This window comes from Corapipo altera, unplaced genomic scaffold (genome assembly GCF_003945725.1).
Source record: "Corapipo altera isolate COAL_440 unplaced genomic scaffold, ASM394572v1 2b, whole genome shotgun sequence".
Taxonomy (NCBI): Eukaryota; Metazoa; Chordata; class Aves; order Passeriformes; family Pipridae; genus Corapipo; species Corapipo altera.
Genome location: NW_020884874.1, coordinates 14,091,193 through 14,235,371, shown reverse-complemented (window position 1 = coordinate 14,235,371; position 144,179 = coordinate 14,091,193). Strand labels below are relative to the sequence as shown.

Genomic DNA, 144,179 nt, shown 5'->3' with positions numbered 1-144,179 from the left:
CTTTCATTTATATCTACCCAATACTTTCACAGACATTGCCAACGTGGTAAGGCATATCATGATATTCCACATTCCTTCTCTAAAATCCCTCACAGAGGTTGCTAAAACAGAGTAACTATATACAAACCAGGTTAAAAATCCGTAACGCATGTCTGGATTTTATCACATCTATTTTAAAAGAAAAGGGGAAAAAAATTATCAGGAAGACCACGTGAAAGTCACTACTTCAGTAGCTGCAGCATTTAACAAAGCACCTAATTAAGAACCTTGCTCTGCTCAAGCTATCAGGCATCAATCAGGATTTCCATATGAAAGCAAAATGTGTGGGGAAAGAACTGGACGCACTCAGGGCAAGGTCTCTCTGTTAATAACTTCTGAGAAAATTTCGGTACAACAGAGGAGTCTGAAGCGCACCTCAGTTTTTTTCTTTAAAGGAGCTGAGTTACCCCGAGAGCAGTGCAGGGGAGCGATCGCAAGCACTAGCAACAAGTCTCCAACTCAGCCCAGCACTCACAACTTCGCTGCAGTTCCTCCTTCGCTTGAAAAAGGTTATAAGTTGTAAAAGTGTAACACTTCTAAAAATGTATAGAAATATGACGAAAGAAAGTAAAGGATTCCTCCAAGATGGAACTTCGCTTTGCACTTTTAAGAGAATCTACGTTGTTAAGAGATGTGTTTTTTTAAAACAAGTTCAACCATGAGCGCAATAACACTGGATTTCTGGGGGGGTGGGAGAAGAAAAGAAGTGTTTTCAGAAAAAAAAAAAAGTGATACACAAAAAGATGAAAAAGGAAAACTTTCAACTTACCCTTGCTGATCAGCAGTGAAACTGGATCAGAGTACTTCTTTGGATGGTTAAAGTAAAATGGAAGAGCACGTTCAGGCACTCAGACCTATCTATTTAAACTTTAAAAGTCTACTCCTGTTTTGTATTTTTCATCCTTCCTTCCCCACTAATGAAAGAAAACTGCTGATACCTCGTAAAAGTTTTTTCTAACTTTGAACACTGGGAGAGCTTTTAACAAGTTTTCAAGCCTCTGACTGTGCGAGAGGAGGGGTGAGGGAGGGGAGGCAGCCGGGGAGGAGGGGCGCGCTGCGGGCGGAGAGCAGGGAGCTGGGGGAGGAGGAGGGAGCGGGCTGAAGACAGCAAAAACCAGCCCGCGTAAAGACACAGAGCATGGAAGTCCACTCTTGCTGATGTAACAAAACAAATACAAGGGCAATTAGCAGCCGCCTCACACCCCCCTCCCCGGTCACTGGGGCACCTGGGTGGCACTGTGTCCAGATCTGGGCTCGCCTGAGACAGATGAAACAGCTTGGCTCTCTGTTGTGCACCAGGAGTTTCACTGCAGGGAAAGGGGAAAATGCATTGAAAAGGATTAATGGGTAACCAGCGCGGATCTCCTGGACGCTGGGGCTGCTCCCTCTGTTCACTCCTCGCCACCATTCAGTAGAGGAAGCCCTCCCAAGCCCTCTCTACTTTTTGTTATGAACGCAACAGCTTTGTCTGCTGAGGTCAATTTCCTTTACGTGCACACATGAAAGTACACACCGGGAGCAGCGTGTTTGTTTCCACAGGAGATACACATCACATATTTTTTTGCACACACATGTGTGTGTGTCTGTCCCATGGGAGAAATGAAGAAATGACCTCAAATTCCAGGAAACTCTTTCCAGGAAATTTCAAAAAATAAAGCACAGTACAGAGAATCCGTCTTCAATAGTAAGAAGAAATGCTCCTGATAATTTTTGAACACATTTTACAGAGTAAAATCATGCTCCAAAACTTATCTATGCAATTGGAGAAAACTAGTTTGGCTTTGCTCCTGACCAGACCCTAGTTAAATGCTCCTTGAAAAAATGCCTCCTCCGTGGAACAGAGATTAATTTATTTGTCTGTCTGTGTAAAGCTCCTCACACATGGAATCCAAACTTCATGAGGAATTGGTCTTGTACTTGTTCACGTCATGCGGTATTAGCTGCTCTGTGGGACTTTTTAAGAGCTTCTCTAGAAGTGTTTGTGGTCAGATAGTTCTCCATTAAGTTTCACAGTTTGGATTGTACTGGACTCATTTGAGTTTCAACTCATGTTATTCTCAAGACCTATTTCTGGGCTCAGTACCATGGAAGAGCATTTTTTGCTCTTTGAAGGCTACGAAGGAGGGAAGAAGTCCAGTAATGGTCATTGAGAGTTTCCTAGATAAAAGTCCTCTACAGTTTCTTCTTGAAATAATGAATGTTACACTATACTACACAACCTAGATATTACTGCTTATTTTGCACAACTCTTCCCTACTGCTTTTCACCCAGAACTCTCTCAAAGTAAGGCAAAGTTTTTGTAGAAAGCTACTCATCAGGGAGCTTTGAAGCTGGGAAACAAATACACCATCCTGGTTCTTGCTCTGGAGCAGTTTGTAGCAGACTACACTGCCTCCTGTTTGAGAAAAAGAGTTAGTACACTACAACTGCACACCTATTCCCCTCCCTCCAGCTGCAGACAGAGACAGCTGGTTTCCTCAGTTTGCCCTCTCTCCTTTGACATTGGCTGTTAGATTTTACAATTTTGTTTTGATTTTGTTTGTTTGTTTGTTTGTTTTTTCTTTTACAATCCCATGTTTTCTGAAGATGGTTTTCAGGTTGCCTTTTCTAATCACATTAAGAGAGAAATGGAACTGTGTGCCTAACAGGCTGTGAGCCCTTCTTCTTGAGAATGGAAAAATTGTAATACACAAATGATAGCATTTCATAGCCTTCATGACTATTGTACAGACAGGGAGCAGAATACATATAGTGCTCCTGCTACAGCCCTGTAACACACTGGTCATTCTGGAGCAACATACAAAACTCTAGTCAACATGGCTATGTGTATATTGATGCTGGAGACATGGAGGAGATTTGGGATGTTGTATAGGGTGCTGCTGCAAAAGCTGCCCCTTAGGAAAGCAGAATTATGCCAGGGAAGAAACCTTGAAACATAGTATGCAAGAATACAAAGCTATCATTCCCTGTCAAAACATTTGAAAAATTTTGAAAGAAGGGCGGAGAATCTTAAAATCTACCTTGGAAAACTAAAATGTGTATGTTAATAACAAGGAAAGAATAATTTTGCAGCCATATTAAGCATAACACTTAGCTTTCTTATGGCATTATCCACATGGAAAGAGAAAGTTTTTCAAGTCTCCGCCCGCAATACTTTGTAGAATTAGGAAAGATTATCATTAGTCCTGATAAGAATTACTTGGAAATGTCTCCTAGAGTTTGGAACTACATCTCCATGGTCATGTTCCACAGCCTATTACCAGAACATATTCAGCTTCAGGTGATGCAATGATCTACCATTTCACAAGGTTACCAGAAAGTCCCACACTCATTTGCCTCACAATGGAAATAAGTTTTTCAGATTGAACAAACATCCTCATGCGCAACCCCTCTTCAGGTAAAGCTGTGTTCAACAAGAAAGCAGGGGATATCAAGCCTGACATATTTGTAAACCTGTTCTTCATTACGGTCTAAGTGATAGGTAAGAAGATCACAGTTAGGTTTGAGGCCTTGTATTGTGGAAGACAGATAGATTCTTTTCACCTGATAGAAATTAATATTTTGGGGCCTTGAGCTCCCTGGGACTTCTATTGCCATCCATGGACATTTTGACTTTTGGAGCAAACAGCACTGTCTTGTGAAACAACCTTTCAGCATGGCAATGTGAGGACTCCAGAACCTGTTTGCCTTTCACTGTGACTCAATGCAGTGCTGGAGCCTAAGCTCCATCAAGGGCATCTCTGGGACTGAACCTCAGGGTGACTTCCACAGGGTTTCTGTACACTCTCTGTGAATTCTCAGCCGAATCAGTGAAATAGTTCAGAGCCCACAGTACTGCTGCTGCTTTTCTACACAGACTTACCAAATGGAACCATACATTGGTCTATTTAGTATTCCAGCTTTTGACACAGATTCATGGTTAATAAAGAACTCAGTCCACTATATATATATCTCTATATTTTTATATATATATATTCTATATATCACCTGAACACAAGTGCAGCATTCTATACAGAAACTTTTTTCCTCATATTGTTTACAAATACTCCCTCAAAAATATTTGATAACCTAATTCGCTAGGAAAGCCCTAGTGAATGTTTCATTTGGAAGTTACTCCAGTCCTTTGACCATTACCAAATCTTCCATTGATATCAGCTGGGTTCATGGTCTACTTCCAATTAAGCATGCCTGTAATTTATGGAGCTCTTAAAATGAATAGCATGTCTTCACTTGTTTTCAATTTGTTTGCAAAATTCACATCCCAGTACTCCCATTCACACCAGTGTCCTCATCCTGCGCAATTTGGGAGAGGAATCCAAGGACCAAATAAAATGAGCTGAATATACAGTACGTGGAGATTAATATACACGGCAATGCAGATTTATTTAGGTGCTTCCATGGCAGCTGTGCAGTCACCTACATCCCTGAATGGCACATAAGCTTTGGCAGGTTCCCTTGGCACACACTTGGCTTTAAAGACAGACTTGTGAATAATGCCCTGGTTCATGGCCCATAGAGGTAAAGCTTTTCAGAACGTCCAAGGAACAATAATGTGTGGTATTTCTTGATTACCTAAGCAAAAAAATGTGCAGACTAATGCTTTTTTTTTTTTTTTTTTTAAGCAAGCACCCAGTGTTTTTTGCTTGTTTAAGGAATTTACATCACATAGAAATACAACACAGCTTTGAAGTTGCTGGCCACAGTGCTTTCACATTCTCTCAGCTGGGGTGACTGGACTGGAGCCCACTGTAAGATGCTGCACCCAGCACCATTGGGTGTGCAAAACACAGCCTTAACCACTCCCTGCCTCAAGTTTCAAAGGGTCATTCCTTGTTCAAAACAGACAATTCAAGGCAACTGTCATCCCTCAAGGTGGTATCTTGGTTCCACTTGGGTGGAACAGCACACAGTATATAATAATATTTTCTGATAATTGTAAGCTCACTTGCCATTCCGTTTTGAAAGTGGTCTCTCACATTCATTTCACTCAAAGCTAGATATTGCCCAGGGGAAAAGTAGGCTTAGTCAGCATAAGATAGATTCTGCTCTTACTGCCTACAAAAGAAAAAAAAATGCTGTTTTAAAAGAAGCTCTGCTGGAAAAAACATCAAAACTGAAGCACCTCAGATGAAAGTGGAAAGTTCTCTGTGATGTCATCGCATCAGAGCCCAGCCTAGTGAATGGTCAGTGTTCTCTGGAAATATATTGCACTGTTGCACAGTCATCTGTCTACAATCTCAGAGTGTTTTATAAATATTATCATAGAAGAAGTTACGTTATAGCAACCTCTTTTACGGAGTTGGGAAGTTTGTCATGGAGTATACCAGCAGCTCTTCTGAGTCATAGACAGCTCACGACACAACCAGAATTAGAAGCAAAATTTCTTAATGCCAGGCTCCATCCTTTAAGCCCAAAATTATTCTGATATGTTCATTTTGGAATACCAGCTAGCAGTGCAAACAGCTAAGTGGGTGTTTCTTTTTAAAATTTATGAGGATCACAGAGAAGAAAAATACAGTGTTCAAAGTTTGGGTTGATTGTTTCCTTTCTGTTCTTTGTGCCGGTCGGTGCTTGCCACATCATACCACTAAGGTCTCACAACTTCATGTTTTGAGTTTTGCTCTCATGCTGCATTTAGAAATATGAATTCACTCCTGGCTCAGTGATGGACGACAGAAAGGGAGAATGGTAATATGTGAAGACTCAGATGCTCTTCTGCTGTGCCAAGAAACTTCTAAACCTCATTACAGACCACTTAAACATCAGAAAAGTTTGTCTTAAAAGGGTTTATCCCAACATTGTAACTGATTCCAATCAATATGTCCTCTGAACTAGATGCCCCTCTAGAAAGACATTAGAAAAGCATTCAAACAAAGAATGAAGTATAAGTTCACAGATCCTTATGAATTTGGCTCCACCTTCTGTACACAGTGAAAATAAACATGAATTATATTGGATCTTGAATGTCAGTTAATCTTTTGTTTATTTTATTTTTCATTTCACATTCAAAAATCTTGCACTGAGATGATCCTATAGTATTTAGTGAGGTTTTGTTTCTCTATATTGGTGGTGGTGAGGTTTTCTAGTCATTTGGTTCTAAAGGATGAGAGATTTTTAAAACAAATATGGCCATTTCATGTTTTCAAACTGAAGAGTAACATAGAGTGAAAGTAACATTGCCTTTCACAAAACAGTCTTTAAATTTCTTCAAGGAGTCTGGCAATGACTGAATATACATTAACAATGAAATAAAACAAAATTTCAGAGTATGTATTGACACTGTGTGCTGCTTACTCTGATGAGTAATCTCACGGAAGAAAATGAATCTGCACACATTAAGTACTACCCAGCAATATAAATAAAGGCTGTAGAGCCAAATTCCAAAATAGCAGCCTGCACAAATAAAAGAAAATCAGAGTAGGTCACTCCCCCAAATTACTAGCCAGTTGAAGATACTTTTGTACCTTTATTGATGAAAAAATTCTTTTTTACCAAACAAAAAAAATCAGCTGTGCAATAATGGTTGTGCTTTGGATGTTTAGAATAAGTGAGCTGTTTTGACATTATTTTAATACTTTTTATCCAGGCTTTGCAAACAGCAACTGCCTTTCTGTGGAAGTCTTGAAAATCTTGTGGAGATTGATGAGTTTTCCACATGTGGCTGAACTGAGGGACAGAAAGTTTGGCTACTTTCAGAAGTGGAAAGGGGAAATAGGTGAGCTCCCTTCCCCTCAAGAAATCATGCCTTTTCAATCCTGTTCTCAGAACATCCTTGGGTTTTATTTCATTTTGATTTTTAATCTTCTTTCAACAATTCCAGATTCACTCAGCATTTGAATAAATTTGTTAATATAAGGCACTGTGTTTTACTCACAGAACAATATTTTTATTGTTAGGCAATATTATTGGTTACAGTGAATGAAACTGTTCTGCTTCAATACTTAAATAAGCATTGAAGTCTAACTAAAAGGACTTTTTACTAGAAAATCAAAATGAATATTTGGTTTATGTCAGTATACAAATTGATATTTAGAAATTAGTCCCTTTTTTCTATTACTTCCTACATAGAAAGAGAAACAGAATCATTTATAGGCTCTCTTTTATTATTCCACACATTTGAATAAAATTTTTTAATCCCATTATATATTTGATTGTATTTTTTTTTCTTTTTTTTTATTCATCACAAGATCAGAGAATGCTTTTGGGCAGCCTTTTCCTGTAGATACAATTGTTTTTAGATTGACGTGTGTGTTCATTCACATTTCAATGAGTGACTGTTTTCACTCACCTGCAGACAACCTGTGATGGTCATTTTAAAATCTTCTCCCCACATGACTGCCAAGGAAACAGAGAAGTTCAGCTTTCCTCTCAGTTTAAGAGTTTTTTGCCTGCAGACAAGAGATATTTAATGTCAACTAAGAGAATGGGCCTGGAATACACCATTTCAAAAGATTTCTGAAAAACAGAGTCAGAGTGTGTGAGATGCTCCTGGCTGAAAGGCAGAGGTACACTCACTGGGTTTCTTGATAGCCACCACAGGGGTGTTTGAGGACATGAACATTTCAAGGTTTCCCACTCGTTTTCCTTACACCACTCTGTTGTCATTTGCTGTACAGCTGCGTATGTCTTGGCCACAATTATTTGAGGAGCATAATTGCTTCTTTCTTTCAGACGTCTGCAGTATTAACGGTGCTGTAGACACGAAAGGGTCTGCAAAGAACTGGACATCAAGAAATTCTACATAAAAACAAGTAAAAATTATTAACAGGGTTGACTGCTGGTAAAAATACAAATTGATTTAAAATATACTACTAATTAAGGGGTTCCCATAAGAACAGCTTTGGGAAAACAACCGGAAAATTAATCTACTGGAATTAGCAGTTTCTGTTATAAAATTTTCCCAGAAAGGGATCTCCCAGTATAATCCATGAGTCATTTTCCTAAGCAGTAAAGAACACCAAGTCCAGTAATCTACTTTGAATTTAAATGTGTGTACATTCATTTATCTAATTTCTCAGAAATTTTTATATTAACTGAACTGGAAAAAAAATGTAGTCGAATTACAGTGTATCAGTAAGACATGGACAAATGAGGCAAAAGGAACATAAAAATGTCTAGCTCCACAGTGTAAGCTGGGAACTGCTCATTTGCTATTGCTAGCACTGTTCAGCAAACATGAACTTAGGTGCATAAGGGAAAATATTAAATAACTGATAACAATAGCTTTCAGCTATTAAACTTTAATACAAAGTACACGATATCCAAAGCATGCTAAAATCATACAGAATAAAAGCAGTTCAATAACGTGAGAAAATTGGTTGTAATGTACTGAGCATTAAATTAAAGCGTTATCTTTTACATGTCAAATTTGAATAGTAAAACCCAGCAGCTTCACAACTTTCTGAGGCTGCATTCAAAACAAACAACTTTCAATTACCTGCCCTCAAAATAAACACTGGCTTATAAACAGAGTTCTTGTAAACTTGATCACAGTAAAACCTCACATGGGTACTAATAATCTCGCACTACTCCATATTTACAGGATATTTTGAGAAGATGGAATTAAGAATTAAATCGGTATTCTCACAGACAATTAAGGCTATATCTTGCAAATTAATCTGTCCAAAAACTAAGTGAAAATTGGTAGGCGAAGCCAATAAGATGTTATCTCCTATGGGAAAAAAAAGTGTCCTTATATAATTGCACTTTAAGGGCGATTTAGTGTCAGCATTGAAAATGAGAAGGAAAATAGAATTTACGTCCTAGTACAGATATGGAGAACTGAGACACACAAGTCCAAATTTCTTCAGTGATTACCAAGCTCTGGAAAAGTGGGAAGTCCTGCAGTACCAGGCAGTACCTGTGGTGCTCAACATGCCCACAACCATCCCACACTGTGCTACCCAGAGCCCTCTCCCATCCTTGCTCTGGCCAGAAATACCAAAATATCAGAGGTGCCCCCACCTCCTTCCCTGCAGAGGTCCCATGTGACCCCACATTTTCTGAAGTAGCCCAGGACTGGCTACCATGTGGGGTTCTTCATACCATCCTGTTCTTCCTGGATTCTGCTTCTGCTTCTGTGATTCTGCTTCTGCTGCTGCTGTGATTTTTGCTAATTAGTTAGTGATCAGAGCACTTGCCCACAAAGTGGTAAACTTGCTTGCAAGCCCTGATGAAACCATAAAGATCAAAACAGTATCTTAGGTTTCCAAGCCACTGCTTAATTAGCAAGACAGAGAACAACAGAAGGAAAACAGGCTCATCTTTTATTCCCATTGAGAAAGCTGCATTATTTTGCAAAAATGAAGCACTTACAGCCATGGTTTAGTGGTGGTCTCTTCCAATTTAAATGACTCTATGGGATTCAAACTAGATGATCTTTATAGTACCTTCCAACCCAAACCATTCTATGATTATATGAAAAAGAATTGAAGAATTCATTAACCTCAGAAGTATTTGAGAAACTCTTGCTTTTCTGAACATATTTTTCAAAAATATCCTTAAAGGCAGGATAAGTGTTCATAATACAGTGTTAAAGAAAGTATATATAACACTGTGTTAAAGAATTTCAGATGGTCACAGTACAAGTGGATACAATCTACAGGAGCCTGAGAACTCCTTTTGTCATCCACTGAACGCTAGTTTATGGAAACTGTGAGTGACTACTACATTTTGGATTAACTTCTTTGTTCACTATTTATATTCCTCCAAGTAAATTCTTTTTCTGAAACCTGGAATGCAGTCATGGGTAGCCAGTTAAGCTGATAACTGTAGAAGAAACTATCGAATATGTTTACTGATAAAGGAAGATCATGCTGATCAGCCAAGTGAGCCAGAAAATGAGGGCTAATCTTAGGTACAGGAGAGGGAAACACAAACTATAAACTGCAAGTAAAAGGCTAAAACAGAAGTAAAATCTCTTTGGATTACCTCATGAATCTCTACATAAAACAGAGATCCTTTTCTGAGTTCGTGTAGAGTCAAGTGACACTGACGCACCTGCACAAGTTTTGTTGCTTTTCCATGGCACATAAATAGCTCTTCGTTACTTATTCAACTTTTGTTCCCTGCTCTCAATACCACTTGATTTCAAGAAGGGATTCTACATTAAGAACAAATAGGGTCTCTACCAGCCTTTGAAATGGAAATGTAGAAGTCTCAGTGTGAAATTGTAAAAGTCCTTGATATGTGATCTGCTTGACCCACAGACTACTTCTGAGAAGTGTTAGTGCATGTGTTGGGAGCCCTGGTGTTATGTACCATCATAGAACAACTCACTTCTACCACTGGACTGTGCTGTAACAACTCACCATGAGTTTTAAAATAAGTGTTTTGCTCTGATGGCGGATACATGTAGGTTTATTATAAGACAGGCAACTGGGAATATATTGCATGTAATTGTTCTGAATTTTCATGAAATCTAGGGAAACCCGTTAAGGCAATAATATGCACTAAAAAATGTGTGAAATACCTTTTAGCTCCCTTGCAAACTCCCAGTGCAGGACTGGTAGGGAAACGCCTATTGCTTCTTTCATTCTACAAATAAAGGAAGGTTTATTCCCATAAAACTATGATTGATTGCTAGTTTTTTCAACTTAGGGGTGAAAACAAAAGCAAGGAAAGAATGAACAAAAATGATAGTATCACTGCCTGTCTTTTTTTCTTGAAGACACTAAAGATATTCAAGAAAGCAGCATACCAATGAGCTTTGTGGATCAAATCCACAGAAGGGATCCTTACACTGCCGGACTAATCAGTGTGGCCACACTGATGATCACCACAAAACCAACCTGTTCAAATTCCTCTTCTAGCTTAGAAAGATGTTTTCCTTACACAGACTCCACAGACTGAGGCACCAAGCAGCTTCATGCTCTCAAGACCAGTATGCCCCTCAGCAGTCACAGCAGGAAGCAATTAATGACTTCTCAGAAAATGAAGTGCCTTCAGACATGGCAGCTGCTGACTTGGAGCTTCCAGGCTATTACAGCAGTACAGAAAGACCTAAAACATAATTCAGCACATGAAACATTGTTTGTCTTTAAGACAAAATCTTTGTCTTAATTCTAAATGTTATGCTGAAATGTAATTACCAGTTTTAAGACAAACTCACATTTCTAAGCAGCTCTGCAGATGAAGGTTGCAGATAGGTTTTAGACACAATTTTCACATTGTGTCAAGAGGAATAACTGCTGCTGGGCAAAAATCCCAATGGATTGTTTTGACATCCCAGTCCTATCCAGGATTTGAAGTTTTGGTGGCCAGAAAAAAATATAATCTGAAAACACAGCAAATTAATCTGGAAGACACTGAAGGTCATCACATATGAATTTCCATATTGTCCTTATTCAGATTTGCACTACATCTAAATATAAAATAAGCTCTATACTTAGAAAATAATACACAAAATCACAATAAAATTATCAAAAATATTTTTGCACCTTAACAAGTTTTATTGGTAACTATATTATTATTCTAATAATTTAAAGATTACAGAAAATAGTTTTACTTTTATTCGAGACTAAGGTTTAATAAGAAAAGCTTGGCTAGAAGGCAGCGGTGCGGACGGGGCCCCAGGGCCAGGCAGGAGGTCCGCGTTTCAGGAAGGTCCCGCTAGGGGGCGGTGGGAGACAGGGAAGACCCTCGGTTCCCGCCTCGGTTCCCTTCTGGAAGGAGGCCGGCTCAGGGATGGGTCGGAGGGAGGCAGGCTTAGGGGAGCAAGGGAAACCTGCCAGTGGAAGAAGAATGTAGAGCGGTAGCAGCAGTGTGGCTGCGACAGTGATCCCGCTTCCAAGGAGAAAGGCACTTCGCAGCCTTTCTGTTTCATTGACTCCTTATACCTTCAGCAAACTATACATATCCTCACATATACACACACAATTTTTATAGTATCTATATATTTTTTTTGCTCAGTTCAGGAATGCAAGTATTGACTACAAATGTTAACAAAAATTTTACTCAGACATCAGGATTCTTGTTTTGTTGTGGCCATTCTTTTAGTTCAGGAATGAATAGCTCAGACTTTGAAACTGAGTTCTGAAGGGTTTTCAGCCTTCAGAAAGCAATGATTCTTGAAATACATTTCAAGGTCTTTTATATCATGGTCTATAATATATACTTCCCATAACGTTTTCAGACTTTGACAAATTGATCAACAATATTTGTTTGGTTTTGTTTTTCCAGTAAAAGCCAAGGTAAGTTGAAGGAATCTTTGCTTTGCTATCTATCAGGTTGGATCATCTGCAAAATCAATCAACTTTCAACACAGCCAAGTACATCTCAGTAGGTTAGTCCTTGTTTTTCCTCTTGTACCAGGATTTCTGCATTACATATGAAATACAACATGTACATAATGTAGTGAACTGGCTAGTACCCCAGGATTTTCAAGGTCTATCAGTGCAACTAATTAATTCTCATTAATTGTCCTCCAGGTCTTTTCTGTCATTCATATCACTTTATTAAAATGTTCTGAATCTTCCAGGAACAATATGTTGGGTACTTTTGTCAATAAACCTACACACCGACATTTTTCATTAAAAGTGTCAGTCAGCTGCACATGAAGGGAGTGATTACTTGTAGTTGATTTGGTCAATTCCTTCTGGGCAATATGATAGAGCATTGTTTTAACAACACTTTCAATTTCAGAGACCATGTGTCAAGCCTTCATGTTTTTATCTGGAGACTGTGTTCACCATCACTTGAGATCTAATTACCTCTAGAAGCATTGGAATTCCTTTACAATAAGTTAATAGAAAAAGTGTCAATTAGTGATGATACCTGAGGAAATGTTGCCACCTGATATCACTTCTAGAAAAAGGCACTGTATGCGTTTGGGAGAAAAAAAACCCAAAACAAGTTGTGTGGGATAAATAACCACAGGTAACATGTGGAGTCACTGGTGGATGTAGGCGACAGGAATTTAAACACTTTCTGATTACTATTTATAGGATAGTCAAGTCACAAGCATCCATCTACTCGTATTGTAGGTACAAGTTAATGTAAACAAATTAGCAAAAAGTCAAGAATTCCATCAAAAATTTTAGACTTCCATCACTCTTAAGTTGTTGTAGCAGTCATGCAATGTTTACTGCAATAGCCATAGCATATAAAACATCTAATTAATTTAGACATTTTTCATACTTACATGATATTCACAGGCCCAGTTTGATAATTACAAATTGTTCAAAATTATCCATTTAAATGTTTACATTAATGTATTTCAGGAATGCCTCAGGAGTGTTCCTGTTAACATCATTCCCACCCTTATTTCCAAAATGAGTTATTTGTACACTACAGTTTGTGGTTGTTATTTTTACTATTGCTTGATTGATTTAATCTTAAACCCACAAGGGACCTTCCAGTGTACTCCTCTTGTTCACCCCTAATAAAAAGATAGGTACAAACTCACATTCATTTGTGTCTAATATTGATTTTCAGCAAAAATCTCTGAAAATAAGACTTAGTCTCTATGAGTGTCCTTAAGAAAATGTAGAATACAGCATAATACAGTAGACGAAGCCGTGCAATCTGAAATCCAAGCCAGTAATACAAATTGAAATGAAGAATAACGGTAAAGTTTGGGATTTTCTTGTTTGCTTGAATATTTGGTTTTGTGCAGGAAATACTCAAAAGTATTTTTGAGAAAATACTAAAAGTGAAAATAGAAGGCAGAAAGATGCTCTTGAATGAAGGAAAATATTTCCCAACATTAGAAACTGAGACTTAAAATTCATTGCTTTTGTTCTCGTTTTTGTATGGCCTGAGCTTTTTATAACTAACTTGGAAGACAACAATTCTGAAATGAAAAAAAACATAGATGAGAGGACTTAATGAAAGGTATTTCCAGCTTTAAATCTTTTGATTTTGTATTTCAGCAACTGGGGTCTATTACTTCATTGTAGTGGGGAAAGTAGAGTGAAATATAGTCATAGGAAAATCAAAGATGTCCACTTTTCATGTCCTCTTTGAAGGCTGTGGAGTTTAATCTCCATGAAGTGAACAGTATAAAGAGATATTGCCAAAGACACGGGGTGATTTTTAAACATCAAATCAAAGAAGATGAAACAATCTGAAAAAAAAGAAATGTATCACATAAAGATGAAAACCTCATATTGAAAGCCATGCACTACATGTTGGATGTGCACAAACTTATTCAAAGCACTTTGCCATGGACATTTCTAGTAAACTATTATATCTTTAGAAAATGTATGTTAGAATTACCAGTAGCTGGAAAGACCTGTCAACATATTGTTGCACTTAACAGTGGTGCCTCCTACAGAAGTGTGAGGGTTTTTCATGGAAAAGAAATGCACACAGGTCTATATGAAATGTTAATAATACAAAACAGATAGTGATGTGATTAATGCTTCAGTCTGGATTATACAATCTGATTTGTTCTTGAAACAACCACATCAAGGCATTTGTTTTATTGTGATTATCACAGACACAGATTTTCCGTTTGTCAGTTTGGTTTGGGTTTTTGGGTTTTTTTGTCTTTTTACCTTGTCCTCTATTTGCTTTCATAATTAGCAGTGTGCCCTGCTCAGTATTAAGAACTTTCCTGGATTAACATAGTTCTCAAAATTAGATTTAGTACTGAAGTAGCTTGGACTTTGAATTGTGGCTCAGGGTGAAACAAATAGTGTAGGAAATAGGAGTTAGCTGTAAGGGCTTACTTTTTACTTCTAAAAGTATCTAATTTGTGTGAGATTTAGTGTTAGGATATATTCAGTAAGAAGTGTATCTCCATTATGAACTTTATCACAAGTTTTGGAGTGCACATGTGCAGTACTGTGCCATTAATAGTTTTGACAGATCTTATGCTTGTTCATTTGGTTGCCTTTTTTCACCAGGTTTTGGAGACTATTCTCTTTTTTTCAACCAGGGTTATATTTGACATGTACCACCTCTGGCAATGTATGGAAGGAAGACAGAGCTATGAAAGTGGTTGGATTAAATGACAGATTCAACTTTTTTCAACACAAAATTTCTATGGCACCAATTGTATCACCTGTATCTAGGATGGATAGCCTGCCTTAAAACTCGCAATTAGAAAAATCAAAGTAACTGACATCTCATAAGCAGGTGCAAACTTTTAACTGGTGGGAAAGAAGAATAAGACAACCATTTGGAGATCATGATTACTAAAAAGGGAATGATATTGAAGTCTGTATCCCAAAGCTGAAAGTCCACAACTGTCCTAACTGTCAGTTATTCCCAGTCTAATTTTTCCTGTAGGCTAGCCCTTCCCATGCTCCAGATTTTAAGCAGTAATTGCTTTCAAAGCTGAGCTTTTTGCACATGTGAGTGCACTAGTGTGAACTGCCAAATGATCAACAGGTTTATATATTATTCCCATATATTAGTAAAAATAGTTCAAAATATTTTTTTTTCACTTTCTGAGATCAATTTTAAGCAAAACTCCCATTTTTGTGAAGACAGGGATTTTCCTAGCAGTGATTCTCTATGTGATTCTAGGATCTGGTTGCCTTATGCCCAACTTTTCCTCCAGCAGTAAACACAAATAGAGGCATATCAATTTCTCTCAGATGGTTTTCAAAATAGCTTGGCTATTGAAGGATTAACATTCAATTTCTGTTGCATCGTATTCTTCCATCCAAAGCATAATTTGCCAAGAGATAAGACTGTTGAATTTTCTTTCTATTTTGAATTGGGGCATGGGAAAATAGGTGGCTTATGCATGTGCTTCATTTTGGAGTTTAATTACTAAAATCTTCAAGATTTAAATTTGCTGAATTATTAAATAATGCTACCAGGTAATGCAGTTGTTCTTGATCTGGCTGTTTAAAAACATGATGGCAATTTTATCAACATTTTAAATAAATATTCATATCAAGACCCAAATAGCTAGCTATTAATGTGAACAATTCTGTCATACTGAGGCAAGGATATTGATGGCTATGTATTTGTCAGAATGCAGAACAAAATAATATGAAATGATTTTCATACAAGGCACTTTCCCCTTTAACAGGATTTTAGTTTAAGTTTTCTTCCATTATTTATTTGAATAATTTAATACTCTGCTGCAGTGCAATTAAAAAGACAGATTGGACTGAACACATGCTTAGAAGAATAGGACATATCACTTTCTCCTGCCATCAAAATTCTGTTTAATTAGCATTGAAATTTGCAGCACCTACATTTCTACCTAAATTACTGCAGCCAACTAAAATGCAGTATGTTTCCATACCTGTAAAATGTTCAATATAATCAGGAAGAAGCAAGTTGTGCTTTAGCCCAGGGTTTTCAGACTCTCCTACCAATGTGGCTGAATGCACTCACAAATAAAATCTTTACCAGTATCAAAGAAGCAGATCAAAGACCTGGCAGTACTTTTAGATTTGTTCAAAGGCAATGCAGCTATTCAATAATTAAGGTGAGTTGAATCCATTACCCTCCTGTTCTGAAAAAAAATCTGTTATTTTAATGTTCAGTGTGCTCAGTAGAGGCAGGCTGTGGTCTGTGTGTGTATACATAAGAAAAAGCAAGAGGAAGACTCCCTAACCACAGAAAAATTAAGGCCCATATGTTCTCAACAGCTGCACAAACTGGAAAACTGTCAGCAGCTGGGCAAAATCAGTCTAGCAATGTCTCCTGCCTGAGCACCTAGGGTGCATGGTTTTAATGTCACAGTCAAATTGCTGCATATGCTGCTGTCTCAATGATAGTTGTGGGGATGCAGCCTGCTCCACAAGTACCCTTCATCTTCTAAATTATTTTAGTGAAAAGAATAGTATTTTTCTGCCCAGGAACTCTTACAGAGTTTTAGTGAGATGACTTCCAAGATGAAAGACTCTCTGCTGAAAAAAGCTGTCAGTCTTTGTTATGAGAATGAATCAGGAGCAAAAAGGTGAGAAAAACTGAGGGATAGGCTAATATTTCTTTACAAATAACAGTTTCTTTGTCTTTCTGATAATTTGACATCAGCAAGGATTATAATTTCTATCTGGACACCAGGAATGTTAGGAGCTCCACTGAAGAAGTTTGTCACCAAAGCCCTATGACTTTGTATTGGAGCCATCCTTCCAACCACCACTAACTCTTCTGGTTGGACCTACCCCTTCTGTGGCGGCAGCTGCAGGGCATGGATTTATTCTTGTGGAATGCCTCTTGTGGACCACCCCACATCTCAGGGACCTCGATGGAAGCAGTGTGGTGCCCAGTTATCAAGCACCAGTCACTTGATGGTGCAGAGTAACAGTCAAATTTACATAAGTACTACATGGAATTAAATTAGTTCCTAATTTCTCAGTAAAATATTAGAAAATGGTTTCCATTGACACATCCTAAAGATGTTACTCATTTTGTCTTTGAGAAGCTTGGAACTAAGTTTCCACTGTGAAACTCCCATCATTTTGATGTGCACTGAACTGGAGCTCTTCCTAGAGCTGATAAAAGCATTCTTCAAAATGAGCTGAACTGTGCAGCTTCAAAATATGTTTTTGTATCAGGAACTTGACAAATATCACATTTCTGCCTTGTGCATTCATATTTTGAAATATAACTACAATCAAATGCTCATGTGCCAAACATTCAAGCCTCTTTTTCCTGTCATGTATGAAGGAGTATTTTCTTGATATAGAAAACTAGCTTTTTGTTTGTTTGTTTGCCTTTTCTTCTCTGGAAAACAAAAAATACGAGTTCTAATTCGAGTAATAACATCACCTCAAAATGATGAATCATCACTTTACCTGGGAAAATTCAAAATTTCTAGGACTAACAGACTATAGCAGAGATGTAAATTCGAGAACAAAAATTTTATGACAGCAGAGTTTTTTTCTGTGCTAGAAAGCACATTAAAATAAGACTCTCCCAAGGTTAAATTTACCCTCCCATCAGAAATCATAAGCCTTGTATTTTATTTAAAACATAAAGAAAAGGAATTCACAGAACCATGCAATATGCTGAGTTGGAAGGAACGCACAAGGATCGAGTCCAAATCAGCGCTGCACAGGACCATCCCCAGGAGTCACACCATGTGCCTGAGAGTATTGTCCAAACACTTCTTGAACTTCATCAGGCTTGGTGCTGTGACCACTCACCTGGGGAGCCTGTTCCAGTACCCAGCTACCCTTTGGAGAAGAACCTTTTCTAATATCTAAACTAAACCTCCCCTGACACAACTTCAGGCCATTCCTTCGGGCTCTATTACTGGTCATCACAGAGAAGAGATCAGTGCCTGCCCTTCCTCTTCCTCTCACAAGGAAGTTGTAGACTATGATGAGGTCTCCCCTCAGTCTCCTCTTCTCCAGGCTGAACAGACCAAGTGACCTCAGATGCTCCACATATGACTTCCCCTTAAGGCCCTTCACCATCTTCATTGCCCTCCTCTAGATGCTCTCTAAGAGCTTAACATCTTTCTTATATTGAGGTACCCAAAACTACACACAATATTCAAGGTGAGGCCACACCAGTGCAGAGCAGAGTGGGACAATCCCCTCCCTCGACTGTCTGACGATGCTTTGCCTGATGCCCCCCAGGACATGGCTGGCCCTCCTGGCTGCCAGGGCACTGCTGACTCATATTCAACTTGCTGTTGATCAGGACCCCCAGTTCCTTTTCTGTGGCACTGCTTTCCAGCATCTCATTGCCCAGTGTGTATGTACATCCGGGGTTGCCCAGTTCAAAGTGGCAGAATCTGGCACTTCCCCTTGTTGAACTTCCTGTGGTTGGTGATTGCCCAATCCTCGAATTTGTCGAGGTCTCTCTGCAGGGCCTCCCTGCCTTTGAGGGAGTCAGCAGCTCCTCCCAGTTTTGTGTCATCTGCAAACTTGCTTAGTATCCCTTCCAGTCCTGTATTCAAGTCATTTATGAAGATGCCGAAAAGAGCAGGTCCTAAGATGGAGGCCTGTGGAACCCCAACAGTGACAGTTGATTGCCTCTAATTTTCATTTGCTTAACTTCTGTGTTCTCCCCTCTGATCCCATGCTGTAATTAATTTATGCATTAAGTGCCTCAAAGTTAGAGGAGATGAATGTATCAGTGAAAAGAAAATAGACTGAACTGACAAGTATGATTTCATACACAGGATGAAGGAGCCTAAACAGGAATTAAACAGATGTTACGGATAAAATCTAGTTGCATGAATTACACATGCTGAAACTGTCTATATTTACAGGTGCCTAGGGCTATTTGGAGCATGTAGGATATCCATAAGATAGACTAGATATATAGGAGATGATCAGCCCTCTGACAGGAATTTTCTTTTAAGTTCACCTGAATTTTTTTTTTTTAAGTTCCTCTTAAACCCAGCTTCAATTTAAGCTCACCTGAAAGAAATACAGAAGGATTGATTCAGCAGACTAAAACAGGTATCTAGTGCCTTTTGGGATGCCTGAGGGCAAATCCCACATGCACATGCATCTGGCAGATGTGACACAGGACAAACAGGATGCATACACTGTTCTGGAGCATCTGGATACCACACACCATGCCTGAGGACATCTCAAACTAAATGCCATTTTTAGACAACTGAATTTGATGTTTATTGCCTCACAAAAGCTTTCTAAACCATTATCCACAATAATGTATTACAGTATAGCAAAAGAAGGCCCCACTTAACCCGGGAATTTTCACATGAATTGCACCACAGTAAAAACTGGACTTTGTTAACAGATGGATTGTTTTCCCATTGTTATCTTTACGTGGTTCCAAATCATGTTCAGTACATCTGCAGGTATTTTACAGTCCTCATTGCCAATGACAACTCACAAATACCAAGCAAGATGGTTCTGCACTGCTCAGTTCTGCACAGCAGTGTGTTTCACATAGCCAACAGATCAACATTGCTGCAGGAGCCCCTGAACACTTGAGCACTTCTGTTGCAGGCAGTCCGTCAAGGAAAAGGGCCAAGCAATTACATTACAGAAGAGGTCCAACAGAAAAGCTCTTTAACGTGAAGTTTATGAGTCCGTGTCTTCACATGGACCTCGCCCTAGGTAATTCAGTTTGTGTTTCCTTCGGGCTCCTGGTTATGTGATTCAAACTTACAGAGATTTTGAAAGTTTATTTCAGACAGATTCTCCCATCAGTTACAATATTATAAATGAAGCGTGACTTCCAATGGACTAATGTATTCGTGTAACATAAGCAAAGACAAGGAGAGAAAGCAAATAATTTTAGATTGCCTACATGCCTTCTATCCATTTACTGGTATGCCACTAAATCCCTTCTGAAGTTGTTTCATTTATTCTTCTAGTTACAGCCTCTCAATTAAAGAATTTATTTTTGCCTTGTTTGCTATTCTTTGGCCCCTGGAATAATCTAAAAGAACTGACTTCAATATTGTACAAACTAGCTGGTTTATAATCCACTTCCACTGAGGAATTTTCATTAATGTAAATACTTTAAAGAACTTAGGTATTCTGCCTTTATCAGGTTTGAGATTTACAGTTTTAAATTCCTTTAGATTTACCCAGCAGAATACTTTATAGTAACACAAGAAGGATACAAATCAGTGAGTTTGCAGAGTTAAGAGGTAAATTAAAGAACTTTGAAGGCTGAGAAAGTCATAGGAAAATATTAAACTGAAAAAAATAAGTATCAGTGGTGTGACACTTTTGAAAACAGGTGCTAAACATATGCAAACATTTAAAGGGTAAAATATCTGCTATGGAGAAAGCTGTTTTATAGCTGTGCCAAGCTGAAAAGCACAGGACAAAGCTTGTGAGAGTATGGAAACAAAGTATTCTTAAGACACTGAGAAAATCCTGCTATAGTGAAAGAAAAAAAATTAGAAGATATTTTAATCTGACTTTCCTTAGAAAACAGCAAAGCCTTAAACAGAAGGTCTGTCCAAATATTGCGATAATAAATTGAGTATAAAACTATATGTACATTGGTAGTTATTTTTAAAACAGTAGCAGTAAGTCTGGCTAAACAAAATGTAAATCTGATTATCTGAACTCTCATGAAGGTTTGTTTTTTTTCTGCCACATCAAAAAGAAAACAAAAAAAGACAAGCTTGCACTAGAAAACCCTCCTCAACTATCTTGAAGGTGAAAATTCCTTGATGGACTTTAGGACAGAGGGTATGACCTTAAGGAACAGCTTTCTAAGGGCTTTCAGCTTTGGCTGTAAATTGAGTATACTGCCTGCAGGCACAAACAGGATCTATGCTTGTGGATAAGATTTTGCTAGGTTCTCAGATCGCTGCTCGGTCAGTCACTCGCATGCAGTAGATCTGCACGGGCTGGTAAGGACTCTTACAAGGTTGGTATGAGAGGTCATTTCCTTCTCTAATTCAAGCATTTCTGTGACAGACCATGCTGATCTAAAACTAGTTTATTGCAGTAACATATTCAGGAATGTTCCAGCCTACACATCCAGCAAGACACAATTTCCATGAGCAAGTGTAAACAGCACTAAGCTCTGAATTTATTCAATCAGCAAGCTCACAGCTTTGCACTACCAAGAAAATAATGTCATTATGTATTTATAATGCTGATTTTAATTTCATTGTGACTCTGTCTTCAACTTACCTCTTTGATTGTAGCTCCCCCAAACCTTTTCCTCTTTTTCTCCTTGTCTTTCATGCTGGTCCTTCTCTCCCTTTCTGCCCTCCTACTCCAGCCAAGAGCATCTGCTCTGAGTCTGCAAGAGGCTGCAGGTTTTACTGTGCTTTCTGACATCCTTATACTGTGGGTTTATTTTCAAAAATACTTAAACTGGAAGAATGTGAACTCTTTATTCAGTTTCCTTAAATACAAATTCAACTTTAAATTTCCTGCTGTTATGGACAAGCACTACAGGATTTAGTGGCACAGAACAGATGCCATTAGTTGGAGAGAAAGGGTGTACAAACAGTGGCTGGAGTGTTTTATTCACAAAAGATATTCTTTCTTGTGATGCTGCAGTGGCTCTTTTAATTAGTTAGTTTTGGGAGGTTTCTCATCACCTAGAATTGATGCAAGTATGCAGCCTGAGATTTTCAGCAGCGACTGGTGGCAAAGTATGTTAAAGGAGACATGAAGGGACCTGCAGGGCATGAAGACACAATGCTTCCTAAAAAGCATGCCCCAACAAAGTTTCCTGAAAAATACTTAAAACACTCCAAAAATCAACTATCTTTTCTGAAAATCCTTGTCTTCACCTTTTATCATGCTCACACTGTGTCACCCTGAACAAGCACTTGGAGGGAACCCTGAACACCCATCTCCTTTCTCCTTGTAGTGGAGCCTTCTTCCATACACTACCTCACTGAAGTTAGTCAAGTCACTTATACAGTGATCAAAATTAACAGGAGAACCACACTGTGGTTTGTTGCATTAAAGAAGCTGCCACTATCACTTTAAATAATGAATTTAAGTGTTTTGTTTCAAGCCTCCAGCAACCACTGCAAAATCCAAGTGGCAGAAATAACCTCATCGTTCAAGCACAAACCCAGCTTCCTGCCTTTCCTGTGTCCTTGATATGACCACTTATTTCTTGTCACTCAGGCCAGAGATTCTGCTTTCTTTGTATCCAGTCTTGTACAAAATGCATGGAGAAATCACTGTGTAGCTATAATTCATTTTTTGTTCTCCCTGCCCTCCGAAGACATTCTTAGGTTGCAGTGAGGACTAACTGTTCCTTTAGTGTTACAATTGCATTAACAATGCCAAAGCTCAGAATTAAGAGAAAGTATTACCTAGAAGTACATGAAAAAATGAGGTTAGTGTAGAAAAGACCACCAAGGATCTGTGTTGGAGCAGACCAATCAGTACCTGCAGTATCTCTACAGTGTTTTTTAATTAGCAAAGAAAAATCTTTTTCTCGTATTTCATTGTATTCTTCATAACATATCTATAATGTGCTAATGGTTTCTAAAGCAAACACACAGCCCCATCAACTTTTCATGCTTCCCATGGTTTTTGGATCATTACAATGGAAGTTGTACTATGGCACAGAAAAGTCTTCTCAGTAGACTTGAGGGGAAGGAGAGGATGGTGTGACTTTTTAGTAAATTGCCTACACAGACAAGGTACACGTGGCAAAGTGTACCACCAGTGTTTTACAACTATTCAGCACTGGCCAAACACTGGGGAAAAAAGTGGGAGCTTTATAGCTGGCTTGCATGCTCCGTCTCTCTGATCTGTCAGAGGTTCATATAGCTCACAGGACCCAGTACAGTTGCCTGCTTGTTTGTTCAGTGGACTGTGGTTTTCTGTTCTACACACTAGTCAGGCACAAGCTGAATGTTTGTTTTGGCACAAGCAGGGAAGGTTATATTGTTATACATTAATGGTCTAAACTTTATTTCTGACACGCATAATGGAAAATTAAAATGTTTGCCATACACTTGTACAGTGTGTGACTAGGAATATGAGGCAGTATGATGCTGTGCTGAAGGAAAAGCCTAAAACAATGGAAACACCTATTTCTTCTAAAGTATTTCTGCTACCCTCACATCAATATACCACCAGATAAAGCAGCTGTTGTTAATCTCCTACTCAGTACATGCATAATCAGGGTGGGCCTAATGACTACTATTTGCTACCAAATCAGTGGCCACAGGCATTGGCATATAGAAAACTGTATGATATTTGCTGTTCTGTGCACATTGTTAGGCAGACCTCATTACCAAAGGAGAAATGCTCCAGCCCTGCTGGGTAGGCAGGGATCCTATCCTGGTTTCCCGGGACCAGTTTTCTATTGCAGGCACCTTCCATCTAAAGAGCACAACCAGGATTTAGATTGTGAATGGTTTAATTTCTGTGAATAATCTTCTTTATCCTTTGGGTAAACAATAATGTTTCGCAGTTTTAGACTTACATTGCTGACTCTGGGTTTTTCCACACTGAAAAAAAATATCAAGGAAAGGAATCCACTGTGCTCAGACCCACTGACTGGACAGAAAAGCAGCTCAGCTTACACTGCAGCACCATCTCCCCAGGCACATTAGGCTTGCTAAGTGCTAGCTGCCGATCTGCTCAGGAGCACTGAGAGCAGAAGCTTTTACAACTATCTTGTCCAACTGAAAAAAACTGGAAAAGATTTTGCAGCCTAGAAAAAAAAAGTAGGGATATGAACGAAATAAACTCCAACTTGTCTAGTAGTCATCTAGTAATTCTTAAGAATAAGAATTTCTTTTAGAATTGTTCTCCACTGTCCCCCCAAAATCTGAATCAAATATTCATTAGCTAAAAAACTGCTTTAGATTTTGTGTTTTGTCCTGAAGGTTTAGCCAAATAAAGATTTTGTTGTTTTCATCCTTCCAACTTTGTGCAGCCTAATTCAGTTCAATAATTACCAAACCTATCTTCAAAATATATTTAATAACTTAATTTAATAACTTACATTTTCATGTAAAATAAGCTTAATTTTCCTTACTGTTAATAAAGCCACTTAAAGCATCCTTCAGTAACATAGTGAAAACAGGTCTATTGATTGACTCTTCCCATAACACAAGTTATCAATTGTCACACATGTGGAGAGGGAAGAACAGTTCAGTGAGGCAAAATGTCTGTTCAGGAGGAGTACATCTATGATTCAACAAGCAGGGTATCACTTTTACAAAGCACACCCATCCTTCATTCGTCAAATGACTGCAAAGAATTAATAAAATTTTTTTTCAATGCAGTTTCAGCTTTTTAAGAAAGATTACAGTCAGTGAGGCATTGTGTCTGATTTCATGCTTCTCTCTTCTCCCTCATTTCAGCAGACCACCAGACCACAACCACAGGCACAGTGGAGAAATATTCCTGTGATGTGGTTTCTGAAATTTGTTTGTTTTTCTTCACTTGGTAAAGGCTTTCACTTGGTAAAGCATTTCCATGCTCTAAGCCAATCCTGTTCCCAGTCAATGATAGCTGTGTGAATGCATTTGAATGCTGAATTTAGCTTTTTGTGTTCAGCTGGTTTCATAATACCTTTTTCTGACTCAGTGCTCATGCTGGCAAATAAGTTGCATGTTTAGGAAGTAGTTACCAGTTAGCAGGTGTTTTAATAGTAAATAGATCTATTCCTACCACTTTGATTCTATTTTCTTTTTTCTTGAATTTAAAATCAAAATCTTATTTTTAAGAACTGTTTAGAGTCCACACTAGATTAAATTTTCAGGTGTAAATAACATATTGTTCAACCTTAACAGAGCTCAGTCATGCCTGGTGTCTCCTGTAAGCAATTGACAAAGCTACTTACACAATGAGAACAGGCTTTCAAAAGGAAAAACTTAGCATAATTTCTAAACATATCCTTTACAGGATGCAGACGTCAACAGTTTAACAAAGGCTAAAACATAAAAATGCTTGGGAGGTCCTTGGTCCAGCTCTGCTATGGGGGCTCCATTCTGAGGTCAGACTGGGGTGCTCCTGTGACGTTAAACAGGTCCTGAGGCAGACGCACTCATGGTACTCCACTATCACCAGACTCCTGGTAAACACAATCCATTACTCGCTATCCTTTGAGCACAACTATCCAACTGCTATTTAACCAACTAGCTGTCCACCCATCCACAATGTAATGACAACTTAGTGACAAGAATTTTTTAGGAAACTCTGTTGGGAGCCTTGCTAAAGTCATGGTAAATGACATCCACTTCTGTCAGCTTGGTCAGGTATGATCACCCCCTGGAAAATCCATGCTGTCTGTTGCCAAAGACATCTTTCTTCACCTGCCCCAAAAAGTCCTTCAAGAGGACTTGCTCCATGGTTTTCCTTGGGATCAGTGTTTTGGAGACTACTCTATGTGTAGGAATTGTTCCAACATCCATGTAAAATAAATCATATTGCATTTCCTTCTATGCTACTGGATGGATTTGAAACCTTTAGAGTGGATACAACATTTTGGTTAATCACTGAACTTCGTTTAAGTTGGTATCTTCAGGAACCCCATTCATTAAATTCCATTTCTTTCATGAGATCTTTTGTCCGTTGCTTGACAATTGAATTTAAGGCTTGTGTTACAAAATTCCATCAAAGCTGCTGAAATCTGTGAAATTAGGCAAGGGAAGCTTTTTTTTCCAGAAGACAAGTGATGACCATAATTCATTCATTTAAATTCATTGTTAAAACAATGCCTTCTTTTAATTTATTATTAGAATTGTACATATACATTTATTTGCATATTTTTAACTGTCTATTGTTAAAGAAACCTGAGTTATGCTTTGAAATGTTAAACACAAAAGAGTTAGAAAATACATTGTTTTGCGTATTATACCTGTGTTTGGGATAAATGCTCAATCTTAGTATGAGTGTCCACTGAGATGTCTGAAAGCTGGTTTTGCAGGAAAAGTTCACTTGACATTTCCAAATTCCAACTCAAAAAGTACATTTTTTTTTTTTAGCATATAGCTTCTCACTTGCTTCTGTTATTTTTATTCTGTGATTGGAAAGTCTGTAGTCAAAAACCTCCTCATAAGAGGAAGAGGAGGGGCAGATGCTGATTTTGTCTATGGGGTGACTACTGACAGGACCTGAGGGAATAGCCTGAAGTTGTGTTAGGGAGGTTTAGTTTGGATATTAGAAAGAGGCTCTTCTCTCAGAGGGTGGTTGGGCACTGGAACTTTCTTCCTTTCTCCATACCCTTGTAGTTTCATATGATGAAATAGGGATTGCAATTATCCTGTCTGTCTGGGAGACCATTAACAAGAACTCAGATTTTCTTCTCCCCCTGCCCTCAATCTCTATGTCATATTGCAGGGAAATACATAGATTTTGGGGACCCTGCAGTAGATTTGGAGATAGATCTAATTCCAGTCTTAACTGCGTATTTTGGGATTGCACGTGGATTCCATTAGAAAGAAAAACTGTTTTCTGCTTTGGCTTCTGAATCAGACCAGCCACCAGCCTTCATGGTCTGTGAATATTTCAGCTCACTATAATAGTCTTTTCTTGTGGTGCATGTGTTAAAGAGGGAAAACGGCAATATCAGGCATTTATATCTCAGCAGAAGCTTGCCAGAATTTAACAGGACAAAGAAGAAATATTTCATTAAGTACTCTTACTTCACAAAATCATCTTGCAAATTATACATATTTTATACATATACTTAAGAAAGAGTCTTGTAGAAAAAGTTTCAAAAATGTTATTAGTAGAAAGTGTATCAAAGCCAAGATATATCCTCCCTACTTCCCTGAATCTCTTTCTAGTGATAAGGGTAGAAAACATCCTAATACTTTGCAGTTAGGAAGATTTATTAAAGTCTCAAGATACTAAAAGGAGAGTAACTCTTAATTACATATTTGAAGGCTATCTGTAACTGTGCCATTAGCCAACAAAAATGAGGATGTGCTTCATCAACTGTGTCCAGCTTTCATCTTCACAATTCAAAAAAGACATGCACTGATTGGAGAGGGTCCAAAGGAGGGCCACAAAGATGATCTACAAGACCTACAGAAAAACTGAAGGAGTTAGATTTTTCTGTCATGGAAAGAAAAGGTTCAGGGGTGACTTCATCACAATTTTCTAGAACTTAAAGGGCAACTACAAAGAGGACAGAAAGGTCACTCTTCACAAGGACCCACATGGAGAGAACAAGGGACAAAGGACACAAGTTACATGAGGGCAGGTTTCATCTTGATATAAGGAAGAAATTTTTCACAGTGAGAACAGTCAGTCATTGGAACAATCTCCCCAGGCATGTGGTGCAGTCTTCATCACTGGAGAAGGTGCTGATATCATCAGGGCTCCCTTTCACATGAAAGTTTGTACCAGATTAACTTCCTGTGTCTCTTCCAACTTAGGCTGTTCAATTATTCTGTTATGCAGTCTACACAAAGGTTTTTGTTAACACTTAGCCATGAGTTTGTGCTGGTTTTGGTTTTTTTGTTGGGGTTTGTTTGGTTGGTTGATTTTTGTTTGGAATTTTTTTGGCAGGTGGTTGGTGTTTGGGTGGGGTTGTTTTCTTTTGTTGGGGTTTTTGTTGGGTTTTGTTTTTAATGCAGGAATTCCATCCAGCCTGAAACTTAGAAGCACATAGGACAATTTACCATTTGCTTGCCTGAACAAGAGAACATCAGAGATCTCTCCAAAATGTTTTATTATCTCCTTTATCTCATCCTCTTTACAATTCTCTTGGACTCTAAATCAGAGTTGATAAACTATTTGAGGATTTGGTTCTGACATGAATGATTGTTTTCTGTCTTGGCTCCAACTCATAGTCAGTGCCGAAAAAGAGGCTTTTGTGCCACACATTACCATTCTTTGTGTGACTTCTGGCTCTCTAAAATAGCAAAATTATCAATGTTCCAGTGACCTCTTTTTTCCTTGATGAAGGATCATGCTGATTTTCTAAACTAAATTACTTTGAACATTTAAGTTGGCAGGGATAAAGCAGGGGAAAAATTCCACAGTTGAGAAATCACAGTAAAATGAGAGGAAAGGATTATAAAATATCAACCAACAAAATGTAATTTGTGTATTAAACTTGGATAGATTGTTTACTATCTTTATTTGACGTAACTTTAAAGCACATTTCCAGCACGTGACCCACAAGGATTTAAAACCATATGAAATTCTAGTTATCAGAAAAAAATAGATGACCCCAGAGGATATTCTGATTTAGTTTTAAAGGCTGGAAAAATTGCAAAATTGCATCTTGAGGTCAGAAGTAGCTGGAAATACCCCCAACATTTACAGAGGAAAGATCTTGTGAAAATTTAGCCAAAACCTCATGAATACCTGGGTGTACATAGTCAGGAGATACATGCTAAGAAGAAAATTAGGAGTTCCAAGCTTTGCAAATTAATGTCTTCAATAGCTCATTAAAAATAATGATGCATGATGCCCACCTTGTTACACAAATTTACCAGTCAAATATTGAAATCTGAATAGGACAATTTGGCTAATAGGCTGAGAATTTTTAAATTACTTTTAATAAGCAGAAAACATTACTAAATGAAGAAGAAGTTCAGTGAAGAGTAACAGAAATGTTCAGAAGGTTGGGACAAATTATAAGCTAAAACTAAAAGTGCCGAATACATAAAACTTAGCAAAGGTTTACTGAGGGGCAGTGTAACCAGTCACAGATATTTTTTAAAAAACGTTAGCCTCAATATGATGTGGATAAAGTAATGCTGGAAACATGAGTGTAAGAGTGCAGATGAATTATATGAATCAGTTGGCCTCTGACTTAAAAAAAAAAAAAAAAGTTTTTTTTGTGAAAAGGGAGGGAAAATTCATAATACTACCATCACTGGGAAGGTAATTACATTTCAAATAGCTAAAGAAACAAGTCAAGAAAGAATTTCTCACTGTTGCTGTAGTTACCACTGACTATAACAGTGAGCAAGTGTTTCAGGGAATGAGGGTGAGCCATGATGTTCCCTTGACTTGCTGGATAAGATTGCTACAGAAAGATATTCTGACCAACACAATCGTGGTCTCACAGCCATTATCCAAACCTCTCTAAATTTATTGGAGTCTTTCCACTGACTTAAATAGACTCTGACATTCTCTCATAGTGAAATGAACTTATGGCTAGCACCCAAAGTTCAAGAAAACCCAGGGGACAAAGTCTTGACCTCTCTCTGTCTAACAAGGGGAAAAAAAAAAAAAAAAGAACAATAGGGGAAGAGGGCAGGGCAGGCAGAACTTATAAAGGAGAATAGCAACTTCGGGGCTATCTCCACCATGGAGAAAATTATAAGGAAGGGAAGGGTGATCATAGGAACCTGGGTCAAGGAAGAGTGAGGAAGAATAGCCCGGCACAGAGAGGGAATAATGCAGTTGGCAGCCCTGTCATGGAGCTCTGATAAGAGCTACAGGGATTTAAGGTCCTTCAAGTACCTCTCCCACTTTCCTATTCCCATTGCAAATTCAAATAAAACTGAAAGCAAAAAAGCAAAGGATACAAAGATGAAAGGTTTTGCATTGATGGCAAGAGAAAATAAGTAGGCCAATTATGAGAAAAAAAAGTAATGCAAATCACAGACATATAAAATGCAGCATCCTGTATTCATAAGTTAACGCTGAAGAGAACGTTTTTGCTCAGAAAAACACTTTCTGGTTAAAGTGAAGGATAGATAACCAGAAAAGATTATTAGCTTATGGGAATGGTATAAATGGTCCTATATTACTCAAGGGATTCCACCAGCTTGGATGAAGCAGAATGGATGTCCTTAGAAAGAGATTATGAGAAGAGATGGGAAGAAACAGAACACCCACATCAGAAAACTGGTGAAATCCATATTAACAATAAGCTTTCATTAACAATATTTTAGCCTAAAACTGCACTAAGAGAGCCTTAAAAATTGTCTTCCTTGGAGATGGCAAGCAGATCAGCTCTAACCATTTCTGAGGGCACAGTCCCTCACCCAGGCAAGTGTCATGGTCCAGATGGAAGGTGCTAGTCAGGGCTTTCACCAGCAGTGACTTCAGTGGAAGAGTTTTGCCTCCATCCCCATGCCAGCCAGTCCAAGCACTAATATTTATTCAAATAGGATAAACAGCAGAAACAATTTTTGAAGAAATAGAAATTCAGTTTATTAGGACTGTGGAAACTCAGTGCCAGATATTTGAAAGTATAATCAAACCACTTAAGTCCAGCCATAACATTTAGATTTTGTTTAATCCTAATGTATTTTTGTAACTGATTTTTGATGAATCAGCCTTTTAAAAATCTTTACATAAACTGTTCTTTGAATTTATATGCAAATATTATCCTTTATAAACCTAAATATTGGCATATATTCCTACAACAGTTTACAAGTATGATTGGTAACTACCTTTCAGATTATTCCTAGATTTTTTGATGGTAAATACCATCCAAAGAAAGGAAAATGCTACCTTTGGGATATCACTAGAATAAACAGCCTTGGAGATCACAAAATTCCCTCTGCTAACATGTTGGCAAGAAGCTAATCTGAACATGGTGGGTTAGCTCGATTTTGTTCAGATTGTTTGTTAAGCATATGCAATGAGAACAGTTTGGGAAATAACCTACATTATAAATGAGGTACTTCAAAGACTGCTAGAGTGTCACATTTTCATGTTCCTAGTTGGCCAAAGTGGCCACTCTTACCTGAAACTGAAGTGAGATACTGGATTAGCACCAAATTCAAAACAAGCAACAATGCAATTTCTTAAAGACTTACTGAGCTTTCATACCAGGTCAAGTACATTTAGGATGAGATGAGACCAGGAAAGTGACTGTGGACATCCTTCTGCTTATGAAACAAGGATTTCCTACTCTTTTCTGTTCTGTGGAGAAGATTATTCTGGGAAGTATTGGAAAACATCTGAAAGACAACACAGTCATGAGTCACAGCCAGCACAGCTTCGTGAGAGGAAAGTCCTCCTTATCCAACCTGATTTCCTTTTATGACAAGGTAACCCACCAGGTTGATCAAGGGAAGCCAGTTGATGTAATCTTTTTGGACTTTAGTGAAACTTTTAATATGGCCTATCATAGTATCCTTCTGGACAAAATGTCCAGCCCACAGCTGGATAAACACATCATGTGATGGGTGAGCAATTGGCTCACGGGTCGAGCATAGAGGGTAATAGTGAATGGGGTGACATCAGACTGGTGACTTGTCACTAGTGGGGTTCCACAGGCCTCCATCTTAGGACCTGTTCTCTTCAGCATCTTCATAAATGACTTGGATACAGGACTGGAAGGGATACTATGTAAGTTTGCAGATGACACAAAACTGGGAGGAGCTGCTGACTCCCTCAAAGGCAGGGAGGTCCTGCAGAAAGACCTCGACAAATTCAAGGACTGGGCAATCACCAACCATAGGAAGTTCAATAAGGGAAAGTGCCAGATTCTGCACCTGGGATGGGACAACCTCAGATGTTCATACAGACCGGGGAACGAGATGCTGGAAAGCAGTGACATGGAAAGAGACCTGGAGATCCCAGTTGATGGCAAGTTGAATAGGAGTCAGCAGTGCCCTGGCAGCCAGGAGGGCCAACTGTGTCCTGGTGGGCATCAGGCAAAGCATCGCCAGCCAGTCGAGGGAGGGGATTGTCCCACTCTGCTCTGCACTGGTGTGGCCTCACCTTGAATATTGTGTGCAGTTTTGGGTACCTCAATATAAGAAAGATATTAAGCTCTTAGAGAGTATCTACAGGAGGGCAGTGAAGATGGTGAAGGGCCTTAAGGGAGCATCTGAGGTCACTTGGTCTGTTCAGCCTGGAGAAGAGGAGACTGAGGGGAAATCTCATTATAGTCTACAACTTCCTTGTAAGGGGAAGAGGAGGGGCAGGCACTGATCTCTTCTCTTTGATGACCAGTAACAGAACCCGAAGGAATGGCCTGAAGTTGTGTCAGGGGAGGTTTAGTTTGGATATTAGAAAAGGTTCTTCTCCAAAGGGTAGCTGGGTACTGGAACAGGCTCCCCAGGTGAGTGGTCACAGCACCAAGCCTGATGAAGTTCAAGAAGTGTTTGGATAATACTCAGGCACATGGTGTGACTCCTGGGGATGGTCCTGTGCAGGGCTGATTTGGACTTGATGGTCCTTATGGGTCCCTTCCAACTCACCATAATCTGTGATTGTTAGAAAAAGGAAAGAACCTTTCATCTTCTTATGTGCCATATGTTGCTCCTACTGCAATGTATGCTTTTTAAACTTCCTAAGAAATTTCTTCTACCTACTCACATGGAAGCTTCCATACTTACATAATTTCTCTTGTACTGCAGGTATCTTCATCCCTGTCCAGTAGTCTGGAGCAGTCAAAAAAGTCAGACAGACTACAGTGCAAAAGTCACAGTCTGAGTTAACAGGATGAGCAAAGAGACAAAGATTTGGCATAGCTAGCCTTACACATGGTAAAGGGCCCAAAGATGGCTTGTTAGACCAAAAAGTCTCTAATCTCACCTTTTAAGAGGAGCAGAGATTCAAACTTCATTTTGTGTCACCTCAGATTTCCAACAGGTCTTCCCAACTAGTTAAAGCTATCATTTTACTGAAACATCTATAATATTCATGCTGTATTTTGTTGCAGTCTACAATTACCTGCTCATACAGTAGCTGTCAGGTCTACTCAACTGCGTTTATATATTTCTCATAGTAAAGAATCACAAAACACTCCCTCTGAGTAAAACATCCTGCTTAACATACAGAAACATATAAAACCCCTCCAACAACATATTGCTACATTATATACAATACTGCAGCTCTAACATCATCTCACATCATTTTCAGTTAGTACATCCTATATAAACACCCTCAAACATCGCATTTGAAATGCAAACATATAGGATAAGACATAATGAAATAATTTACTATGTATCTATCCAGCACAATGTAACATAAAGACAAAGCAAAATTAAGTGTTGCTTAAACAGGTACTATAAATAGTTGGGATTTAAGGAGTCAGACATTTTAAAGAGTTCAGACGATACCAAAAATTAGACAGCAAATGTAACATGGTTTACCTGGGGAGACTTTTAGTTCTTTCTACGTATGTTCTTTAAATGTACTTTGTCCCTTGGTGGTGCAGAAGCAAATTAGCAACATGTGAAAACTACTAAGGAAACAGAAGGTATACATTAATTTCATACCTAATTATTAATTAATTTGCTCAGGCTCTACCAGAATAATCAGTACTTGAACAGGTTCACTTGTTCCCAATGATCTGCTGCAGTGTCTCTGCTTAAAATTCCAGGGGGGCACAGTTGCAGCAGGCTGAAGAGTAACGATTGCAGGGAGCTGGAGCCTGGCCTGGGCTCTCCTTTACTGGGACCTGCACCATATGCTCTTATAGTACCAGGAATGACTAGGTCACTAATGCTAGGGTAGACAGATGTGATTTCTTTCTGATAGTTCCATTACACTAGCATAAAATTGAAGTGGAGAATGATGCAGGTGAAACAGCTGCACTGATCTTGTATTGCTGTAAGACTGTAACAGTGTTAAGACAGTCTTTATTCGTACTGGAAAAATTATTCAGGACAAATTAATCTGCATAATGTATTATGAACCATAACTTTGGTGCCCTGATACAAACAATACGTAGTGTTGGGAGATGACAGGTTCAACTAACTTATTAAATAAAACACAAATTACCTTTGACAGACAAATGATATGAAAGGCTGACAGAAATTTTTCTTCATGCTGCCTCTCTTTCAGATAAAACTTCTAAAACACAACATATATAAGCACTTCCTTGTACATTTGATCCAGATTGCCTTTCACTCCCTTCTGTACCCCATGCAGGTTTTAATTTGCTGTAATATTTGTCTGACAAAAAGTCTTAAAATTATACAAAATAAGAGACAATTTGAATACTTATATGAAGATACAAACATTTTCTACTTCCTAACCCTATTACATTATCCTAGGTGTCAGAAATTGATGTAAGAACCATCACTGACCTAGAGAAAGAGGCACATATGAAAAATGGAAAACTCTTTGGATGAGATTCAGCAGGAACTCTGGTATAAACAGAACTTGGTAAACTTTATACCCCAAAGCGAAAATTAGGGTGCAGCCTCCTGTTTGACTTTGAAGATCCCAAATGCCTGCACACTTCTTCACACTTCAGTCTCACAGTGCTCACTGACAGTATCTAGCTCAGCCCTAGAAACTAGGAACTCAAAACAAACCCTCTCCTAGGAGAATTTTATAATTGGTGAGAAGTAGGCTAGGCTGAGCAGGACTTTCCTCTTCTGCTGAGGATTTGTGAAGGTCAGGATTTGCCAAAGAGGGAGAAAAAGCCCACAAGGGGGAGCTTGGCTCTGCAGAAACACTAGGACACTTGGATAGGAGCGAGTTGTGAGACTGTGTCTACTGTCAGAAATGATCATGCATTTTATACTAAACAGTTACTGGACTTAATAAAAACAAAAGTACCAACACTCACACATCGGTACATAACCACAATGCTCCAGTCAAGCTTCATCCCTGTATAAGATTTTCAGCTACAGGAATTTGCAATTCTTTTGGGAAAGGAATGCATTCCTTCCCTTCCCTGTGGAGCTCACAATATGGATTGCTGAAAAAGGAAGGTTTGGGGTCCCTCAGGCTGGCGGATGTCTAATATGCAGATCTACTATTGCAAATCTCTCCTAAGGCAGAGACAGAGCACACTCTAAAAAGACACCAGGAGCTTTGCCTAGCTTATTCAAGCAGTCTTGATGGGCACTTATCCTCAGGAGAGAATATGAACTCTGGATACCAAAAGTAGAGAGAGGCATGTACCCACACCCCTGAGCAAGGCACCAAAGATCCAGAGAATGATTTGAAGGACAATCCTTCATTTTATATCTTCTACCTGAATCTTCCTTGTTCAGTATATCAGGGAAGGCAAAAAATTACCAGATTGGTCAAAGACCCATCCAATATGGCCTTGAACACTTCCAGGGATGGGGCATCACCACCTTCCCATTGAATAATTTCTATCTAATTTAAATTTACCTAATGTAAATGCAAATTTATTTAGTCTCTAAATTTCCCCTTTTATATAACTATTTCAGTCCATGATGGATAGGAATTGGAATGTCCTGGTTAAAATGAAAAAAAAAAAATCTGTGTAGGGGTGAATAAGAGAAAGAATAAACGGTTCAGTTCCGCAAAGTGAAATTCTTGGCATCCATTGCCTTCAGAAACAACTGAGAATGTGCAATAACCCTCAGGAGTGATCTTCAAATAACCTCTGCAGAAAAGCACTACAAACATAAGCTAATTTTAAAAGAAAACAAGTGTAACAGCCATAAAATTCTAGCAGAGCTTATTTACTGCTTTATACCAAGATCTATGCTTGTATAAAATTTCATGAAATTGCACCTAATTTACCATGGATTATTCCTTGAATAAAATGTAGGAAGAAAGTGACTAATAATTTCCCTATATTTTTATATTATTTTCATCACCATAGGTAACCCACCTATAACAAAAAATGCAGCAGCTCTGTTTTGTAATGCTATGTTTATTGTATTGAGTTATATGTTATACAATACATATCAATACTGTATGGTGCATAAGCAATAAAATAAAGAGTATAAAGCACAATGGCATTACAATTATTTAGTGTTATAAACACTATAAAGCATCAGAGTAGCTAGCAAAATTATGCTGAAAACTAAGCAGGAATGCATTTTAAAAGTTTTTAGAGAACTTTGCCAAGTACTACTAAGCTGTGAATATATCCTCCTTAAAACTTAAAACCACCTCCACTGGTGTAATATGAGATAGAACCATTAACACAAATCAAGTTAATCAACATACACCAGCCTAGAGTCTACATCCACAAGGATTCTTCCCTTCAGCTAATTCATTATTCTCCAGTGCAAGCCCAGGAACCTGAGTTAAGCAAAAAAGAGTGCACCAAAGGAAGAAAGACTTTAAAATAGTAATTATGACATTATTAGCACACTTTGCATTCTACAAGAGTGCTCCAAGGATTCAGAACAGAGTAATGTCTCCAATCAAGCCATTATAAATTCACAAAATCCATCTGACAGATGAGAAAGGGATGAGGATTACACTCAGCCATATCAAAACAGGATATACTCTCATTTTCTTTGACCATAAAGCCAAGTTATGAGGTTCCAACACCCATCATCAAGAACTGACTTCTCCCACTTCAGAATCACAGCTCTTTCCCCTTCAGCAGTACTGACTTGCACACTGCAGGTCTGGTGTAGTAAATAAGACTATTTACAAGTCTGGAAAAAAGATACCTTCTGAATCAAGGGACCTAAGTCCTACCTTGTGGATTTAAATAAGCTTCTGACTCAGGAGAACAGGGACTCACTGTGTTTTTTCTGGCAGTTGCCCCAAACAGGTATTTATAAGTGCAATTACCTGGATGGAGAAAGTGGTTCTCTGGAAAAAAAGAATGGAAGAGATGAGTTTTCTGAACTGAAGAAGATGATGCCTTAAGCCCCTAATGTTTTTTTTATTTTTCTAATATTTGTAAGACTTGTAAGTTTTATAAGTAATGGAAGTAGGTTTTAAAAGCAGAAACCTTCCCTTCTTTGTCTCTTGTCCCTTTCCCTTTCCCTGTAGCACCCTTGTTTACACATTCCTTAACCCTCTTACCCCATTCTATCCTCCCTATATCACTCATAGCCCCAAATCTAATAGAAATGTTTAGTCTTTTGTCAAGGCAAGGCCTAGGCAGTTGACAGAACAGCATAAACCACAGAATAGGTCAGGAATCAGGTAACTATGTACCCTTTGTGCTCTGATGATGATGAAGGTGATGAAGTAGGTGGTCCCGAAATGCACCCCAGACCCATTTTCAGGGGGTAAACCGTGGGGCAGTCCAGAGCAAAGGCCACAGGGTGGACACATCTGGGATTGGATGGATGGTATTATAAAATGTAACCTCTTGGGCACAGGGGCGCGCGTCTTGTAACATCTACTGCCTTGGCAGATAAACCCTTTCTTATCTCACCCCTAATTAACTGCTCCGGGAGATTTTTTCAGCACCTAAATCCCATGGCAACAAAGAGAACAGGGATCTGGACAGGCTGGATTGATGGGCCAAGGCCAGTAGTATGAGGTTCAACAAGGTCAACTGCTGACTCCTACACTTGGGTCAGAACAACTCCATGCAGTGGTACAGGTTGGGGTAAGACTGGCTGGAAAGGTGCCTGGCAGAAAATGCCTTGGGAGTGCTGGTCAACAGCTGCTGAATATGAGCCAGCAGTGTGCCCAGGTGGCCAAGAAGGCCAATAACATCCTGGTTGATATCAAAAATAGTGTGACCAGCAGGATTAGGGCAGTGATTGTCCCTCCATATTCGGCACTGGTGAGGCCACATCTCAAGTATTCTGTCCAGTTCTGGGCCCCCTCAATTCAGGAAGGACATTGAGGTGCTGGAGCTGGTCCAGAGAAGAGCAATGAAGCTGGTGAAGGGTGTGGAGCACATGTCCTATGAGGAGCAGCTGAGGGAGCTGGGGTTGTTTAGCCTGGAGAAAAGAAGGCTCAGAGGAGACCTTATCACTCTCTACAACTATGTGAAAGGAGATTGTAGCCAGGTGGGTGTCAGCCTCTTCTCCTAGGCAACTAGCAACAGGACAAGAGGACATAGTCTCAAGCTGTGCCAGGGGAGGTTCAGGCTGGACATCAGAAGGAATTTCTTCACAGTAAGGGATGTTAAAGATTGGAATGAGTTGCCCAGGGAGGCGGTGGAGTCACCATCCTTGGAGTGTTCAAGAAATTACTTAGTGCCATGGTCTAGTTGCCAAGGTGGTGATGGGTCTTAGAGGTCTTTTCCAACATAAATGATTCTGTGATTCATGTCAGATAAATGTATTTGCAGATTTCCAGAACCGCATTCATCCTTATCACTAAAATTCACTGAATTATACTGAGATGAGGGTGACATATTGACTGTAATAACGCAAAATTGTAACATATATTTTTTTACTACTGCAAAGAAATTAGATTCATTATCTTAAGAAATGTCGGTTTGTTACCAATAGGATTCCATTGTACGACAGATTCTGTTACACAACAATCTTAAATTCAGTTTTCATTTAAAGACTGTTCTTTGTGGATGAAGACATTCAGGACTGTTTTTCTTCACCTATTTTTCTTTATGTCAGAAATCATATTTGTTCAGAGAAGCTCCAAAAACTTTTCTTGGATGTAAAATTCTCTTAGGATCACAGACATTATCTAAGCAAAATAAAAGAAAAAGTAAAAACAAGTGTTTTCTGGAGTTTAAATAAACAGTGTTGTTACCAAGCAATGCTTTTACTATTTCTTTAAAACATCACTTTGATGTTTGAGGAGGTCACAGTTTGCTAGGACACAAAATATTTGAAAAACAAAGCACACAGTTCATGTTGCTGAAAGTACACAGAGGAATAAAGCACTGCAAAGGATGGGCCAAATTCTGTCTTACAAAGAGTACAGCTTTAAATAAGCAGCAAAGAGCATGATTTGCTTACTTTTCAAGCATTTTACAACATACCAAAAATGAACAGAACAAAGTTTTCTGTGCGTCACATCTGGCTAGATTAATCAGTACTTCTAGAAGAAACTCTTACAAGCAGACTATAACTTATATTAACAAGAGAATATAAAGCAACAGCTTACATAGCAAATGTCTCAAGTATTTGACTCCCTGCAAATATTAAGATTGCAGACAGCGCTTGGTTGATGATGCAGGAAGGAAACTGTATTGTGTTTGATGCTGGGATTCAGAACTATAGCAGGATAAGCCATTGCATAAGGAAAGCTGTAGTATATCTGGATGGATACAATTTTCAGAAGACAGATGGGAAACAGAGGTTAGAGAAGGTATGGCGGCTTAACACAAAACCACTTACACAGGCTTTGCGGTACATATGGTGTAATAAAGGAAGCGATAGCAATCACATATTTTGGGGAAATCCAAGAGTGACAAAAATGAAAAAAAGGAATAGCAGTCAGTATTTGCAACAGAATAGCACATCAGCAGCTCAGAGGAGCTGATGAATGAATTCTGAAATGTTAACGTGGCAGGTGCAGGAATTAACACTAATCCTGGGAGGAAATCTGAAGGAAGTGTCCTCAGTGATACTGTACAAAAGATGAACATAAAATTGAGTAATGATAAAGATATTCAACCCCAGGATATCAAAGTACTGGTTTTCAAGGTGTGGTGGTTTCAGAGCCCCAAAAATCCAATTTCTAATCTCCAAGTCCCAAACCTCCCCTTACCCCCACTATTGGTTTCAGCGTGAGAGGGTTTTCCAGACATACCGCAACTCAGTATGGGGGGAAGGGAATTATATTCCAATTAATTACTACACAACAAATACTGTAACACATTATATACAACAATTCTAATTATCTCTCCTATGGTAAAAACAATATATATGTACAGATCAAATCCCTCCTTTCCCTCCAAATATAAGTTCAGAAGAAAAGAAGAGAATCACTTTCACGACAGCACAGTCTTTTCTCTTCCAAGCAGCAGGTTCACTCCATCATAGTTGGAAAATCTCTCTCTCTCTTCATTACCCCACAGGAGTTTCCTCTCACCCCTTGGCCCTTCGGCTCCAGCCAAAGGTCTCTCTCTTGTGGACTGAAATAGCAGGGACAGGCTTGCCTCACCACATCATATCACGAAGTGCAGGGCATCTTCGTGACAGTCCCTTCCTCAGGGGATTCAAGTTCCTCTTGAGTCAAAACGTTCAGGGCTGTTCAGTTCAGTTTTTGCCCCAAGCGTTCTAACAGAGCTCCTTTGCTCCGTCTCAAACTGCCAGCATGGCGAAGCGGGGAAAGAAAAGCCTCTTCCCCCCTGCATTCCTCCTGGCCGGCCCACTCCAGCTCCAGGACATCTCTGCATTTCAGGACTCCCTTCAAGTGGAAGTCCACCTCCTCCTCTTCCAAAAAAGGGGTCTCCAAAGAGAGACTTTGGGAAAGTAAAGTCAGGTCTCACACCAAACAGTCTCTGTTGAGCTTAGTCCTCTCCCTCTCCGTCAGATAGCTCCGTGTCTCTCAGCTTGGTTCCATGCCATCTCTGCTGCTTGTTATCTTTTTTGGCTTTCAGCCACAACTCTCTGTTCAGTGCTGCTCTGCTGAACACTGTTCCGAGTTCCTGCAGCCCCTAGCCGGGGCTAGGGGCCTTGGCCCCCAGTGGGGCTCCTGGCCCCTCTCTCCTCGTGGCCTAAAACATGGCTGTTTCTCTTCCAACTACCTCATCTCCTTTCTTTTCCAGCCTGTTGCAATATGTTGATTTTCACAGGAGCGAAAACACAGCTCTGATTGGCTCCACACCAAGAACACCACCCCCCTGGAGTTGACCACTCCAGGGAAAACTGTTTTTACTCACGACACAAGGTAGCACAGAAAGTCATTGGTAAGGACAAGAAGAAAGACTTACAATCCTAAGGCACAGGAATATTGATGTACAGCTACTAAAAAAGGCCACCAGGTTTGCTGAGCAAACTCCTTAGGAAGAACAGTGCAATAAATTCTGTCAGCATAATTTAAAATTATAGCTTTTGTATTCCATACATATTTGGGAGGGGAGATTTTTTTAAAAAACTGCAGTTCCTTCCTTACTTTTCTCTAAGGATGAGACATTCAGGTCTGAAAGTATGAGAGGATTTGGGAAGTCCATTTGAACCAGTGAAGACTCACAGGGAAGCCTCTGCCTAAGTTTTGCACCTCCTTTGGTAGCACGGCCATTGGCAGCAATGCAATTCATAGAACCACAGAATGGGTAAGGTTAGAAGTGACCACTGAAAGTTATCTGGTCCAACCTCCCTGCTCAAGTAGGGACTCCTAGAGCACATTTCACAGGATTGCATCCAGACAGTTCTTGAATATCTCCAGTGAGGGAGACTCCACAACTTCTGGGCAACCTGTTCCAGTGCTTGGTCACCTGCACAGTAAAGACATTCTTCCTCATATGCAGGTGAAAATTCTGTGTTTCCATTTCTTCTCATTGCCTGTTATCCTATTGCTTGGCACCACTGAGAAGAGCGTGGCTGCCTCCTCTTGACACTCTCCCTTCAGATATTTTTATATATTGATGGGTTTCTCCCTCAGGTATCTCTTCTCTACGATGAACAGGCCCAACTTCATCAGCCTTTCTTCATAAGTGAAGTGCTCCCATCCTTTAATCACCTTCATAGCCCTCTGCTGGACCTGCTACAGGAGCTCCATGTCTCTCTTGTACCGAGAAGCCCTTTCTCAGAGTGGTGTTTCTGGGGCAGCAGTACCAGTACTTGGGCCCTTGTCCTGGATGCACTGTGGGAGCAGACCTGGAGCTGACAGAAGGCTTGCAGGCATGAGAGTCTAGAGTGCAAGACAAAGGGAAGGAGAGCCCTGCTGCAGAGATATCTTTGCATGATCAGATTGCATCTGGGATCTGCAAATCCCTGTGCAGACAACTGCTAGCAAAATGAAAGGAGAAGAGAGTTCTCTAAATTCTTCCTATTTCTAATGTTGTTGTAACTGCCTTACCTCAGTACCAAAAACATTTCACAATAGTGCAGTGTACTACATCTAAGGCAAAAGGAGAGGTGTTATAGATTCTCTTTCAATTAAAACCCTGCAATGCTGATTAGAGATAGTTGTCCTGAGTGATTCCAGCAGTGATTTTAAATGATTAAGATTGAATGGAGGAATGGAACTGAAAGGAACCCTACAGATAGACTATAATCTTCCTTCAGTGATCACATATACTTTTTGCAGTGTTTTGAAGTGCTAATGTAATGCCTACAAATGAGCTAACAGTTCACTTCAGAAAATATGTATGATACAGGCTTCACTAAAGCTAATGAAATGGATAATTTTAACTGCAAGCAATGGTAAATTGTCAATTAAAAACATTTAATACTTTGGGAATACTCCTTTAGCTTCTGATTTTTTACTGGGCAAAAGAATAAGCAATTCTATCACCCCAGGTCAACATAATTTCTTTCATATTCTGTGGTGATATTGTACATTACATGTCTACAACCACAATATCTATGTCATCCAAGTTTGATTTTAGCATAATGGTCATAAATACAAATACATTTACATTGAAATAAATGCTGTATTACAGGTCAATAGGTTCAAAAATCAGACATCCACACAACTTCTGAATATTGCTGCCACCTTCAGGAAACACATGATAAAAAAAGGCCAAAATATTATGTAGAAAAGAAATGGCAAATAAATTGGAGATTTATGATGCCACTTGGTTATTGTATTGTATTTCTGTAAAGTTAATTTTCATAATAGTATATAAAGATAATTGTACAATTCTCAATTACCAATAAAGACATAAGTCCAGTGTTAAGAGATTTGCCTAAGAACAGTCAGAGCCAGTGACACATATGTCCTTATCTCCCTGAAGTTTCACTAAGAGAGCTGTGGATAAGAAAATTACGTTGGATATATTGTCAATGAAGCTTATTTTGTCTTTGATTCTTTGAGGGAGTTACTTAGCATTACAGTAAAGATTTTATTACTTGCACTGAACCTCAGTTCCAGTGGTTACTTTTCCAACCACAAGCAGAGCATCTATTGAAAACTGCATCATAAAATACAGATGGAAAAATCAGTCTCTATATATTCACTAAGTTAAATTTTTAATCAATAACATTCCTGATTGTTAGTGGACAGGCTGTTATCAAGTGGGTGCTTTACAATGTTATGTGAGAGTCCTATCGATTTCCTGCCAGTTTCTCACTTCTCAGAAAAAAGAGATCAGGAATAGCAATGTAAGCTCTTCAGTCTTTTTGAAATGTCAGCATAACTGAAGTTTAATTACCAAATAAGCAAACTGACCAAATTTTATTTTTTGATTCCCATTAGAGCTTATATGCATCTCATATCAGTTGAGCTCTTAATAGGAACATACGAAGTCATCTGATGTAACTTTAGACTAAAGTCATGACACTTTTTTTCCTTGTTACGGAACTGATATAAATTCTCTATGGATGTGTTTTAACACAAGTCTTCCAAGTGCAGCTGATAGTATGAAGTGATCCAGCCTGCAAACCTCATGACGATTTACTCACCAATTCTTTCATGTTTGTTTAAACAGAAACATCTAGCAATGGGCTAGTATTTCCCCAGAGTGCACAGGGAGGAAAGGACAGATGGTCTCCAAAACAGAAAATTTCCTTTGGAGATTATTTAAAAAGATTTTCCCATCAGCAGTAATATTTTAAGCAGTTTCCTTTTGGATATTTATGATTAGATTATGATCTAGTAAAGTCTCAAAACATGTTCTTTGTTCCTCCAGATTTGAGAAACTCCCATGAATGTGATGCGAGAGGGCAACAAATGCCACAGTGGCCATAAAAGGGTTGATGAATTGTCTTCATCTTTTATTTGAAGGCTTAAGAACTGCTTAAGGGATGTCAGAGGGTGCAGAAAGGTGGTATAGACTTTTTGTGCTACCTCCAGAACCAGAATTCACACTTACTTCTCCTTTCTGAACATCAATCTCAGTCCTAGTTTGTGAAACTCTGAAGTGAGTTTCTTGGCTCTTTCTGGTCTTGATTTAGCTCTGAAATGGGAGTACAGAAAGTTGGTTTTGTTTTGGGTTTTTTTTGGTCAAGTGTAGTTTGCCCTCCTCTTTAGTTCTTTGATATACACTCCTTTGAAAACTGTATCGGCCAAGGCAAGGCTTCAAATGGGATTTCAATATATACTGCTTATGCTAAATTATTCTATTAGGTACTAGAACCCAATTCCTTTAGTAGGTCCTACATATGGAATTGCTGAAAGTCTTAGATAAACATTCTTGGAGAAACCAATGGCTGTCCACTAACTACATAAAATCAAAATCTCTCCAGACCTTTTAGTGTAATCCAAAAAAGGGTGGGTTTGTAGGCAGCTACAATGAAGAAAAAGAGAAGAGTCAGAACAGAGCAGACGGAGAGGAGAGAAATTATATCCCTGGTGTAATGACATGAGCACCAAGACCAGCTGTTTCCACTACTACCATTAGCTGTAAAGAAGATTCCTTTATTTTCCACAGTTTTCTCCTCGCTGATCTGCCACATTGGCAACACTGCAGGAACATTTTAAATTTACAGAAATTTGTAATAAACTGGTAATTCAAATACTGGAACATGTTCAAGGTATGGGGAGAGAATCTTTTAAATTAAATTACACTTCTCTATAACACTTTAATTACATTCCTATAATGTTTCACAGTTTGGAACTCTGCTTATATCATATGCTACACATTCTAAGAACTTGTGCATTTCTTGTTTCCTCTAAGTTTCTAAAATTATGGAAATCAGCACTAAGACTTTCTAGCAATGTTGAAATCTTAAGAAGACTTATTTTTATCTCATGCCTTCCTGAGCTGGGGTTAGGAGCCAGGTTTTCCTGTTTGGACAACTGGGAGTGAACATTTGGAATATTTTTACCAATGAGAAGGATGTCTTAGTGTAATAGAGTGGAATTTCACCGGTGTGAAATCCACATGAGCAATTTTACAGTGACCGAAACCTCTCTCATATGACTGACCTCCATCTGTGTAAACATAATGCATTTCAGAATAGTGTTGTTCACTCTGCAGTATCACCCTCACAGAGTATCTGCCTGGATGCATTGTAATGGTCATTGCAAATGGCATCTGAGCCAGCTTTGCTCATTAGAAAGGGCCCCAGCTTACAACTGCTGAAAACATGTGGCTAACGAATCTGGGTGAAATACAGAAGGTGAAAGAGGGTAGAAAGGAATGGAAGGATTTCAGAAACACCACAGGTACCATGAGAACATCTTGCTGTTATGCCACTACAAGTGCAATTTTTTTTATAGGGTGTTTTATAAGATAGGAAGGGCATGTTAAACTACAGGCTCTTTGACTAAGGACTGAACACCACGTACATTGCATTTCTTTATTCCATATCAGCTATGAAACTGAGATGTTATTGCTTGAATCAGCATTTGTGAAGTGATAGAGAAATTAGAAGTGTTGTACCACAGCACCTGTAAGTAGGTATGAGGACAGAAAAGAAGTAAATGACACTGTTTCTTGGGAAAGAAGCGCCTGGCATGGATGAGGAATAAGATGCTGTCACTTGTAGCCCATTCCAAACAGTGAATTTAAAGAAGATGGAGAGACTGCATGGCCAAGCTAATAGGACTCTGGCGAGTGTACTGAAGATCTTGCAAACAGCAGTCAGCAGACAATTTTTCCAGTTTTGTTTCGTGGGTACCTGAGGGCCCTGGACACTTCAAAGCACTGAAGAGATCAGCGTTAAAGGTACCACAACTATTCTGTTGTAAGTGATCAAAATCTTGTTGCTGAGGAACAAGTAATAAGACAGGTTTATGTTGCAGTTCCTGAATCATCACTTTTCGGCAGAAATACTACCATTTACATGCTTGGCCCCAACATGCCAGTAGTTCTACTGTGCAAGTGGATCCCCACACTGAGGAAGAGCTCTGTTAACTGAAGGGGCTACAGATCCATTTAGAGGAACATATCACCATGGAGGATTAGCATTACGTGGAAGATTAACATTAAAGGAATATGTCATCATGGAATCTTAGCGTTACTGACATTATCAGAATCATTAGAAAAATGTAGGAGTCAAGGATAATAATGTACAATGTATCACTTTACATGAAAGCACTGACAAACATCATTATGAGTTTTTATTATAAGTAAATTCTGGATTTTCATATCTGAACTAGTAGGAAATTATTCCAAATCAAACTGCTGTTGCTGTTTTGTGTTACGCATTTATTTGTTGAACAGAAAAAAATACTATTTGCTCTTTTTTTGGTAATATTTCCTTCGTCACAGGAGGAGATGAAGAGTTACAGAGCACCGAAAAACACCTCGCCATTCATTATTTTATTTATTGTTACAATCTGCTTCCCTGCTGATAAAAACTGGGAATAACAGCATGACTCTATTCCTTGGATTTCAGCGGAAAACCTGGGGGCCACCACGGACTGGACAGACAGGAGCCCTGACACACCAGCCTGAAGACAGGGAGGTCCATGTTATCAGCAACTGAATGTGTGGGGAACCCCTTATGGATAAACGTATCCCAGATCCACGGGACCCTCAAAGCGACACGCCGCAGCAGCAGCGCCCTCCCGCTCCCGGCGGCGGGAGCGGGCGGGCTGCGGCCTCTCGCGATGTTACCAGGGGTCCTGCGAGACTCGGAAGCGGCCGCCGCCGTTGCTAAGGGTTGCCGCCGCCGCCGCTGCCGCGAGGTGATTCCCGCCGGGAAGGGGCCAGGGAGCCGGGCAGGGCCAGGGAGCCGGGCAGGGGCGCGCAAGGCGACACCCCGGAGTCTAGGCGGAACCAGGAGTGCGGGGCTCCCGGGGCGGGGGGAGCGCGGCGCGGACGGCGGACAGCCGAGGCGCCCTGACCCAGCCCGACCGCGCCGTCAGCGACGGCGTGACAGGAGCACCTGGCCAGGTTTAGCTTGTGCCGACGCTTTTGAAAGAGACCAGCTGCTCTGCTCGTACGTGGGTTGCCCTAAGAACGCTGTTTGCTGCCCAGAACTGGTGCGCAGCTGAGTGACGGGCGATAAAGCTCGAGAGGGGGTAGGAATTCTCTCGCACTGCTCGTATTCTGGGAACTGCTGTCCTTGGTTTGTTGCTAAAATTGCCACTTCTTTTTTTTCGTTGCCCTACTCAAGCAAAGGTTTGCATAAGGATAAACGGGCCGCTTCTGTATCGTCCCGTGGGCTGGAGGGCGGGATTTGCAGTTGTGCGGCAGTGTCGGCAAAATGAGTTTGACCTTGAAAAGACTACCTAAACTGGGGTTTGGGTAAGGTTTTTTTAGGGAGAAAACCATAATTTAAACGTTGCCCGGAAACTGAATGGGGGAATATGCCTGCTGGGAAAAACAAACAAACAAACAAAGCAAAGCAAACACCAGAAAACCAAACACAACAAACCACAAACCTTTACAAATGTAAGATAAGTGTCTCTGTTAGTGATTACATAAGTCAAGAGTTTTTAAAGAAGATATTCTCTTGATTTGTCTCTATGAACAATTTCAGTGGGGCTTTGCACCGACTGCCTTCTAGTATCTGGATAATTTGTACTTTTAAAAATGCCTATTATTTATTGTTACAATCTGCCAGAATACTAAGTGATTTTTTTTTTTACCCCAGGGGATTAGGATATTATTCAATATTAAGGTTTATATAGACTATATCCTGAAATTCTAATTTATAAGAGGACAGCAAATCAGGGGGTAAGTATATTACAAGGGATTTGCAGTGTTTTGTTTGTTTGTCTGAATTTAGTTTAATGCTATTTTTGGTAAGATGATTGAGTTAATATTGAATTATGTTTGATCAAAATAAAATGTTCAGCAACTGCACTACTTATTACAGAGAACTGCTAACTTGGTGAACTATTAGTTTTCATAAGAGGTAACTCCACCAGCTGGTGCTATATGGCTTTGAGTTGTTTTTTGGTTTTTTGGGGGGGGTGTGTGTGTGCTAATAGTGTTTAAGTTTGAAGTTGTGATTGACTGTATTGTCTCTTCCAAGTGTGTGTATTGTTTATTCACAGGTACTTAGAAGGTCTTTGATTTTTTAATTAAAAAAAAGTCAAAGGTCTCTACTGGAAACATATAAGTTAGAACTCCCACTGAGGGTTGAAAGTATTCATTGGCATATAAAGATGTTTAAGCCCTTAATTTTGGTTAATTAATTAATCAAGATCAAAATCGAGCTTTTGTCTTTTTTTTTTGCAACCCTTGAGAATTTACCTGATTGTCTTCTGGACTTGACAGATGTTTCCATTTTCTCACTGCTTCTGCTCCTCCCAGTTTTTCCCAGTAGATGAAGTTTAATTTGACAGAACTCTGTCGGGTCACTGCAGATGATTACCACAGGGAAGTTAAACAGATGTGATAATTCCACCTGCCCTTTCAGAAGCTGACAGCACTTTCTGTCATGGACACGGCAACAGCTCTGAATAGAGGGATCCAAAAATCAGAACTGGATGAGAAGCAGCTGAGAGACTTGTAGAGTTTTGTTATTAAGATACAGTCATTACACCTGTAAAACTCTGCCTCCTTTTTATTTTTTTAGCCTACAGTGTAGTCTTGTGACTATTTGATGGGCAAGTCCTCAAGCAACTACAAATAGGAGTATTCAGACTTTTCTTAATGTGATATTTCTTTTAAGAATATTGTGCTACAATTTCAGGAGATCATTAAAACTGATTTGATTATTTTGTTTTGTGTGAAGTTTTCCTCTCTGATCGTGTCTTTTGGTAGAAAATCTCATGTTGTTGATAACAGGAAAAAATTGGTATTTTAAGGGAATTGTGCTTTTCTTAGCATCTTGAGGGGAGGAAAACCCCTGAACTATGAGCTCTTGTTATTCTTCTATTTGTTTTCTACAGATGTCTCACTTTACAAGTGAAGATGAAGCTCTATTACAGTCTATGCTTAGACAGTTGCTGCAGAGCGTAAAGGAAAAAATCACTGGAGCCCCATCAGTAGAATGTGCAGAAGAGATTCTCCTGCATTTGGAGGAAACGGATGAGAATTTTCACAAGTAAAATATTTTTGCTGTTTTTAGTTTTTTGAAGAAGGTGATATGTGCTAAACTGTATTATTCATGGGAAACGTCTGCAATTCATATTGCTTTGCAAATATGTATGTATTTATATATACAGATATTCCTGTCAATAATCAACTCTCAGATTATGCTAATTTAGAGAATAAAATTAATTTTGCCATTTTTCTGGTTTACATTTTTTTCCTCTTGGTAATATATCTTAACTGTAACAGTAATTTATGAGCTGTTTATGAGAGAGGAATTTACAAAACTAACTAGCAGTCAACTGATGCATGTATACATGTAATCTACTAAATGTGCACATGAAGAGGGGCAAGAAGAAATCCTCACTGAAGGCTGTCAGTGTTTTTGACACTTGCTAGACAATATAATCTTGTTTTTCAAAATAAAGTAAATTTTCAGAAGGCTGTTTGGCTTTCATATTTGATTGTTCCATCTGGCTTATATTACTGAACATGTTTATTTTATCATGTGTATCATGAACATGTTTGTCTTATCTTGAACTAATCATGAACTGAACATGTTTATTTTATCTTGTTATTCTTTTAATTTATTTTTAAATAAAGCAGAAATGTATCCCCATCATACTTCCGTTAAATCAGACTTGACAGTATGACCTCACTTACATGGGATCTAGATTTCTGGAGCGCACACTCCTCTTTACTTTCTGTGATGTTCTAACTTGTTTATTTTTTTACTACATCAGAGATTTTCAGTATGCATTTTATGACAAGCCAAGAGACTATCGAGCTGAAATGATGTTGAAGACATTTTAATAAGGCCCAGAGCTCTGTGTTGTGACGGCTTCTGAAAAAGCTCGTTCCCTGACGTTTTTTTTTCAGAAGTGCCACTACCTTCATCCTCTTAAATTTATGTAGTTTTTAACATCGCTTTGTCAGTGGTAGAAGTTAGGTAAAAGTAAATAAATGAAATAGAGCTAGGGGTTATCTAAAATTTCACTATAATTTTAAACCTTTGAAACTTGTATGCATTCTGAAGAGTCTTTAAAATGTATTTTAGCTCAAATTTAATTTGTATTACAAATTGTATTGGGTGATGCTTTTGTTGGCACTCTTGTGAATTTTGAGCACCAGGTTCCTGGGTGACAAGCATGGAGTAAAAGGACTTGGTTATAAACACATCAAAGATGATGCTAATTGAAAGTTACGTGTAATTTTGAAAGAAAAACAATTTTCTTTAAAAGAAGATATGTAAAATAAAAAAGCTCAAGCAACAAAAAAACTATGAAATTACTTCTGTCAATATTTCTTCTGAGAACGTAATAGGAGAATAGCTAGGTTAAAAGAGTAAATTCTACAGCTGGTGGAAACGATGCTTACATAGCTTTTTACTTCAGAACAGTGTGACATGACATCCCTTACTTTTTTCTTATATGTTTATATTCTTATATTCTTATATGGAGGTCCTAAAGATATTTTCATGAGAACGGTTTTATGTTACATTTAATGGAAAACCAAATGATGCTTTACATGCAGACCATGAGCATTACTCTCTGATGCTGGAATAATTCTGGGGGTATTCTTGTCTCGTTCATCACCCACAGCAGTGCAGATTGATTTTCACGGAAGGTCAGAGAAGTTCTATGGCGCTTTCTTAGTGAGACCATTAAGAAACTTTTTCCTTGACCCTTAACCCATCCACCAAGTCTGCAAGCTCCTTGTTAGTGCTGTGTGCTTTTGGTCTGTCCAATACTCTAGTTCAGCTTAGCATTTTGATCGGCACTGTTTCTGCCTCATGCTTGTTTTGACTCAGTAATTTTACCAGATTTTGAGGCCTTATTTTATCCTTTGTTCCCACTTTGATGTAGAAAAGACAGAAATTCAAGATCCTTAGAAAACTAATAAAAAGGAAAATTGAATTGAGGATTTTAAACTATATGAGTAGCATATTTTCTGTTAGATTAGAGGTTTTTTAACACCAACCCTCATCGTACTTCCTTTGTAAGCCCCACCAGATAAGTCTGACTTGATTCTGCATGTGGAGAAGTAGATCTGTCATTGCTGTAACACTGAATTGTTACAAAATATTTTTAAGGAGGAAGAAGGATACAGAAGATCTAGACTAGGACATCAAGAGGACATAAACTTAGTGGCATGAATAATGATGTGATTGCTCTGTATTTCAGAGTGAAGCAGTCACTGTAAAAACATATACCCTGTTGCAATACCTATAGCTAATACCAAGATGGAGGACTCAGGGAGAGTCTTTAGTTGGAAATCCCATTCTGATTATTCATTCTTGTTTTCACAAGTTTCTGTGAGCATCTGATCATAAGAGTCCATAAGATTGCTAATTTCCTTACGTAATCACAGATGGCAGTTTTGTCAGTTTGACTGAGATCTTTTGCATACTGTTATGACATAGAATTTCATAAGCCTTAGATATGCTTATCTGCTCTAATTTATAAACTGAGTTTTCTGTGTTTCTTTTAATCTTATGCACATAACACATAATACCAGAGAGTTATGCTGTAGGACAGTGATATGTTCAGGATGTTCCAAATAATGTTTCCTTTGGAATTTTAAGTTTGAAATTTCTTGATATTCTGTGATTTTTGTCTACAAAACCTTACTCTTTTTTCTGAGTGGACTTTTACTATTTGGTATTGTTTCTTCCTGCAATATGCTGGTAATTACCATATTGAAGAAAATCAAACTTTAATGTGTTTTTATTCACTGTTGAAGTGTACTTCTATGCAAGTCATAACCTTTGCCTTGAAGTAACAGGTCTGCTAAGAGAGGAGATAGTGAATGTTGATATCATGTTGAAAATGTTTCACGGTGAAGTCAAGGGTACCTGTTACATTATAATTTTGTGTATTTCTTGCAGCTATGAGTTTGTGAAATACCTTAGACAATATATAAAAAATACCGTGGGACCTGTGATTGAAGAAGAAACAGAAAAATATACTTCTTCTCAAAATCAGAGTGAAATATCTGGCTATGACACACTTGTCCAACATCTTACTAAGAAGACCCGTGAATCAAAAGAGTGAGTATATACATGTAATTCACAACTCTCTTTCTTCTTGGTCCTAGTCATCCTTTCTCTTTTCCATAACTCATTTTGAAAAAATAAAATCTGAACCAGTAATAATTCTGAACCGGTAACAAAAGTCAGTGCTAAGCAGTTCAGATATTCCCAGCTTACACTGCAATTTGTCACACTTAGTCTCACGCTGGAATTGAGGTTATGAACTATTTCATAAAAACACTGATAGCAAATATGTGAAGTTTTTGTGGCATTTAAGATTTTAACATCAGTGGTCATTTTTATGTGTTGTAGAGGAAGAAAACAAAAAACCAAGGCTTTTACTTTCACCTGGAAAATAGATCTTAGGGTGACTGTTTTTCAAATTACGCTGTTTGTATCATTTTGTTTCAAGGATCAGGACCTTAGAGTTCTTGTGCTCATTAAAATTGGTAGAAGAAACTCCAGTGAACTAAATATGTCTGTATCTCATATTTTTAATTTGACAGGAGGATATTAAAGCACAATATGATAATTCATATGTTTGATGACTGGAATAAGTAAAAGTAGCCTTAAAGTAAACAAATAATTTGAAATAAAATATCAACATTTTACAATAGTATGTTTTCCTGAAGCATTTTTTATTTTGAATTGTGTCCCTGTGGATATTATTCAATTTATGTAAGTTAGAAAACCCCTGGTTTTGTTTGAAGAGAATTATTTTGTGTGTACTCAAGATCTTGAATCAGGATGATGAGTTCTCTTCTGCTGAGTCTGCTTGGGGCTTATAGCAGAAGAAAAATTGGATGTTGAAACTAGAAGAAACATAAACAGTAACAAAAATTAAAACTGTCCTGTTTTCTCAGGGACAGATCCTCCCTTTTGGTGGATTTACATTGTTCTTTCTTAACATCCCAGAACAGAATTATACTAGTGGTATTTCATTGAATGGTTTTAGAAGGACAAAAAAAAGGAATTTTATTATAATTTTAAGATACAGTTATCTGAAACATTTAAGGTACATACATATTTTGTTGCGCATTTTGGATTTGCAGTTGGTATTCATTAATTTCTGTAAATTCAGTGAGTTTAGGTCCAATTAGCTTTATGTCATATTCAGTTATTTATGATTTAGCAATTTTTTTTTACATAGTGATTTTTATGTCCTTTAATATTAAAATCATCTTTGCCTTGAAGATACCGAGAAATGATGCATGCTTTGAAGAATGTCATGATGGTTGTGGTAGAATCTTTGATTAACAAATTTGAAGAAGATCGGATGCATAATAAAGAGCTGGATAATAAAACAAAGAAAGAACGTCAGAGTGGCTATTTTACAGACAACTGTTCTGACAGTGACTCCTCGTTCAACCAAGTACAGTGTGTTTTCTGTCTTTGTTATGAAATAAGCATGGTACTGCTAAATTGAGTGGAGATTGAGAACAGCCCTAGAAAAACATTCATTCTTCCTGTCTTCCAAGTTACCTTTCTTTCACTTGCCAACTAACCTTTAGGCAGCATATGCTAGATAAGGTTAATATGATGGCCATCTGCTTTGAAGTACCTGTCCAAGTATTGTATAGCAAAAGATAAAATAATGGTGAATGCACTATGTTATCTAACTTTTTGTTCTTTTAGTTTAGGAACCAAATTACGTGCAGTTCGTTTCCAGATTACTGCACTATGCTATATTGCTTATTGAATAAATTATTGTAAGGGATTTTATGAAGATACAGGAAACTTTGAGTAAAGCAAAGCAAAACATGTAATGCTAATTTCACTGTGGTAAATTTAAGTTTGGGCAAACAGCAGAAAACATTTTGAATGTTGACTTTATTACTTTATTGTTAAGTTACTAAAAATGTTGAAGTTCTAATTATTAAAAGTAAATTAGATATCAGGAAGACTGATGATTTTAATCTTCTGCTGTTCAGTTTAATAAAATATACTGATGATCATTTTATAATGTGTGTTGCAGAGTTATGCGTTCATGAGTCAAGAACAATTGCAGCTACTCACAGAAAGGCTTGACCCTATTCAGCCTAAGGAAGTGAGTTTAAAAGCAGAAATGAAATGTTAATACAAATGAATGTTTATGGCATATTGGAGAACAGGCTCTATGTACATAAAAGTTGCTGTGTTAATAAGTGGAAACTGTTGTTTCATGTATCTTGGCTTCAGTGCAGCAATTGCTCTGCAGTGCAGTATTTCATTGTTTTTAGCTGTGTGGTTCAAAAAGTAGTGTTGCAGCAGGTATCTATTGTTTTTTAGAAGTTTATGTACTATAGATTTGCATTTTTAATTTGAAAAAAGTTGTTCTGTGAGAAATAAAGTTTGTCCTGTATATGTGTCCCTTGCCCTTCTTGGTAACTTCCATATTGCCCTTTGAGTTACCCCTATCACAAGAGAGAGATGCCTGCTGATTTGCCAACGAGCTACTGCCAGATGGAATGCCTAAAGTCCAAGTTAGGTTTGCTTTCCTGTCAGTGGCAGTATTAATTTGTGTCTCTAACCAGCAATCAGCACCAGCTGCTGCTACTTTAGAAGCTTGGAGAGATACCAGTTTGAGCGTGCTGTCTCAGTACGGTTTGTTTGGGTTTGTCTGACAGTTGAAAAAAGCATAGTAGGTAGGAACTGGTATAAACATCGTGATTGAGTTTTATTAGAAAGCCAGGTGAAAAGTCTGATGCTATTAAATATTGTTAAAATTTCCTGTAGTTTGTTTTAGTAAAATGAAATAAATTACTAGAGATTACAGTTGTCTGTGATTAGAACCGTGAAAAGTTACTTAAAAATATTTAGAATACAATACCGATGAAAATTCAGCAGTAAAAAGTAATGTCTAATAAGGGGAAGTGTCCACTTCCCTTAACTGACAGATTTAGAGAGCTATATTCCCTGGTAACAAAATATTTGATTACAAGAAGAGAGTAGAACATAAACCTTGCATCCAGTATTGAAAATCTATTTAAACTGGTTTTGTTGCTTCTCCAAATACATGCTTTTTCCCCTCAGTGATGTAGTGTTTTGTCTAAATGACCATAAAAAATACAGCAGAAGATAAGTATTCTAGAATTCCTTATCTATTCTACAGCCAGGTTCTCTTCCTTCTTTCGTTCCTATAAATTATGTTGTAAATTATGTATTTGAGAGGTTGCTCTGAATGGATTTGTTGTGTTTGTTTTTTTGACCACTTCAGGTTCGACAAGAAGCATTGCAGATGCTGTGCTTTGCCCCTCCCTCTGATATACTGAGCTCTGAGAATTGGCCAAATCTGCGTAAACATCTGACAATTTCTCTGTCGGATCCTGATGCAACGTTCAGTGTAAGCAAATGTTTTCTATATAGTTATCAGATATGTATCCATAGTAAAGAGTAATGAAGAGGTGTAAGAAGCTACATATGTATTACAAGTAGTCCAGCAGGGTCCCAAGAAGTGAAAGAACTGCATGATTCCAGTAAGTCTTGGTTTAAAGGATTGCAACATGTTTTCGATAGAATATTTAGGCACTCATTTCCATAACTTTTAATGGGAATGAAGAGGTTTGATTTTCTTCTAGCAAAAAGACATGTAAAAAATTGACAAAACTATTCTGTAAAACAGTTCATGTTAATATTTTCTGTTTAAGTCAGGCTTATGCCCTATGATGATGAGAAAATGATACATAGTAATATTACACAGGCACTGATAACGAAAAAAATGGCAGCTGCTTAAGCTGCTTTTAGATTATTTATTATGTCAATTAAAATTAGTTTCTTCTCTTTGAATTTTAAAATAATTACAAAATAATAGGAAAGTTACCCCAGCTGCTGTCATATATTTCTCTTTCAGCTTAGTTCTACAGTTTCTTTTAAAACAGTGCTAATTACAAGTTTCTGAGGCATAATGAAAAAGTAGAATAGTGTCCCTTGAGCTACTTCTTTATCTCAGCGAGGCTTTGCATCGGTGCTGTCAGTTAAAGTATTTGAGTAAAATTTCCTTTGGACTGTGGATATTTCTGTGATCTCCAATTGTATATTTTTATAAAACATATTTAACATCTCTACAGATGTCTGAGTCATATGTAATATTAAGAATAACGCCAATACATATTAACTATTTTGCAATTGTAGTACAGTTACATGAGTATTTAATACATTTCTTGCTTTTTCACCCTTAGGAGAAAATTCTTAGGTTCTATGCAAAAACCTTTTCTTCTTCACCATTTAATATGACAAGAGAAGTCTATACAAGTTTAGGTATGTGCATTTAATTATATTTCAGACTTCATGACTCATGTAATTCCTGAAAATCAGTATAATACAGTCTGCTTTGTCACTGTTGTCATGGAGGTAAGGTGTTTTTTCCTTTTTTTCTTTTCTAGCAAGACACTTGGAGTTGTACTTTCTTTCTGGAGAATACTCTCTTCGTATGTCAGCTGGTCTGGATGTATCTAACACAGATATAAATTGTTTACTTAAAAAGGTATAAATGAGCTTTCTGTACCTTTTTTATCATTACCGAAACATCATGCAATACTTATTTTTTAATTTTAATAATTATGTTTTCAGGTTCGCCTTTTAAATGAGTACCAAAAGGAAGCACCTTCTTCCTGGATTCGGCATCCAGAAAAGTATGTTACCTTCAAAACCATGTAACTGTTTCTTAATTTAATCATTTTTGACATATAATTAGACGTATGTAATTTTAGCAGAGTGTTGATTACAGGATGCACGATGGCTGGTCAGTGACAACAGGGGAAATAAAAATAGAGGGGGGGAAAATTAGAATAGGAAAGTTGCATGGTAGTCATATTAAGCTGCTTACTAAGCTTTTGAAGTGTTCTACGTACTTCTGAGCAAAAAAATAATGTGGATGTTTCAAAAGTAACAAGAGTAATATTTAGCACTTACAAAAAATGTAATAATTTAGGAGATTATACATACATGTTAGTTTTATTTATGGTACTACAAAGAATTAATATCCCTACAAGATAAAGTTTATATTGTTGATATTTATGATTTATCTGAACAAGGTTTTACAAGAAGTTTGTCCTGAATATTACTGGTGGAAAGACTTAAATTTTTGGTTTCTGTCCATTTTTTCCTATTTGTGTCATAAGGTACATGGAAGATGTAGTGGAGAGTACCTTGTCACTTTTGTCAGTAAAACACGAGCCTAATCATCCTACCTGTCCAGATTTTTTGGGTCCCGTGTACTTCTTGGCTCTGCTAGATATCAAAGCAGTATGGTTTAAAAAGTGGACGGTAAGCAAAAAATCCCCAACTCAACAACTTGTTCATGTCTAACATATATTTTGACAAGTCTGAGTTATGACATCACAGACCTATTGTGTCCTATAACAACTTATACCAAGAACTGTAATTAAGACAGTCTGAGGTTTTTTTAGACATTTATTTCCACTGCTTTTTGATATTACTCTGTCCCTCAATTTCTGTTCAGTTACTAGTTTTCACAGAATTTCTGAGTATTTCTTGTGCTTTCAGTCCCTTTGGTATAATTGACTGACAGCCATTAAAGGATACAAGTAGTTTTCTGGAAGAAGTGATGAGCAGGAAAGTACAGTTATATATGACACACTGCACACAACTTGCTAACTTCCAGTGGACACTGGAACTTTTTGCAGCCTACCATGTGTAAACTTAGGATTTACATGGGAATGTCAAAACACGTAGTTTAGCATTTCAGTAGTTATTGGTTTTCTGTTTTACTGAATGTTCTACTACACTTTTTTCTAATGTTGTAATTTTTTTTGTCATCTGAAACGATCTGCAAACAAAAGTCTCGGTTGAGTATAATACTGATTTGCATGAGCTGGAGTTCAATACATTGAGTATATATTGTGCACAGGATCCCTAATAGAAAAGAATCAGAGATCAAAATGTCTACTTTTTTGTTTAAAAAGCAAAGCACGTTTGCAGTTGACATTGCATCTTCTTTGTCATTTAAGCATGCATATTACAGCAGAAGAGTGGTACTTAGGCTTTTGGAAAAGAAATATAAATCCTTGGTAAGTACTTCTCTTAATTGATTATATATTCTCTTTATTGATTATATATTCTATATATATATTATATAAATAAAATTTATTGATAGAACAAGGAGTAATGGCTTCAAACTGTAAGAGGGTAGATTTAAATTAGTTATTAGGAAGAACTTCTTTGCTGTGACGGTGAGGAGGTACTGGAACAGGTTGCCCAGAGAAGCTGTAAATGTCCCATCCCTAGCAGTGTTCAAGGGCAGGTTGGATGGGGCTTTGAGCAACCCGGTCTAGTGGACAGTGTCCCTGTCCCTGCTCATGTGACGATTTGGAACTAGATGATTTTTAACATCCCTTCTGTCTCAGACCATTCTATGATTATATGATTTAGCAAGGCAGATTTACTTGCAACTTACTCTTCTTTTACACAGTGTGGTTGGAACAAATGTTTTTCCTTTTATTCTGTCCCATATTTGTCTTTCCTTAAATGAATGATTGCAAATGCAGAGAAGGGTATGTGACCAGCGTATTTATATCAGGTGTTTAAGTAGGATTATTATTTATTTGTTTGTTATGTTGTATTCATATTTAGAATTATTAGAATTAGAGTTATTTCCAAAAATGCATAAAAATGGGAAATGGTGCATGAAAAAATATCATAAATACTCTACTCTTTTCGGATTTTTGATGGAAAGAGACTAAAAAAAACACGATTGTGTTCTTTGAGTTGTGATATGAACCACTAAGGATTTAAAATGTCAGCAAGATAAATCAAAATGGGGAAATATATTCAGTAATATAGATGTTAATCCTGTGAAATATTTTGTATGGGCAGATCTCTACACTGGGATGGAAATGACTTTTTTTTTCAATAAGACAAATATGGATATGAGATCCGTTCATATAGACAGGACTTTACCTATGTTTTGTAAAATCTTTTAATACAAATGAAATATAATGTAAAACATATGGGACTGATAAAACCTTAAGATGGGAGAAAAGGATACAGACAACTATAAAAGATCTTTATTTTGTTTATCTGTATGCATAGAACAGAACATAGAATAAAGTATGTTCCATGCAACAAAGAGTTTATAATAGAAAGTCTATGAACAGAGTAGTCTGATCTAATATATAAGCACAGGGTAAACATCTGATTAAGTTTGGGTTTTTTTCTTATTGTGCTTGTCTGTATATTTTACTTAGAGTTGTGAATAAATCTTGGCAGCTGGAAACTGTAATAAATTTAAGTGTTCTTCTCAGATCATAAGAAAACAGAAAAAATGAACTTAATGCCAGCTGGAACTAGAACAATATGCTTTGTGTTTCCTTGCAAAAACCATGCTTATAATTTTTAAACTTTTATATAGCTTGGTAAGATTATAATGGCATGATAATGATACACCACTTCTGCGAAGATAAGTAATATCACTGTCAGCACCCAGCAACCAAACTTACAGTTCAACAAGTGTATTCAAGACAGAGTTTTTCTCTGTGGAAAATGAAAATCTTCCATAGTAATGACAATATGGAAATCACAGGTTGCCGTTGGCTTCTCAAACTACTTGCATATTCTCTGTACTCTTTTTCTTAGATTGTCTTAATGCTTGTCATGTGATGATAATAATAATGTTAGTGTATTTTAATACCCTTTAAAATTTTGCCTCCTGGTGGCTAATCCATCCAAAGCACCGAAATATGAGGTCATTAAAGTGGATATTTAAGTTCTTATGTTAAAGGACAGTACTTGCGTAAAGAGAGAATGAGTTTATTGTAAAATATCAAGTAGTTTATTATTTTGTGCTTTATTCCACAGATTAATGCAGCTGTCCAGCAATGTCTTGATTATTTTGAATTTTACAAGGCAGAAGTTAATAAAAGTTCCAAAGTCAGAGGCTTCTTCCAGCAGCACTGCAGTGAGTATCTTTGTATGTCTCGCATAATATGCATATATATCCACATTCTTTAGGTCTTTGAGCATGCTCCCTCGAGAGGAAGACATTGCGTCCATTGTTTTTCTTCCCAAAATCTTATATGACTGTCTTTTGAGAGGAGACTTGGTTAGTTACTTAAGCTGTCTTTATATACGAAATGATCCACTTATGTTGCAGGTAGTAACTAGGTACTGTGAAGGAAACTAAGAGTAAATTTCTAATTTTTTTGCTTTATTGTTAAAGGTGATAAGCAGAATATTTCTTACACTGGACAAGAATTGCAGTACATCTATTTTGTTCATTCACTGTGCCTCTTAGGAAGATTGTTGATCTATAAGGAAGGCCAGAATCTCTTTCCAGTGCAGCTGAAAAATAGAAAAGGTAAGGGGAGGATTGAGGAAAATGGAACCTGTTGAGAAACACTTAATCCATACTTGATATATGTTTTCATTCTAATGTTGTGGACATTGTAGAACAACATTCTGTTCAATTTTGTGCCTGAAAACTTTAATAAAGATAGTATAGGTAATTTTGAGCACCTATGTAGTTTTTTAATCTTTGATGGATGTGGTTGAATAGATAGCTTATGTATTTAGTTTTAATTTATTTATATTAATAATTAATATATTTAATATATTAATTTCATGTTGAAGGGCAGTTGAATCAGTGTGTAAGTGTGCGTAATATTTCTGTCAAACCAGTTGATGTAATTGGTTGGAGGGAAACATGTCCGGGGACCAAAACTGTTTTTCAGGTGTCGAACAAAATCAGTATTTGAGGCTAATTGCAAATTGAAAACAAGTACTCTGAGTTTAACCTATTAATTAAGATAAAATAATGGTAGAAGAATAGTTTGGTACCCATGGAGCAGAAGTGTTAATAAGGACAGAAGATATGAGATGGAAGAGCCCTCAGACATCCAAAAAGTCCGCATAGAATGATACGTTGTGCAAGTGTGTGAGGGCACCTGTAGTATTCCATTACTTTAGTATCTCTATTACTTCAGCGTAGAATTGAAAACTTTACTGGACACTAATTCTGAGCCTTCCCTTTTGTCCCTCTGGTTTGAGGATCAGGACTTGATGCATCCAGTGTAGAGCACTTATACGAAACATCTACTCCTATAGTGCTTTTGTCGTTTATGGATTATCTGTATAATGCCATTCAAGCAGGGGTCCGTGGATGGTGATTGCTGCTTTTCTCTCCCCTACAAACATAACAATCTTGCTGTTTTCTTAATACTGTCCTTCTCAACTTCATAGGTAGCAAGTGTTTATTCAAAAGTTTTCTGATTTATTAGCATTATTAGATTGAACCTGGAGCAATAGTTCCCAACTTGCATTTAGCTACATTTGTTGGGTTTGTTTCAGACCTGAGAAGGAGTTGTCTGTCAGCCTGTCTTTTTTCCAGTTGTTTCAGCTAATCTAAAAGTAAGATAATGCTTTTTTTCTACGGCCACCTATACTGACCATTTTCAAATATTGGCTGACATTTGTTTCAGTGAAAGACATTGTAAAATTTCACTTGACTAAACTGAGATCCAAGATCAAGGCTTGTAAGTTGATCACGAAATACAATAGAGTCGCAGGGACATGCATGTCCTTTGCTTTATTACTTGCACATAACTGATTTCCTCAACACAGCAAAGCATTCTTTACATATATTCACAAAATCCATTTTATTTGGAAAATTAAAGTTATATTTTAATTTGCAGATTAATTTCCTGTGATTTGTTTTTTTTTAATAGATAGTGTATCCATAACCGATATGTTGGTGTTATTTACTCAGCTTATTTATTACTCTCCAAGTTACCCAAAGACAGCTTTGACAGCACATACAGGTAAGTGCTTTTTTTTTCATTAAATGCTAATATATGTAATTATAATTAACCATAGGATAACTTATTTTGCAATTTTTAATTTGTGTCTGTTATTTGTACAGATTTTTCTTTTCCTTTCCTTTCTTACCCTTCCTTCCTCCCTCTGTGTTAAATCAGTGCTTAACGAAATTGTAGTTCAGAAGCAACTACATAAACCATATAGATATTTGTGTAAGTTAAAATATAAATAAATATTTCTTGTGTTCACCAGACAGTTATTCTCCAGAAGGTCTTGTTATGGAGATTCTTCAGGTTTTTTGTGATCAAACAGGATGTGTGGCTGAATGTTTATATACAGATGCAGTGATAGATGCCCTACTTCATCCTGTTCAAAGTTTGCTGAGTGGCACAGAGGTTTGTAGTAATCTTCAAAGAAATTTTTACGTCTATAGAATATTACCATTTTTCTGTGTAGATTTATTTACTCACATGGTATGGTAGCTTCTGTGGTATTTTTTGCATTAGCTATTGTGGTATGCATTAACTGGCTTAAGCTGTCACTATGATTGATCTGACAAGCTTGGTTTTCTTCAAGTCTTGTGAATGGTAGCAAAATTTATACTGTAGTGAGACTGTACAAAAATATCGCTTAATTTTTTTATTGGTTTTGGTTTTTCTTCTGTCATTTGCAATATTTCTTGGATAAATATTTACTTTACCTGCTATTTGAAATGCAACCTATTTTTATTTTTAAATTCAGTTGGCAATTTGAAGTTAAGTGTTCTCAATAAGTATTATATGTAAAATATTTAATTCTTTATGGGAAACTACTATTTTCTGAATTGATAGAAGGAAGAGGAGTTTTTTTTGTTCTTTTTTTTAAACTCTTCTTTAAGAATTATGAAACTATTGGGAAACATTGTCTGTCTGTAGGTGGTTCAAAATCTAGTTGTAGTCTCAGTCTGTTCTGTTGCTTTTGACTGAGATGATTTAATTGATCTAGGTGACTGTAAGTCTCAAGACAGGCTGTGAGTCTGAAATGCCCATGGAGGAGCCTGAGCTGTCTTAGATGAAGAGACTTTGACAGAAATTATTGGCTAAGAATTTTTGAATTTACGTCCTAAAACTCAGTTTAGGTCCTGAACTTAAATATATCATCTAGGTTCTTAAAGTTGAATTTTGTCAGTATCCTTCTGCTGACTTTTTCAGTGCAGTTTATTTTCCAGAACAGATTCTTCATATTAAATCCTGAAAATATTTTTACCCATATAGAAATATTCCAGTACTCTTTCAAAGTGTAAACAACCAGTTACAAGTACATATTTTAAAGTGTGTATTTCTCTAAATCTTAAAACCATAGTCCTGTAAAAACTTGATCATGCCAATAACTTAACTCTTCTGTGGGCTCTTCTGTACTGAATACAGTAGCATTACTTATACATTTTATATAAGGCTAACTGTGGATGCTTTTGCAAGACTAACACTTAATGTTGTGTATTTTTTGCTGTACATAGCAAAAACGTAGTGGAAATTTTTTTAAGTACAAAAAATGACCAAGTCTGCATGTGCTTTGAACATTGATAGCTAAATCTGAAAACAGTACTGTCATGGAGGCCTGTGTAATACCCTAGGCAATCTTTGTGGTCACATGATATTCTAAAGTGTATACAACTCTCTGTCTTCTTTATTATACATTAGTAGTTAAAAATAAATTATCTCAACAATTAACATCTTCCCTTTTTTTTTTGTTTTTTTTTGTTGTTTCTGCTGTACTCAGTTATCTCTCTTAAGTGCCTGAACTCTTAACAAATTGTAAGCCCTCCTATGACTTTGTAACTGGTCTAATAAAAAAACAGCTCATGTCCAGGAATATTAATGCAGTGTAGCTGCAGGAGGCTGTGTATGTGTTGTGAATCTGGAACATGTCATATTTGTTCTAGTGAAAGTGCAAATTGTTTGTATTGCATCTGGCAAACCAATAGCTAAAAAAGATAGAAAAAGAGAGAATTACCCTCTTTCTCTTTTACAAGAATTTGAACTGATTTTGTTTCCCAGCAAAGCCATTGCCACTTCTTAGACACCCAGTAATCCTAGTTATGGACCATGCTTGTCTCAAAGGGAAGGCTAAGGCCATGCATGCTTCTTTCTTCAGCTGGAGTTGGGGAGTGGGTAGCTCTGGACTTGCATTTGGGGCTCCTTGGTTTTATGGTGGGCCTAATGAGCAACCACAATGCTGTTATTTTACATTTGGGTTCTGAATTCACTTGGATAAGTGCAAACCTTGCCTTTTAAGCAGAGTTGTATTGTATATCTGTAGGAGAGAGGGGAGGAGAAACTCAGTGAGCAGGAGTTGTCAGAAGGATCAGTTTGTGGACAGCAATATTGACCTTTTGGACTCTGCAACCTCTGAGTTGCTGCTGAAGCATACCTGTTGCAGAAGATTGCATTCACATTTTAAATAAACAAAGTATGATAGTTTTGGTGGTTTGTTTTTTTTTTTATTTACAGATTTTTTTGGTGTTTCACGGAGAAAGTAAAATAATAACAGACTTTAAGGAACAGTGACAGCCAAAAATGTTCTTTTCTTAGGATCCTGAAGAATTATACCCACTGACCTGAAAATAAAATTTGAACTGAAAAGAACAAACCAGAATTGTATCTTTCTCTTGGGTTGCCTTGACCCACCAGGATTAATAGTACATTCCTTAGATTTTAAAGTAGGAAGACTATTTATTTTTCTTCTGTGCACTATATAAAATATAAAGCTACCTATAGGAGAAGAAGTAGGAGCTGGATTGAATGGTATTTTAAAATAATTTCTCTTGTGAGTCCAGCTGTCATTCATGATTAACAGAAGAGTGGAAAAGATTTAAGCAGTGGACTTTAACTTCAGCAGAGTTGTGCTTTATTGCCTGTTCTGACATACTAAATATTTAACAAGTGTTACTGGAAACAGTAGTCTCACCTAACTCTCTATTGCCTAAAATTCATCTCACTGTTGACTTCACGCTATTCTCCTGGGTGTCGATAGGGGAAAGCTACCACACAGGACTCCTCACTTTGCAAACTGTCCTCCTCCTTTTTTAACATGTTTATGCATAAATGCTCGGAATTTGTAGTGTTTCTCAGTCCCTGGGTGAGAAGGGATGCTCTGGGTATCTTGATTGTATTACTGAGGTGTATGGACAGGAACAGTTTTGCCCAGCACCTTTAGGACTCTGCATTAAGTTGTACAGAACTACAGCTGCTGTCAGGCCCTTGGCACATCTCTATCCTGTTCTCATTCCCTGCCTGTACTATGTTGTGGCAGCAGTGAAGCCCACTGTCCCATTGGTCTGAACCTTGACCTTCAGACATGGTTTGCTTCACCTCAATCCTACCTTTTCACTATAATTCAGTTGCATGGTGATCATTGGGCTGTCTTTGATCCTGGTCACTGTGTCTGGAGTTGACTCCAACTCACCAGCTTGTTTTCCTGGCTTAACCTTGGATCTCCCTCATCACTGCACAGGGAATCTGAACTGGTAGGTGCACCAGGTTACTATCACTGGACCTCGCTGGGGTATGGTGGGACTGCCTGCCCATCTGATGGTGAACAAGGCCTTTGCCTGCCTTCTTACCATGTTCAGCTCCTGGCTTCTTGTCCCTTGCAGAACTTCCTGACAGGTTCTTCATGGAGCACGCAGTTCTGCTTGTGTACCTATGGAGTATTGACATCACTTATTAATAAGCAATGGCAAATTTAACATTAATTTGGGCAGTATATTCGTTAGTCATGATAACCATACCAGTTAGTTTGAATACCGGTGTTAAATGTTCAAGTCTACTTGATTACAGCGTAATTGTGTGTTATACAGTGCTGTGAAGTGAATAAGAAATTGATAGAGGACTATTTCTTTACCCCAGTGAGGACGTTTTCCTCAAGTGAGGTGGGCGTAGAAGATCTTTTTGGGAACTGGAATTCCATTTCTAACCAAAGAGTTACCAATGCATCAAGGAGGGAGTTAGCATGTTTCTTACCTTGATTCCACTATTGTTCTTACAACTTTAAATGGCATACCAAGAGCCTTTCCACATTCATGGTGGAAAGGGAGAAAAACTTTAGAAATGCCTGTTCTTTGTATCTGTACAGTCATTGAACTTCTGCTAAAATAATTAAAAGTGGCATTTGGGATTCAGATTTCTATGATGGCATTTGAACATAGGCTGTTTACTTACTATGTTTAAGCCATTAAGAAATCATCAGAAAGGTGACCTTCAGATACCTAAGACAGTCTTGAAAAAACAGCTTTCACAAAAACATTAAAATTAAAACTTCCTTTTTTCTCACTTCCAAATAGGTGTGTATAAATTGTCTCGAAGCCACTTTGTTTGATGTAGCTGATATTTTGGCAAGGATTACTGCTTCAGAAGATGGGCTTTCTGTTCTTCTGTATGGAGAAAATGAAAAAAATTCCAAAGATAGGTAAGAGTGCATTAATGAATGGCATTAGTGATCACTTCTATGAATTACATTATTCTTATAGACTCATTTTCTCTTCTTTCATTTATCTGTAATGTGATACATTTTGTTTATGTTTGGAGTAACATATCTGATTATAAAGTAAACTACTAAGTGTTTTGGAGAATGTATTATGAGGGTATTTATGTGTAGAACTGGATGAAATGACAGTGTAAAGAAATACTTATAATAAGGGAGATTTCCATGTTTTACTTATTTTTCTAATTCATGTGAGAACTTTCCTTTCTCTGAATGTAATTCCAGTAAATTCATGGTGCTACTGTTCAGACCAATGGCCTCTCTTCCCCATTTTTCTTTGATTTTAGAATAAATATTAAAATAAACCAAATTTATTGAAAGAATAGATTTAATGTAGCATTCAGTTCTCAATATAGCTAGTAGAGACAGATCCTTTATAAGAAGCTCACATGTGTAATGTTGTGCCTCATTTAGGATCAGTGTGATCCTATGGGTTGTATATTGTTGGCTGATGCTAAAAATTGAAATGGCAATAAAATTGAGATGAGCCTTTGAAAATAGCTAAGCTGCAGGTCCTGAAAATGTTTGGACTGTATGTCTTCTAAGTGGAGAAGTCTCAGAATTATATTTTTAAGGGGGTGGTAGTAAGATAGCATTTTGGAGAAAGAGTTGTCCTTGGCATTACAAATGTAGAATACTTGAGAAGGACATCTCGAATAAGAAAAAGTAAGAAGAAGGACAAATTTTATCTTGTAGTGATATACTTAACACTGATTAAGCAGAAGGAAAAATGATTGTCTGGTTACTCTTCAGGATTGGACTCCTCTAAAACACAGAGTCTGTGTAGTTCATGGTCATGTGGGCTGGATGGAAGACAATGGATGTATTTTTGCATTGTGTAGACCTATTAGCCAAAGTAAAATCACTTGCTGTACATTTCTTCTGACTGGTGTAGCAAGTTGTAGTTTGTCTCTCCATAGTGGGTCATAGTCTCTTTCTGTATTTTCTTTTGCCGTAGAAAAATTTAAAGTAGTTTAGTCAGAGGATTTGCTTTGAGGCTTGTGGATTACTGCAAAACAACATTTTAAATGTGTTATTTTATTTTTAGTCCTACAGCTGCTCATGTAATTGTTCAGTTCACAAAGAAACTTCTTCATGATGACCTTTCTCTTTTATCTGGATCCGAGCTTTTGCCAGTTGTTAAAGGAGCTTTCATTTTTATATGTCGTCAAATGTACAGAACCTGTGAAGGCCTGCAAATGTTAATTCCTTATGGCTTGCATGAATCTGTTGCAGAGGCCTGGAGAAAGGTAAATCTTGCTTTTGGATTGGGAAAACTAGAAAAAATCTTACAGTAAGAGGTTTGACTTTTGTAATAGTTGTTCTTTGCTTCAGGTTGAGTATATTTAAGTAGTGAGATAGTACTTGAAAATGTAAAAATTAAGTTCTACTTTTCAAATTTTCCTTCTGTATGTAAACCTAACAGAAGCTTGATTTGAGAATTCTATGTCTTCAGATTAAAAGAGGAATTCTAAAGATGCATCAGTAGACCTGTCATTCACTGTACTTGGTGCTTGGGGTTACTTGATGTCATGATAACCACTGTCCACCAGAGATCTTGTTGTCACTCTTGGTTTGGGATGTTTTGAAAGGAAAGACTACTGAGATGTGCTCTTACTAATTTTTGGTAAACTAGTTGGTTACAGTGAGAATTATGGAGAAGAAAATGTAGATTCCAAATATTTAATTTAAACAGTTAGGTGCCATAGAATTATCCTCAAAAGAGACCATAATGCGAAGTGCCAGGCAGGAGTTCTTGTCTTACCTGTGTACAGATATCTTATGAAGTGTAGACTCTGTCTTTCAGCTTTGGTTTGATTGCTAGTCCAGTGCTTTTTCTGCAGGCAAGAAAGAACTTGGATCGAACGGTTCTGTGTATTCTGCTTTCTGTTATCACAGAATCACAGAATGGGTAATATTGGAAGGGACCACAGGGTCTTATCTTATCCACCCTTCCTGCTCAAGCAGGGTCATCCTAAAGCATATGACACAGGATTCTGCCCAGACAGTTCTTGAATAGTGACGGAAATTCCACAACCACTCTCTGTTCCAGTGCATGGTCACCTGCACAGTAAAGAAGTTCATCCTCATATTCAGGTGGAACTACTGTACATCGATTTCTGCCCGTTGCCTCTTGTCCTATTGCTTGGCACCACTGAGAAGAGCCTGGTTCCATCCTCTTGGCACCCTCCCTTCAGATACTTATGTACAACCTCTTCTTGAGGCTGAACAGGCCCAACTCCCTCAGCCTTTCCTCATAAGAGAGATGCTTCAGTCCCTGTATCATCCTCAGTTCAGTTATGAATTTACTGAACAAGGTGTATGGATCTCTGCCTTATTCATTATACTTTTCTATTTTCATTGTTCCAATAGTCATATGCAGTGTGAAAATTCTTATGTATTATAGAAGTTTACTTCAGATGAAGAAATGACAGCAGTTCCTTCAAATGCAGTTTTCAAAAAGTTCACAGTGAAGCAAATTTAATAAAAATGTTTGAATCTAAAGTAACACTGGCACCATTTAGGTAAAAGTAGCAAACAAATCTTCAGCTTTGACTTCCAGCTAAATTGAAAACATATTTAAACTATAGGTATTAGGACTCTTAGTGGAAGACCAGTGCATTGTTCATACTGAAAAATGGCACCATGGTTTTTTTTTTCCTCTGGTGACTGTAAAGTATTTTCTTAAAGAAGGATCAGACCAAGCTGGGACAAAGAACTGGCTAAAAGATTAAGTTTTTTTTTTTTTTCTGGAGGCAAGGAAGCAGGAGGGAAAATGAATGCAAGGTAAAGAGGATGGAACAGCTATTTCTCCTGTCAAATGTTGTATGCTTTTATTATGATTAGACATTTAAAAAATACAATCACAGTATAAACTGAAGCAGAAAATATCAGAAAGATAGAACATAAATAGAAGAGACTTAAATCACCAGCTTGTGGGTATTTCTCACTGCTTCAAATATGAATATTGTCACAAAGGCATATATTTTTATTGCAAATAAATATATTATTAATTAGAATCATAATTATATTGCAATAGACTATGTTTTTCATCAAAGAACGTTGGTTTTGAAACATATATTCTTCCTTACATTGAAAACTGGAGGTTTTTCTCTTGAATTAAGGAATTTAGTTCACTTGAATCATGCTGTAATTTACATAACTCATCAATCTTTTCATCTTTTTATGCTTTCCTATTGTGTAACTAGTCAGTCTTACTTGAACTAAACCGTTGCTCTATTTAATGTTTATCGCGGGCAGACTTTTAAAAGCTTTTGACGGGCATTTCCAGTTATTTGCTCTAAAACACATTTACACATATACAAAAGACTTCTTTGGACATTAAAATCCTTTATTATGATATAGAACATTATTTAGAGGAATTGTCTTGACACATACAAGATATGTAGACTGAATGTGTTGAATTAAAAAAAAAGAAACATTTAACTGACAAAATACCATTTCTGTCCATCACTTTGGTGGTCAAATTGAGACTGAAGTATCAACATAGTTAGAACTTCAGGAATCAACAAGATAGTTCAGGAAAGTTCCATTTTCAACTCCATCATGCTAAAGTTATTTTCTGTCATTGTTCAATTTTAAAACACCTGCAGTTTATAAAATATTCTACCATTTATAGGATAGCAAAAATGGTGGACTTTGATGGACTCTTTCCAAGCAGTAGTGTCAATTTTTAAATGGCTAGACTGGTAATTTGTTTTCTTTTCATTTATGTGTCTCTTGAAGTTTTAAGACTGACAGAGAAACAATTTTTTTCTTGGCAGAGTCTGATGAAATTCTGGGACAGAATTTATACAGCTGATAATAAAAGGGGAGCAACAGATCTAGTACACTGACTAGTTTAATAGAGGAATCTTTTGTGGATTTATTATCTCATGTTTATAAGACAGTAAATTAAAGACTGCTAACTTGCATTTGAATTGTGCAATTTGCTTTTTATCCCTAGAAACATAAAACAACTTAAATAATTAATTTAAAATATACAATGTCTTTCACACCAGGTATTTTCAAGTATTATTTAAACTATAAACTCCATCAAATATAGAAATATGTATATATATTTATGTCTGTAGCTCTATCTCCATACCAATATAGATAAATTTATATAATTTATAAATAAGTAAAAAGTGGCAGAATTAGTCAATAAATTTGATGTTGCATTGTTGACTCCAGAGACTGTTATTTCCGTTACCTGTGACAGAAATGGAGTAAGGAGTTGTGTTTGATTTTTTTTCTTTTTTTTCTTTTGAATACCACTTTTTACTTTGGGAATCTCCAGATGGGAAGTAAAGAGATTTTATTTAAGAATCGTAATAAAAATTTTAAAAATGTACTAGGTTTAAAATTGTTTATACCCAAGGAAGAAGGAGAAAATAAGCTTGTCTGGAATAAAAAATATAGTGGAATAGTGTGTTCTGTGCCAAAGACTAAACTAAAACCTGATCACTGTTATTTTTTTCTTTAATGTATTACAAGAGAATTAGCAAGATCTGGAGTTTAAAAATGGTAGAAATAAACAGTAAGGAGGTACTTATTTATTTTTTATTTTACAGACAAATTTGCTTTCAGAAAGAGTATCTACTCCTATAGCTGGTGCGGACTCAACTTCATCAATAAGTCTGGAGTCAAAAAACATGTAAGTTTATGCTTAATTTATGCACAGGTACAAGTGTGAACAGACACTGCTTCTTTAACCACAACTGAGACATCTTGTAACCCAAAGTCTTTGTTTTAGTTTGATCCCAGACGGCAACTAAATACCACACAGCTGCTCACATCCCAGTGGGATGGGGAGGAGAATCAGGGGGAAAAAAAAGGAAATGAAAGTTCATGGATTGAGTGATATGAACAGTCTGATAATTGAAACAAAGTAAAAGTTGGTAATACTAATAATAGTAATACTACTAATGATAATAATAACAATAATAGTAATGAAAAGGAGAAATAACATACAAGAGAAACGAGTCACGCGTAACACAATTGCTCACTGCTCTCCGACTGATACTCAGCTCATCACCAAACAGTGATTGTCCCCTCCTGGCCAAATCCCCCCAGTTTATATACTGAACATCATGTCCTGTGGTATGGAAAGGGATCTTTGGCCAATTCAGCTCAGCTCTTCTGTACTCTCTCATGGCTTCTTGTGCACCTGCTCTCCTGCAGAGCATGGAAAACTGGAAACTCCGTGACTTGGATAAGACTACTTGGCAACAACTAAAACCATCAGTTTTAGCAACATCGTTCTCATCTTAAATCCAAAACACAGCACTGTACCAGCTACTAAGAAGGAAATGCACTCTTTCCCAGCCAACACCAGGACAGTCTTTTTGCGAAAATGATAGTGGTAGGTAGAGGGATTGAAATCATCCCAGCATAGGTCTCAGTAGAGTTACAAAATTGTTCCTGACCTTTGAGGAATTTCTTAGCTTAGAGAGCGGTATAAAATTGACTTATAGTTGATTCTCTTTGACTACAGAATTCGGTTTGAGGAAAATGTGAATTGGAAAGCATAGAACAGAACAGCTGTCAGTTTATCTTAGGGCTTTGATGTGCTGCTAATTTAAAATGCTGTTCTGCTGAATCATATTTACACCTTCGAAGTATTATGTAGTAAGATTGGCCAATGTTGGTGTTAGTGCAGAAACTAGTTAGTTAAGTAGATTCTTACATATACTTCACCATAGATTTAATGTATAATTTGTAAGGACACCTCAACAGTTATTACTGTAGCCTGCAGTGGTAGCATGTGGACTGGTTATAGCAATTCAAATCTAGTAGCAAAAAGAGATCTATGGATGCAGAGCTCTGACTCTACCATTAACATAAGCAACAATGTCTTCCTAGAATCTAAGTTTTTCATTTAACTATGGAACAAGACATGCTGATAATTTTCTGGGTGTAATCTTTGCTTCTGAACATGACACACAGGAATTCTGCAGAAGTAGTGATTAAATTTTGAGGTGATGGGTCACTGCTATTGGAGAAACTGCATGCTGCTTGCTGATGTGTATCTCAAAAATGGGAAATGAGAATCCAGTAAGCAAATGCTTTTAAAAAAGCAGGATCACAACAGTCTAGTGATACCTGCAGGAGTGGTACCTAGTCATAGGTGATGTAATTGCTTCACTTTTCTTTGTAGGGCAGAAGGTATCATCATAGTTTATCCTTGCAGTTGCTATTCTTCCTACCGTGTGTGTAGTAAATATTTTCCATGTACTGCTCTTAATACATGAAACTATTATGTAAATATTAAACACCTTTCTTCATAATTCTGTACTAATCTCTAGCAGGAACCTTTAGCTCCTCATATGTGAGTTTCTCATGGTGTTTTTACATTGCTGAGAAATTCTGTGCCTGCTTTGCCAACTTGTAACTCCACATTAATACCTGAAGACTGTACAGAGTGAGATAGTAAGTCTTACATATGTTTAAGGATGGCATAGGTCTTTTGGGTTCCTCATTACATCATCTTTCTATTCTGTGTTCCTACCTAATAGTTTCGCCGAGATGAGTTTGAGTGTTTGCACAAAATACAGTCTCATATATATTATCTTTTTTACAAATACTTTTTTAAAACTAACATAGATTTATAAAATAACCGTAGAGTCAGTGAGTGAAGTACTGTTGTTTTTCAAAATTAGAAATTGTATGTTTTCTTTTTTTCCCATGCTTTTATACATATAATTTTTAATTACTATTTTGTTACTCTTGCAGTTTGTTATGGGAAGAGACTTTGTTAGATGCCTTGCTGAATTTTTCTTTGACACCTAAAGGATTATTTCTGCTTCATAGTACAGGTGCCATGAATGACTGTGTGAACTTTATGTTCAGCAGTTTATTAAAAAAACTCCAGGTAAGCATTACCGAGTGCGCATGGTTTTTCTTTATTTTTTAATTACTACAATAAAAGAAAGAAGAAAGAAAATAAATTTGAAAACCATGTTGTTACTTACTTTTTGCAAAAATGAATGTAAAATGTAACTTATAATCTTTGATATTGGTGGCACACTGAATCTAAGTTTGTTGGATGTTGCTTGTCTTCACAATTCCAGACATATATATATTAGTTTCTCAGACTTTTTACTGTAAAGTTTGAAATGCTAGGAAAGATATTTTTTCTTTTTTTTTTTTTCTTCTAAGTGCAGGTTTTTCTAGACCAAGCAGGCAGGTGATGCTGAAATCTAGATATGCTAGACAGTACTTAAAATATAACAAAAAAATCAGATAATATGCATTTTTAGGGCAAAAAAGTAATGTCACAGACATCCTACTGAATGTGTGCAAAAACCATTATACTACTAATGGTTTTATTTGCTGGTGTTACATGTCTCAACCAGAGTCTTTGCATTTAAATTTTTAAAAGATACTTGATAAAGATGTTTGGTTTGGAGTCTGACCCTGGTAGGTGTGCAGAGGGTAATATCTATGAGCTGTTCAAGTCTAATCATGAAATGGATTAAATTCTGTAAACAAGTGTAGGAAAGATCAATATTTAAGAGATCATTTCAGAGTTTCATGTCTTCTGAGTAACTAACACTGTGCTTCTATATTTGTTATCAACAGACAAATGAATATGAAGAGCTTGGTAATCGGGTGATTGTTGCACAAATGGCAACAACACCAATGGGTGCAGTAGCTCTACAGAGTTCAGGTAAATTGAAGAATGATGTTATTATGAATAGTTACATGCTGTAGTCTTGTATATTAGAAAAGTGAGAAAGATGATAAAAAAGATAAACTGAGTGGAATAATTACACAGTATTAACAAAGACTGATTAAATGTCTGTTAATTTCTTCTTAATTGAAATTTATTCTCTCCAACTTTTAAGTCATTCATTAATCTTGATGCCACATTTGAGGGTTTGTTTTATTTTTTCTTCTGAAATGATGCAAGATCTTTACTTCATTGGTTTGGATTTCTAGAAATTTCCTGTATATGTGTGAAGACATTTATACTGCTTAAAAATAAGTTAGGAAGAATTTGCAAGTGCTTCTTATTGGTCTGCAGATCAGAATTAATAGCTGTTGATGTCTTTAATTTGCGTGTACATTTCCATGGTTATTGACTGCTCAGAGAGTGAGGAACTTCAGAGGCCTGAATGTCATTGGTGCACTGATACAGTAGTGAGATGTAAATGAAAATGTCTGAATTGGCAGTTGTTATATGTCAACCCATAGCACAAAGTCCCTTCAGGTTCAATCTCAAATAACTCAACTGTTACCATATCAGCAGTCCAAGTAGTCATTATATTAAAAGTAGTATCTCATCAATAAAATAAAGGTACTGTCATAAGTTGCTAATGAAGTTCATGAGGTACAAAAGTTGAAAATCTTCTCTCCAAGTATGTAGAAGTGACTGGTGTGTAACTAAGATGACTTGATTGAAAGACTGTCAGAAAGGCAGGCAAATTCTGCTAGTCAAGGAAACTGATTGTTAGTTGCTTATTATTTATGCCTCTGGGATTTTTCAGAAAGCAGGGAGCAGATCTACTTGAGGAGTTAGTTACCCATCTGCCCTGTTTAAGGTTCTCAACCAAATTGCTTCTTAGGGACCTTGGCGTCAAAGACAAATGATAGACCAAACAGCATTGATTTTCATCCCTGAGAGGTTGTGTGATATATGTAAAGTTTCTGTTAAGCCTGTAACTTACCTTTGAAGATTTCAGAGTTAGATGGCTATCTTTCCTCTTCTCTTTAAATATTTAATATTTTAAATTCAACTAGTAGTGCTTCTCCTAAATTATTTTTTTTGTCCTTTTCTTTGTGGTATGTTTTAATTTATTAATGAATTATAGTAAATCAGTATTTTTAGAACCATAGAGACAGTACTGGCTAGGCCTTGATCTGTTGCAGTTAACTTGTTAAAGAAGGTCAGCAGCTCATTTATATGGACAATATATAAATATCGTCCTAATCTAATGTAATAGTCTTTAGAAACTGTTGCTGTAGATTTTAGATTGAATATAAGCAGACCACTGTAGAAAAGTCTGCAGTGTAGAGAATTTTGAGAATCTGAGTTAGAAGTGTAGTGTAAAATGTTTTTAATATGAAATTGGTAATTAGAACAAAAATTTTCTTTAGGCTTTATAAAGGCACTTGTAACTGAATTGTGGTCTCTTTTGGAGTGTGGAAAAGATGATTTAAGGATTACCCAACCCAAATCTGCTCCAGTTGACCCTATTGACCAAAGCTGTCAGAAGGTGAGAAATTATTTAATCTTATTATTTAGTCTTATTATTTAATCATATTAAAAAACCCAGTGCTGTGTTTCAGATAGGATGATACATATCTTTCTGTAAATTTTTGTTGCATCTAATCCTACTTCTTGGCACATGTGTCAAAGCCAGTGTAATACACTAATCAAATGATGATTGAAAGGATACTTGTGTTACTTGGCAGATCACAATGCCAGGCATTCACTGTAAATTAATGAATAACAATCATGACAAAACTGAAAGTCTTAAATACTGACCATCAGTTCATGTATCTGATTACTGTAGTACAATCAGGAAGAGTGATGTGTTTTAGAGTATTCTGTATGATTTTAGAATGATATGATGAAATACTATAATTTTCAAAATTGCTATACAACATCATAAATAATACACATATGTAGCATGTAATACATATTTCACCGACACTACTGCCCTTTTAGATTATACAGATGCCTGCCAGGGTACGCAGTCTTATTTTGAGCAGCTCTGTTTATGTCCAGTTCAGCATGTAAAGGATAAAAACAGACAATCTAAATGGGAAATAATTGCTAATATATACTTAATTATACTTAACTGGTTAATATTCTCTTTTGTCCCTCCTATTTTCTTTCTCTAGTCTTTTTTGTCTCTGATAAACTTACTCACTTACCCTGCAGTTTTTGAGCTCCTGAGTAAACGAAATATGCCAAATAAACCAGTGTATTCATTCCGTGAAGTACCCTCAGAGGTTATTGTAAGTATTTTGAAAGAAAAATAAATACTTCTGTGAAGACATATTTCCTAAAAAAATGTTATTTTTTTGTAATAGAATAAGTTATTTTCTCTTCTTATTGAGAGATTTTGAATTTTTCTGCATTTTGTATTATATACAGCATGAGGGCAGTATATGCACATACCACTTCATGTTAACTTAAATTTTCATTTTGAAATCCTAAAGGTAATATAAAGTTTGATGCCTAATTTAAAGGTCATCTTTTCTGACTTGTGCTAGAATTGTGTTTTTCCATGGGAAAAAAAGTGGCATACATAAACCCCTCTGTATGTGCATGCAGTTACATGCTGGAAAATGTGTATACTTGTATTTCATACAATATTGCTCTATCACACTATCCATGGATTCAAACAGAATTTAAAAAACCTACAAAACCAAAGTACAAAACCCCCATACCTTCAGCTTTTTTTGATAACACATGATTCACACACACAAACACACAAAAAATCAGTAATTGGAAAGCTAGTGATAAAGGCATATTTCAGAAAAAAGGTTTCACAATTTCTGTATTTAGCATCATTTTGTATTTGATCATCCAACCACAGTCCATTAGGTTTTTTTTTTTCCATATACAAAGCACAGACAAGTTTAATTTGTGACCTTGAGTAGCAATTAAAATCAGATTTTTTTTCTAATGAGCTAGCACTTCAAATTGCTGTTATGCTGAAGTGTCTGTTTAGCACAAACTCTGGATTGGTGGTAGCTTAGATTGTTTAGACAGTATATCACAATAGAGTATGTTATGTTTGGAAGGGATTTTTGAGTTCTTCTTTGTAATGTTGTTTTGATGATTTCAGGAGGAAATGGGATGATAAATTTCATTTTTCCAATCTACTCGATGTTGGTATGTCCACCAATGGATAGTTCTGTGCAGTCATGAAGTTTTTTGAGCTACTGGGCTCAAGGGAGATAGATGTATGTTGAAGGTGATAAATATTTGAAAGCTTTCAAATTGTGGTAGTTCTTAAGTAATGATTTTTGTGACTTTTGAAAGCCAGTGTTGTTTTCATTTCTGAGGCATTTCAGTATTTTTATGGAAATCTCTAGTTTCCAGACATACCAATACCAATACAATTGCTCAAAGTTCCCTGAGCAGTTACAGATGTTTTTGATGGGTTTGTCTCACTTAACTACTGTGGAACAGTGGGTTTTGTAAGTCTAAGATAGACATCCAAGATTATGTAGTTAACAAAAAATAAATTATCAGATTGTCTAATGTTACTTGAACATATAATGGCTGAGTAGACTAAGTACTCAGAAAACTTCTGCAGTTAAGCAGAAATAGAGGTTTGCTAGAACCATGTTTTTGGGCAGTGATTGCAGAAAGTGAAAGATAAAAGATTTTGACCTGATGTAACTATGATCAGAAAGCAAAGTAAAAGCAATTTCTATGCCACTAGAAGATTTGATTGGAAGACCTAATTATTCTGTGGGATTCATTTTTTCCTCTGTTTCTGAATCATGTCACATTGCCACAGAATCTAACTTGTTTATGCTGAACTGTATGTGATAATGCACAGAACTTAATCATCTTTGTATGCCCTTTATTTCTTAAATGCACAGGATTTAAACATTTGTTCCTCCTTTATGTTTTTATCTGACTAGTTGCATCATTAACTGAACAGATTATTAGTTGAGCTTTTACTATTTTCAACTGTTGACTAAAACCAGGTTTTTATTTTGTGCCCTTTAGAAAATTTTTCGTAATACATTCAAGATCTCTCTTTACTGTTTTTGGCATGTAAAGATATTTTAGAAAATGCAGTACATAAATCAGAGTCCTACCTGCCTCCAGTCTTGCTTTGAGGGTATCTACTGTACATGTATTCAAGGGAATCTAGCTTGGAAGGTACCCTTCAGATCTGTAGCTTTGAAAGACATTAAAACAGGTGATCTTTTTTTTCACTGATTATGGAGAATCTTGTATTTAGAATAGTTTATCTTAGATGTTCAAAGTAGATGACATCTGACCTATAATATTTAATAACTGCTCTGTAGCTAAGCAGTGCAGATCTATCTGCACATTTTTCTGGTGGGACAGTGTGTTAGATCTCATTCATAATCTTCCTTCCTAAAATCTCAAAACAGAGTTTGGTCTCCTTTCTTAGTAGTCCTCTCACTGTGCTTGCTCTTTCCACTCTTTTGCAGGCTCCAAACTTTGATGTATAAATAAGAGAAGGAGGTTTTTGCTAGAGAAATATCCCCTAGCATTTAAGTCTTTGTATGTGCAAATATCTAAAAAAGTCTTAAACCCCAAACAAATCAGTTGCTTACATTAACAATTTTATGAACAGCCTTGGGGGCCAAGTTGAATCATTTTAGTGTGAATGATATATGTGGAAAAATCTGTTTCCCTCACCGCCCCCTCAAAAAAATATGCTTTCACCATATTTTAAATGAGAATGCATTTTATGAAACCAGTTTACTTGGACAAGTTCTAGATCTGTTTTTCTACTATTTTCAGTTTTACTTGTGATTTTTACTTTTCTCTGTTGAAAAGCAGAGCTTTGGTTGATTTCATGAAAGTATGGATCTTAACTTTTCTCTCATATTATATTGAAATAACTCATTGATCTAACTAGTTGAATAATTACTCTGCTGTCTCTGAAACTGTACTTAAATATGGAGGAAATAAATGTTTTGATTTAATCCAGATTAAATAAAGCTCATAAGGGGCTTGTCGTTTGTGTCTTCTGAGCATAGCACAGCAATCTGTTTCTGAGGTAACATCAGTGAATATTTTTGTGCATTTCTTAGTCATTTAATGAAATTATTTCTTAGAAGCAGTTTGGATATGTAGTGAACCAGAGGGGAAGATAATTAGGTTGGATTTGTGGAAGAAGTGGGAAGCAGCCACAGGTCACTGTCTGTTACATGAGATGCTCTAGGATAAGGGGTGTAAGCTTCAACATCTGAGCCAAGCCTTGCTACATTGAGAATAAATGGCTGTGTCTTGCATCATATGGTACTAACCAGTGTTAGAAAGGGTATTATATTAAAGAATTTGCTGTTCAACATTTTTGTTGTGGTTTAATACTAAAGAACTAGGATAGTTGATATGCAACAATTTTTTTGTATGCTTAGTGAATTATATTTTTTAACAGATTTCTTTTTTTCCTAACCTTCTGCATAGTTTCTTTTGGCCATTGACTTTTGAGTGGAAAACACCTCTTGTTACAGAGGTGTAATAATAATTTCAATGGGTATTTCAATGATGGTTTTCATTTAACAGTAAACATCCCTATGAAACTATTATATGCATAAAATATAAAGTTATACTTGTTTTTTCTCCTTTCTCTTCCTTTGGCAGGATATCATTGACAGGCTTATAATTTTAAATTCAGAAGCTAAAATTCATTCCTTATTCAGTTATGAACAATCCCATATATTTGGTCTAAGGTAAGTTGCTTGGCTTTTTTTATTCTCTGGTCACATTAACTAAATAGGATGTAACATGCTTGGATGTGTTACTTCTGACAAGATAATATTGTTTGGGTTTTATTATGTATGAAGGTGAAATTCCCCTCTTTTTTTAGCATAAGATTAAATGAAAAATGACCTGCAAAATGAGAACAGTGATGAATTCAGTCTTATTACCTGTAAATGGTTATATTGTAATATGAGAAGCAGTGGTAGAAATTGCATGTTATTTTACCTACTTGATTATAAAAAGCGTGTTGTACATCCACTGTAGTGTATAAAACAAAAATCATACCAAAATGCTAAAATAAACAAATTACTGTGTTTATATCAGAGTTTGGTTTATGTAGTCTCCCTGTACTTAAAATTATTTTTTTAAGTCTTGGTTTAATTATTACCAATTTCATCAAAACTTATTTTGAGGAGAGTACCATTTGATCCCAAATATTTCTAGAACCTGAAGGTACACTTAAAATATGCTCATACTGTCATGCTCATGTTTTGTAATATTAAGTGCTTTATAATATTTTAACATTGTGTTACCTTAAGAGACCACAGAAAACAGGACTCCGAGCCAACTTAGTGTATAAGATAAAATGAGTAGGTCCTTTAATTTCAGGCCTAAGACCCACAGGAATACACGTGACACATCTCCCGTGTCCACGGGATTCCACAGTTTAAGGTATTGTCCCATCCAATCCCAGATTTATCCGCCCCTCAGCACCTCCCCCAGCACACCCCTCTGGAAATTGAGACAGGGGGCTCTGGGACCCCCTCTTCCTCATCCTCCTCTTCATCAAAGTACGTTCAGTTCTTGGAGCTTCTCCAAAGTTCTGGGTTTGAAGGTCACTTTGCCGATGTGATATCTTATTGTCCAGGCCAGGGTGCAGATGTTGTTAAACAGAATAAAGACCTACCTTGAAGGAAGTCTAAACAAGCTAACAGAATTTTGAGAGAGTGATATGGAATGGGGTAACAGTATTGGGTAAATGTGTAAACTACTAAGCTACTTCTAAAATCTACATAAAGCTAAAAATCCAAAAATCCATAGACATCAATTGAAAGTAGTTTCTGCATTTTTATTCTGTTTTCCAAAGATGAATATATAAATCCTTGCATTCACTTTTTTTTTTAGGAACATATTTTGTGCAACTGAAATAAAAGATCATATTAGAGTGTACTTCATAGTATGGAAAACTTTGATAACCTTGCTTGAGCAGTTGATTAAGTCCTGCAACATTAGCTTTCTGCAACTGTATTTATACTTTGATATCACAGTAAAATTATTTCATGCTATGTATGAATAGGCATAAGATACAGTATAATTCACTGATAAGGATGAGCATGGAGGAGACGAACAATGGCAGAGTTTGGAGTTGGGAGATAAATGATTTTGCCATATGAATCAGAATTTATAAATGCTGCTTTGGAGGAAATCATTAGTTTATAGAGGAATGAGAAGTCCTAAGATGAAATCTGAAAAATAAAATACTGTTTTTCATTTAGAATTAGAATGGCTCCATAAAAAGATTGACAGAACTTCCATTGATTTAATCAGGATTAAGAGAAAGTGAGATGGTTTTCAGTTTAAAATAACAGGTGGTTGAGCAACACCAAGCCTGACAGAGTTCAAGAGGCGTTTGGACATTGCTCTCAGGCACATGGTGTGATTATTGGGGTTATCCTGTGCAGGGCCAGGAGTTGGACTCAGTGATTCTTGTGAGTCCCTTCCAACTCAGGATTTACAGTATTACGACTTGCAAGAAACCCTAGCCTATATTATCTGAACATGAGAGATACACCGTTCATTTTACAGTTCCATGATCTTTTGTGTGGATGCTACTGACTGCAGACATCTGTAAAACAAACCTTCCCTTGTGTAGTTGGTTTGCTCCTTGACCAAATTCCATCAAGAATACCAAGTTCAGCAGCTAGATCCAATAATTTTAGATGCTAATGCTCTGAAAATTTAGAAATTAGAAAGAACAAAAGATCTACATTTCTCTTTGCTGCTATGTAGAAATAAAATATATAGGTGTTTTTGGTAACTGCAGCATTGAAAAACAGAATGATTTTGTGAAATATTTGTCTAGAAACATTTCTTCTAGACTTATTACCAATAGTACAACCAAAGCCACGTTCCTTTAATTGATTACAGATTTACACAGCCATATACTTTCTATTTGTACATGTTCCTCACCCAGAGCTGAGTGCTGAACTTCATATCTCTTTAACTTACAGGTTATATTCCAAAGGTCCTGCTTTTCTTGTTCAAAACAATTACAGATTTACCTTTGTGAATGTCAAACCTGCAAGTCAAAACTACATTTTTCTTCTTGTGCATGCTGAGCTTTAGTGACTTAAAATTATTTTATTAGTTCTTTAATTACATATAAAACTTAAAATATATAGATATTTCCGCAGTCTGTTTAATCCAGAATGCACAGGTATATCTATTTATGTTTGTAGTGTTAATGCTGCATTTTCAAAGGGAAATGTAGGGAAGCTAGATATGGTTTGCAAAGCCAGTGTCTCTTGGTGCATTCATGCAGACTAGGGCCTGTGTGATCAAGGTAAAATACTCAATTCCACAATAATTGGTGTATAGAAAGATTTTCAAACTGTCAGTTCAACTTTCAACTGCAAAGAAGATTTATGATATTTAGAATAGAGAAGTCTCACAGTCGGCTTGTATTGGTTGATAAAAGAACACTGAAAACTGTCTCAACCACTGTTTTGTACAGGCTGAAAATTTGGATGCACAGGAACTAATGCAAAAATTCTCAGTGCTTTTTCTGTTTTAGAAGATCGTGAACTTAAATTGCCGTCAGAGCACAAATCCTAGAGAAAGGAAAATGACAGCAGTAATGAAAGTAAATTTTTAACATACTAAACACAGAAAATTTTCTTAATTTAATGATCTGCTTTATTTCTTTGGTACAAGTGTTCCCATTGATCTGATCTTAGAAGGTTATTGCATGTGAGAAATAACAATTTTCTTAAAATCTGACACTAGAAGTCTTAACCACTTCCCTTTCAAGACCAAGTTCTTTGAATTTCTGTAACTTGTATTAACAAAGGAATAAAGAAAACAGCAGTAACACACTTTTTCTTTCAGATTTGTGGTTTTATATGTCATCAAGGCAACTTAGCTAGTATTGCAGTACAGTGAATACATCCACGAGTTTTGAGTTTTTACAGCCTGCCAAGAAACTATATGCATAATATATATATTTTCAAAGCTTCTGCATAAAGCCTGATTCAGGCATTTGCATACTGCTGTTCTTTCTATTCAGAAAATGAGTTTTCTGTGATTGTTAGTGACACCGTGTTGTTGGCAGGATTGAAGTGTGGCAGAGTAACAGATTTGTACCTTTGATAATCAACCTTCTGTCTCTAAAAAATATCAATACTCCAAAATAAATTCAAAGATAATCTTTCAATGTCAGCTTGAATAAAAAGCAGAAGGAGAAACAGTGTTACTGGGAATATGCATAGACTGTGAGCAGTGGGAGGGGATCAGAGTAGGCAGCTTTGCAAAAATTTTCTTTATTTAACAGAGTGCTTTCTTAGCATACACTGTTCCTGGAAATTATTTTTTCCTTTTTTTCTTTTTTTTCATGCATATGTGATAATATGACAGTAATAGGCATCAGAATACTTTGAAGAGGAAGATTAGACCCTTTCTTTCTTTGCCTATCTTATATACATACATATGCCACTATCGAATTTGTGTTTTTCTTTTTTTTTCTCCCAGTGGCTTCCTTTGACCATAAATCAATAAAACTCCTAAATATTGTGAGATCAAAGGATCTTTTGTATGTACATTCTGAATTGGAAGAATCTTTGTTAGCCACACCCTTGTTCACTGAGACACCACCTGCTAGTGGGTGTCAAGCAGCAAGGACAGCACTCTGTTCAAGAATTTGGCTTTCTGCGGGGAGATACTTGGAAGACTCTGAGGGTAAATCCCGTTCTCTCAGATATGCAAATTGTGACTGTTTTCTTTGTCATACAAAATACCATGGTGAATATATTTTTTATTTATAATGCTAGTTTTCTTGCTTACTGAATGGGTGCAGAAGATAATAAAAATGCATTTTGTCTATTTCTGTTGCTCTACAAAACTACTAGAGAAAGATTTAGGAAAGAAAGTTTAAATAGCTTATATTAAAATGACATAAAAATCAATCGGTCTCTTGAAATTTACCTCAAAGCAGTATGTCTTAGTAAAAATTTCATGTAGTGCACTCCAATGAAATCCAGATGAATGAATTAAATCCTGCGGGAGCTGGGAAATGAAAAAGAGTGTGATAGGCCAAAGATAACTTTGTGGATTTAGGAAATACAGATAACAAACACCCTTGTGTTCTTTTCCTTTCTTTTTATCAACTGCATTTTAAACACCATGCCTTATATATAATTGAATTTTAATAATTAGGTATATTCCGTGTATGAAATAGTTTGTTCCCTTAACTGTACTTATATGTATTGTTAATTAAGAGAAGGTGCGATTTTAATGATTGTAATACAATGGGAGAGCATTAATTGTCTTGTTTTCTAAAGGTAGAAGACACGAATCCTGATCATTCTTCAGGTCAACATGTTGTTTAGATTTAATCTCTCTTTCCCTTTCTCTTTATTAAAAAGCATTCTGAGTAGCAGAATCTAAAGGTAAAAGAGGACAGAGTCTGTATTGCTAGTGATTATTGGTGATGGCGTTTTACAACAGGATTATGTGGGCAGCTTCTGCATCATCTGTGGTCATGTAGTTATACAGTTAATTCATTTTTTTGTGAGTTTATATGTTAATAGTAGTTTGTTAGGGTTATTAATTTAAAACAATTTATTATTAATAAAATAGAAACATCAGATTCTGTGATCGGATTATGTCACTTACTTTTTTAACTTCACTGAGGGAAATCCAAAACACTTTTCTTTGGAGTCCTCTAGGCTGTAAGTGATGCTCATGGAAAGCATTTTTGTTTAGCTAGGGAAACTTTTACAGTTGGCAGTCACATTACATGTGATTTCTGGGTACATGGGGTAGCTAAAGTGGTGTGGTGCTTTCTTGAAAATCTTTTCATGTGGAAAACATCTTAAGGAATACATCAGTCCCTGAGTTTTCTTACTGGGAGAAATGTGACTGCCCTGAGGTAGTAGCTTCCAGTGCCCCAGACATTGGAGGTGTAGCTTCTATATCCAGAAGATCTCATATTTTTTTCAAAACTGTGCTTTGCCTTCAATGGAACAATTACAAGTCTTGATCCTTTAGCAAGACCAAGTGTAGAGACATCTTCTCTCTGCTGTTACTGATACCTTTTGTTCAGTCTGCAAAGGCAGTGTGCAAAGACCGTTTGCATTCCAATGCTGACTAGGTAGCTTTTACCTTCCTTGGGGTTTTCTTGGCAGCCCTTTGCCTTTCTCTGCATGTTTGGCACTTGATAGTAGTTGCCACTTGCTATTTGGATCCATGTTCTTCTTGAAGCTCAGGTTGTTACTAAAAGCAGTATAATAGAGAATAAATCAGATGGTAATGTAGGCTCTGATGTTAAACATTTTGAGGCTGTCTCCCATGATGACAGTACTGGAATTGTTTAATGAAAGTTTTGCTTTGGCTTTCACTGTTGGTATATGTACTTATTTAGGAAGAAGAAGATCCTGCTGCTGCAAAGAAGTTCCAGTCCTTGTTTTATTCCATTTAAGTTTTTAATCTTTATTTCTGCAAGAGAAAAGAAAAATCTTACCTTGTCCCACAGCTGGGGGAGAGCTCTCTACAAATGTCATGCTGTATATTTTGCACTGGCCTTAATCAGCCATACCTATATCTACAGAAGGCAGTAACTGCAAGCCAAAAGAAAACCTTTCACTAAGGACCAATTTAACATTTCAGGATCACATCACAGGAACACCTTGCAGGCAGCATAGACATAAGAATTTCATGTTTAGTTAACCATTGCGTGTTTTATGAACACATACATTACAGAGATTGTAGTATAGTTTATTTTGGATGTGCTAGTTTATTTTTTTTCTGTATGGTGGATGGACTGCTGATTATAGCATGAAATTTTATCTTCTTTTGGTGGACTGTGTACTGGCTGTGAATGAGTTAATTTTTTTAATAGCATTCTACATAGGTGCTGTGTTTTGAATTTGTGACTAAAACAGTATTGATACTACACTGGTGTTTCCACTGACACTGTGCAAGGAACTGCTCAGGACTTACTTTTTTTTCCCACTCCCCAGCAAGTAGGCTAGGGGTCTGCAAGAGACTGGGAACAAACACAACTGGGACAACTGACCTGAGCTGACCAGATGGATGTTCTATGCCATATTATATCCCCCTCAGTAATAAAAACTGGGGGTTTATGGTTTGAAGGTAACCATTGCTCAGAGAGTGTCTAGACATTGGTGTGCTTGTGGAAGGTGAGGAGTGAATGAGCAGCTGGGTGGGTGCTTAGTTGCTGACTGGTGTCAACCCACTGCAGACTTATTCAAGAGCAGTATTTTGCATCTTTCACCTCCAGCTGAGCATTTGCTGATATCCTTGAAGTGAGAACAGAGCATCAGGTTGACTTTGGGAAGAACTTATATTATGAAAGTGAGGAAGATTGATGTATTGGAGTCTAGTGGGAACTGCAGAAAAATAAAATTGGGTTTACCATAACAAAGGTGGTGTTTGAGAGAGACATGATTTGATATTAGGGGAAAAAAAAGACAACTTGAGAAAATGGGAATTCTTTAAAAGGAACTCAGAGAAAAAATACTGAGAAGTTTGATAATAAGCTGTCCTCATAATATGTGTTTGTAGCAACTCAGAGAAAATCATGGGCAGTTTAATTATATTATTCTCAGGTGAAAAATTTTAAAAGAGACAACATAAAAAGTGGCAAGGTTTATATACTAGCTGGTTTATATCCCATGAAGGACTTCTGTTCTGTTGTAATTAAAGGGGTCATTACGATTCCACCTACCAAAACCAAGGAGATAGTTGGTTTGTGGAGGTACACAAGTACTAACCAGAATACCTATTTTTAGATTAGGCATTTCTACAGTGATGTATAAGTTGTGAAATTGTAGTTGATGGAGTAGAATTCAGGGAACATCTTCCAAGAAAGACAGGGATAGGGCAGGAAATGCAGAATTCAGAACAAAATTACTTTTTGCTACCATATATGATATGTATTTTAATATTTTTTAATTTATTTAAAATTACAGTTCTATAAAAGACTGCTTCCAGATAATCTTTTGTTTTATCTGCATTATACTTTGTTCCTGGCAATATGGTATATCTTATTAGTAGTGTTCCCAGAAGTATATAATCAGATTTGTAAGGGAGAGGAAAGATTGTGTAGTACAACTGCTGTACAACTGTAGTACAACTGCTCTGCTCAGAGTGACTTCAACTAGAGAGCATGACTCAGGGCTCTGTCCAGTCTGGTTTAGAATACTGCCAAGGCTGGTGATCCTGCAGCATCTCTGGGCAATTTGTTCCAGTGTTTTGCCATTGTCACAGTATGTTAAAATGGAATTTCCTGTCTTTCAGTTCATGCCCCTTGCATCTAGTCCTTCCACTGGCTATCACTGAGAAGTCTGACTCCATTTTCAAGCTTTCCTGTCAGATACTTATACACATTGACAGGATCTCCCCTGATGATCCTCTTCTCCAGGCTGAGCAGTCACAGCTGTCTCAGCCCCTATGTCAAATGGCTCAAACCCTTTATCATCTTCTTGGCCTTTTGCTGGACCTTCTCCATTGCATTGATGCTTTTACTGGGGAGCCCAGAACTGGACCCAGCACTCCAAGCTGTATGTAACCTTACCTGTACCAACAGAGGTGCAGGGTCATCTCCCTTACATGACCTTTTGACAGCACTCTTTGTTACACAGCACAGGATGCCACTGGCCTTCAAGGGCATGTTGCTGGCTTGTGTTCAACCTGTTGTCCATGAGGAGCCCCCAGGTTCTTGTCTTGAAAGATGCTTTCTGAGTGATCAGTCCCAACCTGTACTGTTGCATGCGGTCCATCCGAGGTACAAGGCCTTGTATCAAAGCTTGTCTTCCAATTTTTAGCAGTATTCAAGTTGAGAATTCTATCTTCTGCATCCAAACAAAATTTTAAAATCTATCTCAAAAAGATATGCTTTGATTTTATTGTATTATATGTGTAAAGGTTTTATACATTTTCATAAGCATGCACTCTGAATAGGTGGAATATTGAGATGAGGAGTCTGATCCAGTTCTCAAGTTCCAAATGTAATGAAAAAGAACCAAAAAAGAAAAAACTCCACAGCCATATTCAAGTATGTTTACAAATATACACACAATATGACATTTTTTTTTAGTTGCAAACTTTAGTCTATACATTTATGACTTCAGAAGGCACAATCACGGAATATTGCCTTTAACTAAATATATGTACTTCAGTGATAGCATTGTTAAATGGATTTTTCTGCGTAGGTGAAAATTTCAATTGAATTCCTAAGCAGCAGCTGCTCATGTTAGATCTTGTGTATTTTGCCATTTATCCTACCACTATCCCATCTATCTAGTTTTATTTGCTTATGTTTGGTTGGGTTGGATTTTTTTTGCTTTGCCTTGTCTACCAGAGGAGATGTTATAAGGCATTCTCAGCCACCGGTCTTCTTCCAAGTGGTTTTTAACTGCTGGAAACACATCTTTACCATTTATTATACTTAAGAGAAGAGATTATCCATCTTCATAATGGTTTCAGTGCTATTTTCTGGATTTTTCCTCTATATAATAATAATAATAATAATAATAATAATAATAATATAATAGTTGAGCTGTAGTGGAAATAAATCAATGTCACAAAATAGTTAATGTATAATAAATAAAACCTGAAAAGGACTGAAACTGAGCAGGTCAAGTTGTATTAAAAAACAACAGAAAAAAAAAAAAGACATATTTTCATCTTGACTTTATCCTTGGCCACAATTACCTGAATTTGCAGGTGTTAAATTATTGAGAGAATGGTTTGTGAATTTTTGCTGTTGTTAGGAGAAGCATCTTGGAATTACAGGGAAGAAAATAAGCATTAACTAACAGACTACAAATTTAAAATAGTATGTATTTTCCAGTTCATATCAAGTCTTATGTGAATGCAAAATATAACGCTGATCAGACTTAATTTGTTGTGTGTTATGACTGTGATAAAACAGGAAATAAAACAGTAAAAAGAATGTTTAATCATAGTATTTTTCTTGAACAGGAAACCCTCAATGAAATTATTCTGTTGTGGTCTTAGAGTGAATAGATTAGTTAAAAAAAATTGCATGATTTGGATTGCTCTGTGTCAGATCTATATGAAAATATTTTGGAGTACTTTCACCATTAAGTTGTCCTGAAGTAAAAGAAAATTGTATATAATATACTGTCATACTGTGCTCTTGTGATTATTAATTTAATTCACCATTGTTTTACTTTCTCTGGAAAAAAACGAACACAGAAGATTTGTTGGTTTTGTTACACATTAAATCTTTTATTGCTTTTGAACTGTGTTAAATTGGATTATACAGAGGGGCTTAAAAACCTATTTTCTCAAGGAAAGATTTTTTTTTTCTTTCTGCCTTCCTTCCCCTTCAGACAACCTGATTCTAAGTTGCCTTACCAGCCTATTATTATATAATTTCCTTACATTTCACATGGAATGTCTTACTAAGTCTGCATCACTTTTGTTACTCTGTGATATAAAATCAAAAGCAGACTGAACTGACCAGTGGATATATTCTCTGGTTGTTCAATACACACAAAAAATCTGTTGGAAACCATTCCCTACTTACTTAAGGTCGTGCCACTTGAGTGGCTAAAAGGGATATAAAAGAGTGTTCCTGACCTAGTTCTGTCTGAGTATTTTTCAGGTACTTCAAGTTGGGTTTTTTTGTTGATTTTTTTTCCCCCTCCCTTTCTATTATGACATCTCATAAACACGTTCACCTTTGTCTTATTGTGCATTACTGGATTCCTGACTGATGTGCTGTTGTTTCACTGTGTCCTTCTGCAGGTTGTTAAATGTCCTGTGCTGTGAACTCAATACCCTTTTACTCTTGGAGACTCAGTATAGAGTGTCACAAGTTTTACTAACTGCTCAGGAGGAAAATGTCACAGAAGCTTCAGAAGGACCAGGGTAAGAACTGACTGATGTAAATGTTATTTTAACTCTCAGACTCTTCTCCTGAGAACAAATACATGAATGCCTTAGTGGCTTCAAACATAAAAATGCTTTCACTTAAACTCGCTTCTAATGTGCACAGGTTTCCTTGTGCAGGTTTGTCAGGAGTCTTAACTTATGAAAAGATACAATGGTCTTCTCTTTCTCCCATGCCCACACCAAAAGTATAAGAAATAAAAAAGCAAATATTTTTCTACTTTTGATTTGTATTAATCTTAGTTGTTTCTTAAACAAAAAATGTGCATAACTTGCATGTGTAAATATGCCTTCTAATTTTTGTATTGTTTTTTAATGTTATGTATTTATTATAAAATTAGAGTATTGCTTTAATGTTTATTAATTAAAGGCATCATCTGTACTTTGGTTTTTTTTTTGAGAGGGTTTTCTTTTGTTGTTGTTGTTGCGGTTTGGTTTTGGCTTTTTTATTTATTTATAACTTAGTTGACTCTCCAACTTCTGTGACTTTCCATTGCTGTCTTCTAAGTAAAATTACACAGCACATCCTTTCAAAAGGAAAAGTATATTTTTGGGTCAGAAGTGGATGGACAGTCATTTAGTTACAGACATTTTTTCCTTTCTCACAGCATACCAAGTGTTAAGAATTTTCCTCTTGCTGTTTGTTGTATGTGATCGTTACAGAATGTAAATCAATCAGTATAGGTGAAGTCTCCACAGATATAGATCATAGTTATTTACCATTTGAGGATGAAACCTACTATTTCTGTACTGAGGCAAAAGTTTTATTAAGAACCCTGGTGTATAAAAACTGGATGTTATATCTTTTAAAAAATTTTGTGTCTTGGCCTGCACAATGACTTCAGACAGCAAGTTGGCTGTCTTTTAAGTTGTGAATAACTCTACATATTTGCAACAGCAGAAGTATACTGGTAGGCCAAATAAGAAACAAATTTTGGTGGTCCATTAACTGTCTTTACCCTAATTACTGAACACGTGGACATAACAAAGCTTGTAAATTTTCTACTCTTATGTGTCCAGTAATTGCTCAAATGTTTCTAATCAGTAATACGTGGTGAATACAAAGTTAGAATAATGCTCAGAGACAAAATACTTCATGTTTCCCTTTATTTCCTTATGTCTATGTGTATTCCTGGTTGCCTTTTAAGTCCAGTGTCTTTCTCAAAGTATTCTTTCATATAAAAGTTTTTTGAATTAAATAGTCAGTAAATCAAATTCTAATTTTTGGAGGTTTTTATGTTTCTCTTAGTTTTGTTTGTTTTTTTTTTTCCACAGAGTTTTTATAATTGATGGTCTGTCAGTGGAGAGAAACCACATTCTTGTAAGGATAAATCTGATTGGAGGACCACAGGAAAGGATTTTGCCTTTGAGAGCACTAGATAAGGTTAGAACCTAAAGTTTAGCAATTTCTCTTTGCTTAACTCCTGACTTCATTAATTGAACATTTTTGCTGATAATTCAGCATGTGAAAAATTACTTAACATTAAGAAATACCAGACCACCTTTAGCTTTATAAAGTGCTAACATTTAAAGAAGTGATATACTGAAAAAATTGTTCCCACTATCTGGGGATAGTGTATCTAGGCCATACTGCATTCAGATGACAAGTGTATTTTGCTCCATTTTGATGTTACTTTTAAGCAAATACAGTTTGTATATTTTTTTGCTTTTATATTTGTGTGGATTTTTTTATTAGCTTTCCATTTGTCTTCCTTTTATTTTATATTTTTTTGATGCTTGGATTTCCATATGCAGGATCTAATACCTGGAGCTTTCATCAATGCTCTAACTTAGAGTGTTTGTTAAGCAACACCTTTAAGTGTTCTAGTTCTCACTGGCTGTCAGTCTCATAAAGATGAAATGAAAATTACTATCAGCACAACCAAGGCACCTAGATCAGTGTATGAAATTGGAAATACAGTTTTGTGTTTTGTGGGTTTTTTTAAAATTTTTATAAAACTTGCAATTTCCTCTGTGGTTGAAATAAAAGCTGTAAAATCAAAACTGTCAGTGGTATATATCATAAAAGACTCTGGCTCAAATACTTTTTGGATTTTTTATCTTTTTTTTAAGTTATGGCACATCTCGTTGCAAATTGTAATATCAAGTGTAATTTTGATACATAGGTAGTAATTCTGGGAACTGCACCTTTGTGTGTTAATTGCGCAAAAGCTGTCAATTCTTCTCCTAAATTAATTTATTTTTGGTCCTGTTTCTAGGGCAGTGATCCATATCCTTGGCCAATGTTTTCATCGTTGCCTTTGCCAAAGTGCTATCTTGCAGGAATTCCTAGGAAAACTGAATTCAGACAAGGTACACACAAAGCATGTAAGCAGTGTAGATGTCACACAAGCATCTTGGTCAATTTTAAAATTTCCTTTTCCTTCCTCCTTGCCCCTCCACTCCCCCCCTCACATCCCACGGATTATAATCTATTTAAGTACTTAAGTATATTTTATTGTTGGCTGCATTTCGAGCTAAATAAATTGGTTTGGTTTTGCTTGTCTGATTTTGTGCAACTGTCAATCTGCAAAGCTCTGTTTAGTAATCTAATTCTTATGCAAACGTCAAGATTAACCTTTTGGCTAGTGTCAGGTGGGTGACTCATAAAGTACATTTGTATCATCCCTCTAGTAACTGAAGCAAGACAGTATGGTTAAGCTACAGATTTTTTTTTACACTATTTTCGTGATTCACTTCCCCATGTTTACAAAGCTTGGTGGTGTGTGAAATAGACAGCTTTTAGGATAGTTGGTTTCCACATTGAACATCAATTTGGAATGTGAGCAGACTGAAGAATCCTTTGAAGAAGTGACTAGTCACAGCAGTTTAATTCACACAGAGAAACCTATTTGAGGTTTTAGTTTGCATAGACAAGGCAAAAGAATCTGATGAATAGTTTTGTAAATAAATAATTCATTATATTTGTTCATGTTTACTATATCCTTGAGATGTACTTATTGGAAATTATTTGCCAATTTCCTTAGCAGAGACAGATTTTCAGAAGTGGTAGAAATTCTGTATTAACTGTAGAAGACAAAACAGTCTGTTTTTAAATCTCTAGGAAAAAATTACTTGAAAAGGTGATTCCCTGCTCCCACAAGAGGAAAGGCCATGTAATTGTAAAAGAAGGGAGTTTTCTATATCTTTTCTAATACTGTTCCAGGCTTCCCAAGGCAATATTCATAAGTCAACAATCAGATAAAAAGTAGGTGCCCAGTTGTTTTAAATATGTCTTCAGGGAGGCAGTAGTATCTCTCTTGGGTTGGAAAAACGTATTGTATCCCTCGGAACTTCTCTGTTCTCTTGTTCAGAGCAATTCTCTTGCTCATCATTACATAGTGGTATAATGGAATAACAATTACAATTGTCCCTTTTGCAGATGACAACCAGCTAGGAAAACTTGGGTAAAACTTTGATTAACAGTAAGTTTGCTGAAATAAAGTTTCAAGGGTTTGCAAATGAATTTGATGAATAATTGAAATAATGGTATCAAAGAAGTATTTGAGTTTGAAGTGGCATTTTTGGTATTAAAAGTATCTTAAGTAAAAGATTATATAACTGCAAAATGAACAGAACATTTGGTTTCAGAGTCAAAATATTTTGTGTTTGTTATTTGAAAAAAGGAAAACAAACATTGAAAGTGTTCTGTTTCAGTACTCCAAAATCATGAAACTGTGAACATATGATTTGCCAGACTGAAGCTTTCAGTATGCGTAAGTTATTTTGAAAGAAAGTGTTGGAATAAATAGACCAAAACTGAAAAGAATAAAATTCATAAATCACTATTCCACTGCTTGGGAAAACAGACATCAAGAGCAAGAGTAGAAAATGGAGAATATCTGAATTGTATTCTTCAGCACTACAATATGGCAGCGATAGAAGTGCTCTTTCACAAGAGAGGTTAAAAATATGATTATGATAAAGATCTGTATGTTACATTTATACAAGATAGAAGAGTGCATTTATACAACTTCTTTGGGGTTTTCAATATTCAGAATTCATATTGTGTGTTACTTGCACAGCTTGCTCAGAGGTTTAAAAACAGGTTAGAAAAACACTTGTTAAATTTTAATTCTGCCTCAGTGCAAGGAGATGGACAGGGTTCACACGGACTTACGCAAGAATTCTGCAGCCATGAAAAAACACTTGTACATTGTATGAGGAGGAATGCATGACTGCTTCATCGTGTCTGTCATCAAGGATGGAAAACCAGTACAATGTTTCTGTGGTTCCCTGAACCTGTCTGTGTTCAAATTTAATGCTGCAGTGTTCCGTTATGTAACCTGTGCGGTATCATTCCTGTCCTCTTTTTTGGGCTTTTCTAGGACACGAATAATTAAGTCTACTAGATTCTTATTAGTATTAAAGAATATAAAGGTTTTTTTGGCTGAAGAAGCTGTAACTGTAGGTTTTATTCTGTCTGTCCTGACCTCTTACTTGCTTCCTCTCTTATTGCCCATGTGACATGGACACCTAAAGAGAAGCTTACCTTTTCTTTCTGCTTTGAAAATACGTCCTGTATCCATCATACAGTTGTGATATCAGGTGTAAAAACATAACCTGAGTTGATAATTTTTTTATGTATCTATGGAATAGATATTGGAAATGGCCAGGGGAGAGTTAAAAAAATAATAATAAAGTTTACAGATGTAATATAACACCGCTGATACTGCTGGTTTTGACCCTCTTTAGATAGAGTTGAAGGACAGCTGCAATAACAGAACCTTTGTTTCCCAGAAGAGTATCTCAGCTAATGGAAGGTGTCTTTTTGAGTGCAAGCTGCAATTGCTTACTGAATATTTTGGAACTAGTGAGCTGAATTGAGGTCAGGGAAGCTTCATTTCCACAGCTCTAGACCTCATGTAACCTGTGACTGTGTCTAGTATAACACAAACCATGGAAGCCACTTTCACTCTTATGCTGAAAGTAATATAAAAGGGGTTGATACTAAAAAGGACGTATTCACACTGAGTTTTCAGTAAAGAAAACCTAAGAAGCGGGTGGATTTTTTTATTCTCTCTCTAAATTCTTTTGAAGGGGCTTCAGAATGGGCTGCCCAAGGTGGTGGTAGAGTCACCATCCCTGGAGGTATTTAAGAATAGACTGGATGTCCCAGTAAGTGTCCCAGACCACTTACTGCCATGGTCTGGTTGACAGGGGGATGCTAGGTCAAAGGTTAGACTCAATCTAAGAGGCTTTTTCCAACCTAGTTGATTCTGTGATTCTGTGACAGTGGTAAACGTGTAACATTGGCACCTTTTTGGGTGTTCAGTTTGGGGTGGAAAGGGAGGAGAACTAATGAACTGTAAGAAAAAGCAGAGCAGTGCTAACTCAGATTGTTCTGATAGAACATGTGTTTCCCAGCACCAAGGCCTGAAGGCTGCAACTAAGAGAACATTTCTTTAACACTCTTGCTATTATTCTGTGCAATTGTAGTGCTCAGAGACACTAGCAAGTGGATATTTGGACTCATTGCTTCAAAAATTAATTTATTGTAATTTATATTGGTAAAATTAGTAACTGAATTGGAGTATTGGAGTAATTCCTGCATTTCATGATGACACTTTGAGTAAGTAGACTCACCACAAAAGTATATTTGTACTTGGGGAAAATCTGTAGTGCTTCACTGTTTACAACCATCTGCACTGGTTTTGCAGATGTTAGGTATTTGTCTATGTGGTATATGTGTCTGTCGGAAAGGATTTATAGAAAAATAAATTTGCTTGGTTGTGTATTAATATGCACGAATTCTTTCAGCCAGTACTCAGAGTTTGAAAACTATTGGTTAGCAGTATATTAATGATGCACTTCTGTCTAAGATAATTTATAGCGAAGCTTCAAATGATTTATGTGAATCATTATTTACATGTGGAAGTTAATTATGCCATTTCCACTTGTTTACACTGCAGCAAGACACCTGTTGCTTTTCTTTTGTTTTAATTGTTCAATTATTATTTCATTAAGATAATTTGAGGAAGAACTATCAAGTGGTTTTCAAAGAATGATAGTTCTTTATCATTCAGGAAACAACTATGAAAAAGTTATTTTTTTACTTGTAATATTAACTATAGTGTAGATTTTTAAAAGTTAAACTCCTTACAACTCTTTAGAACTCTATTAAGCTGTAATAGTCACTGTTCTGTTTGCCCAGATGATGTTTTCCTTTTCTACTTCTAGTGCTGCAGTTATGACATTTGGTAATGAGTGTGGCTGAAGAAGTGTCCATAAATGTTCTGCAATGATGCATTCACTTCTTGGCATTTCCCTAAACTTAGGTATCCCACCATTCATTAATCTTACTTCCTTCTGGACTCGTACAGTCCCGAATTGCTGCCAAAAATCTTTGGTAATGTTCTTAAAGTATTTTGATACTTTATCTCAGCCACTGTTCTCTGAGTTCTTTGCTTTGTACTTCTGCCTTAAATGGGAACATGCTGCCATGTTTCTGTTTTGGTGTTGCTGGGGGGCTTTTTTGGTTTTTTTGTTTGTTTTGGTTTGTTTGTTTTTGTTTGGGTTTTGTTTTGGGTTTTGTTTTTAAATCTGATCTCAGAACTGTTTTTTAATATCTCTTTGAAACTAGCAGTTGCTTCTTAATTTTTATTCTAAACTTTCTCTGTCAAAGAATCAGCTATATTAGCTTTCCTGTTATCCCTTGCAATTTCACAGAAACGTCTTTATCACCCGCACTTCTTTGACTTGTCCTCCTTTTTATATTTCTCTCAATATTCATGTATGAGACTCTTGTCTTTTGCTTTTAAGTCCACTAAGCTAATGAAAGATGAAAGAGCAGTAAGTAAACAGGTCTATGAGAACTGTACATGGGGCTTCCTAAATTATATATCCTTATATGGATTTGTTTTCATGTAGTAGTCAAATACAATATCATCAGGTTTTTCATTATCTCTCAGTTTAGATTTTGAATAAGAGACACAGGGATATACAGATGTTAGTTTCTTTGTCACAGAAGAGCACTTTTATCACAATACATAATCAGATGAGAAAGGGTTTGTTGCATTTCTTATGTTTGCTAAAACATTGATGAATTTTCCTAGGTCTTACTTGCTTTAGACACAAAAGCTAGCTGAAGAATTATTTGAAGAATTATAAAGCAGTATCTTTCAGGGAAGGAGGTCAATTTAAACTTGCAGTTATGGTGTGGTGGTTCAGATTTTATACATGTAAGTAACTGTAGCTTATTTATAGTGCAGTTTCATAGCTTCATAAACTAGTAAATATGATGGTTTTTTTCACGTGACTACACAGAGCAACCAGTGCTAGCACAAAGCAAGGGATGGGATGGCAAAATATAATCACATATGAGGAAGAAAGCAGGAGTACAGCAGATTAATTAAATTTACATTAGTTTCTTTTCACTCATGATACATTTAAAAGCTCACTAGCATCAGTAGAGGAAGGTCTCACTCCTTTTCTTTCTCACTTTTTCTTTCTGTTGACTTTTTTTCCCTTCCTTCTGCTGTTCCCTCACCTTCTGTCCTTTACCCCATTCAGCAGTTCTGGTATTTCTTCCAGAAAAAAAGAAAGTAAAGTCATTAATTTGGGATAACTAGTGAACTCATTTAATGACATACCAGAAAAGAGAATAAAGAAAAGCAGAACTTTTTTTTTTTGGCATTGCTGTGTGTTTAGAACACCTCTAGTGGTAGTGTGAAAGCCCACACTCAGTAACAAGTAATACAGGTAGCCCAGGACTGTGTGGTTGTTTGAGTTCCAGCTCTGTGATAATACTGTTGGGCAAGTTATAGTTGCATTCTAAATTGTGAAAGTGAGCTGGTGTTTATTTGCTATCATGAGGTTTTTGGAAGCAATTTTCATTCAAAAAACCTCCCAAGATTCTCTCTCTTTTTTTTTCTTTTTTTTTCTTTCCTTTGTACTATGATGACCTGCTGGCAGAAGTGGTAGTCCACATTTAATGACAAGTTAGGGAAGCAAGTGGTTTACCTGGAAGAAAATTAGAAGCAGCAAGTTTCCACAATATAACGCCATTACAGAATGTGATGGATGTATTAAATGCATGACCACTACAGAATCTTGGTTGCATGGATCTTAAGCTTGTTTCTCTGCCATTTGAGTTTGAACATTCTTGTGTTCTCTCTGAGGATCCTAAGTCTTGCATCCTCTGTGACTGAGAGAGAGGAGTCCACTGGTTATATAAAAATGATTTCCAATTTTCAGTAGGTTGCTTGCCACTCACTGTTCTGATGACATGCAGAACACATGCCTATCTGCATTGGTTATCTTCCAAGTTGCTTAAGATCCTTTTGTATTAAATATTACCTTCCCAGAGGAACCTTAAAGCAAGTACAGTGGTCCATGGTATTTAGCAAAAGTTCAGAAAATACTGTTAATCCTGCAACCTTTGTTTCCTTATCCTGTTGTTGGAGCATAAATAAACATTGTAGAAGGTTACATGTTTAAACAGTACAATTTTGGATTCATTGACCCTGCTGGATAGTAGCATGTGCACATTTCAGCAATCACAAAGATTTAAGCTTGTAAAACCTATAGGAGAGGAAGAATATTAGAGAGACAAACTGCAAAGAAAAATCTAGGGATCATACCAAGAAGCCAGGAGGGGGCAGCAGAGATGCCATGAGCTTGAAATCCTGCTTTCTTGAGAGGATACTTTTTATTTCCTTCAGAGGATTCAAAGTTTCACCCTTGTCTCTGGTGAGTTGACTGATTAAATCTTGGCTTGTAGTCTCTGGTCCTTGTCTGCCAAACTGATTTAATGCAATCCATTAGGAAGTAAAATAACTATTTAACTTGTACAGAGGAGTGTTGCTTTGCAGTTGTAAGATTTTCTTCAATATTCACCTGTTACAGAAGTAACAGAAAAGGGCAGAAAAAGAACTAGAAATCCTACTGACAATACTGTAAGAGTTAAATTCTTTTTCACATTAAATTTTGATAAATAGGCTGTTCTAAGCATCAATGCATGTTATTTGGAAAGAGACTGAGGACTAGTTATTTGAGGATAACAGAGACATTTCAGGTTAATTAGTTTGGAATCGTTATTAATTATAATAATTACGATAATAAACTTATTTTGAAATGTTATGTATTGTATAGTAATTTCCAATAACAGGGATACAATTTACTAATTATAAATCATTAAGGTCTTAGATGAGCTTAAAATAAATTATATGCAAAATTGGAATTCTATTGAAAATATTCCAGTAATTTTTAAAGAATAAGATAGTTTGAAAATAGTATTTTGAAACTGAAATGCTACAAAGAAGAAAGTAACAGCAAATATTTTAAATAGCCATAGACTGGCTCAAACAATTGTTACATTTCATGACAGAATTCATTTATGTAGGAGAATGTAGAAATGTAGAAACAAAGAACAAAGAAGAGCTTGCAAGGTCTGAAGAACCTTCATTCCTTAGTTAGTAGTAGTGTTGACTACAATCCTTTCATAATGATGGGAACTGCGTGGTCCCACAGCAGAGGGACTGTGTACAGCTGGAGCAAGTGCATATGGATTTACCTCCTCACAGATACCATCTTTTTTTTTTTCCCCTCAAGTTGACCAGAAAGTATTTCATAGCAGCATCAAGTACTCTGGGAACCAAGCTGCCCAACGAGAGGCAGTCTAATTGACTGTTTCCATTTTGTAGGATTTTGATCAGTTTTATCTTGCATAAAATTACTTTATAAAATTACTTGGCATTTGAACTTGAAATTTGTTCTGGCTTCAGAAAAACAATTTAAAAAGTCAGATGTTCCCAATATATTAAAATTTTTAAACAAATGTTGCTTATGGTAAGAACTTATGTCCTCTTTGATTTCCCAAAGCATATGTATACATTATTTTAATTGCTATCTTGCATATAATTTTCAGTGCTCAGCATCATCACGCTTAATGGTAGCTTGCTAGTGTTCATTGTTCAGTGTGAATTCCAAGATAGACATTTTGTTTGCATAAGATTTTTTATTTAAAGAAAGAATTCTTAAGGCTTTAGGTACAGACATCATACTGTTGAAAGCCAACTTAATATCGTCTTGTATGATTACACATGGTAGTTCTGCATTTGTCACTATGGTTCTGTTTTCAAACTTCTGTGAGCGTCAGCTGTTTGTGAAATTGAGCCCCAGAGACTGTGAGATTTTATTCTAGAAAATTGGTAAAGTATGTGTAATTTCCTCCAACTCAGTAGAACATAGAAGTGAAAAAAATTGCTTCTAGCCAAGAGAGAAGAGAACATACTTTCCTTTTGTCATGGCATCAATGACAATTTTAACTTTGAAGGCATGTCTCCCTATTGTAAAGAGAAAATGTGTCTTTAGTAGCAAGGTAAGAGTAACATTAAGGAGCAATCTTTGAAATTCTTTCTTTTCATTAAAAATAAATATTTCATTAAAATCTTTTTCATAAACTGTCCCAAAAATTTCTTTAATAATCAAACTGAACATGTAATGAAAAACATTGTATTTGTGCCTCATATATAACAATTATACCAAAGACTGTGTTTTAATAATACTCAGGTAAAAAGTCAACCATTCAGAAGTTAAAAAGAATGCTTAAATTATATTGTTTCAGCCTCTGACAAGACCAGCAAAAAACCTGTGGCTGGAGCATGTTGGGTACACCTAGATTCTTCAGAAAATTTAATTAAAATTTCTGAGTTTCTCTAAAAGTTAACACAAAACTTGCAAGGGGACATTTCAGCAACAGCAGAAGTATACTTTTAGTCTAATGTTTTGTCCCAAATTTAAGTCCTTATACTAATGTTGAGAAACACTGGAGATTATCAGCAAAGCCATTGCAAGAATTCTCATAACACAAGGAACCCAGTATATTTTTGGCAAATTTACTTGATAGGTGTCCTAGCAGCCTGAAAGCATACACATCCAAAGCAGCAGCATCTGAGGGAAACCTTCTTACAGAAAGAAGGAGAAATTTTCTGTGAAACACTGTTATGTTGCTGTCTTATCATGCTTCATTTCATGTTCTACAATACTGTGCTGCCATCTCACTAGGGAATGCGGGGCTGGAGAGTAGTGCCACAGAAAAGGACCTGAGGGTCCTGGTCAACAGCAAGTTGAGTATGAGTCAGCAGTGCCGTGGCAGCCAGGAGGGCCAACCCTGGGGGGCATCAGGCAAAGCATTGCCAGCCAGTCGAGGGAGGGGACTGTCCCTGTCTGCTCTGCACTGGGGTGACCTCACCTTGAATATTGTGTGCATCACAATATAAGAAAGATACTAAGCTATTAGTGTCCAAAGGAGGGCAGTGAAGATGGTGAAGGGCCTTGAGGAGCAGCTGAGGTCACTTGGTCTGTTCAGGTTGGAGAAGATGAGACTGAGACTTCCTTGTGAGGGGAAGAGGGGGGTCAGACACTACTCTCTTCTCTGTGGTGACCAGCGACAGGACCTAAGGGAATGGCCTGAAGTTGTGTCAGGGGAGGTTTAGGTTGGATATTAGAAAAATTTTGTTCACCCAGAGGGTGGTTGGGCACTAGAACAGCCTCCCCAGGGAAGTGGTCACAGCAACAGGCCTGGCCAAGTTCAAGAAGTGTTTGGACACTCCTCTCAGACATATGGTGGAACTCTTTGGGTCTCCTGTGCAGGGCCAGGATTTGGACTCAATGATCCTTGTCGGTCTAATTCAGTATATTCTATGATTTTGTAATAGGGAAAGCAAAAGCCACACACACAAGCAAAACAAAACAAGAAATTAATTCCCTGATTCCCATGGGCAGGCACGTCTTTAGCCATCTCCAGGAGAGCAGGGCCCCATGACACGTAACAGTTACTTGGGAAGACAAATGCAATCGCAGAATCAATTAGGTTGGAAAAGATCTCAGAGATCATTGAGTCCAACCTTTGACTTAATACCACCATATCAACTATAATCATGTCAACATCACTCCTTTCCTTTTTCTTCCCCCCACTTCATATACTGATGGTGTCATATCATGAGAAATATCCCTTTGTTCAGCTATCCCAGCTGTGTCTCCTCCCAGTTTCCAATGCACCCTCAGCCTCCTTGCCAGCATGGCAGTATGAAAGCAGAAGAGTCATTGACTCTGTCTAAGCACTGCTCAGCAGTAACAAAAATGTCTCTATATTATCATTGCTGTGTTCAGCACAAATCCAAGACATACTCCCATCCTAGCCACTGTGAAAAAAATTAACTCTACCCCAGCCAAAATAAGCACAAAAAACCATCAGTAGCTAGAATGAATATTTCTGTTTTGTATAAAGCAGAATGTCATCAGCTTTAGGACTGCTTCTCCAGTTTAAAAATTCTCTTAGGATAAGGCATATTTATGTCATTTCTTTTTCCAAAGGTATGAGGTCTGCCAAAACTACCCATGGCAATGGGGTTGGAACTAGATGACCTTTAAGGTCCCATTAAACCCAAACCATTCTATCGCTCTATGATCATTGCAGAATAACACTAATTTTTAATTTCTTCTAGATAACGATCTTGACAAGCTCTTGACACTCTTGAAAAGTCCAGAGAAACCAACTGGGTGGACAGAAAATTGTAGAAAACAGTTCTGCAAAGTCATGAAAGCCAGATCGGATAGTATCAGTGGACCAGGTAAGTATGACTCAATAAGTTTAACAAAGGAAGCAAACAGAAGACCACTAGTAAGCAACTGTTCTTTAAAATTTCTTTGAGGATTACATTATCAGTACAAGTAACCAAAAATTTTGTATTGATTTTAGAAACTATTTCAATGGGATTTTCCCAAGAAAATAGGGTTTGTGCTTTATGTCCTATTTTTCTCTCTTTATGTCTTTATGACCATAATCCCTCTGTGTTTTAAGTGAAATTTGTCACAGAAAGAGGACTCAAATGTGAGTTTTTGTTTTAGATCTCTAAAGAGTCCATTATTGACATGCTGAGAAAATGAAAGAGAGCCTGAAAGAAAACACGCGTTTCTCAGAGATCAGTGAATGACGTAAAATGGGTTGGGAAATTATATTAAAAACCAATTTCACTAAAAAATTTCATAATTAAGCCATACTAAACATCAAAGAACTCACTCATTCACATTTTTCTTAATTTTCACATTATTTTGTAGTGACCAGTGCGGTCACGCAGGAGCATTGGTACAGATCAGTTAAAAAAACAAACCAGCCAAAGCAAAAACACTGATCATCCATGTGACATAAATTGTCAGTGATCAGACATAATAATTCACTTGCAATACCATATAAACTTGTGCAGCAAAAAAGAAGCTAGGTGTTTTCAGAAATTACTGGCTTTCATTTCCATGAGAGTTACAGGCTTCATCTATCTAGCAGGGGCAAAAGGACTCTAGCCGATAAGTTGTCAGGGCTGATCGGGAGGGCTTTACACTAAGTTTGAAGGGGGAGGGTGTTGAAACCAGGCTCTCCAGAGATGAGCCTAAGAGTGGAAAGCCAGAGTTAGAAGTGATACCAGCAGGCCAGCTGAAGTGCATGTACACCAATGCACACGATGTGGGTAACAAACGAGGAGCTGGAAGCCATCGTGCAGCAGGAAAGCTGTGACACAGTCACCATCACGGAAATGTGGTGGGATGACTCGCATGACTGGAGTGCTGCCGTGGATGGCTACAAGCTCTTCAGAAGGGAAAGGCAAGGTAGGAGAGGTGGAAGGGCGGCTCTGTATGTTAGAGAGTCTCTTGACTCTGTAGAACTTGAAGTCAGTAACAATAAGGTTGAGTGCCTGTGGATCAAAATGAAGGGGAAGGCCAAGAAGGCCAACATCCTGGTGGGAGTCTGTTATAGACCACCCAGCCAGGATGATGAGGGTGATGATTTATTCTACAAGCAGTTGGCAGATGTCTCAAAATCACCAGCCCTTGTTCTTGTGGGTGACTTTAACCGACCAGATGTCTGCTGGGAACTCAACACAGCAGAGAAGAGGCAGTCTAGGAGATTCCTAGAGTGTATGGAGGATAAATTTCCTGCTTCAACTGGTAAATGAGCCTATCAGGGATGGGACCCCGCTAGACCTTCTGTTCACAAACAGAGATGGGCAGGTGGCATATGTGGTGGTCAGAGGCCATCTGGGTCACAGTGGCAACAAAATGATAGAGTTTTCAATACTCAGGGATACAAAGAGGGCCATCAATAAAACTTCTGCCCTTGATTTCCGGAGGGCAAATTTCAGCAAATTTGGAAGACTGGTTCAGAGGATACTTTGGGAAACAGCCCGTGAAAACAAAGAGGTCCAGGAGGGATGGACTTGCTTCAAGAAAGAAGTCTTGAACGCACAGGAGCAAGCTGTCCCAGTGTGCTGAAAGGCGAGCTGGGAATTTAAAGGAAATCGGGAAAAAAGAGAGCTTACATTCTATGGAAAAAAGGGCTGGCTACTCATGAAGAGTTTAGGAATATGGTTAGGTCATGTAGAAAGAAAATTAGACAAAGGCACAATTTGAACTCAATCTAGCCACTTCTGTTAGGGATAACAAGAAGTGCTTCTGTAAATATATCAATAGCAAAAGGAGGGGCAAGGAAAACCTGCATTCTTTGTTGAACATGGGGTGAACATAGTCATCAAAGATGAGGAAAAGGCTGACATACTTAACACCTTCTTTGCCTCAGTTTTCAACAGTAAGACAGGTTGTCCTCAGGGACTCTTGGCTTCCAGAACTGGTAGACAGAGACAGGAAGGTGAATAACCCCCCCTGTAATCCAGGAGGAAACAGTGACCTGCTGAACCACTTGGATCCTCACAAGTCTGTGGGACCAGATGGGATCCATCATAGGGTGATGAAGGAGCTGGTGGAAGAGCTTGCCAGGCCACTCTCCATCATCTACCAACAATCCTGGCTCACTGGGGAGGTCCCAGATGATTGGAAGCTGGCAAATGTCGCACCAGTCCACAAAAAGGGCTGCAAGTAGGACCTGGCAGCCTGACCTCAGTGCCTGGCAAGGCTTATTGTGGCCTTTCAGTTCTTGAAAGGGGTCTTATTAAAAAGATTGGGACAAATGTTTTAGCAGCACCTGTTGCAATAGGAGAAGGGGTAATGGTTTTAAACTAAAAGGGGGTAGAGGTCGACTAGGCAGAAGGAAGACATTTTTTGTAATGAGGGTAGTGAACCACTGGATCGGGTTGTCCTGAATGATGGTAGATGTCCCATCCCTGGAAATGTTCAAGGTCAGGTTGGATTGGTCTGTGAGCAGCCTGATCTAGTTGAGTATGTCCCTGCTCATTGCAGAGGCATTGGGCTAGATGACCTTTAAAAGTCCCTTCCAATCCAAACCATTCTATGATGCTGTTCCTTTTTTTAAGAAAAGTATTTAATTTCAGTCTTTATTATGTCTAGCTAAAGAAGATTTGACTAACTTTGTTCTTGCATTCTAGTCTTCCATAGTCTTACCTTGTTAAGTATGAGAGAGAATTCTCTATGTTGTGATTTCAAAAAAAACCACATCAGGGTAACTGCATTAGATTTCAGTTCTGAATTGATCCTCAGAGGAGCCTATTCTTCTCTGTAAGAACACAGATTCTCTGAGCTCAGTTAGGTGCTTTTTAATGTGGTCCAGATCTTCCACCTTGAAGATCACTCAGATCTTGACTCTACCTGTGGTCTGTTCTTGCTTTTCAGTATGACCGCTTTAAAAATAGTGTATTTGCAAAAGAATTTTTTAGAAAAATACAAGAGAGTTGTTTACCTTTTTATGTCCTTGATTTTTCAAGGAAGCTTGTGTCAGAATTAGGGTGGAACAGTGGGTCTTTCATGTTACAGAGGAAGAACAATTGCAGATCAAAACTTCTTTCTTCTGTTCCCCAAACCAGTTTGGAGCAATTTCCAAATTAATATCCTGTAAGCCATGTTGAGCGCATGTGAATGTGCATGCAGATGTGTGAAGATTATGGCATTTGGGTAGGATTTGAAAGGTTGTTTTTTCCATTAATAAAGAAGATTTGCAACCTTTATCTCTAATGGAATCACTGACAGAATTCTTATTATCTTGTTTTCTTCTTTTCAGAGAAAATGCAGGTTGTTCCTTTGTCATTTTAATGTACAGTAATTGAAAGTCCTCCTTGTTTTTACCATTAAGAGTGGAATTGTTAACTGTGTTTTTCATACATTCATTATACTGAAGCATGGTTGATGGAGTTGAAAATTTCTGACACTACTCATAAAAGTCATCGGTCCAAGATTTTCACTCTTGAATTTTTAACCTCTAACACAAGTCAAGCAGAACTACTGTTAACTCTTAAGAGAGGTTTTTTTGCATTTTCCCTTATAAACGCCTTTGAAGCATCTGGATCATACATAGAATATGATCCAGTATAGATCATAGAATATGATCATAGAGTATGATCCAGTAACACTAGTTACATTAGAGGATTCAAAAAAATCTGATGCTTTTTGCAGTTTTTGATCTTTTTGACTTAAAACTTTCAGAGTAGGGATCAGATAACCTGTGGGGTGAAGTCACAGCCCCACAACTGAAGCTTGAGGGGTTTGGAATATTACAAAGTGTTGGGCCGTTTTCCATGAGAGCAGTGGAGCTAATTAGATAGTTGCCATGGACACAGCCTTGAGTTATAAAGAGTACAAGGTTAAAGCTGTTTGGCTGAGTGCAGGTGCTGCATTCCTGGGTGTTTTTGTAAGAATATGTTTATGTTATATGTGTGGGAAAATAGAAGTTAGAGAACTCAATAAAAAAGCTGCCTGCTGCGCTGAGCAGGCAGACATCTCTCTGTCTCATCCTAGTGTGTCTCATCATCCTAGTGTGTGTGTCGGTGTCTTTCTTCCCCCACAGACCAAGGCCTCCGACAGGTACCTTACGACAATAACCTCTCATGGTCGTTACCTATTAAAACAGTTTTAATCACATCAATTTTTTCAATCAGTGTTCTTATGCAGTTTTAAAGCCATTTCAATTACCTTTCTTTCGTACCAAAGAAAAAAAAATCCTTTAGGAATTTGGATATTTTATGAGCATAGTGCAGTGATTTAAAACTCTTTCATTTATTTTGTATGTGATTATACATTCCTGCATTAAAATTCTCTTTATTTTGTGTGTGAATTAAGTTTGCATTAGGTGATTGCCAGTCTCCTAAAAAGTTCAACACTAATACAGCCAAGCTACCATAATTTAAGAAAATCAACATTTTCACCAAGTTGGTAGGCCACATAAATTCTGCATGAGAATTTGGGCTTTTACAGCAATACTGACTGTACTGTACAACGAACCTGCTGAAATTTCTTTTGTCTACTTTTCCAGTTATATGAAGAATCAGTGAAACAGTTTCCATGATAGTGTCCAAATGGTAGCTAAATGATTTAGTATTAGAAGACAAAAATTAAAATAGCTACTTGTCATTTCACATGGACATTCCTTTGGGAGAGACAGTGTCTTGTGAAAACGCTCTATTTATGTATGAACCATGTGTGTTTTGATAAATTCTTATTTGTGTCTTCCTCTCTCAAACTTGATTAAAAGCTTTTCAAAGATCCTGACAGGCACTTAGATAAATACTTTCAAAAGTTGGAAATCAGTTTAGTTCTTGAGTTTCAAAAAATTGCTTAGCAGTTGTGCTGTCACTTCTCTTATTAACTTAAGGGCTAAACTGAAGTATTCAACTACTAGGTCAAGCTTGTGGATATCTTCCAACAAAAAGGGAAGAAATGTACAATGTCCAGACTTGGTTTTAAATTTTCTGAATTATGGGGTATTTTAGTCTTAACATAGTTCCCGTTTATTATCATAGTATGGCATATTTCAGTAATCACCATACTAATAGTCATACAGTAAACATATAGCTAGTTAATTTTAAATTTAATTTCTGCTTTTTACTATCTACAGCTCCAGGAATAGACACGTTTGCTCATTTTACACAAATATTTGGTATATTATTTGTGGGCCAAATTCCACTAAGCATATTAGTGGAGATTAGTGAGCTTGTTTATTCTCCCAAAATGAATAAATTGTTACTCTTCTGTAAAATAAATTGCTTTTCCTAACCCTATGTGGTTTATTAACCATGATTAAAAATAGCTATGTTATATTTAATTAGAAGTTTCTTTTCACTATAAGATTGCTTAGGAATATAGATTACACAGGTAATTTTTTTTGTTTTAATTAATAGTCCTTTGCAATGCAAAATTAATTTTGTTACTGTTGAGTTGGTAACTATAACTGTAAATTCATATTTAGCTGTTGTAGTGAAACTTCTTTAGTATTACCAAAAGTCAGGCTTTTAAAAACTTTTTATGGACTCATTCACTGTAAATTAATTTCTATAAATGTTTTAGACAACTAATGAAAACAAAAAAATGATGATTTAATGTCAGTATGTTAGTTAAAAATGGTTAAAAATGGTTGGAAGAAGAGTTAATTATCTTTATGATATCTTTTTTTTCATTGTTTTTCTGGCATAACAAGCATCAGACTATGGGTAGAGGTTCTGTCTTTCTCCTCCTCCTCATTCCTGAAAGAACTGGCTCTGCAGTCTACTGTGATAGTTTTCCTGTCAGCGAGGCAAATTCAAGAGTTTTCTAGTTTTCTCCGTTGCACCTCCACCACAGATTGTTATGCCTTACTTATGCTGCTACAGCTACTCATACAGTTATTTGCTTAAACGGTGTAGTGGAACTAGATGGTCTTTAAAGTCCCTTCTAACCCAGGCCATTCTATGATTCTACGAATTATTTAAGACCAGCAAAACCACCTGTGGGTGCATGGAGTTATGTGCAGGAACAGGGGAACAGGAGCTGAAGCTTCATTGCTATTAAATTGAGGTGCTGCCAAGGAAATGGTAACATGCAGCCTGTAAACAGGAAATCCCATAAGTAGCAGCACTTGTTGCACTCTAAATACACTCCCTTGCTTTGCATTATTGTGAAAAGAAGGTTTTATCACTATGCTTTAAATCCTGTTTGTCGAGATAACAGCTGTTCATTGTTCTTATCTTAAATTCTTAATAAAGCTTACCTTCTACAGGCCTCCTCCACGAAGTATGAGTAAAGGCTCCTTGTATCCTTTGTTTAAACCTGTATGATGTCATGTGCTCAGTTGCCTTAGCTTCAGACTTGCAGAATTGAGGTATCGGGAACAGTTTTGATAATGATTTGTCATTGAGAGTTCTTGTTAACTTCCTGACTCACTTCCTCTCAAAGTGGGAGATAAGATTTCCTCCCATAATGAACAGATGTCAGCATCTCACTCATCTATGCAGTATCTGCAGACTCAAAAGTTCCATAGCAAGAACTGAATTAGAACCTTAATGGTCATCGCTAAATACAGAATTCCCCAAAGGAAATGTTCCTGTTGCATAATTTTAAGTGAATAATTTTTATCTTGTGATGGTTTATCTTGAGGGGGTTTTATATTGGGTTTTTATGTAAACATCCCTTAAAACTTCCTGTACTTTTGTTAGCATAATTTTGTGGTGGTGTCAGTTTTTTGTTGTTTGTGAGTTGGTTTTATTTGGGGTTTTGTTTATTTCCTGTCTACATACAGAGAAAAATATGGTAAAATATTATAGTTTAATTATAGTTAATTTTCATTTCATATTGAAACCATGTGAAAAATTCTGAAGTAATCCTTGGAGGATATAAAGATAATATGGAATTCTCTTTCTGTTTACACTGAATATATTTTGAGTGAAGCTATTAAAATTTAATTTAAGTTGGGAATGGTGTTAGGAATGCGAAAGCACAATGCGTGCTTTGAGTTGTTGCCCCATAAAAACATGAATAAATATGCAGGAATTGAAATAGCTTTACTTTCTCACGTATTGTCATTTTTTTAAGTAATGTAGTTCCACATTTTGTTCATTGCCTCTAATGTTTTAATGGGTTTTTACGTTTTGCAGTTTTGGCAGAATTAATTGAAAAGTTCGTGTCACATCTTTCTGAAAGCCGAACAGACTGTTATTTCAGCACGGGAAGCTATAAAGGTCAGTTTCCTAATAATTTATTGCCATGCAGCCTCTTCATATTTAAATTACTTTCCTTCTAAATGTAACTGTAGCATTTTGGGAGTTGTTTAAAATGTTCTTTCACAGTTCAGAAATTCATTACTTAACTGGTGGGAAATATCTCACTTTGGACCAAAAGGTAATGTGCTTTAGTAAAGAGTACAGGTAATTATTAGTGATGGGCTTTCACATTTCTATGTGTGTAAGGGAAAAATGGAGATGCAGAACAGGTGAGATTATGATTCAAAGTATTTGTAGACAGCTATTATAGCATGATTTGCAAAGCTGGTGGCATAAATATTTAAGATGGTGTAAGCAATCTGGCTCACCTTTTGAAAGCCCCACAATATATAATCAACTAATAGGTATGCAATTTATATAACATTAAAGGATATGTGTTAAAGAACTGTTATTGTTGTCAGAGTAACCTGAGTGTTAGTTTTTTACAGACGTCATGCTTACAGCCAAGAACAAAGGATGAATGATAGAGCTGATTTATTCTGAGTGTAAAGTAATGCCTTTTAATGCTTTGAAGCACTGGCAAAACTAGAAGATATAAAAGCAATGTTAATATCTGCTGGAAAATGCACTTTTCATTCTTCACTGTTTGTCCAGGACTCCTCTTAGGTTGTAGTTCAGCCATTTAGAGTACTTACTGTGCAACTAACTGTGGAGAACTAAGCCTGCTTTGGGGAGAGTCTGTTATTTATACTGATATTTTATTTTCCTATCCACAGGATGCAGATATAGTATCCTTGGAGACTTCAGGCTTTCCTTTGAAGTTTCAAAGAATAAAACCGCTTTAGTAATTTAGAGGTTCTTTTTCATTTATGTAGTGACCTTTACCATCTGAAAGGTTGCAAACAGAATACCCTCAATTTTATTTGAAAATCTGTCTCTTTGCTTAGTGAAGAGAGTTACTGAAGTGACACATTTTATTTTTTCTTAGAAGATCCTGGAAGTGTTTCGTGTTGTCCTGCATGAGATTGTCATTTACTTTTCAATTTCTTTTGAGTCAGAATGATCAATAAAATAATTTCATGGACTCATAAGGCTTACTAATTACGTATTTCTGACACATCCTAATTCAAGCAATTATTTTGATTTTTCCTTTAAAAGCTCACAGAATGTCTTTATGTTGTAAATTATTTATTTGACACTTAGACTGCTCCTCTTGCTCCTTGACATGCATCTCTTTCTTTATTTCCATGTACCACACATTCTCCGGTCAAATTGAAGGCCCAGGCGGAATTTTCTTTTCTGCCTTGGGGAATGTGTATCTCTCATTTTTTGGAGAAAAGTATAGCCTGCAGACCTAACTTTGCAAGGTTATCTTAGTGTTTCCTGTTAAAAAACCAGGAAAACCCATGTGGTTTGAATAGGGGAAAAACTAATCTTCTAGAGGAAGAACAAACATCTACGCAGCCTCCAAATGGATGCCTTGCCCAGCAAATACAGCAATTCTGCTCTTTCTTAATCATGATAGCTAAGTGCTTCCATAGAATATGAAAAACCTCTAAGGAAAAGAAGCAGTAGGCCTTACTCTGTTCACTTAGATGTTGAATACCTTAGTTTTAATCCACTCTTCTTAACATTTTGGTCAAAGCTAGGATTTAAAACACGTTCAGGAAGGTTGAACCTAGATCTTCTGTTTAACTGATTTCACCATAAACCACTGATTAGGTGCATTATTTATCTAAAATTTAATGCCAACTTTGAAGAAAGACCACATTTGAAAATCCCGTGACAGTTGCATACATTGAATTAATATTTTAGGACGAAATATCCCAAAAAATAGATACAGAGACAGAGATAACTTAGTGAAAGCCTCAGTTCTTGCTTTTCTTGAGCTTGACAGATTTTCTTTTCATGATAAACAACTCAGTCTGTCTGATACTGCTTTTTGTGTTTTCTGAATGGGCAATATTCAGGCACCATTGGACACTAATTCTGGATAAGTTTGCCTATTCAAATATCAAATAAAGGCTGCAACATTTAAAGGGTTGTCTGATGAACAGTTTTCATGTGCAAATGCTTTTCGTATTATATGTGCTTTAATGAAGACAAGCTTGGAAATAGGAGAGCGAGAAGTCCTCTCAAGGATAGTCGGTAATCTGGTGGTAAGAAACTGATGTGAAATGTGGGCAAAGGGCTCATGGCGTCTTATTGTGGTCTTTCCCTGTCAGCAACACCATTAGCACAGACTTTTTTGTGTAGAGTTCTCCAGTCCAGCAGAGAAAGTTACTCAGTCAAGCAGCACTTGTTTCATCAAGGGTTTCTTTTAAGTTTTATAGGAAAATAGTTATTAAGATTTCATAACACCTTTTTCAGAGAGGTGTAGCAATAAGGGTTGACCAGGGAAGCTAGTTTAGGCCAGTAAATTAATGCTGATTGACATGAAACAAAAGTCTGGCTCTAAAATTGAATCTATGATCGTACTCCACTCTGAAATAGTAAAAGGACTTGATTGTAAAATTGGTTGTATAGCTAAATTCACACTCATTTCAGGTTCTCTTTTACATCTTAAAATATACAAGGTGGCATTCCTATGAGGGTAGGGTAATGCACTTTGAGTACCCAAGTCTGCATTATGCTTTCTGTATTTGTACTGGAGAGACAAACAAAACACACTCAAATTTTTATCAGACCTTATTTGTTTAAAATTAGGTTTATCACTGATTGAATAACGAGTGATCAAATTTCTGTGCATTTCCCACAGTTTTCTGCTAATCTTCATGAAGCATTGCAATTTCTTCATAGAGAATTATTGAATGACGTATTATTTCACAGTATCTTTTTTGTATGCTCATGTGTAAGAGCTGTCTAAGCTAAATCCTAAAACTACTATTACAGTAGAGACATTTTTCTGTATTAGGTAAAGTTAATAAGGAAGAAGGTAACATCTTCCTAGCTCCACATCCTAGCTTCAAGTAAGCCAAACATGCACTTGGCAATTGCACGTGTCTACCATTCTCTGAAATAAATTTGGGTCTGAGGAACTGAAAACAGTTTCTGATAGTTGTTTAATGAAGACAAGTCACATTTTTCATGAAAGTGGATTCAGTACAGCACAAAGATATTCAGTGTTTATCATATTTCTTGGCATGAGAAATTGATTATCTTAAAAAATGACAGCTTTGTAAACGTGTAGCTAGTTGTAATTAGAATAACACAGTCATCCATCTGCTGTGGAACCCCTCAGGATTTCAGTCTATTATAAAATTGCAAATATGGAAAAATCAAATTAGTTTGGGTTGTTATCATTTTCAAGATGAGAGAAGGAAAAATCTGATAAACCACTATGCAGTTGCAATTTTTAATTATAAACCAACAGAAATCTTGCATGAAGTTTACTTGCTGCTAGCAGCAATGACACTGCTGTGATGTGGATTGATGACTGAATCTGTGTGTTATATGTTAATGATCTCTGTCTATTCCCTTTCCTAGAATTAATACTTTCTAGTTTGCTTTCATTTTTCGTTCTTCTTGATAAAACCCAAAATACTGAAAACCAAATCATTGATGCGTAGCTGTAATAGGCAATAGAATGGCAAGAAACTGAAATTTGCTATAGTATAAAATACTATGCATTATGCCTTAGGGATATGAAGTTCCTAAAACAGCCTCTTACTCTTTCTGTTAGCAAATTCCAGTTCAATGCAAAAGAAATCTTTTGTGGAAATGTCTGTTTTCTCAAGGTTTCAACAAACCCATTTATCAGAGAAATTCCATGTGCAGAGTCATTTAATATGTTGGTGTCTGTGCTTTTTAATTGATCTCCACCATATGTTGCAGACTGCCCAAACTTGGGAATGCTGCAGCCTTTTTAGATTGGCAGGTTTTTTTGGTAGCTCTGCTTTTGCAGATGCCCTTGCAGTTGAGTCTTCTTTTTTCCACTGGACTTTATGAAGCAGCTCCTCCATGTACTGCCAGAGGGACAGAACCTCAGGGATTTCAGGCCTTGACCATAACACTCAAATGTCACGGTGTGTTTCTTCTAGATTAGGCTTCGTTTTCCAACTGAACAAAATCTCATATGAATTTCCTACCATTTAATGAGCTCTTAATCTTTGAAGGGTCAGGTGGGTTGAGTAAAGAACTAAGAAATTTTAAAAACACCAGTGGGAAGGTATCAGTATAGAGCTGTTCAGAAGGAGTAGCAAATGAGAAATACAGGTTTTCAACCCCAAATTGGTCTTAAAGGGAAGGAAAAGGAAGGACATTCTTACATTTTTCCTGCGTCATTTGATTAATCCGCTTCTTTAAAAACTGTTCTCCACTTTAAAATGCTGTCAGCAGAAAGCATTTTTCCCATTGCCCGTTTAGGTAATGGATTGAAAGCATGGGTCATTCTTAATGAGGCTGTTGCCAAAAATAGCTTGAGTATTTGTTATGACCAATACATAAAGAAGCTCTAATATGAATATTTTGATTTTGTACTGTTATGACAAGCGTACTGATGACATAACATATACGTTCAATACTCTGGGTGGAATAGCACATGGGATTACCTATCTCTGAGAAGCCAACAACATTCTCCAGCAAGTACTCTTGGATGTTGTTTATATTGTCTCCATTGGCAGTTCAAATCCAACACAGTAATACTTTTCTTTGAAATAAGATTTTTTTATAGACAATGATATATTCTAACAAGGAATATGAGATTCAGACTGTCAGAAGTACTCTAGATGAGTAGCCTGGTGGAGGAGGTGACACCATCAAAAAATTGTAGCAAATGACAGAGCAGAACATAGAGAAACTCATGACTTTTGCTGTGCTCCAAGTGTTTTAAAATAGAAAACTTTCATAAGAACATCAGAGAGAGGATGGATACTGACAGAACATAAAGATTTATATTGACTGCTTGGGCACCTGTCCATGGGTAATGTTTAGGTACCTGTTGAAGAATAAGAAAAAACCTGCTCTTTTTTAACAAAAAAAAAAATAAAATTAAGAGTTCCACAATTTCAGTTTATATGGACCAAGCCAAGGACTAGAGATCTGATAGCAAACGTACCTACTACTTTTAAGATTTTTGAAGCATCTGCAGGAATAATGCAGGTGGCCCTGGTTATCCTGGGATTTTCAGAATCCAGAATGCTTGCAGAATAGTTACTTGCATAGTTCCTTTGAATCAAAAGTCTTTTCCATCCATACAAAGAAAACTAATCTTTCTGAACATCACTGAAGTTAAAATTCAGCATGCATTAACATTTTCCAAAGATCATTTATGTAGACATAAACACATTTGGCCAGGGCATCAGGGAGTGAAAAAGTTAAATCAATAATGTGAGAGCTTTAATAATCTTCTTCACTGAACACAAAAGGAAGCCAGTGGTTTCTTTGGAGTAATAGCACTTTAAACAGGGAAATAAATTAAATATTATCTAAAGACCATACAAGTTCTCTGAAATATGCTGTAAGCTGTTTCAGCTTGGCATCCTGTCATTTCAGTATGAATGCAGTGTAGCCCGTTTTCTGATTTAAACACATAAAAGATTCATCATGGTAAGAGGGAAAATGAATAAGAAAGCAGTCTTCCATATAAGTTGTAAAGTTGATTGAAGTCTAGTCTGATCAGAGAGAATACTACAGGACTGTGCATGCCAGTTAACTTACTCTGAAATGTTTATAGCTAGAGATCGAGTTCAATAATTATATGTAGTTGCCTTTGGAAATTGTGCCTTATGGTGGTCTGGTTTTGTGCTCCTGAATGCTACAAAACATTCTGAAAAGACCTGCCCATTGAGGTGCTTTCTATTATAACAATTTTTTTAAAATTGTACATCAGCTCCCAGAGTTCTGGTATCCTTCAAGTCGCTCATTTAATTTTGGCTCAATTTCTAGTTTACAGTGTTTTACATTTTTAAAGAAAGAAGTGTAAAATATCTGTTCAACATAGATTTTTTTGTTTTATTAGATAAATAAAAAGGTAGCTGCCAAAGCATGTTTTTCATTCCATTTAATAATAGCCAGAGTGCTGTATCATGTTGTTATTAATTCACAGTTCAGAGAGGTGTTCTGGCCTTTGAGGATAAATGGCATTCTTATTTAGAAAACTGATATGTCTGTGCCTTTTATTATGAAGCCTATTGTGTTTCAAGGCAGTTATATCTGGTGTATTAACAAATATCCGTCAAATAAGTTTTGTAGAAAATTAACTGAGTGTATTGATTCAGAGGTATGGGCATCGTTACAATAGTACAGTCACAACATATTCCTCCAAGCTTACTAGTCAGCTTTTTAATCATGGATTGCAATATGCAGTATTTAAATATTCCACTTGGTTTTAATAACATTTTTCTAAGTTTAATGGAGCATTTAAGGTTTCTAGGTCCAGTTTTTAATCAGTGGGAAGTTGTCCTTTGTGTATTCTAAATGACTTTATAGTGTTCCAAAGCGTAGTCTTCCCACTCTTTTAAGTGGTAAACAAAATGGAAAATAAAAAGTTTTTACCCAGGACAAAGAACCATAGTTTGCATGTTCCCATTGTGAGTTGTGAATTAGCAGAGTACAGAGCTATGATTATGTCAAATACAGTGGTGTCTGAAAGCAAGAGTTTTTGCCTTGATAAGATACCTTGTGATAGAAAATTGTTATTCAGTCCAAACTCTATGTTAATTTTATCTTCTTTCACAATACAGGGGAAAATATCAAAAGGAAAACTGATAGGGAGAAAACCCTTTTCAGCAACTAACGAATTATTACAGCAGAGAAGAAAAGGCAGTGAGAATCAGTGAAGTCAGTTGTGTTTTTTTAATGTTAATGGGAAATAAGCATTCAGTACTTGTAAACTGTTACAAAATGGAAAGTAGGCTCAGACTGTGGATTGAGCTATTCCTCATTACACCCTTGCTGGACTGGAATCCGAGCTCCTGCATTGCCACCTGCAAGAGGATCCATCTCAAAATGGAGGCAGAGCTGTACTGTGGCTTAGAGGTTGTTGTACCCTTTGCATCTGTCCTGCCATTAAATAAATGGTGGTGTTAGGACTGAATTAGCCATTAGCCATCACCAACTCATTCAAATTCCCCCTATTTTCTAAGATGTAAGTACGCCTCTTGCCTTCATGGTTGCACGCAGGAACTTGAAAATGAATTGACTTAGTATGGTAATTGCAGGCTGAGTAAACAGGTAACTTGGAACAGGAGCTATAAAAAGTTAAGAACTGTTTCAGTTATCTCTGGGTTTTTAACTGAAAGGCCCTGTAATTTTATAAGTATTCTTCTAAATATTGCATTGCTGGTATGCTATACAAAAGGTATTGGAGCATCTGTTCTTTGGGTAAAAAAAACCCTCTCTGATGTGGTTTTTTATTTCAGTCCCATCAGATTACTGAATAAATTCATTTTACTCGAAGATCAGTTGATTTTTCTTATGCATAAATGTATTTGTCAAAAGTACAAGGTAATTTCTCATTAATTTTAACACTTTAAATTATTGTCCTCTGTGAAAGTTTTAAAACACAGTGAGTTTTTTTTTTCTTGCCATACTTCCTCTGCTGAATTTTACTGCTTCATTGTTGAGTGTAATTTGTAATTTTGTTGTATTATTTTCTTCATAAAAATTTCAACATACCTCAACTCGATTGAGCAGAGTGCCTTTTTTGGGGGGGGGGTTGGTGGGGCTTTCTTTCCTGAACCTGTTTCATTTTTAATCCCTTAGTCCCTGTTTGCTTACCAGGAACATAGAGTGTTTACCTGAATGAGAAGGAAGGGAATCCTTCAATTTGATTTCTCTATCTGTCTGAGGATATAGAAAAAATATATTAAGTTACTGTGTGATCTACTCAATCAGATTTTTGCATTTATCATTTACATGAATATATTTTAACTTCTGCCATATCTACTACATTTCTAACACATGTTGTCAGTTATTAGGGTTTTTTATTTGTTTCATTTGTTGCTGTTTTTTAAGTAGTGCTTTCAAAGAATTATATTAAAGGTTTAAGCCCTCAGTTTTGTAACTCGTAATATTATTAGACTGTAATGTTTGTCTGAAGTATAGTTATATTAGACGATACATGTTCATGATAGAAAAAATGCCCATTTTTAATTGAATTTAGAATTTAAAATTTAAGAAAATACTACAACAGAAGTTTCTTTATTTTTTCTAACTTGGATTTTTAATGTAAACAAATACAGAAAATGGAGTATGTGCTACTGTGTGAAAAAATGCATAGAAGTACAGGATTTTTAAAATCCATAAGTTATAAAGTTTTCTGTGATTCACATAAAAATAGAACTTTCTTTAATAAAGTTGGAATTACAGCTAAGAGACTTTAAGGCCACTGGAATGGAAGAAAGTAGATCAGAATATGTTGCCTTACCTGATTTCTAGGCAAAAAAATGATAAAGTGCTACTAAGAAATGGGACTGAAAAAGGTGTTGCTCACTTACATCATGCTGTAAAGCTAATGATAACCATACTAACTGTGAGGATTTCCTTATAAAGAAGGTGATTTTCATAAAAAACAATATATGAAGAATGCAGTTTCTTGATGTATCCTTTCCAAACTCTGCTAAACTAATTTTGAATAAGAAACAGTTCTGGAGAATTGGTATGCATACATAAAAGAAGCTTTTCATTCGTATTCAGTTAAAATCATATTTCCCATAATACTTTATTTAATTTATTTCCTTTTGTTTTAGCCATGGAAGATGTGAAGAAAGAATGCCTTTCATCTGTGCAGCAGCTTGGTGTTGAAATGACAGTCAGGTACATGGTATTAAAATATTTCCTTAGAGTATTTCTAGGATTTGTTTGATTTTCATGGAATGACTTTAATGATGCTTAATACATTGCTTTATACTATCTAAATCCAAGATAAACTTCAAGAAAATGAATTCTAACTGCAAATTAAAAAAAGTATTAGTACATAATTAAATTATCTTTACAGATTATATATGTTATTATCCTGCATTTTTGTAAAGACTAATTGTAACTTGCTAGTACGATTTACCATAAAATCGCATTATCCTGAATTATGTGTCTTTTTTTCCCTTGCATTACTTCTCTAAATGGTTCTCTTTAGCTAAGCTTAGTTATAGGCCATTTACACATTTTATTGGGCTGGTAATTTTCAGAGCTATGATGAAGAAAAAGCTAGGATGTCTGTACTTTCACAGGTTGCTATCTTTAGCATTAATATTTGAATTCTGATTATAATAATTACATGTACAATATAGTTATATCGAATTCTAAATATTGTATATGAAGAAACTGAGTCCTGTCTGAGTACTTGCTCCTCCCCATGATAGTCTCCAAAACTGAACTAAAAGGAGTTTAGATGAGGAACTGTAACACTAAGTAGGAGATGTTTGGTGTGTATCCTTCCTAGGTGGAGCATAGTAGGTTTTCTTTAATCATTTATATGTACATCTACAACACAGTAATGAACAATGCTATGACAGATTTACTGTTACAGGCTTATTAAATATGAGTTGTTGCTTTTAGATATTAAAAAAAGTATTTAAACAGTTTTGGGTTTGAACTTTTTGTGCTAGATATGGAAAATATTTAAACTTGCTAAAAGAAGATGCTGAAAATGGGCTGTGTTTCGTGTTAATGAATTGTGAGAAATTCCTGAAACAACAGCAAAGAACTGTGGTATCTTCGCTTTGTATCCTTTGTTGATGGTATAAGTTATATTGCCTAAAAATGCCAATGGAATTTGAAGTCTTGCTTTGGGCTTTTAATAGTGGCATAAATGTGTAATATTTACGGAAAACAATTTTTTAAAAAGCAGCACTTCTACTTTGAAAATCTGATAAGTTAAAATGCACACCCAGTGCACCCAAGAAAATGTTCACCCTTTTGTTCCCATACTTTTTTAGAAGTGCAAGTCTCATTCATTTTTGTCATTAACTGTTTTGGAGTGGGATCACATCTTTGTGTGTTATAAAGAGTCTCCAGCAATACAGCTTTGAGCATTAATGAGTATTTGTGGTACTTCCACAATATCAGCACTGTTAATGGTTTTGCCTGTGTAACGATAAATGAATGTAATCTGATCAACAGGAATGTTTTGACTTCTGACTCTTTTAGATCTAATGTGGAACTTTTTTTTTTTTAAACAAAACAGATACACCTTTCCAACAAGCTTTGCTCTATTCTTCATGTAGTAGACTTGCGTATCACTGTTAAATACACTTAAGATGTATTAGTCATAATATGCTTAATCACGTTTTTAAAGCTGTTCTTTTACTTTGTTGTTTTTTTTTCCTATAATTTTAACAACTCATGTTTTCCACTGTTCTCCTTTCTTGTACTTTATAAGCACACTTGTTTTGGTGCAGGATTTTTTGCATTTGCTTGGGTTTTGTTTACTTTTGTTGGTTTAGCTTGACTACTTATGGACTGAAAGAAAATTAGCGTATGAGGAAAACAAATGATTTCTCTTAATTCAGTTTGAGAGACAATTGTGCCTCAAGATGCTGCCTTCTGTGCAGCTCTATTCCGCTTGGCCCATCTCTAAAAAACCAGCTCTTGCCTCTGTGAGTACGACCTGGGGATGAGAAGGGCTGTAGTTCCTGCAGGGCAACGAGGAGGAGATCTCTCCCTGAGTTCCTTAACCTTCTCATTCAGACTGCTTGCAGGAGCGCTATGCTGGCTATGACTGGTTTGCATCTTCCATCTTCCTCATAATGTCAGGGGACAGGGAGAGGACGCTGACGTTTCTTCAGCAATTTTCATGTCTTCTTGTTTCAGCGTTTCTCTGGCTACCAAGACTGCATTTATCTGTAAGAATTTAAAATCTGTGTCTTTCTGAAAGGCAGCTTTGAAAGTTTATAAAGGAGACTTGATTAATTTCCTTACTTTTGGTGTGGGTTTTTTTGGTTTTTTTTTAATGCATTAAGTTTACATTAAAGCCCCCTAACTAAATGTATAACCCTGGAAAATTATCTCAGAAAAGTATAGTTTTGACAGTTGCTCAAATTGTTGTTTAAAAGGAATGAAAAAGCAAGTGGACTGATAGTAACAACAATGTTATTGAATCTTAAAGCTGGCAGTAAAGCAGACTTTGTTAGTGCCATTAAATTCTGTGCGAAGGCTGCAATACTGTTGAATGACCTTTTTTTAATTATTATAGTGTGCAAGTCCATCCATCTGATTTTTTTTTAGTAAAAGTATCAGTTTTGAAATTTACTTAATACATTAGAATATATTTAGTAAATTTTAAACATTCTTACTGCAAAAATACTATGTGATTGACGATTTTCAATTATCAGTGTTTTGGATCAAGTTTGTAGTATAGAAAACATCATTTCTATCTTTCGTTAGGGTGTTTCCATCTATTTAAAATAAAACCCTTTGTACATTGTCAAGTTGCCTTGAATGTCTTGAACATAAACTCTAAACCAACTGTAGTCTCTACTAGAGAACTCTGGGGTATAAGATGCAGGGAGTAGATTCCATACCTCTTCTGCATGTAGAATAATGTATGCATTAATATCAGCAGATCTGTCTTGTCACTAGAAGGGGTGACTGTATTGGTCCATTCACAGCACTGAGTTTGGCCCTGAGGTTGTTCCAGCCTAATGAAATTTGTGCTGAAATTTGCTCCATCGTGTGAATATAATTGTGCTGAAAACCATTGGCACCAAGGACTCATTGCCTAGAAACTGGGCATTGATATCCAGAGCCTTCCATAGGGATAAAATCTCTGCTGCTTTTGCTGCACAAAATAGAATTTCACTCATACACTCCACACGTCCTACAAAGAAATGTACTTACAGAAAAAAACTTCAAATACCACTGAAGTTCCATTCCACCAGTAAATGGGGGAAAAAATCCAACAGAAATTGGTCTTTTTTTTTCTTTCTATTCTTTTGTTTAAAATATGACAATGGTTTCTCCAACCCTTCGACAATTAAAGCCTATATACAATAAAGAACTAGACTCTAATTAAAAGGAATAATCAGGATATGTTATCAACACTTTTCTTTAGTTTTACTACAAGTTTTTATTGATGGTAGTATGACCTTTTTTGTTTATTCTGTTTCCTGTTTCTAAAATAATCAGAATGACTTATCTTACGTGTAAAAGTGTATATTTTTATATATTGTTCTCAGCAAAGTATTATAAAAAACAAACTTTTGTAGTCCGTGATCCTATTCCTCAATTTTTTTGTTGATGATGATGTTGTTAACCAGATTCACCTACCTATTACAACAGTGGAATATGGCATCCATCCAGTCTATTTTTGCAGTGCTCACCACATTGAAATGTTGCTGAAAGCTGAGTTGCCACTTGTCTGTTCAGCCTTCCACATGTCTGGCTTCACTCCGTCCCAGGTAACTGATCAAAGTGTATTTAAGTATCATCAACCTTTTGACTTAAATGCACAAAATCAAGAATGCTGAGGAACCACTGTGGGTTTTTTGTGCAGCACTTGTGTAGTGATTATGAAACTGGGGGTAAGAGATGGTATTGACCACATAATGACTTAGAGCATCTGAAAATAGAAAGCACCTGACTGGTAGAATAATGACAGTGTACTGAAGCTGATGACCTTCTATTACATATTCATGCGGAAAACTTGATAAAAATAATATATACTAAATGCTCAGATTTAGCATTAAAACTAAACCGAGTATCTGGATTAATTCTCTAAATTTTCTATAGGTGGGAAATGAGTAATTTGGAATAGTTATATAATAGGAAGCAGTTCCGGTGATATTAGAGCAAAATTAATTTTCTATGAGCTACCGTATCTATTACAGTCAGGTAACGCAATATTCTTTTATAGTAAAGAGATGTTACTAAAGAAGAATAGTTATAATGATAATAGCTATAATGATAGCTTTCATTTTGTGCACTTACAACAATTCTTTGGTATGAAGCATTACTTATAAAGACTGCAATCACGATGAGGCATGAAGAGCTTCATGCAGTAATGAGTTAGAAGGCCAATGCAGAAGACATCACACCACAGAAAGAAAGCTGTGCCGAGGCAAGGAAAATGTTGTTCATCTTACGCCTTCAAAATTCCTTTTTGCTGCAAGATTTGCAGCTGAAGAGACTTCTTAGTGGGGGCAGATGCCAGTGTGGTCCAGACATTGCTTAAAATAGCTTGGGGCTGGTCTTTGAGAAGATTGGCAGAAGAGGAAATTTATCTCAGCACAGGAATGAGGTGCTTATAATAAGGTCTGAAAACACTTGGGGAGAGTCAATTCTTCACCTACTCTTGTGCAAATTACACTTTTTTTGATTGTGTGCACTCAGTAATAGACTACTTACTGTTCTAAACTGCTGGAAAGGATTTTTTCATTTATTTATTGCGCTACTGAAATACCGCTGGTGGGTGCCACTGTATCTTTTGTGTGATTTTGCAGTTCTACTGCAGCATTAAAAAGAAACAAACTCTGAACTGTGGAAACAGTTCTGATGTATTTAAGTGATTGTGTGCATCAATAAATACCTCAAAACAGATTTACTGCCAGAGTACAGCTGTTGTCATCTGATTAGAATCCTGGTATCTCTCCTGCTGCATATTTTTAAACACTTTAAGGACTGATTAGCAGAAGATTTGTGGTCTAGAACTAAATGAAATGTCCATTATACATCTTAATACATTGTAATTTAGAACAGGAAAAAGGAGTCACTAACTGTGTTCCATACCCACTTCATTAAATGAAAATATCTCTTAAGGAAGGGCTTCATATTCATTTATAAGGCAAAGAACTAATATAAAGGAAAAACCACATTGAACACACCTTCATCACTGTCATTACCCTTTAGACCACATTTAAAACAAAGTCTTGAAAAAAATGACCTTTGTTTTCCTTGGATTTTGATTTTTATGTCTCAACCTCAGGAGTTGCTGGAATATACTCAAATAAGTGAGATGCATGGATACAGGGTGTTAAGTTTAGCTGAACTCACTAGAAGTCTGTTCAGAAGCTGTGCTTTAAAAATGATGATTCTTGGCTTCTTTTGTACCTCATCCCTTTAATTGTTATAGGAAAAGGGTTCTGTCTTATAGAAAAGAGATAAAGCTGATCAGTTATGACTGAATGTCTACAATGATTTAATTATATATACTTTCATTCTCATCTAGATTTGTCTGCAGTGGATAACTCAGTGTTTCTGGAATTACATGGACTGGAGTGAGATCTGTCACTACATTGCTATCTGTATTTTACTTGGTCCTGATTATCAAATATATATGTGTATTTCTGTGTTCAGACACCTACAGCAAGACATTCTGAAGCACACTGAAGCCCAAGATCTTCAGGTTTTTCTTAAAGTAATGGTTTCTTTTTTAATTTTTCAGTTGCTGAGGAGAAGCAAGGCTCTCAATACTGAAAACATACTTTATGTGGAACTCTTACTGAGTTTCACTTAGTTATTTTAAGTGAGTGGGATAATACTTCAATTTGATTCATTCCCTGGCAGGAAACTGTGGCATAGTATTTTCTAGAGAATAGCTTTCCTGTGTTTCCTAATCAGTTCCCTTCATAAGCAAAGTAAATAGCCACATTGAGTCATGTATGTGGACCCAATCTCATTAAAATAGATGCTCTCCAGAAAAGGTGAGTTTCGTATTGATGAGATGGCAATTACTGTACAACCAGCCACACAATTTCATATTCTTTCGGTATTATAAATTATGTTTGGGTTTTTTTGATTTTTTGCAGGGTACTGCTTAGCTGTAGCTGCAGTCACAAATGGATACAATATTTTACTCTTCTTCACAGAGACATTTTTGCCGTTTTCTCTGGTCTTTTTTCTCCTGTCAAAATTCTGCATCTTAGTCTATCCTAAGAATAGTAGTTTTCTGACTAGTTTGCATCCAACTTAGATATTCTTAAATGTCAGTTTCAGTCAGTTTCCTTGAAAATGTTTAGTACACAGTCTAATGAATGTATTGTTTAGTTTTCCCTGGTTTTGGACAATGTGGCTTAAAAGCTACATCTTTATGACATTACTGGATAGTATATGTAAATTATAGAAGAGAATTTGTATGTTGCCACTTACAGTATAAACAGGCCAAAGATTTGACACGATACTGTTAAATTAATGAGAAAAAATGTATATTAATGCAGTAGTGGAATATCTACAATTAATTGAGTGACCATTACAGTAAAAAAGTTCATAGCATAGTCTTGCTTCTGATAGCTCTTAATTAATAGAAATTTTAAAAAAAGAAAAATAGAACCATAGAATGGTTTGAGTTGGAAGGGACCCTAAAGACCATCTTGTTTCAACCTCCTGCCGTAGGCAGGGATACCTTCAGCTAGCCCAGGTTGCTCAAAGCCCCATCCAGTCTGGCCTTTAGCACTTCCAGGGGAGGCATGCTCAGGTTCTGCTCTGAGCAACCTGTGCCAGTGACTCACCATCCTCACAGTCAAGCTCTTCCTAATATCTAATCTAAACCTACTCTGAGTTTGAAGCCATTCCCCCGTCCTGTCACTACCTGCCATTCAGTTTCAGCTATATATATGATATATATATTTTATATTCCACTGTAGTCAGCCTTCTCACAGTGCATGAAGAACAACTTGAAAGGTAAAATTGCCTGTGTGTAGGGGAGGAGAAACACAAAGACCATTTTGAATTGCTGTTCAGATGCCAAAGTGCAGCCTTCCAAGCCTGAATATATGTTCTCAGGAGAATTCCATTTAGGAGAGATGCACAGTCAATACACCAGAGGTACAACGTGTCCACAGGCTTCAGAGAATATTTTGCAGCAAATGGTGCCAGCAGTGGTAATACTGATTAGCAGATGAGGGGTACACAACAGCAACAAATTCACCCATTTTATGTAACTGTTCTTCAGGATCCTGCTTTCCATGGTGCATCCGCCTTCTCCATCTAATATAGTAGCCATTACAAGGAACATGGTCTGTTTGTTTCTTTTTTCTCAGGGCAACTTCTTTTACTCTGTGCTTTGGAATTGCTAAGAATTACTCACTTGTGGTGATGCAGAAATACTTTGTCTGGATCAAGGTCTTCCTTTATCACTGATTCTAAAAATATGGATCTACTATTAATCTCTTGGTTTTCTTGAGAATCTAGCCAGATATAAAAGCCACACTTTATCATGCCCTGTGTTGGTGTAGAAATCTTTTTTTCAAAAGAATTTTTTAGTACCTGGCTTTCCCTTCTTAAAGCTTACTTTGTTTTTCTTAAAAATCTTTGATGTTATGTTCTCCAAAAATGAGATAAACAATCTCCACATGAAATAAAACTATCTGATACCAAGTCTGCAATTAGAAAAAACTATCTGGAAGCAGATATTTCCAAATATGTATTTCTAAATAAAATGTAATAAAATCTATTTTAAACATGCGGTCTGTGACAAGCAGAACAAAATATGCTATCTTTAGAAGCATAGAATTCACTGAGTTGTGCATCTTTTTTTCCTAGCTAATAAACGTTTTTTGTGTGTATTTGTTCAGGAAGAAGCAATCCATGGATTTCGAGTGAGTGATTATTTAGACTACATGGAAAAGTTGGAGGCAATCTACAGACCTATGCTGCTGAAAGACATGAGGACCATAAGAGTGCAGAATACATAGATGAAGCAAACAAGCACTTTATTTTCCAGTTTTGGTTACATCCTTTAAAAGGATGCTGATTGATTGATTGATTGATTGATACATCAGTCTCACCTAAAATCAACCAGGCTGTTTAAATGTACATACTGTAAAATAAATAGCAAGGGTTTTCACAATATAGTTTTTCAAAATGACGTACCTTAATTTTGATGACCAAATTTTCCCATACAGGCTATGTGCACAGTCTCATTTTCAGTTAGTAGAAGGCAGCTTCAGAACCCACGTGTAGGATGCTCGATCTTATAAAGCCTTGAACCTCTTCTCAAGTCACTGTATCATTGTCATCTCCTTGTAGCACAGTCCTAAAACCTTCATATTTTGTTAGGGTCTGACAAAGGGAATTTTTTTTCTATTTAGGAACAACTATGTATTCATGTACATGAGAAGTCTACAAATGAAAAACAGATTCTCTGTTCTGACTTTGTGGATAATGTTGAGAAAATGGGATGTTCAAATATGTGCAATGAAAAAACCCTTTATATTCCTGTCTTTTAAAAAATAAAATAAATAATTTTGTGTTATAAAACATAATTAGTTTTCCTATCTTAATGAAATTATAATCTTTAAAAATTATTGTTGTTTTTTAGAGATATGAATAGCGGGTCACTCAAGAGTTTCTCGTTCACTTATGCAGAGAGCGTATGTCACATGGAAAGAAAATCTCAAATTAGAACAATTATTAAAATTTCTTCTTAAATTTTGTTTATTAATGTATTTATATGGAAAAATGGAGAAAAACTGTGATCTGTTTTGCCTCATCCTTACCATCACTAGACATGTCTTCTCTCTCCCTCATACCCACTCTATATTATTTTTAGATTGTTTGTTCTTTTAATTTTGCAAGATTTTTTTCCCCTCCTCATTTTTGTATTTTGTTGGCCTCTTCTGTTCAGGGCTTTTCAACTGTGCTTAAAGGTATTCTCTCAGTAGATGCAATAATTCCCATTTCTCTCTACCCTATATTTTTCATTCTCTGCTACAAGAGGCATTATGGTGAAGTGGACTTTGGTCTGTTTCTCATATACCGCCTCACCTGTAGAACTTTCTGTTTCAAGGCTCTGTCTCATGAATTACTCGCACGTTCACTGCCTGAGTACTGGGAAGGTTGAAAGAGTTCAGACAGTGGGATTAGCTTGGTTTACAAGGCCAGTAGGTATCAGGAAAAGGTTTTTCACCCAGAGCGTGGTTGAGCACTAGAACATGCTTCCCGGGGAAGTGATCACAGCACTAAGCCTGTCTGAGTTAAGAAGCATTTGGACAACACTCTCAGGCACATGGTGTGGTTCTTGGGGTGTCTTGTGCAGGGCCAGGAGTTGGACTTGATGATCCCTGTGGGTTCCTCCCAGCTTAGCATATTCTGTAAGGTTCAAAAACTCTCTTGGAGCAAAACTTTTAGGAAAATTTCAGAACAGAGGCATCCACGCATGAAGTGAGACACACTTGTCTGCTTTTTTCTCCTGTAATACACTACATACAGAACAGGCATTTGTTGCATTCTGACTCACAGCCTTCCCCTCAGAGTAACTGTACTGATCTTTTGTAATACTCATTCATTCATACAGATAGTTTTGACTGATGATCTCTGACTTCAATGTGAGGGTTGAGCTTGTCTTTTTGCTTGCCTAGCCTCAATCAAAACATACAAGCTCCTGGATTTACAAAGTCTTTCCATAAAACTGCCTAGTGATTCTTTAGTGACATCAATATCAAGTTCTTAAGCAGCTTTTTGTAAACAAGATTATTTTTGGCTTGGTCTTGAACAGTATACCTGTTCTTATCACAAGATACCTTGAGTAAATTTACAACAATTATTCTGAAGTTTCTTGACATTTATGCTTCCTCCTTCGACTACCCAGAGTTTCTAAAAGACAAATACTGAATATATATTTTTATTATTAGATCTATGCATTCTTCGGATTTCAGTTTCATTTCAGCCCAAGTAATAGTTGCACCACTTTAAATTGAAGTGAAAGGCCCTGTTTCTGCAGTTACCTTTAAAGAGATTTTTGGTCTTGGTAATTATTTAGCATAAAAAGTTGGTAAATTGACCCATACCTTGTAATATCAGACCCTTAGTACCTTGATGCTTCCAACTGCTTCTTTATCAAAGAAACAAGATTTAGCTTCTCTAGCAAAAAGTTACTTACTAGCTGTATTTTTAGATGAAGTCATCTTTATACTGTGAAGCATAAGTAATCAGCATAATTGATCACTTGTCTGCTGTAGCTTGTTTAGTAACTAAGCAGTATAAATTCTTCAAATGTATCCTAGTTATGTAGGTAACATTACCAGATGGTGTTACATAGTGCAAGTTAGGCATTAAGTAATTCTTTATTTGATTAGAAAAGTAGGGAAAATGCTATGTTTTGTCAACAACTGCAATACTATTTTCTTTACAGAATGTCTGGAATCCCAAAATATTTTTATTAGAATGCATGATAGAATAAGTCTTTTCAAAGTCTAACAGAAGCCACAAATGTTGAATTTAGACTTATTCAATATTGTTACCACATTCCTGTGAGATAAACTAAACATTACTGTAGAGTTCTTGAAAAACAACTTTGTTAGATAAAAAGAATATCCATACAGAAATTAAGCAGATACATGAATTCAAATTATAGAACATGCGGAAACATTTCTGAAATTATGTGCAACCTAAGAGTGAACACTGACTAAGGTTTTGCCACTAATATCTATTTTACTGACTGTGCATTTCATAAGTTCAGGAGTTTAGCTTTTTTCACTGTCTAGCAAAAATATGTCTTAAATATTTTTGGACTTTTGTGAACTGTGTTATCTCACCTACATTAATAAAAGAAGCTGGCAAGGATGAGGAATGAATTATGACAAGAACTGATGGAACCAAGTATTTGCCTGACACAGAGGCCAAAGAATGTTATATACTTCCATAATACCTGTTCTTTTAACCTTAATAGCAGTTTTTCTTTTTTTCAAGGTAACATTTTTTGGAATATATCTCAAAACAGCCAAATAACAAACATCTGGATGGTGATTAACACTAGAACTCTAATATATATCTGTTTCTAGAAATGCCATGCACTTTTCTAAAGAGACCATGGTTGATTACCAATTACGAAGTCATCAGTTCCTTTAGCAGCAGCAGAAGTTTGTCAAGAAAATTAGCTCTTGTACTAGGCTTATGAGTAACCCAGGGACTCCTGCCACCCAAATAGCTACCATTTTGTATTCCTTGTCCCCCAGCAAAGAAGAGAGAGGCAGAGCTGACCCTTAATATTAACAACTTTCATCAATATTGCATCAAATTAATCCAGAGAGGTACAGTACACAATAACAGGGAAGAGGAGTCAAATACAAATAAATCAAAAGCAAACAGCCTGACTACCAAGTGCTGGCATTGATAAAAGCACTTTTTGAATTGCCTCCAGCAATTCAATCGGCTGCAGTTTCCCCATCTGCAAAATAGCTGCATTTTCATACAGTTTATGTAGGTGCTGAGATGATTAATTAGAGAACATTGTAAAACATTTAGTGCATGAAAATTCTGTGCAAATACTAAATCTTAATACCTGCTAATAATATAAAGTCCCATTGTGCCCCATGACAGAAACAGGACATTGACACATGTTACAAGTAGACTGAAATAGAGCTTGAAGTGATAGTAGTCAGGGAAACCAATCTCATCTTCTTTGGATCAATGACAGCCTAAAAACAAATGACCATTTTAACAACAGATACCTGAAGACGTGTTCATTATGTTGTATTACCCCCAGTTTGAGGACTCCCTCATCCTGCTTTGTGCATTTATATATAAATTTCTCCATTCATCTCCCTGTTTTCTTTCAGGGAACTATTTAACTGACATGTAGACAGTTTCTAAATCTATTTGTATTTTCCTGGTTGCCTCTTCCAGTTTCTTTTTCCCTGCTTTCCGTCTTGATTGTATCTACCTCAGGCTTTTTCTCTCTCTTATTTTTAGCTGTCTCATTGTTCCCAATCCCCAGTGACAGTCCAAGCACTAAAGGATAAGAAGTGTTTCCTTGCTTGTCCCTAAAATGTGTAATTAAACATGAGGTAAAATAAACATAATCATGCACACACACACCCACACCCCAGACACTAAATGTGTCCCCAGCTTGGAAAAACTGAGAAGCCAGTTATAGGAAGATGACACTCCCAAATAAGCTGTCAGCAGTCCTGACCCAGGCTCCTACTGGAGGCAGCTAAGCACTGCTGCCTCTACCCGTCTGTCATATTGCCCTGACCATAAGCTGGGATGCCATCCTGAATAGAAACATCTGTGTTATTTCCAAAAGGCATGCATTTTCCAGACTACCTCCTTCAGCTAGCCTCTGCAGCATGACTCAGCCTTTTCGGATAAACAACAGGAATAGAGAAAAATATTTTTCACCTGATGATATCTGCCGTGTTGTCTTTTGACAAGTTATTTTACTTCTGGAAACTTTGAGCACCTGTCTGAAAAACAAACAAACAAACAAACAACCAAAAAAAAAATTCTTACTTGGTTTTGTAAAAATGATTTCTGCAGATGTGAATAATTTCCCCATTACTATATATAGTGTTCATGCAACAAGAGAAATACTGGCAGTGGAAGCAACTAAAGCAACTAAGCTTTAAAACAAAATATTATAGCTGTGGTAGGGAAAAGAATAGATTAGTGGTAAATATTTATACTCTAAACTCTGGGTTTAGCTGGTTGGAGATGTCCAACTCAATCATTAGGTTGATAGATAAACAGTCTCAGCTTCTCTAACACCCCATTTTGTGTTGTCTTAAAGTACTTTCTAGATAATCCATAGCAATAGTCCATAGATTTCTAGAGGAGCTATGTTTCAATAACATTAAAAGATCCCAGTAAATAGGCTGAATTTCAGTATAGCATACTATCATTAATGACAAGAGATCACAATACAGAATAAAAGCAGAATGGCTGAGTTGACATTCAGAAAGAAGTTGGGAAATGCCAGACTAAAACAAAGCTATGGTGTCATATAATGCACAGTACTGACACTGCTTTATGGCCAGTCTGCATTTCATCACCTCCACCGTGAGAATCATCATTTGCTGCTTGTCCGGATAAGTAGTGGTGAACATGTACTCCTTTCAATTATTTACATTTTTGTTACAGGGGTGATGCTTCAAGGATGGCAAAAAATTTGGCAAGCAGAATGGAGTTAGCATCATACAGTTTCAGGATACATGTTCTCTCTGTCCCTACTAAGAGCAATGCTCAGATTACTGCAGGTCCCTCACTCACTAGTGAGTTATAGCAGCAGCTTCCCAGGGAAGGAAATTATGAGCCTGTAAACAGTTGAGAAAAAAGGTACATTATTAGCCAATGTTACTGAAAACCAACAACTGCAAGCAATTCCTTTCTTGAGAAAAGAGAGCTGGTTCATCAGGCTTTTCCACACCAGTGCAAGAACACATAACAGGAGTTGCAGTGCAACAGGATCAGAAACTACAACAAATCCAGTGAAGTGGGTGAAATTATAACACTCAGAACATTTCCAGATGACTGCAAAACTGATGGATACTAGGAAACTGTTATACAGTTCAGGTCCTATGAGATACATTGTAATTAAGTCCATTGGAGAGAAAATTGCTAGGTTAGACTATTAGAAGGGGATTTAGTGACTGTCTCATGTGGAGATTTCTGACAATATCTTTTTAATCTAGCCTGGCATCTTCCCCCTCACCCCACCGACCAAACAAGAAAATCATACCACCAACAAGAATGTGGGAGATTAGGAACAAGGAGCTACAGTAACAAACTGGAAGAGGTTGTTGTTTTATGGTGAAGATAACTAACAAGTAGAACACAGTTTCTTTTTAAATAATAAATCAGCAGATCAATATATTCAGTCATGATCTGATTTTATGAGATAACATGCAATTCTAGAACATGTCATTCTAAAATATATAGTCTGTTCCAAGTTTCACAGCCCAAGTTATACAGTGAGTTTATCTTCTGGTCCCTAAAATATATTTTAAAAAAATAATAATTCAATTAGTATCAATGGGATATGATCTCTTGCAGTTCTCTTTGATATGTTTTGGGCAAATCATAAAAAATAAGTCCCCCCAAAACCAATACAAGGAAGTAGAGATGGAGCAATCTCACGAAGAACAGCGAAAAAAAGGTATTTGAAGAACTTAAGAATGGTAATGACAGCACACATTTTCCCATGTAAAGTATAGTATGTACCTATATACCATATTGGACTAACTATCCTGCACTGGCCTCTTTAGCCACCAGCGCGCTTGTAGCAAATGTGGGTAGAGCCCTTCCCAAATCTTCGTTCGCGAAGCCCAGCCGTGATGACATTGGACTAGAACTGAAGATACAATTTTGACTATTTTAAGCAGATAAAAATTCAAAACTTGTTTGAAATGTAACATTGTATCTGTGCCAGAAGATGTTGCTGGTATTTATTTCCAGCAAAGAAATTGTTTGGAGAGCTGCAGTGTTTGCACTGTTTCTGCAAATCAGTGGACTGTATTCATGACACCTCTTCTGGCAGTTTGTTTATTAACTAATCACACATAAGTAGACAGAGGGACAGGTCTTCAAAACTAAATTACTCAACGTAGTTTCCAATAATTTAAAATGCCATTTTCATATACACAGATCACATCCTTTCATATTTCACTTTTGTTCAAAATCTGACCTAAAGGAGAACAATATTTTAAATTTCAGATCATGAATGAGGTACCAGTTTTATTACTTCACCTAACAGATTCAGAAAATTTTGTATACTCAGCAAAGTATCAGGGAAAAAACATCTTCCCTGTGCCTCCAATACCAAACCACCACTAAATTAAAAAAGCCCCACAGCTCCAGAGCATAATTCTGTTTGATTTTGTTTCACCACAAAAAAACAAAAGGCCTTAAAGCATAATATACAGTGCAGTGGTGCATAGGGAGGTATCAATATGGTTTGAAAAATTAGTTTAGATGGGGTTAAATTGGGAACTGACACTTGACTAATATTTCATCAAGTCAGTTTCCTGCTCAACAATAGGAGGCAAGGAGAATACATGAAATTCTCTTGGAATGATGAATGGGGAAAGCAGGCTTTTTTTGGAGTAGGTTTTTAAGGAAACAAACACCACAAAAATAAAAACTCCAGGGGAAATTAACAATTTCAAAGAAATTGGTGTTTACTCTCTCAACAGATTTCATCTGCTCTTGGTATGTCCTGTGCTTTAACTCAAAGCCTATCCTGGTATCAGGTTCATCCATGTTGTGGGAATTAGTTTAAAATGGACTCAGTCTTTAAAATGCTACTTTAGTTTAATACAGACATTCATAAGCCAACACTCCATTTGAACCTCCCTCTCCTCAAAATTCTTGATGATTTAGATAAGGTAAATTTTCTGGAGTTATCAAGGCTACCTCCTGCAGCACAATTTTCACTTAGAAGGCAAATTGCAAGTATTTTTTTTTTCTTGATTTGTAAAACCCACTGTTGTGAACAATGTCATAATGTGTATACTATCACAATTTCTGTCATGGACCTTCTAGGTAAAGATTTCCGGTCCAAAAGAACTTATTCCCCATGTTGATTCAGGATGGTGTTTAGTTATAATGTTATTTTTCCTCTAGCTCTAAATCAACAGAGAAAAGCCTCCTGCTAGAAAATAGAAAACCAAAGTTTGGAACAAATACAGTTTTGGCAAGGAATTCCTTCTGAGGAAAATTATAGACCCATGAAGCCAGTTAGACCATCTGTCTAAATCACTTTGGAGTCATTCAGATATTTGTAGGAAATTCATTTTGTACAGAACCTGGAAGTGAGGGGAAACCATGGTCTCTAGATACACCAACCCTTTCAGATTCCTGTGAAAATTAATGAATTTTCAGCAAATCACTTGGAGTCTTGCAGCTTTTTCCTTTAGAGAAACTAATTTTATATCCTGAGTAATTAACTTCATCATCAACATGCAGTAGATTTGAAACTTCCAAAGCATCCAGAACTGCAGCAGTGGGAGAATCTCAGTGTAGTGTTTAACAACATTGTTCTGTTTTTATGCTGCAACACTGCTGCAGCCTACCACTATGGCTGTTCTTAGTGTCAGTTGTTCTTCCTCTGTCAGCATAGAGTTTCAAACAGCTATTAATATCGTGCAATATTAACACACTATGCTAAGGAAAACAATAAGATCTTCCACCCTGAAGCTGCTAACTCTTTCTCTGTGTTGAATAATAATGGGATTGTTTTCCTCAACAAAATTTTGACAACAAATTTCATCAAACGTTTTCCAAAAGTACAGTGATTCTTTTCAGAGTAGCAAACCCTTTTAAATGTCACCCATAAAAATAGTCCCCCTCTCTATCAGCACTGCCCCCCAAAACAACAAGGAATTATTTAAAATATACTCATTGCAGAAAGGCATAATAAAGAACTCCAAGACATGCTCTCATGTATAGCTAGAACAAGCTGTTATCTTCTATAATCCCTGCCCCTATGTTAAATACTCCCACTGCTTGCACCACTTTGATTCTTACCAGATCCTTCCACTACCTGGTTTATATCATTAAAGCAGTTGAGAGACATCATTTTATTTTGTGGAGGTTGTTTTCTAGATGCTCAGGTGGGGAGTGGGAGCCCCAACAAGGTTGCAAGGTGAACCTGTAACATGAACAAAAGTGTACACATGGAAAAATCACTCCTCCACTTCTGTTACGAGCAGTTAAACTGTCATTTGTTACAGTAGAGAAGATGAAACTGTCAAAACCTCAATGTAAGAATAGTTTATTTTCCCCCCACATGAACATATTCCACTATAAATTTCAGCTACTGAAGAAGTTTGAAAGATTTAAAGAAATACATTAACATTCTTTATGGTATAGCGTGGTCTGGGTTGTAAGCAGACAGTCTGACTTGACTTTAAAGGTAAATGTCAGAACTGATCTTCCAACTATCTACCACAGTTGCCAGTGTCTGTCTCTAAGGTTCTCATATAATCATATCACTTACATCTTTTTAAAAAAACAACCTCAGAATTACAAAATTACTGCAACAGTATAAGATTACAAATTTATTTTAAAGGGTTTGTTATCTTCAAGTAGAAGGACGCACTCAAACCAGTAGGGGTACTTGAACCATTACTTGCAAATTCCAAGTTGAAGACGATACAGTCATTAGAGCACTTCCAATTTCTAAGAAGGTGTTTGGAGCTTGCATTTTCTCAATGAGATTGGAAATGGCCTCCTGACACTAGGCATAGGCTCCTTGCACAATGCTTTGCTCAGCCTGCTACTGTTTAGAAGTTGTCACAGCTCCTAATAGAAATCTGTCTGAAAGCTTGTCCCAAACAGAATACTCTAAATATAGTGTCTGAGTGTTACTTAAAAGTATGAAGAGTGTAGAAAACACATATATGTCTCCAAAGGTCTTTTGTCTGCAGCGTTGCACTTAATTCCTGACTTCACAACCCTGCTCATGGGCAATGGCATGCAAATCACAAGTTCTCCATGCTGCAGATCCAAAACTGTACAACATGGAGAAGAATGTTTGTCCCCCTCCACCTTAGCTCCTGCAAGATCTGCAGGAAAGAGCCTTCTCCTTAGTATTTGTCCTAGCAGTTTCTATTGCAATTTCAAGACATGGGATAGAATGTATGAAGAATCCCTTGAAATACAGTAGCGGTCTCATGGTTTGTGTTTATGAAAAAGTCAGCCACAAAAAGAATGTACTGCTCACAAAGACCAAGAGACCTAGCTGCACTTTCCGTTCCTCCATATGGTAAAGGCCAATGTTGACATATTTTTGTTTTATTCAATCTGAACGATAATTTCACTAAGATTAGATTAAGCTATTTGAAAATTCAACCTCAAAAGTTTCATCTATAAATAGAGAAAACCATGCTAAGACTTGCTAGGTCTTTTCTACACAAAGGTGCATTGAGGAATTCAGGCTGGATGTGATGGTTAAGTTATTATGTAACTTTAGAGTTATTTAATCTGGTTGAAGAAGTTAAAACTTTGGGTGTTCTGCTTGCAAAGAAAATTTTAGCATTATAAGCTCAGTGAACAGCAAGGCAAGGCACTTAATTTAAAACTTTAGCTTGGAAAAGTACATATTTTTCTCTGTTGGCCTCAAATTAACATTTTATTAAGATAAATCATTATTGTTAACAAAAAACAGGTTTGGTTTGTTGAGGTTTTTTTAGAAATATTTTGCTTTTATTAATTCCGGAGCAACTGGCCTAATAAGTTTCCAATTTTTCTTCTGATAAACTTTCTAGTTGGCTGTCAATATGAAGAATGAGAGCTCATAATATTCATTACAAATTTTAGCAAACATACTTTGATCATTTGAGGGGTGACCATGCAGTTTGATAGATTGCAATTATTATCAGTTAAATGTTTAATTCTTTCCACAAAGTAAACAGCCAACAAAGATTAACTCATTATGCAAATACAGGCAATGAACACTGTGTGCACAGTGGTGTAGCAGAGATGCACTGGCAGAGAGCTACTTAAGGTACACAGAGAAATCAGAACTTAAAACAGTAAATGTAATAATAAAAAACAATTAGGAGTGTAAACATTAGGTCTGAGACTAAGAAATTAGAAAAGAAATAACTATCAAATTAGTATACCAGCATGGAGTTGGAATGCAAGGCCCTTCATAAAATAATCAGAGCACAACAGAGACCATCTGAATTTAAAACTGCAGTTTCAATGGATATGAAAGCATCTTCCACTTGCAACAACAATCAGCCCCTAGGGGTACATGAAATCAACAGAGTTCTTACCCTACTGCAGAATGGTGTTTTCTGTGCAATGCTTTACTGTGTTTACACAGCCAACAATTTCTTGACAGGGCCCTTTTGTTAAAACTACCAGAGTATTGGCTTCAGGCAGCTCTTTTTAAATTTCTTACAGTGAGGAGTTTTCCATAAAGGCATAGCAGGTGTTTTGAAAACCCTACTTGCGTTACCTGAAACCAAGCTCTTCCTACTCTCACAGTCTGGCTGCTCTGAAAGTGGTGGCAACCTTATCAAGAGCAAAGAAGATACTCATCTGGTTACACCAGACAAGTTGCCCAGGCTGTAAGCTAACAAGGCACAGCCCAGTCCAGGTTGGGAAGCCTTTCAGAGATGTGAATGGACACGTACCCGTGTTATGTCCATACAACTTTCAGGCAAGGGTGATCAGCTTTGAATTAGCACATCATTGCACGTCTCCATGTCAGCCTAGCCAGTTCCAATCTCATTGGGAAACTGCAAGCTCTGAACACCTTCTTATAAAATAGAAGTGCTCAAATAGTTCCAGATTTTTAAATCAGGAAAAAAAAAAAATCAACTGGAAGTTTCAACTGTACACATTTGTTTAGGTAAAGTTATCCCAACAGCACTACAAAAGCTAGTAAATCCTGGAAACTAGCTTAAAGAAACATATGTGTCTCAAAGTTTGGGGCACTTAACACCTGGCATCCAAATCTCTTTGTAGGCATTCTAATTACCATGTGTATTCACATCCTTCTGAAGGTGTTTTTTATACCTTTAGAAGGATCTAAGCCTTTAAAAATGGTGTTTGGATGTTTCACTGCCAGCTATGGGTGTGTGTCCTAAGAATTTGCTCAGTTTCTTTGCAATATTTTGGCCGTTCACAGTCAGCTGCAGATATAAATCACTGATATATTACCATCCAATATCTAGCTGCTTTACAATATGATCTTCTTCAGGCTTTATCCACAAGCCACCAATAATCTATATCTCAACTGCTTGTGTTAATTCAGGAGACCGCTTTCTCTCTGACTCTCTTCAAATTGTGACTTACCCCCACTCCTCACTCTGCAAGAACCATTAGTTCTTTGTGAATAAAGAACACTCTTAGAGAAACTCTGTTCTGAAATGCAGCCATGCAACATTCTGTTTGGCCCAGAGATAAAAAGTACAAAAGCTCTTCAACAGCAAAAGCATCAAAGAGGAGTTCAGACTGGGATAAAAATTAACCCCCTTCACTAACAAAAATGTAAGGACTAAGTCCATGCCCAGTTTGACAGGGAACATGATCCTTGCTGTATTTTAGACGGAAACTGAAACACCAGTCTTAGAACCTGATATAGATGAGATGTTTGCAAAAAAAAGCAAATACAGAGGAATTAATTACAAAATATCTTGGTTTCTCAAATTTCCAAGTAAACACCAAAAGTTGATTGGAGAAGGAAGGACTGAAAGAAAAGAACCCAAAAAAAGTCCTCAAACCACTACAAATAAATAAAAATGGGGACAGACAGTGACCTTTTGCTCACTCTCTTCTGCTCCACACATCTGTCTAATGTCAATAGGAGAAAGGTATTTACACTTTATGATTGTGGTAACATTATAATACAGGCCATTTCCCATAATACCAAAAGAATTAAGACCCAAATACCTATCAGTATTTTGGTTAATCTGCCTTTGATTTTTTACAAATTACTGCTGATCCCTGATCTAACTCCGTAGATATTTCAGTCTGTGAAACTTCAGATAGGGAGATCTCCAAACTAAACCCAAACTCTAAAATTTACACCTGATTCTTCTATAATTCCTAGATCTGTATCATATAATACCTAAGTCTTTGGTATAATCTCAGTCTGCCTCCCTGTGCACAAAAGAGGTCAGTAAAAGAAATTTATACCAACTACTACTGCTACACGTATAACATTTCTAAATAAACTCTAAGGATCTGTTATTTCACAACCTAAGGCCACTGTACTTACTAGAAACAGTTTTTCAACTTCGCTTTTTTCTCTGTACTGCTTGTGCATATGACAGTGATCCTTATATGTACTGTTCCAGTTTCCCCTGAGCCCTCTTTGCCCATAACACCAGGGCTGCAGCAAGCTCATAAATACCTGAAGTTTAAAGCAGTAGAGATTAATTAATTTCAGGCCAGAGTTCTCTGACATAAGCTTTATAACTGATGGCCCACCCAAAATCATGTTAGCACTTAGACAAACACTTATTTGAGTAGCATTTCTCCCCATCCTCTTTCTGCTTTATCTCCAGGGGCCAGGTGGGAGCATGCTAAGACAGAGGCTGGGTGAGGCCCAACTTGTAAGGGGCTCCATGATGGCATATGCCACTTCCAACATGGGTTCAAACCTGCTGAGTTTCTAGCAGATCATTTGAAACACATAAAGTCCTTAGTTTTTTGATAAAATGTCTTTCTGAATCTTTGCCAAAACCGAGCTTGGTATTTTTCATTCAAAGCTAATATTTTGAAAATCCGAAAGCAGCAAGACAAGTGCTCCAGCAGCCTGCAGTGGGAACCACACCAAGAACAAAGCAGAGAGAATATTTTGGCCATCCCTTCCAGGTGTCTGTATAAATGAAAGCTATAATTTCTTTCTGCCTGCTTTTTTCCTCCCCCCTTTCCATAGCATATGCTAAAAGTTATTTTTTGTTCCTTCTGATGTCCCTTTTCTGTGGGAGTGACAGACCAGCAGTGCGGCTGTCTGGCAGCTGATCAAGGTCAACCTGACACAACTTGGTTTTTTCTGATATTGCCAATCACCTATTTCTTGTACTTTAAGAGGAAATCAAATACTTCATCGTTAATTACTACGGTTTCTTCCACTCACATTTTTGTAACACTGGAGTAAATAATGTAATTGTTTGGGGGTTTGTTTTTTTTTTAACAGATAACATTTACCTCATTCCCATGCTTTCAGACGGTCACTTTCCCAGTATACTGATGAATGGTGTGATGCAACTTTCACCCTTTTTGCGGTATCATCCATGGCTGCATTCAGCTTCAGGCAATTTAAGAATTCAACTGTGGAAAATCTCATTTATTCTAAGCCACTTGAAAGGATAAACCAAATTGTAATGCTTGACCAGTTGAACAGATAACTAGCAGGATTTTCCACAGTGGCTATATTAAGAGGACATTATTTCCAAACACAGAGAGAAAAATATATCTATGACAGTGAATACAGACTGACATTTTGAAGCCCTTCCCAAAGTCCTGTTGCATTCAGGTTTAATACCCAGTTCTCAAAGGCATACAACCAAACTAATTGACCAAAACATAATCAACTAAACCTTAACCAAATACCCAGGTAGAGTTTTCTTCAGTGACAATACTTGTGTGTATATTAGTACAGTAGAGGCTATCACACTGATCAATTCTGCATGTTCATTCCTGAAGTATAGAAACAGTGAACTCAGTTATCTGTCTTGCAGACTTGCAGAAACAATGTAAAGATTCGTGTATAATGAGTTATGGTAAATTTTCACAGGTGGATGCACAATTCTGTTTATTATTAAGGTACCTGAACCCTGTATACAGTACTTGGCAAAAGATTTAATGGAAATTTACTGGTTTTTCTTACCCTTTTTCACAATACACAGTTTCTTTCAGTAGGTGGTCCCTGTTTTCAACACTAGAATACACACCTCAGTTCCACTACTGCCTCTTCAGTCAGCACAGGTAAGCCAAGCAAAGTTTTTTATTATGCTCTAAACCCAGTTTGTCTCCAGGTTGCTTCCAGACTCATCAATAAGTATTCATCTGTGTTTGTAGTCCCAGGTCTTCTCATGGTCCTGCGGCTATACTTTCAAGGCTTTTGTTACCATTCCAGGATTGTCATTAGACATTGTTAATGATTTTAAATTATGTTTGCCCTGAGGTGGAATCTCAGCACACCTTATTGCTTATTACAGGGCTGCTGAAAATTCATTCTGTATAGCTGTGATTCACTAAAAGAATCTATCAGTACAAAGCAGGCATTTATTATCATTTATAATGTCATGAAAAAATGTAGTTTCCCAAATGTAAAAATTTCCCCAGCCCATGAGCAGTTAATAACTTTGAGCAATGTTTGATGTCCCTGAGCAAAGAGTACCTGGAAAGCAGATGTTCCAATGGTATTTCTGTTTCACAAAACACCCAGCAAAACACCCCGTCCTTATCTTCACCAAAAAGCCCTTTGTTACATTTTCTCTCCCCTGTCCAGCTGAGGGGACGAGTGATAAAGCGGTTTCTGTGGGCAATTAGAATCCAGCTGGGGTCTACCCAACCACACTAGTCTAGGAAAAAACAGAAGTATCTAACGAATGTTGTCTCATTGGACACCAATTATTCTGCTTTAAAGGTATCTTACTCATGCAAACTTGTGCCTCAAGCAAAGCAATACTGAGAACGTCATGGAAGATCTTAATTCTGTCCACAAACAGAGCCCCAGGGGAGTCATTACCACCATCCGTTGCCATAGGCCCCTGATTACAGTTCAGGAGGATTCTTTCCCTGTTGATGCATCAAATGCCAGGTATTGAAATAAGACCGAGTAGCAGGAAATTGAGCTACATGCCAGCATGGGGGGAATTTTAATGAGAACAGAAGCTCTTTTGCGTCAGCAATACTCCCAGCAAATTTTATCTTTTCCCATGGATATCAGAGCAGTGGAAAAAATTCCTCAGTTATATTCTTGAATAGAAACAGATAGACTCTTCTCTTAGACCCCGTAAGGAGTCTACCATCACCCATTAAGCACTATGTACCTTCTTTCCTCTTCGAAAAATCAGAAGGTTTCAATTCCTTCCTTTTTAATTCTGCTTTCCCTTCCCCACTGTCCCCACACAAATAGCAAATGGATGGGATATACCTCTTCTGGAGCAGATCCTACCCGAGCTCATTACCCTATCTCGACTGTTACCTGAGCTGTGACTGAAAGTTACAGCAAGTGAATAGGCACTCGCGAGATGCTGAGGTTATTGGCCAGCCAGCTGTGCTTTCAGTACCTACTGTCATAACTGAACTTTCATACATATAGAGTTCATTCTAAGTTCACACTGGCCTCTGATAAAGTCAGGGTAATTTTCCCATTGACTTCAACAGCATCAATAATTCACTTTTTGTTCTTCCACTTTATTTGTATGTAAAAGGTAAGATTTAGTAGCGTATCATTCACATGCTCAGCAGTACTTGCTGTAGGAAAAGCACTGAGAAAATTAACAAAAAGGAATAATCATCTTATTGTTATCACTTTGCTATTTTAGCAGCATGCTAAGAGTTACACATGTAAAAAGAGTACAGAAAGCATTGCAAAGGTCTAACATTTCATTTTGCTTCAGAATATTCAAGTAACCTTTATTAATTGCATTGATTGTTACAAAATGCAATCCCTAAATAAGCAATGAAGTATTACCAACAGTTTTTTCACCTTTCCAAGAAAAGCAAAGCATTTGTTCCAAAAGATTAATTAAAGGTGCATTGAGCCAGAAGTATGAGAAAGAAAGACTTAAATTATTAACATTCCAGTTCCACTTTAATGCTACTGGCTTTAACAGTATGTCAGTAGCAAACCCAAATTTTTCATTACAAAATAATAAAAAAACCCACCCAGCCAGAAATTCAATCCTTCCTTATTTAGCAGAAATTTCTTTTCCTTTATTTGTATGTCGCTGTTTGTTCTCACTGTCCTGCAATGCTACCTGCAAATGATTAGCTCTAATTCAATCCTAAGCTCTGAACCAGACAGACATTAACATGCCATACCCGCACCCAGGACAAGGTCAGCTCTAGAAAGGGTTGGATTTTTGAAGATCCCAGATTGTTAATTCATTCCAGGCTTTTTAATATTATCCTACATAAGTTTACTACACACCATGATGTGGAATAAAATGGTTTATTCTTCTGTGAGGGTGCCTGGTAATCTAATAGCTGCAATGAGGAAGAAGGGAGATTTTATGAGCAATATATCAATGTTGTATGTGCAGTGTGTCAGGGAAAATTGACATTTGGTTCCTGTTGGTCCCAAGAATTGATCCCTCTTCAACTGATAGAGATTGACTTTGTGCTTTAGCCTCTTTAAGGTATTTAGGATCATTCTCCAGGCTTTCAGAAATATCTGAAACTTGATCCCTTTTAAGAAAGTAACAGCCACTGTCAAAAGCTCACACTTTGAGAAAAAGGGAAAATAGAATATGGCCATTTTGCCTGGCACTGTGGTCCTGAACAATAGCTTTCTTTGCGCGTGACTGACAAGAAATGAGGCTCTTCTTACAGAATCTCACTGTTGATAAATTGATTTGGTATTGCAAAACTAACACAGACAGCTAAAGAGGCAAACTAGGAAAACAAGAAACTCTTCCTATTGCTTTCCTGTCTGTGTAAGAACTGATGCCATGCTTCATGGACCGTTCATTTACAAGTTGCACAACATTATTTGTTGTGCACACAACTGACTCTCATTTAATCAACTATCCTTATCCTCACTCAGAATCAGATTGGTCTTTACTGAATATATAGAAAGATTACATTTCTGTAAATAGAAGTTATGATTCTGGACACGATCAGTGCATGCAGATCAGTCCATTACAGTACATGGCTAAAAGTATCAAAAATTTTAAAATTTCCCACCCTCCTTAATTCTAACAGAAGTTACAAGTGAAAATTTCTATACACTTTTAGCGTTTTAGGAAGAATGAGAAATCATAATTTTTTCCATTATTTTTAAGTAAGTTCTGATTTATTTTTGTAATAACAATGGAGCTTAATCATGGCTTCGCGTGTATCTCATTAGAAGAGCTGATACTGTGCAAAATATAAAGACTCCCAGGCACTTAAAAATTCTTATGAATCACCACTTAAGGATCCAGATTTTATAGCTGAGACATTTCCTGGCTTTCCCTTCAAGCAATGCTCCATCCACCTGACCTATGCAAAGGTGACACTCCACAGCAGTCCAGCATTATGAGGTGACTGTGGGTTTCAAATGAGACTGTTGTACTCATAGAAACTAGTCAGAGGTATAAGGGGACCTAATGAAAAAAGTGCCTTGCTATGCTTCTTCTTCCAAGAAACCAGGCAGATTTCTACATGCCTCATTTTATTCTGTAACTGTCATGAGTCTTAACTGAACTACATAAACCTGTTACTTTTTCACATTTTGTTATTTATTTCTTCATGCATGATGACTGGCAGTGTCGATTCCCTCATTATTCAC

General features: G+C 36.7%; 2 protein-coding genes across 11 annotated transcripts in view; one reads left to right on the top strand and one right to left on the bottom strand.

Annotated features, from left to right (window-relative positions):
• GJA1 (gap junction protein alpha 1) overlaps nt 1–1,196 on the bottom strand; it is a 9,253-nt gene extending 8,057 nt beyond the window's left edge. The window contains exon 1 of the mRNA XM_027633907.1: nt 809–1,196. The gene's annotated coding sequence lies outside the window, so the exon portion shown is untranslated. The remainder of the gene's footprint in view (nt 1–808) is intronic.
• A 45,232-nt stretch (nt 1,197–46,428) lies between these two features.
• Nucleotides 46,429–126,759, top strand: TBC1D32 (TBC1 domain family member 32). 10 transcript variants are annotated; one of them, XM_027633847.1, is made up of 35 exons: nt 46,456–46,556; nt 47,468–47,550; nt 48,714–48,868; nt 51,743–51,904; nt 53,081–53,258; nt 53,862–53,933; nt 55,083–55,208; nt 56,044–56,122; nt 56,248–56,348; nt 56,435–56,496; nt 56,986–57,130; nt 57,835–57,894; nt 59,681–59,780; nt 60,042–60,179; nt 61,546–61,638; nt 61,889–62,031; nt 65,958–66,082; nt 67,206–67,407; nt 70,732–70,814; nt 72,893–73,031; nt 73,742–73,829; nt 75,260–75,378; nt 76,010–76,126; nt 79,476–79,564; nt 89,610–89,732; nt 91,029–91,137; nt 91,973–92,066; nt 102,203–102,328; nt 109,559–109,642; nt 118,315–118,381; nt 119,170–119,285; nt 120,251–120,405; nt 121,819–121,959; nt 123,726–123,914; nt 126,070–126,759. In XM_027633847.1, exons 3-35 carry the CDS (start codon nt 48,714–48,716, stop codon nt 126,187–126,189), a joined length of 3,900 nt encoding a protein of 1,299 aa, XP_027489648.1. In that variant the 5' UTR covers nt 46,456–46,556; nt 47,468–47,550; the 3' UTR covers nt 126,190–126,759. The 10 variants fall into 10 exon arrangements, with proteins under 10 accessions (XP_027489644.1, XP_027489652.1, XP_027489653.1 ...); XM_027633848.1 differs by lacking the exon at nt 46,456–46,556 and adding an exon at nt 46,584–46,892; XM_027633846.1 differs by lacking the exon at nt 46,456–46,556 and adding an exon at nt 46,584–47,118.
• The last annotated feature ends 17,420 nt before the right edge of the window (nt 126,760–144,179 follow it).

Coding starts and splice junctions, on each gene's coding strand:
- TBC1D32 (XM_027633842.1), top strand. CDS start 46,479: ATGTTACCAGGGGTCCTGCGAGACTCGGAAGCGGCCGCCGCCGTTGCT. Junction 66,083..67,205: donor GAAAAAAATTCCAAAGATAG/GTAAGAGTGCAT, acceptor TTTTATTTTTAG/TCCTACAGCTGCTCATGTAA. Junction 120,406..121,818: donor TACCAAGACTGCATTTATCT/GTAAGAATTTAA, acceptor GTTGTTAACCAG/ATTCACCTACCTATTACAAC.